At 37.1% G+C, this 144,179-nt stretch overlaps 1 protein-coding gene and 1 pseudogene across 1 annotated transcript; both read right to left on the reverse strand.

Annotated features, from left to right (window-relative positions):
* Window positions 1-21,713: 21,713 nt before the first annotated feature.
* On the reverse strand, window positions 21,714-91,526 carry LOC113186298 (PAX3- and PAX7-binding protein 1-like; annotated as a pseudogene).
* A 2,712-nt stretch (window positions 91,527-94,238) lies between these two features.
* On the reverse strand, window positions 94,239-95,645 carry LOC144253348 (sperm motility kinase Z-like). Its single transcript, XM_077795463.1, has one exon. It carries the CDS (start codon window positions 95,643-95,645, stop codon window positions 94,239-94,241), a length of 1,407 nt encoding a protein of 468 aa, XP_077651589.1.
* Between the last annotated feature and the right edge of the window lie 48,534 nt (window positions 95,646-144,179).

A 144,179-nucleotide genomic window follows, 5' to 3' on the forward strand; every position in this document is an offset into this window, starting at 1 on the left:
ACAGGAGTTCTTGAGGAATTCAGCTTCTTAGGTTAAAACATTCCTATGTCAGATGTGAGTGAGGTATAACCTAAGAATGGAGCTGAGAAGAAACAAGGAGAAAAATCAGTACTGTCTGGAAAGGGAGAGAATATTACAAAGGAAAGAAGATTGCCCAGCAGAAAAAGAAAATATTTAAGAGTAGACAGTATATAATGCTAATTTAAACCAGAAGAGGAAATCATGGATTCTCCTATGTTGAGAACTTTTCCAGGTGATGGGAAAAGAGTGCTGCTATGCATGGCTCTGGCAGGATGACTTATGGGGTGGGCTGTCTTTCCAGATTGATGACTTGGGATGTGACCAGTTTTTTAGTACTCATTGATCTGCTCATTCCTGACTCATGACTGAATAAATGATACTGAACAGAAGAACTCTGGAATGAATCTTTGTGTTCTGGGCTGCTGGATTTAAGGACATGCCTAGTATTTCAGCTCTTCTTTTAGTTAAATGTGGGATCTTAAGAAAAAGAAGGAGATTTGGAAATTAACAGGCAACTTCATAAATGGTGTTAACTATCGTCTGCTTGTTAGTAGGCTTATCTATTCATTGATAAGTAATCATTTCATCAACATTTATGGATTATCTATTTTATGTTAGTTGTGAAAAATACAAAACAAATTAAATATGACATAGTTCTTTTTAAAATGGATTTTTGTCTAATGGGGAAGAATGAAGTAAATCTAATAACACAGAGAGTGATAAAGGATATAATAATGCTGTACCCAGGATGTGATGGAGACAGAGAGGGTCGTTAATTTAAACTGAGGGCTCATAGAAAGTTTTCCAGAGAAAATGTGTCTTGAGCTGAGTTAGCTAAATATAAAAAGGAAGAACTTTCTCAGCTGAGTGCATAGCATGTTTAAAGCACAAATTCCTGCGCTCCTAGAACTTTAAACCTTTCACTATGTCTGGACTCATGAGTGTTGGGGGACTGGAAGGACAAGGGTGCCTCATGCATGAGAGAAATCTCACAGGGTCTTAGGGGCTAAGTTTGAACTTGAACATCAGCCTGGAACCTATAGAGAATCATTAAACAGTGTTCAGCAGGGGAGTAACCTGTGTCATTCTTAAGTCCTAGGAATTTCACTCTGGGATATGGTGGAAAGTTTGTTCCTTTAGAGCCCAGAAGGTACAAACACTAGACTCAAGGAAAGGAAAGGAGTTCTGAGTTCTTCTAAGACTAGTTGGTAAGTTTGCACAGGGGCTTTGAGATCAAGAATATTATGAAATCAGATTTGAAGGAGAGAAAACAGATTATGATGGAGTGCAACTAATGTGTCCCTTTAGAATAATTATGGGAGAGATCCTTAGATAAAAAACAGAAATAAAGATCCATTTATTTCATATATATGCATCAGCAAGTCCATTAGCTCCTCTGCCAAAACACACCCAGAGTCTGTCCATTTGTCCTTATTGTCACTGTTCTTTCCCCAAGTTCATCAACACCATCAACTCTCATTTGGATGAGGACAGCAGCTTCCAGTCTTGACTACCAGCAATCCATTCTTCTCATAAAAATCATTAGAAACATAAATCCAGGACTGGTGTTGTGGCTCAGTGGTAGAGTGCTTGTCTAGCACATGTAAGGCACTGGGTTTGATCCTCAGACCACATAAAAATAAATAAATACAATAAAGGTATGTGTACATCTACGAAAACAAACAACAAAAAACACCCCCCCCCCAATAAATCCAATTCTGTTACCCCTACTTAAAATCCTCATAACTTTCTATCCAACTTCAATACAATCAGAACTTCCTACCAGGATGACAAAGCCTTATACCAGTCACATATGACAGTAGAATGCATTTTGGCATATTATACATACATGAAGTATAACTTATTCTAATTAGGATCCTCTTCTGTGGTTGTACATAATGGAGAGTTACCCTGGTCATGTATTCAAATACAAGGACAGGAAAGCTATGACCGATTCATTCTACTTTCTTTCCTATTCCCATACCCACTCCCTTCCCTTCATTCCACTCTGTCTAATCCAGTGGACTTCTATTCTTCTCCTCCCCACCCTCCCTTGTTGTAAGTTAGCTTCCACATATCAGAGAGAACTTTATTCTTGGTGCAAGCCTTTGAACTGCTATACTTTGTGCCCAGAAGTCTCTTCCTACAGACCCTTTGGGCTACTGGGTTACCTTTTTTTTTTTTTTGTCACTCAGGCTTCAGCCTAAGTGTCACCCCTCAAAGTTCCCCTCCTGAATATCCAGAGGATATTCTCCCTGCTATTCTCTGGTTCATAATCCTGTGCATTTTCTTTCTTTCTTTTTTAAAATCAACATGTAATAATTGTGCATATGGGTGGGATACACTGTTATATTTCAACACACGTATAGAATGTGTATGATTAGCATCTTTATTTCCTTATTTCTTGATGGCTGGAGCCTTCAAGATACCCTCCTATATTTCTTTATAAAATATGTGACAGGTTATTGTGAACTATGATCTACCCATTGTGCTGTGGGACACCAGAACTTACTCCTCCTATCTGTTTTGGCGTAAAGTCAGTGGTGGGGCCAGCATTGTGAATCTGCCACCAATATGTCACCTTGGTGCAGGAGTCTGGGCAGGGAGAATGGGAGGAAATATAAATTCCTTCTCCATAGCAAAGCTAGGTGCAAACTCCAGGTAGCTCCCCTAGCTGGGTTATAAGCCTGTAATGACTGGTGGACCTCTTCTGTCACAAGCATTGATGGAGTCCTTGGTGATGGGATCCAATGGGACTCTACAGTTGACCATTTCCCTTGCAACGTGGAGAATGCCTAACCCAGAAACTGAACACAAAGCAGTAAATTGTGTGCTTTATTCCACTTCCTGGGTCTTTATGCCACCATCCTGGGTCTCTATGTCTTGCAAGACTCCCCTCCCTCCCCTGCTGGATTCCAGTACCATTCACCTCAAACTGTTGCCACTCATTTGCTATTCTGGTTCTAGTTTGTGGAAGAACAGGTGAGCACCAGCCATCTCTATTGGGTCATCTTGCAATCTCCCGTGTATTTTCTTCAAAAAAGTCACTATGATCTAAAATGCTCTCATCTGTTTCTTTGTCATCTGCCTAACCTAGTAGACAGAACTCTTCATAAGATCAGGGACCTTCCTGGATCTTTTGCTTCTCTGCTAATTACCAGCATCTGGAATAGTGATTGATTCATAGCAGTTGGGAATGAATTCAGGAGAGTGACGATGATCCCAGTGTCTGGATCCAGCCTTGCAGACTGAGTCCTGCCAAGAACCTAGAGACCAGGAGGGGTTTAGGTTGGATTCACCTTTGCTTCTCATCCAAATCTGGCCCAGGTGCCAGTTCTGATAAGATGCCTTTGCTTCACTCTAAGATCTTGTTCTGCTGTTCTGCAACTGATCCTCTCCTTTTCTGGGTCTCCCTCAAATGTTAAGTGAGTCTTTCAGGAGACATATATTATAAACAAGAGTTGTAAGCCATTGAAACCTAAGTTATTTTTTAACAACATGGTCTCATTGTATCGCAGATTGGTGAGACCTGGGAAAATTTGGCTTGTGGTTAGAAATAAAGCCAGAAGATTTGAATTATATGCAACCCTAAGGGTTTTTAGTAGTGAATATTAATTATGTGTGCAATGTCTTGGTACTGCATCAGTCAGAGGAATAAAGAGATAAACTACATCCTATTCAGCTGTCTAAAGAATCCCCACCCCCATGAAAGAAGCAATGGTCATATAGGCTGTAATTCTGCTATACTTATCAGTTGTTGTATTACTAATAGGAGAGAATGTCTCAAGGTCAAAAAGAAGCAGGAATCATGCAAATTTAACATGGAATGTCAATTTGCCTGTGACATTTAGGATTAAAAGTGATTAATACTGGGGAAACTTAATTAAAAACAAAAATTTTCTCCCAGCTCAGAAATTCTCTCCACAAAGTTGGTAGGGAAAGAAAACATTTTATTTTTTTTTTTTGAATAAGCATTAAACCAGAATGTGATGCGCATCACAGGCAATCCTATAAGAGACTGCAAAGACAAAAGGAACCTCAGCTCCTCATATAGCCAGACAGATTGCTCGGCCAAGAGGCCAAGAATATCACATTCTCAAGACATGCCATAACTGGTCCCTCAGGTAAAAGGACTTGCCAACACATTTAGTCCATGCTCAGTTTACCTGGTAATCCAGGTAACCACCTGTTAGTTAACTGGCTTTATTCAAAGGAAAAATAAGCTCCTCATATTTGGACAGGAGATGGCTTGCAGCTTGGAGCAAGGAACTCACAGAATGTCATCGGCTCCTACCTTTCTACAGAAAGCACCTTAAGGGCTCTGCCTTCCTTCGTGTTTACATTTCAAAGAACCTACTCCTGAGTCATTAAGACACCCTTGGGTGGTAAAACTGGAAGAAGACTTTAAAAAGTAAAAATAAAAAGATTGGCATATGTCTCAAAGGAACAGAGAAAGAATTTCCAAATTTACCAGGAATAAAAGTTCTAAGTAAAGGAAGCAGTAGTGTGTGTGTGTGTGTGTGTGTGTGTGTGTGTGTGTGTGTGATTTTAGGTTCACAGCAAAATTAAGAGGACGATGCAGAGATTTCCCCTAGTCCCACTGTCCCCTGCCCACACATTCACAGCCTCCTGCAATCTCAACGTCCCTCCAAAGGGCACATTTTTAAAAATAATCTATGAATCTACATCCACATCATTATCATCCAAAACCCACTGTTTCCTTTAGGTTTCGCTGTTGGTGTTATGCATTCTGTGGGTTTCCACGGATGTGTAGTGGTGTGTGTCTGTCATTATGGGGTCCCACCTTACCACAGGAACTGGGGACAAGAGCTCTATCTGCCTGGATGTTTACATTTCAAAGAACTGGCTCCTTGGCTCCCAGTTTACTGTCCTAAAAATCTTCTGTTCTGCCTTTTCATTCCTTGACTCCTGAAAAGCACCTGGCACCACTGATTTTTTTTTTTTTTTTTTTTTTACTGTCTCAGTAGTTTTGCCTTTTCCAGAATGTCACGTAGTTAGAATCATATAGCGTGCTGACTTTTTCAGTTTGCCTTCTTTCACTTAGTAATGTGCATTAAAATTTCCTCCTCATCTTTTTATGGCTTGATAGCTAATTGAGGACTATTATTCCATTGCCAGGGAGTACCACAACTTATCTGTCCATTGATTTTTCTAACGAACATCTTGTTTTTTTCCAAATTTTGGCAATCATCAATGAAGTTGCTATAAAAATCCTTGTGCAGTTTTTTTTAAACTAATTTTCAAATTCCAGCATGATCACCAGATCGTATGATAAGCATATTTTTAGCTTTCTAAGAAACTGCCAAATTGTCGTCTGAATGGGCTGTATCATTCTGCATTCCCACCAGCAATAAAATGAGATTTTTGTTTGACCACATCTCACCAATACTTGAGTTTCTGCCACTACCATGTGTAGTGGTATCTTGTTGTATTCATTTGCATTTCTCCAATGACATATGCTGTGGGTTATCTTTTTTACATTTTTTTTTGCCATGTGCATATCTTATTTGGTGAGGTCTCTACTCAGGTCTTTGTCCCACTTTTTAACTCATTTGTTTGTTTTATTAAGTGTCAATTGTATATTTTCAACAGTAGTCCTTTATTTAGTTGTTGTCTGTCTGAGAAAGTATTACTACTTTGTTGTTTTCTTTCGAAACTTAATATTTCACTCCACTCTCCTCTCATTTGCATGGTTTCTGGAAAGAAGTCAGATGCAATTGTATCTTTGCTCTTCGATAGGTCATGTGTTTTTAATCCTCTGGCTTTTTCAGGATTTTTCTTTATCTTTGATTTTCTGTTTGAAAATTAAATACAGAGATGGAGTAGTTTTTGTTTTTGTTTTGTTTTAGGATTGGGGATTATTTATTCTGTTTGGTCTTCTCTGGGCTTCTTGAATTTAGGATTTGATATCTGATGTTAATTGGGGGGAAATTATTAGTCATTATTGTTTCAAAATATTCCTTCTGTGTCTTCTCTTTCTGGCATTCCCATGACATGTATGTCATACATTTTGAAGTTGTCCCACAGTCTGGATATTCTTTTTATTTTTGGTCTTTTTTTTTTTCAGTTTTGGAGGTTTATATTGAGCTATTATTAAGCATAGATATTTTTTCATATTAGTTGATATATTTATTACATTTCCTTTTTTTAGTGTTATGACATATATTTACCATTCTATATCTTTCTTTAAACTTTTAAAATTTGTTTTAATTAGTTATACACGACAGTAGACTGCATTCAGGTACTTTGATATATCATGCATATAGATGGGTATAATTTCTCATTTTTCTGAGTGTACATGTTGTGGAACCACATTGGTCATGCAGTCACATACAAACATAAAGCAATGATGTCTGTTTTGTTCTACTATCCTTCCTATACCCACATCCCCTCCTTTTCCCTCCCTTCACTTCCCTCCACCTAATCTAAGAGAATTTCTTTTAAACTCAGTGAATCTTTCATTAACCATGTATAGTCTAAGCCCATCAAATGCATCCTTCATATTTTTTTACAGTGACTTTTATCTCTAGCACTTCTTGATCTTTTTTTTCCTTCTTCTTTTTGAAGAAGAAAATTTCCACCTTTCTGCTTCCATTGTCCACCTCTCTTGCATGTGTTAGTGTTTAAGTCATTAGTGTGTTTCTATATTCATCACAGTGGTTTTAAATTCCTGGTCTGATTATCCCAACCTTCAGCTGAACCTGGTTCTGACACTGGTTCTTCAAGCTGTGAGTTTTGTTTTTCTTTTTAGCATGCAATGTGAGTGTTTTCTTGATAGATATGATATCCTGGGCAAAAGAACTGCTGAAAATAAAACTAAAGGAATGTGGTGGTGAGATGTGTGGACAAGGGAATGTTTTAGAGTCCTACGATTGGGTCATCATCTTATTGTGCCTTTGGACTATGAGCTTCCCAAATGTTTACCAGTTTTTCTCCCTTTTTAGGTGGGACAGAACAGCATGGGGTCTGGACTTTAATTTGGCTCTGGTAATGCCCAGCTGATAAGGTGCTAGTTAACTAGTTCCACCTGAGGGTGATTCCAGAATATTCTGGCACATTTTAAAGTGGTTCCTTTGTCTTTCCCTTTGCTGGAAGAAGAGGATGAGTTTCTCTGATATTTACAGAGAGTGCTCCTTGAGCTCCTGGAAGTAAACCTTATCAACCTGTGAGGACTCCTGCCTTTGGCCCTGGTTCCTGTGATCATCTCTGCTTGGGAGTTTCTGCTCTGGTAAGCTGCACCGGCATTCAGCTTCAATTCTGGGGACAGTGTTTTTTGTGGTGTTGTTATTTTTTTAAACCCCCTCACCCCTCTTATATGCATCCTAGAGAAGTTGATTTTTCAGTCTGTTTGGGTTTATTGTTAACATGAGGTGGTGACATCTAGGATTCTTACATGCCAAACTGTAAAACAACTGTTTATTTTGAACAGAGAATTAACTCTAAATTTGTAGTTGTCCTATGCTAACAAGTTGGACCTCTCGTCTCAAGATTTTTAACTTTTGCAATCAGCAACACAACAGAGATGAGGAGCACAGGAATCCCTTGAACACCAACTCCTGCAATTAAAGCAGAAAACAAATGCCCTTCCCCCTCCATTCAGGGATGAGGTCATTTTTCATTTACTGCTGAGAGTTTGTATTATGTTACCAATTAATTGTTAGAGTTAAAGGAGAAAAAAATGAATCATCCTCTCATTTTAAAGACACGTAGCTTCCTTGCAACAATTTGTCACCGTTTCCTAAAAGATGCAGCTGTTATTAGTTGCTACTCGGTAAGTGATAGAAATTGCATTGGAGAATCACAGTCATCCTTTTCACAATATCCTGGTACCAATGTCTCTGGTAGTGGATGGGGACGGGGGATTAGGGCTTTGATTCCCAGAATGGAAGTGCATGGCACTTGAACCATGTCTTATTTTCTACTAAGGAATGTATAAAAATGTCATGTTTGTCTGGTTTGTCCTCAAAGTTTAGACATGAAAATTCTTCGGAAAATTGCTATTGATCCCTTGCGTATCAGTTTTATCCTGCCCTCAGATGCCTTTCCCCTTCTTAGTGAACTTGTGTCCAGTGGAGTCAAATCTCCAAAGATTATGGATGATTAGAGAATATAAAAGGATTCTAGGAATTTTAGATTTGGAGCCAAATATTTCTTCACGTAGTGCTCGAAGAACAAAATATATCCTTTTTGTTTAACTCTGGGATGGAGCTTATGTGAGTTTCCAAATCAGCAATGAAATAAGCCTGAGCATTACCAGAAGGGAATGTGTCTTTCTGTTAAGACTGTTTCTGGAGGATTGATGGATTTCTAAAACTGGCTTTGTATAGGGTATTTGATCCTGTTACTGGGTCTTAGGTTTGCAGGTCAGATGGTTCTACTTGTGGAAGAATGAGGTTCTAGAAGTGAAAACACCTGCAAGTGCATTAAACCTTCCTACCTTGCATCATGTATCCGACAAAGGCAAAATATCTTGTAACTTTGGAGGCACTTTTTGTTTAGCTCAATGGAGTTTAAAGAACATTTATTCCAAAGTACAAGAATACCATTTAAAATAATGTTTTTAACCTCCTTGCTTTCTACCAAGCCCTTCAATATAAATGTCACCTCAATAGAGCTTACATAGCAGTTTATATTTTAGGCTTCATGCCAAGTTCTAACCTTAAAATTCTTCCTGGTTATTGTAAAAATAGAAAAGCAAATGTTTATGATTATTCTACTTTATCTACCCTGGTATAATTTATATGTATTTAATATAAAAATGAATTTATGAGGTGATAGAAGCACACAATTAGTAGATGTATGGGCTAATTTTATTACCTAGATTTTAATAAAGTACTTCTATGCCTCATGGAGCCAATTTGAAAAATTAAGTCACATTTGCTCAGATGAGAATATTGTCACACAGGCCTAATTTTGGTTGAATTCTCATAAAAAAAACATAATGATTTACTAGTTTTAATGTAGTAAAACTTCAGGAAGATTCCCAGAGCAGAGCTTCAGGAAAAAAATCATATGAGTTTGTTTCATTAATGATACAAAAATAATAGGAGAGGAAGAGGAGGAGTGAGATAATCCTTCAAAGGATTTGGCAAATTGTGATTCCCCATAAATGAACCCTTATTCTTTTATTGTAGCCATACCTTGACATCTTGAAGTAAGGCATAATCTGAAATGGTCCCGAAATCTCTTGAATATTTTAAATGGACTTAAACCATTAAGTTCTTTTGCTAGAAGTAATTTCATATATAAGTTAAAAATAAGTTGCATTAACTTTTGAAGTTTGCTTCTTCCAGAATGTGTAAACCAGTTTATGTTAACTATTTTGCAGTAACATGTGTGAGATAGCACAACAGGATGAAAATAGTTCTTCTAAGATGTGAGAGGGAGATGCTGCCTTGCATTTTGAAGCACTGGCAAAGCACTTAAAGTCATGTTTAGAAGTTCTTTCCTGAGAAGATTGTTAAGGACAAGAATCAGCTACTGGAATAGTTGCAAACTTGTTTTTTTTTTTGTTTTTAAATAGTTTGTGTTGGTGCATACAGTCATATAGGCAGAAGGTGAAGTCGATGATAAACAGACAAGGAGGTATCTTCATGCTTATGAAATGAAAATGTATACTGAGTTTATCTTATTTTAATCATAAATTAGAAAAAAAGCTCTGTCCTTTCTGCTTTTCTTTTCCAGTTAAAGCCAAGCCCAAATAGCATGTTTTACTATTACCTAATGTGCGACCTATATGAATGCATCAGCTATTTTTATTCTGAGGTTTTGTTCCTGTTGTTTGTAAATTATTTATTTTTAAATATCAGGAGCTCTCACTGAGCTGTGTGCTGAGTTCCGGGGCAGAGGTAAGGACTGCATCTCTGTGTGTGGCAGACAGGGGTGGGGGTGGGGGTGGGGGTAAGAAGGGTCTACTGGTTCAATCTTAGAAGGACTTGAATTTGAGCCTGGGCTTGGGACCCTTACCACAAAGAACTGATGGAAGGGCTAAAGGAGCCTGATATGTATTGGTATGGGGTTTGGACTATGGCTATGTTGCTAGTTTTATTGGGATGTATGAGACTGAAGGTATTAAGGGTATGCTCATAATAGTAGGCTAAAGAATAGTCCTCCAATATGTCCATGTTCTAACCCAGAACCTGTGAAATGTTACCTTATATGGTAAAAGAGAAGTTTCCAGAAGTGATTGAGTTAGGGATTTTGTGATGGGGAGATTATTATGGATGAATCAGATGGAATTTAAAGGTCATTATAAGTATCCTCCCTCATGTGAGGGAGGCAGAGGGAGATTTGACTAACAGCAGAAGAAAATCCGTGATTAAAAACACCCACTTCAATCTAATGTATGAAATATAATATGCCAAGAGCTATGTAATGTTGTGAACAACCAATAAAAAAAAATAAAAAAAAAACACAGAATGGAGAGAGGTGCTTTGAAGGTGGAAACTGGGACCAAGGAGAGGACTAGAGGAGGTTGCTAGGAAAGAAAATGGTTTCGCCCCTCAGAACCTCCAGATGCAGCCAGTTCCTTGATTGAAGCCCAGTGAGACATGTTTCAGGCTTCTCATCTCCAGAACTCTAAGAGAACACGTTTGTATTGTTTAGTCCCTAAATTTGTGGCAAATAGCTGTGGCCCCAACAGGAAATGAATGTAGGCATTGTTAACAAAGAATGTCCCATCAGTATTACTAGGGCACAAGTGTGAGGATCAATATTGTTACCTGGAGTGCTGCAGTCACAGTTGTAAACAAAGAGATTCAAGGGCAAGATGCTGGACAAGACGACGTGCATAAGCACATAATTAAGGCTTCTAAGTTCCAATCTCATTACTTAAAATGCACGAAGGAAAATGGTCAGAATAAAAAGGAATAAATACACTTACTGGGGTTTGACTAAAGCCTGTTTTATCCAAATATGATATTGGAAATGATGGTAAAGAACTTGAACTCCTGGGACAAAACCCCTAAAATCTTAGGGTATAAAAGATTTATAGAAAGTCTTTTAAACAGATTGGTAGCTTCCTCTACTGTCTAGTTGCCTGACCTCGGGTTAGCTTTCCTGGGAACAGACAATCATTTCGTAAAACCTACTGTATAACTGAATCTCTTAGATCCCAGTTAAGCTCAGCATCATAAAAGCTAGTGTGTCCTTGGGGCTGACAGCAGGATTTCCCTTTTTGCTCTATTTTTCTAGCAGAGAGGTAAGGTTTTTGGGGTTGGATGGACTCGGGGCGATTTTTTTTTCCTCCATGAGACTGAAAATGGGTAGATTGTTTTCTTACTGCTGAGGTTTCTCAAATTTGAAACTTCTTGCTTTTATGGAACCCAAAATATCTCACCTAAGAGGGTCTGCAAATAAAGTTCCAGCAATATCATTTCTCCTCATGAAAGAGGCACACTGAATTTCTCAGGAAAGGATTTCAGCTCCTAGAGAACACTACATTCAGGTTCTTGATTATTAGACAATTTGTCTCAGGAGTTTTTCACATTTCTTGGAGTAAAGTATTTGCTTTCCAGAGAAACAACGAACTTAATTAAAACTGCTTAGGAGCAGAGAAATAATGGACCAAAGCAAACTAAGTACTTGGTCTTTTCTGATTAGAACCATTTTTAATAGATACATCTTGGAAAAAGGTGATATTTTTGGTAAAGACTTCAGCTAGCAAGAGTGAAAGACAGAAAACAGTGTTTTCTGACTTTAGCACAAGAAAAAAAAATTATTTTGCTCTGAGAGACTAAAGCAAAGTAGGGTGCCCATGGCCACTAAAGATTTTGGTCCTTTGAGAAGATAGAAAGCTCTGGAAGGGTCCTATGTCTAACTGGTGGGGAGTGTTAGTGGGATGTACCTTCATTAGATTTGCATTTCGAAAAGCTGCTCTGGTGCTATGTAGAATGAATTGGAGAAGGGTAAGGGTGGATGTGAGAAGCCAGTTAGGTGAATGCTGTAGTGAGCCATGCAAGAGAAAGGATATATTTTGAGCCAGGGGAACAAAACTAAAAGCAGAAAACGGTGAACAAAATCCAGAGACTTGAAAAAGAAGATCAGTATGACTTACTAATGGCTTGAACCTGGAGGGGTGTGTGAAGAACTCCAAAGTCATCAATGCTGGGAGCAATAAGGTTTTTATAGCCTCTTAGCATCTTTTCATTTAAAAAACTGTTTTAGAAACAAATATTCCCCAGTGACATTTTGCAAAAAATCCTAAATTGAGCTAAAATGTGGTATGTCGGGGGAAGAAGTCTATACTAGGAAAAGCTTACATGTTTAAACTCCATATCGAACATACTTTTATGCATTTATAAAACTTGGATAAAAATTTGTTCTCTAAGATTATGCCCATAGTCTACTTTTCTCCAACATTTAATTCCAGTTTATTGTTTTTCTTTAGAATTTTGAGATAGACATTTTCTTACATATTAGAAATAATATTCTTTCTGGCATTTTAGAGAACTGGAATTTATGAAATCCATTTGCCTAGAGCCCTTCCCTGGTCAACATTTGAGGGTATTGCAGATTCTGGTAAAGCTAAAGAGACAACTATTGAGTTAGTTCCTATTCTCATGTCTAATTCTGGTTCTGATGACTATATGAAGTGGATGTTCCAGACATAAGATGACTTATATTTTTGTTTACTCATGTTGCCTTGGCCCTACTTATTAATAACATCTTTATCACTACCCAAAATGGCCTTGTTTTGGATGATAATTCATATGAGATCAAAAAGCAGTTTCAGGATGAAGGAAAGTTCCTGGTCAGCAACTACAAGCTTTTGGTAGGCAATATGTTATAATTATCCACCCCCCGACCCCCGATTTTTTTAACATAAAATTACAAAGAAGGATTCTGAAATACAATCATTAAATGTTGACTATAATAGTGTTATGATTTCATTAAGCAAAACCACTAGCACTAGTTAATGCTCATTTGTAACTAGAGAGATTCAGTGGTTAACTGCAGCTGAAAGCCTGATTTGGAAAAGATAAATAAGATTGGCTAAAGAGCTGAGCCTGACTGCTCAGGGGAACTGGGTGAGGAGGGAGGGGAGAACAGAGGGTTAGTTGCTACACTAATCACTAATTGGGGAGGCAGGAGAAATAATAGAATGTAATAGAAACAATGGACTTTCTTCTGCCTGCTTTATTCCTGGGAGTGCTCTTTAAGGCTTCACCAGGAAGGCTTAGCAGAAATAAACATAAAACAACCTCACTGAGTTTTGCTGTGCAATTGACCAGGTTAGGTACAAAGGACAAAAAAAAAAAAAAAAAAAAAAGAGGAATCTTGACAGACCCATCTGGGAATTTTAAGGGAAAGTCATTGGAGGAAAATGAGTCTTAAATACCAGTTGGTTATTTCAGTTTGTATTTTAATTAAATACAATGCACAATACTTCAGGAAATAACAATCTTTTGAATAATCCTGGAAGATATTGGCAGTCTGACAAAAGATGCCGGAGAGACTTGGTTGCTATTTAATAGAATTCTAGAATTAATTGATATATAAGTGCTGTGGATACAATTTTTTCTTGGTTTTCAATGAAGCATAAAGTATCTTATGAAAATTTTATATACAAAATTAATTAAAAGTGGATTGAATGGAGATTGGGTCACATTAATTGAAACATGGTTGAAAGAGTGTATCTAAGAGGCATCAACTTGGGAGGTAGGTATTTCCTTAATGATTGAATTAGAAGAGTGTTGCAATTGGTTTTGATATCTAATAATCTAGTTTTGTTATATGGAAAGAAAACTGACTCTTTAGCAGAATAAATGGTAGTGAAGTTTAAAAAACCAGAGGGGTTCCTTAGATTAAACATTTTTAAAAATTGTAGAAGCAATTATAGTACAAATAAAATGTAGAAAAGTATAAGAAAAAATATGTATAACTACCTGAATCACTCCTTCCTGCCTGAGAAATTCAGTCCAGCTAGCAAAACTTATTTCAAATAATTCTTAAAATCCCTTTTATTTTTCTCCTCCTAATCTAGGCACATTTCAATTACCCTGTCACAATGACTCCTATACAATTACATACACAGATTTAGCACCTAAAATTGTGATATTTTATTCACTTAGTAAAATATTTATTAAGTAGCATAGGCCATAATTTTGGTATGGATTTGTATTCTAGCCTTTCTGTTTTATATTATAAGCAAGTTTCAATATACCAGTTTTTAAATATATGCTTCTGATATTTGAATAATATTCCATTGTTTGACTATTTCCTAATGTATTTTTATCTCTTGTCTATTGGTCATTGACTTTCTTCTTTTATTATTTTCAATACTTTTTAAATAGCATCTGTATGTATTTATCCATATCTCTGATTTATATTTTTCCTCTTAGTACTTTTTTTTGTGTGGTGGGGTATAGCAGGGATTGAACTCAGGGGCACTCAATCTTGGAGCCACATCCCCAGCCTTATTTTGTGTTTTATTTAGAAACAGGGTCTTAACCTAGTTGCTTAGTGCCTCACTTTTGCTGAGGCAGGCTTTGAAATCTTGATCCTCCTGTCTCGGTCTCCTGAGCCACTGGGATTATAGGCATGTGCCACCATGCCCAGCTAGTGTTATGATTTAATGTTAAATAAACATGTTTCTCATGTGGTGAGGGCACCACTTGTTGGTATTTGTCTGGAAATATATACCTAATATAAAAGTTTTCAACCAGGGATAATTTTAGCACCCAGGAGATACTTGCCAATGTCTAGGCACATTTTTGCTTATCACAGCCAGGGATGGAGGGTGGGAGAGGTGGGTGGGTTGGAGTTGCTATTGAAATATACCAGGTAGAGGCCATGGATGTGCTAAATATCCTACAATGCATATGATGGCTGTCACTACCCACACCACCCTCTAGCCCCCAAATTTTTTGTTCCTATTTGAGTAGCACTGAGTTTGAGAAAACCCTCTTTTAAACCCTCCTTTAAATCTCCAAATCCTTTTGACACTGTGGTAAGGGAAGATTAAATAATTTTCCAAATTGTTTCTTTATATAAATCTATTTCTCAGCTATCTACCCTACTCTGCTTGCATATGCAGAAATTGATTTTGTGCCAGTACCGTGTGACTCTATTACTGCTTTTAGAAGTTATTAATGTTTTGTTGGGCAGCCCATTAATTAATAATTTATTTTAAAAGGATTAATGTCAATATAATGTTTAATTTCCTCAAACACATTTGTAGAATACCCACACATTAGTTTCAAGTATCTTTTTAAATTCACAAATCATATTTTATAGCTGTACCTAATTCTTGTGCAGAGTTTTTTATTCTTGGTATAGTGCATGTAGGATTTTTTAAATCAGATTTTAATAGTAGAAATAATTTCAAAAATGTGATTTTTATTTTGTATATTTATTTAAACATGATATATAAATAACAATTATAAAAATCAGGTGTTAAAAAATGAGATCATATCAAGCAAAATTTTTAAGTTTTTCACTCTCTGAAAATTCTCTAACATCAGAGGGACTTTTCTTGTCTTACCAAAAGATGTACCTTCCTTCTTTCATTATGTGTTTGTAAATATGAGTGAGTACATTATGTGTAGGTATAAAAAGGTTTTTGTACAATTGGAATTATAACTCACATAGTTTTAAAAACTCATGATTTCACAAAATAGTGTATATTAATCACCTTACATCTGCATATATGTATTTATACATGTCTGTGGAAAGCTGAATAATGTACCCCCTACACCAAGGTGTCCAAAGTCCTGGTCCCTGGTCCCTGTGAAGGTGATACCTTATATGGCAAAATGGACTTGGCAGGTGTCACTTAAGTTGAGAGGGGGAGTTATCTTGAATTTCCCTTTGGGCTCAGTCTAATCCCAGCAGTTCTTAAGTGTGGGAGAGGGAATAGGAATGAAGCAATAGGAGAAGGACTTGGCCTGCCCTTGCTGACTTTGAACTTGGAGGAAGGAAGCCAAGAAATGAGGGTGGCATCCAAAAGCAAGAAAAGGCAAAGAAAAGATTCTCTCCATTAAACAAACAAACAAAAATCTAGAAAGAAACCCAGTTTCATCAGCACCTTGATGTTAGCCCAGGAGTCCCTCTTTGGACTTCCCGGCTTCATGTAGGACGTGGCTGTGAGGCCAAGGCTGGCTTAGAGGAGGAACCTGAAGGAATCTGATGTCTGCAATTGATGTTGGATTGGAGGATGGTTGCTTATACCTTCTTGCTAGGCAGAGGTCTCTAGCTCACAGAGTCATAATGAGATCCAAGCAGAGAGTAGAGACTATTGGTCCTTCAGTATTCTCCTCTCGAGGCTCTAGAGATAGTCTTGAGGAATTGGGGACATAGATGTTGAGCTGGTGATGATCAGATTGGGGATCTCAAATGGTGAGTCATTCATCAAGTTCTCAGGGGTCAGTCTGGTCCAGAAAACATTGTTTTCTGCAAATCAAGCAATTGTCTGAAGAATTAAAGAAAATAAAGTGGATCAGAAATTCCAAATGTGATAAACATTAGAATTTAATTAGTAGGAAGGCTGGGAGAAAGTTAAGAGGTGAATACCATGTTTTTGGAAGCTGCTAATTGTGGCCAATAAAAATGTCTCCAGTTATTTTGTTATTTGAGGACATTTTCAGGTTTGGGTGTATTTTTTGTTTTTAGGGGAGACAAGGATTATTGGAGTAAATCAGTTTTCCCTGAAGAGCAAAATCCAAATGTGAAATGACATAATTGGAAATATGTAAAGACAAGTTTAAAATTGGGAAGAACAAAACCATGTGTAATCAAGTGGCTTTTGTAAATATATACTTAAGTATTCAGAATGATAAAATGTAGACATAAGTTACTAAATATTCACTGAAATCATATAATGGATCACATATAACACATGACTGTGACAACAAAATAAAGCAAAACATGGAATGGATTTAATTACATATTCATTTAAATGATTATAATAACACACATTTGTACAAATTTATGAGTTTCACTGTGACATCACCACATGTAAATTATCATGCTTTGAGTATGTCTACCCTTCCTTTTATAAAACTTTTACTTCCTTTTATTCTGTCTTGCCCTTCCTTCCTTCATTCAGTCTTCATCCATCTGATCCTTCTCCCTTTCTCTAATAGTCATCTTCTACTTTCTGGTCTAAGTTTCCGTATGTGAGAAAATGTGTGATGCTCATTTTTCTGTGTCTGCCTTATTTCCCTAAACAGGATGTCCTGCATTTCCATCCATTTTCATGCAAATGGCATGGTTCCCTTATTTATGGCTAAATAATGTTCTTTGTGTATATGTACCACATTTTCTTTTCATTTGTCTATTGATGGGCACCTTGGCTATCATGAATACTGCAGTAAACATGAATATACAGGTGTGTCTTTTATAGGCTGAATTCATTTCCTTCAAATGAGTACCCAGGAATGCACTTATCTGGATCATCTTATAATGCAAGTTTTAGTTTTTTGAGGAACCTCTGTACTGTTTTCTATAATGGCTGTACCAATTTATATTCCCACCAACAATATCTATATACTTTTCTTTTTTCTCCACATCTTTGACAGATGTGGTGTGTATGTGTGTGTAAAAGTCATTCTAACTGGAATAAAATGGAATCTCGGTGCAGTTTTATCTTTCCTGATGACAAAAGATATTGCGGACTTTTTTGTAGACTTATTGGCCATTGAGATGTGTCTGTTCATATCATTTGTGCATTTGTTGATTGGGTTACTTGTCCTTTTGTGAAGTTTTTTTCCTTTTATTCTGGATATTAATCCTATGTCAGATAAATAGTTGGCAAATATTCTCTCATTTTATGGGTTGTTTCTTCACTCTTTCTTTTGTTGTGCAGAAGCTTTTTAATTTGTTGTAATCCCATTTGTCAATATTTCTGGTTCCTGAGCTATTGGAGTCCTGTTCAGGAAATTGTTCCTTCTGCCTTCTATCTATCTATCTAGCTATCTAGATTGAACCTGGGGCACTGAATCACTGAGCTACATCTCCAGTCCATTTTATTTTTCATTTTGAGATAGGACCTGCTAAATTGCTGAGGCTAGCTTTGAATTTGTAATCCTCCTGTCTCAGCCTACCAGGTTGATGGGATTATAGATGTATGCCACTGTACCTGACCCGTGACAATACTTTGAAGCACTTCCCCAGTGTTTTCTTGTAGTTTCAAAGTTTCAGGTCTTAAATTAAGGTATTCCATCTCTTTGAGCTTATTTTTGTACAGGGTAAGAGATGTGGGTCTCCTTACAATCTTTTACATGTGGATGACCTCTTCTCCAGCACCTTTTGTTGAAAGGATTTTTTTCTTCAATAAGTATTTTTTGTACCTTTGTTGAGAATCACTTGGCTGTAGATAAGAGTTTACCAGTCACTGCATAATTGTCAACAGCACATTAACATATATTCATGAGTATTCTTTGCATCTTAATCTTACACCAAAGAAAGTTTAGTAATATGTTTAAATAATATGGTATATTTAAAAAAAAGTTTCACATAATGGTTGCACCCATTTTTTTTTGCAAAAAAAATTGTCATAAAATCTACAATGGTGAAATATGGTATTTCTTTATTCCACTGGTGTATGTATTGGTTTTTACCATCGATCTATAGTATATTTTGAAATTAGGCATTGTGATGTCTAAAGCATTGCTCTATTTGCTCAGAATTTCTTTGGCCATTGAGTAATTTTGTACTTTCGTATGAATTTTAGGATTATTTCTAGTACTGTGTAGAATGTGATTAGTATTTTGATGAGTATTGCACTGAATTTTAGATTGCTTTCACTAGTATTATTTTAATAATATTATTCTTCCCAATTCATGAACATGTCAACTCTTTCCATCTTCTAATATTTTTTTTCCCAAAAATTTTCAACATTTTGTATTTTTCATTGTAGAGCTCTTTCACTTCTTTGGTAAGGTTTGTTCCTAGATATTGTGATTTCTTTTTGTGTGTGAATGGGATTACTTCTCTGATTTCTTAGTATATCATTGATGCATGAATGAGGTATTAAATTTTATGTTTTTTTTTAATCCTTCTATTTTGCTAAATTTTATCAATTCTAAGATACTTGGTGAATACTTCAGGATTTCCTAAGTATAGAATCATATCATCTATAAACAAGAATATGGGATTCATTATTTTCCTATTTGAATCAATTTTTTTTTATCTTGCTTGATTGACCTGGCTATAATTCAAAGTATGATATTGAATAGGAAGGTGAGAGTAGACACCCTTGTCTTGTTGCTGATCATAAAGGAAATGATTCCCCCCTATCTGGTATGATGTTAATATATAGCATATATTATGTTGAAGTATAATCCTTTCCTGCCTAACTAATTCAGGGCTTTTAGCATGAAGGAATGTGGAATTTTAGTCTCTTCTGTATTTATTAAAATAATTATGTGATATCATCCTTGATTCTATTTATGTGCTCTATCATGTTAATTGATATGCTCTATTCAAGCATCCTTGCAACCCTGGAATAAAACCAACTGGATTGTAGTCAATAGTCTTTTAAGTATATGGTTAAATTTGACTTCCATGTATTTTATTGAGAATCTTTACATCTTTGTTCACAATGTATTGGTGTGTAGTTCTTCTCTTTCTCCTTTCTTTTTTTCTTTTCTTTTTTCATCTTTGGTATGTCCTTACCAGCTTTTGGTAGCAGATTGATATTGGTCTCATAGAATGAGTTTGGAAGGATTCCTTCCTTTTTATTTTATGAAATGGTTTGAGGATTAGTTTGTTAAGAATCTGATAAAATTCAGCAGTGAGTCTGTCTGGTTCTGGAGTTTTCTTTGTTGGGAGACGTTTATTGCTGTTTCAGTCTCATTACTTATTACTTATTTACTTAGGTTTTCATATCCCAGTTGATCCAATTTGGGAAGATCATATGTCTCCAGAAAATTTTCCATTTCTTATGGATTTTCTAATTTGTTGGCATAGAGTTTTTAAAAATATTTCCTAATGATCCTGTGAATTTCAGTTGTGTTTGTTGTAAGATTCTCCCATTTTGCCTATTATTTAGGTCTTGTTCTTTTGAGTAGTTTAATTAAGGCTTTGCCAATTTTATCTTTTCAAAGAACTGGCTCTTTGCTTCATTGAGACTGTAATTTTTTTTTTACTCTGTTTTGTTTATTTTTGTTCTGATTTTCTTTCTTCCTACTGATGTTAGATTTGGTTCTTTTTTTTTCCCTAAGACCTTGAGATGCATCATCAGGTTATCTATTTGAAATATCTTTTAAATATTGGTACTTATAGCTATGAACTTGTCTTTTAAGTTCTGTTTTGGCTGTGACCCAGAGATTCTGGTATGTTTCCATTTTCATTTGATTCTGGTAATGTTCCTGCCCCCATTTCTTCAATAACACATTGTTCATTCAAAAGTGTGTTGTTCAATATTCACATTTGTATATTTTTTGTAGTTTCTCTTGCTGTTGATTTCTAGTTTCATTCCATTGTGATCTGATAAGATGCATGGAATTATTTAAGGTTTTATGAATTTAAGATTTGCTTTATGGACTAATACATGGTCTGTTTTGGAAAATGTTCTATGTTCTGATGAAAAGAATGTATATTCTGCAACTATTAAATGGAGTGTCCTGCAGAAGTCTGTTAAATCCGTTTTATCTATCACATAATTTAACTGTTTCTTTTTTGATTGGGGGGGATTGGATAATCAATCTATATTGGGTATTGAAATCACCTACTACAATTATACTAGAACTCAACTCTCCCTTTAATAGTGTTTGTTTTAGTAAAATTGGGAGCTCTAATTTTTGGTATATATTTATAACAACTATTATATTTTCCTGATGAATTCCTCCCTTTATCAATATGTGGTGACTTTGTTTGTGTCTTCTGGTTTTTGTTTGAAGTCTGTACTATCAGGTGTGAGTGTAGATACTAGTACTTGCTTTAGGAGTCCACATTCTCAGAACATAACTTTCCATCCTTTCACTTTTAATCTGTATAGATCTTCCAGTGAGGTGAGTTTCTTACAGATGGCAGATTATTGAGTCTTGTTAAATCGAATCAGCTAGTCTGCATCTTCTTTTTTTGAATATATGAATATAATGTTTTTTGCATTAAAATGAAAATCAGTATTTGATAGTGTAAGAAACTTTGCATATATACTAAATCATGGGAATAATATTAAAGCAAATAGGCTTTTCAATCTCATAGGTCTATTTTCCTTCAATCAAAGATTTAAATTCTTTCACATTGTGGTCACTTGTAGCACACATAGCATGATTCAAAGCTTAAATACTTGCAATAAGTTTTACATTTTCCCTTGCATTTCTTTTATCCACATTAGAGCACCCAATACTATTCCTATAAATTGTATCTGCTAAGTGTATAAGGTATTGGCAGAAGTTTTCTTTTCTTTTTAAAAATATTTTAATTACAGATGGACACAATACCTTTATTTTGTTTATTTTTAAGTGGTGCTGAGGATTGAACCAAGTGTCTCACACGTGGGAGGCAAGCAGTCTACCACTGAGCCACAACCTCAGCCCCTTTGCAGAAGTTTTCTATCAGAGAAATAGTTCTTTCTACTCTCAGATTCCATAAACCATGGTTTGGGGAAACAGTTGATTACATTTTGGGCTTTTTTGATGCTGTCATCTCCATATTCTAAATTCTGAAAAGCTATGAGAATGTATCTATTTAATAAACCATCAATTGATAACTCCTGAAGAGTTTTATTTGAGAAAACGCCATACCATGGAATAAAATTTCCTAATAGCTTCACTGAAGAGCAAAACTATATTTTCAAGAGGAGTCCATGTGAGGAGCTGCAATCTGATGAGAGGGTGAACAGCTTTGGCAAACAAAGACCAATGTGTCTGTGTAGGACATGTAGTATTTTGAACACCAGGCTTTACATTGTGATTTAATGCAGTCAATTAAATAGAAACCCTCAAGGACATCTACAGAAAGCCTTGCTGGACTCTTTTGACAGATTGAAATTAGTAATATCTGTAGAAGTTTCTTCATCATTACTAGAAAGGCCTTTAAGGTGATCTGCTGTCTTCTTTGTTTTTTTTCTCTGGCTTGTCTATGATGGGTCTTCCTGGCCTCCCGCTCTGTAATCTGACATTTGGCATGCTCTTGATACAGTGCCCAGTCATGCCCCAAAACATCAAGATTTGGTGTGATGGGTGCTTTATTTGAATGGCTTGAAAACTACCACAATTCATCTTTAAAATCTTGACGTCTTTGGACAGGAAGGCAGGAAGCTCGTTGTTTGTACAGCTGATGTATTGCTGATTCAAGTTCATTAATCAGTGACACCTTTTCACTGAAACGCTCAAGCAAGTCTTGGACATACCCTTGCATTTCTTGCAAAAATTCACACCATTCATCAATACCCCCAGAAGACCCTCCTAATCTTTCAATAGCCCTAGAAGAATCCACTTGGCTTTGCAGATGCTTTCTATGCTGCTGTTGATTTGTTTTGTGCAATTCTTTCATGGAGTCTGTTTAAAATGATAGGAACATATTCAATATATTTTTCTTTTTCTTTTTTGGCAATGCTGGAGATTAAACCCAGAGCCTCTGACCAAGCTAGATAAGTACTCTTCTACTGAGCTATGTCTTCACAGCTGTTTCTTTACCAAATCAATAGTAACAGGAGTCATTACTGGGAGTTTTAAAAGGGGCTGGATTATCTGTTTTTTGAGTTTTGGCATCTGACCATCCATAGGTCATGTAACTATAAGGAATTCCATAGGATGAACCATCAGGTATTGCCTGGTAATTGTTCTGCTAGTACATACTCACTTCTGCGGGGTGACTCACTTGAACCTGAGGGATAGTAATTCCTTTTCTTACCTGCTCCTGTTCCCACGGCTGAGCTCTTTGTCCTGCTCTCCAGTTACTAAAACATCTTCGTCATTCCCCTCAATACCTATGTCCTCGGCAATTTTTTGTCTTTGTCACTTTTCTTTCACAGAAAAAAAACTACAGGGCATTTCTCATCATTATCTTCACCATCGCTGGTATCATTTCCATCTTAAGGAGGCAGCCTTAACCAGGCTCATTGTCATGAGTAGTGAAATCTCCCAATTCCCGAGCCATTTGATGCTTTTCCCTTGCAGCATGTATAAAAGCTTCATCTGGAATTTCTCCTGGACAGAAACCATTCAAAGATAAAGCATTTGAGAATGTTCCACCAGCCTTTGGCTTCTCCTCCTCTCCTCCTCCCCCCCTCCCCCTCCCCCTCCCCCCCTCCCCCTCCCCCTCCCCCTCTCCCCCTCCCCCTCTCCCCCTCCCCCTCCTCCCCCTCCCACTCCTCCCCCTCCCCCTCCTCCCCCTCCCCCTCCTCCCCCTCCTCCCCCTCCTCACCCTCCTCACCCTCCTCCCCCTCCTCACCCTCCTCACCCTCCTCACCCTCCTCACCCTCCTCACCCTCCTCACCCTCCTCACCCTCCTCACCCTCCTCACCCTCCATGTCTGTTTTATCTTCACTGTGCTCACTGGAGATAACTCCATCTTCCTCATTTGTGTCGTTGACATGCCCTGTTTTGTCCAGAGGCTGTTCATCGCTAATGAGTTCTGTCTTAATCTTGGATTTTTCAAGATCATTCTTATATTCTTTCTTGAACAATTTTACTATCTTTTTTGCTGTAACTTGTTTTCTTCCCTTTGAAAACTTCTTCATTTTCTTCCTCCTTGTGGGGGCTGACATGTCTGTTTTGGTGCCATTACCATAAAATTTTTGTTAGTATAGCTCTGTAATGTAGTTTAAGATCTAGTATTGTGAAACCACCTGCTCCACTCTTCTTCCTAAGGATTGCTTTAGCTATTCTGGGTCTCTATTTTTTTCAAACAAATTTTATGATTGCTTTTTCTATTTCTATGAAGAATGTCATTGACATTTAAATAGGAATTGCATTAAATACGTAAACTGAACAGATACTTCACAGAAGAAATGTTGGGAGTCCCCCGGGCTCCAAAGACTAACTTCCCCATCCCCCAAGAAGAGCCGTCCAATGGTGAGCCCTGCTGGCTCACATGATCCTTACCCACCAATCAGACTAGCCCTGCTGGCTCACATGATCCTTACCCACCAATCAGAAAGCACCCCAGCCAACTATCAAACCATTCAACCATTAAACTGTCATAACTGACAAACCACCCCCGGCTCTATAAATATGCAGGATCATGTGAGCCAGCAAGGCTCACCATTGGACGGCAGGATCATGTGAGCAAAACAGAAATACATTTTACTAGGCTCTTAATAAGTACTTTTTAAAAGAAAATGATTTGTAATTTTTTTTTTACTTTGTTAACTTCCAGTTAGAAAGCCTGCTTTTATAAATATTCTTTTTAAAATAAACTATTTTTTCTTTAAAAAATGTATTTGAACCATCACTTGACTATTGGAAGTTTGGGTTGATATGTTTTTGAGATAGCATACTAATTTATTAAATGTATTTCTACTACTTTTTACACTGTAACTTTTTGCCTTCCTAAGCCTATCTCAGAATACTAAGAAAGAATCAAGTGACTACTGGATCTCAGGGGGTCTCATGGGAGTTTATCAACATTTTTGAAGACTGAGGCTGAAAGATAAAGTATTGTTTCAGTAAAATTCAATGGAGCAAATATTAGATTAACACTCCAATCCATCACTGAAATTATTTCCTCAATATCTACCTATTCTCAGAACAACTTTGTAAAATGTACAGTGGACACTAGCCATATATAGCCATTGAGCACTTGGAATTTCACTCATCTGAATGGAATTGTGTTATAAGTATGAAATACATAGTAAATTTTGAGGGCTTTGTATGAAAAAGAAAAGTAATTCACTAATATTTTTGTACTGGTGATAGCCCAAATGATATTTTAGATGTATTTGATTAAATAAAACTCATTATTAAAATTGCTTTTATCTACAACTTTTTATGCTTCACCTCCTCTCCCATGACCACTAAAAAAGTTAAAATTAAAATGTCACTTTAATGAATGCTACTTTCAGGTCTGACTCAGGTTTGTTTTAGTATCAAAGAAGAAATGTTATAAAACCAAATAAATCCTGAACCAGGATGTCAATAAATATTAGAAACACACTTGATTACCCTGGGATGAACTATAGTGCAAGTCTCATCATATGTAAACAGTGATTCATAGTGTATGTCATACTCCAATGCAGAAAAACTGACATTTTATGTCTGAGAGCAGGATTAATGTATGTTTTACTGAAGGCAAATAGACTTGGGGAGAATATGCGGAAATTCTGAATTAGCTTGAACAGGCTGCAATTGTGCATGTTACAGCAGCCTGTAACTTGCACATGTGTAGTGGCATCATTGTTTCTTGAAGCAACAAACTTCTGGGGAGACTTTAAAAATGTTGGGATTTTTCACACATGATATGTAGAAGTTGTCTCATCTTGGCATCTGTTAGTTGAATGAGATTAGGATAATTGCTTACTTTCACCATATTTGAACTTTCTCATCAATAAATAAAAATCAGTCTCATAGCAGGTTGAAGGATTAAATGAAGACTAGAAAGGAAAAAAATCACATGATGAGCACTGTGTCCAGACCATAGTAATACTCCCTGAATGGTGACCAGCATATTCTTAGGATTTCTGAAGAACGCAGAACACGAGGTCCATGGTGGGCTCAGAGTGCCATCCTGTCTGCCACTTGTGTGACTTTTGACAACTCACTCCTGTCCTTGGTATCCAAATGTGTGCAATGGTGTTAATAACCCTGTATTGGAAGAGGGGACAGTGACACACGCAAGTGTCTGCACAGTAAGGTCACCTACTCAAGACATTTTAAGTAGCCCAGCTCTCAGGTCCTGGGCAAGGAAACGCAAACATCAAATTGTTAATCATAAAATTAAATCTTTAATTCCACAGGGTCATCCTGGTAAGATTCTGTTTGGTAAAACTGTAGACTTTCTACACTTTTCCAGAGTGAGTCAGTTTAGTTAAGGTTTCTTCTGAAGAAATAAGAGAAATTTGTCCATAGTACAGAATTAGCTGTTATAAAGCCATTTATTCAAAAGCCCAAATTAAGCTATTTCATATCATTTACCATCTGACAAAGGACACCTGAAGTGCTTGACTCTGAGCCTTTGACCCTGATGTGAGAAGGTCAAAATGCACCTCAAAGCCCTACTCAAACACGGACCCTAAGGTGCCCAGTTGGGAGGGAAGGAGCCTGGTAACCTGCCTGAGAGGTTGTGACAGGAGGAGTAGGGACTTTTATTCTGCCAAGTCTAATAAAAAAGATCACTTTTGTTGTTTTGGTAATTATATCTTCATTCTTTTTCAACAAGTCAGTTTATCTTGGAAAATGTCAGCCTGTCTCCTTCAGACTAAAGGTACCTAAATAAAGTTACTTTCCCTTTGTTTGGAGTGAAAATTAAGATTATTTGAAAAATATGTAGCACATGCTCATTATAGAAAATTGGAGAGGATAATGATAAATAAGAAAACGTTAATGAATATCTCATCAGGCTGGTATCATTGTTAGCATCTCATTGTTTTTTTCTGCATAAATTTGTGTGTGTGTGTGTGTGTGTGTGTGTGTGTGTGTGTGTGTGTGTGTTGTTACTGGGGAATGGTCCTAGAGGCAGTCTAACAGTGAGCTAAATCCTCAGCTCTCTTTATTTGAAACAGGATCTTGCTAAATTGCTGAGACTGCTGACCTTGAACTTGAAATTCTCATGCCTCAATCTCCCAAGTAGCTGGAGTTACAGGTATGCACCACCATACCTGGACTTCTACATAAAATTTTTAATGGCTATATATAGTTTTTGCAATGTTGGAATTCATATGGATCTTTCTTATATGTAAAATAAAATATGCTAAGATTATACTACAGAACAGTACAGATAGTTGGCATTTAATAAATATTGGAAGAATATGTTAAGTCTTTTAAAATGTATTTTACTATATATGCTATTATTAAATATGCCTTGAAAAATATGATTTAGAAATGGCTGCCAATTTTTAAATGTATAATAATTTGCTTAACCACCTTCCTACTATTAGTCATTTGTTTTTTTTAATTTTTATTTCTGAATTTCTTGAATGAACGCCCCTTTAACTTAATAAATCATTATGCATACTTCTAATTGTCTTAGGTAAGTTCCTACAGTAAAATTTTGGGGTCAAAGAGAATGAATGTTTCTTAACCCATTTATAACAGATTGCCAAATCATCTTCCAGAAACATCTATCTTAATTTAAAGTGTGAAATTTCTTTTACTTATTAAGACGTCTTTATCCCCAGATGGATTTTTGTTGTTTGCAATCCAAGTGTTTTCACCTTCAGTCATCGTTTGGCAATCTTTTCCTTTGTGGTTTTTATCTGTTCCACTTGTGCTTTACAATAGCTTTCTGTTTCAGAGATCAATTTTACCTTTCATCTATTTTTAAAAATGTGCTTTTACCTGAACCTCTTCAATCTCATTTTGGCTTGAGACAAGGAGACAACTTCTTTAGTAGTTAATCATTCATCTCAATATCATGCATTGAACAATCCATCCTTTCCTTAATGGGTTAAATGTTAGCTTTCCACTAATGCACCGTTATACAAAGGCATTAAGTTTGCTTCTGTAGTTTTGATGATCTGTCTGTTCATTCTGACTGTTCAGTTCAAGTCATTTTTCTTAGATAAAAATAGTTTCTGGCAAGAAAAGTAGCCTTTACTTCCTCACACTGTTCACATCTCAATCTCTGAGTCCTGACAAGCTACCTTTGGAAATGCTTTTGAATTCCTCTCTGTCTTTATGCTCTTCCTGCTACTGCTCCCTCAGGCCACCAACACCTCTTTGCTGCACTAATTCATCACCCTAATTCCAAGCTTTCCCCCCATCATTCATTCCATACTCTACATAGAGCCAGAGTGAGTTTTCGAAAATGCAATGTGGTCTTTGGGTTTATTGTGTGCTTGTAGAATTTGATCAATATGATCATAAGGTCCTTAATGGATTCTCATTGTCTTTATATAAAAGGAGAATCTTTAACTTATAGTTTAGTCAGATCTTTTGGCAAAGATCTATTTTCAACTGTGCACCTTATAATAGGCAGGCAGACAGGCCTCTTCTGACCTGGCAGAATAAGGTTGAGCTTAGGCAGGTTGATGGTGCTAACTTCTGTCTATCTGGATGGCATCAGGGTGGTGTCTATGTGGGAAATATAGTGGCTCTGAATTATGAAACTCCGAATACTGCCTCATACTATGGTTCTCTGCTTATAATGCTTCTTAAGCTTTATTGCTTATGTGCATTTCCTGGGGATTGGTGCTAAGATGCTGGTTATAATTCAGTAGATCTGGGGTATGGCCTGAGATTCTACATTTCCAACAAGCTCCTGGATGGTAGAGATGATGCTGGGTGAGAACTATGCTTGAAGTCATGAGTAGCAGGTACCTGGTTAAAGAAAAGATTGTTTTCTTCTCTCAGTGCATCCTGGAGGACAAAACATACAGCATTTTAAAATGTTTTAGTTTTCTTAAGAAATCCAATTTGGAGATTGCATATTTTGAGTGAGTTCTATTGAAAGTATTGCTGTTGTACTAATAATAGAGAACCCTTAGCCTATCTCTTAGGGTCCCTGAGAAGGAGAAATTTCATGGAAAATAAAAAATGAGAACCTAGTGTGCTGCAGTGTAAGTGTTTGATAACAATTTGTTAATAGAAATATGAAAATACATTTCCTAAAGCTGATAAGGAAGCCTTGGACTGGACTCTATATTTTGATAGTGCACACAACTCTGCTATAGTTTGGATCTAGAACATCTTCCAAAGGCCCATGTATTAAAAGCTTTGTCCCTAGTCCATGGAACTACTAAGGGGTGTGGGGGGGGGTGGCTAGTGGAAGGAAGTTAGTCCCTTGGTGGCACACCCTTGATGGGGATTTTTGGACTCTGGTTCCTTTCTGTTTCTCTTGCTTCCTGGCTGCCTGGAGTTGAACATTGTCCTTGGCCATGCATTCCTGCCATTTTGTACAATGATGCTGTAGGCCCAAAGCAAATGGGCCAATCAATGATGCACTGAAATCTCTGAAACTGTGAGCTTAAATAAACCTTTCCTTATTTTAAATTGATTATCTCAGGTATTATGTCACACCAACAGAAAGCTGACTAATGCATAACCTTATTGCCAACAAAAATGAGACTATTTAGGAAGCAAGGAAAGCAGACAAATAGAAATGTGTTTTGGCTACTTCTAAAGTTAGTTTATATTAAAGTATAGAATAATGGTTAAGAGAAAGCAGTCTTCCTGAGTTAAAATTCTAACATTTCCCAGTACATTACTTCCAACAGGCCCAGTATATTACTTCCTTACTCCTCCATTTTGTAATCTCTAAAATGGGAATAAGGAGAGAGTCTGTCTCATGAGGACTTAATGAGATACTAGTCAGAAAACACTTTAAATATGCCTTCTACCTAGTTAGTGCTCATTGAGTGCTAATTATGATTAAAATAAATATGTCAACACAGAGAAGATGGCATTTCATCCCATAGAAACAACATGTCCTTTGGTTTACTTTAGTCCATTATATCTCATTATCTCATATGGGACACCCATAAAATCTTAAATTGAACAAAAAAAATCTATCATTCCTGGTAACTTTAAAGTAATTGTTTTTAGAGTTCCATTATTTTGAGAAGTAATTGAACAATTGGTGAAAATATTCATCAACATTAATGATAATAGATCACATAATAAGCTCTTGATGATAGTTTCCAATTTAGATTAATGGATCTGTGTCAATTTTATTGAAGTATTTGAAGAATTAAAGAGTTGGGAATTAATGGACTTAATTTTAATCTTGTGAGTTCATATTCTATTTATAATATATTTGAGAACCATCATGTCATTAACTTAGATTGACCTGCTTCAAATTGAGCTCTACACCTAACTGCTAAGAGGAGAGAGACATATACTTTTGTGCTACATTCTTACCACACAAAGGACCAAGCATCTAGGAATAAACCCACATTGATGGTAGATGACATGCTAGGGAAAAGCCTGTTCTAGCACAGAATTGTAGCCTGTTACAATAAATTCAGAGCACATCAGGTTATATTTTCCTATCAGTGATTGACAGTGCAGAGGTTGTTAAAATGACTGTACATCTTTATTATATGTGTAAATGTACTTTAAATATTCTGGGTGTCTTTTTAAGTGAGAAATTTAAGTCTGTAGACTCATCTGAAACAATCTGTAATACATGGAATTATGAGCCACATAAACTTGATATGAATATTTATTTCTTGAACATCTGCTTGAGTACAAAATATGTGGCTTAAGCAAATCTAATATGAAAAATATTGCAATTAAAACTAAAAGCATTTAAGAAGAACATTGTATTGAAAGAAATAGATTTTATTTACCCACTGTTGATGAGATTATGAAACAGTGCATAATACATGACAAAGAACAACAAAAGAAAGTTTGCTGAAATTAGGCAGTGTTAATGAGAACTTATAAAGAACTGTTTATTATTACCTTCAATCAGCGAAAGACATGAGTCAAAACTTTAATAAAACAGTAATAAAATTTTAATAAAACAATTTGAATCATTCTTTCAAAAATAATGTTTTTTTGGGGGAAATATTTTAAAAATACTAAAAAGTATAAAAAGGAAACATTATCCCTAACACTCTCATTTCACGATATTATGTATTACAACATGTAAATTTCCAACAAAGTCATTAACAGTATGATTTTTAATAAGTGTCTTACAATGATTTTAATGTTTTTTTTATTTTGCTGTTTATTAGGACATATCATTTGAAAAGGAGATTAACTAGTTTATCTGTAAGAAAATTCTGACAATCTAGAGTTGTCTTTTGTATTGCTGGTGGGACTGTAAATTGGTGTAGCCAATATAGAAAGCAATATGGAGAATCCTTGGAAAACTGGAAATGGAACCACCATTTGACCCAGCTATCCCACTTCTCAGTCTATACCCAAAGGACTTAAAAACAGCATACTATAGGGACACAACCACATCAATGTTTATAGCAGCACAATTCATAATAGCTAAACTGTGGAGCCAACCTAGATGCCCTTCAGTGGATAAATGGATAATGAAAATGTGGTACATATACAGAATGGAATATCACTTGCCAAAGTCTGGCTGGGCAAAATAACAAGGGGGTGACAAGCAACTTGTGAAGATTGAAACAGCGGGAGCCCCTTCTCTGCCAGACAGCAGAGGTATATATACTTAACTAATTACACACAGCTTAACTTAATTAACATCATCTAGATACAGCAGTCAACCAATAAGGAATCCTCATCATCTTAATGGCTTGCTGGTGTTGCTTCACAGACCACTCCTCCTGGCAAAGTGCCAGGCGCCATATTGACTTGATTTCAGCCCTTAACAATCACTCAGCAATAAAAGAGAATAAAATCATGGCATTTGTAGGTAAATGGATGGGGCTGGAGAATATAATGCTAAGTGAAATTAACCAATCCCCAAAAAACAAACGTTGAATTATTTCTCTGATTAAGGATGCTGATTTGTAATATGCTGAGGGGAGGGGATGGGAGGATTAAATAAACTCTGGAAAGGGGAAAGGGGGTGAGAGGGGAAGGAAGGGGGCACAGGGGTAGGAAAGACGGTGGAATCAATGGTCATCATTACCCTAAGTACATGTATGAAGACACGAAGGATGTGACTTTGTGTACAACCTAGATATGAAAAATTATGCTCTATATGTGTAATATGAATTGAATGCATTCTGTTGCCATCTATAACACATTTAAAAAAATAGGACATTGTAGTATTATGGCTACAAATGTCTTAAGACCTAGACATGTCCTGCTAACATTTAGTGCACATCTTGAAAATGTCAGTGCAGGTAGATTTCTTCATCAAAATTGAATTATTTACCCAGAAAAACAACCCTTTGTCTTGCAATGGTTTAACAGAGTAACTCAAGTAAGTTCCCCATGTCAAACAGTGAGAGGAGGCAATGGTTATTGGTTGGTCTTGCCCTCCTAGAATATCAGCAACTTATAATTTGATTGTGACAGTTTGAATGTGAGCTGTTCTTGCCACATGCTCCTGTGTTAATGCAGAAGGTGAAATTATAAGATTATGACAGGTGTAACCTCATCAGTCCCTCCCCCATCTGAATTGACTGAATGGTAACTGTAGGAAGGTGGATCAATGTTGGAGGAAGTATGTCTTATGTAACATGAGAATCACATTTTATTCCCTCTGGCTTCTTCTCTGTCTATGCTTCCTGGATGCTATGAGTGGAGCAGAGTTACTCCAACATCTTCTACCACCATGATGTTCTGCCTCATTTTGATCCCAGAGCGATGTAGTCAGCTGACCATGGATTGAACCTGTGAGCCAAAATATTTCCTCTTCTAAATCATTTCTGTCTTGTGTTTTAGTCATAGCAACATGAAGCTGACTAACACATCGAATGAGTTCTAACTTTAGATAGCGTACAATTCTCTCATTTCACCCTTTTTCCCACTTTAACCCACTCTTCACACCATCTATGATATTCAAAACCTGCATTTAGCCTGTTATGCAAAAGAGCTGCAAGGGTATTCTGTCAGCAACCAGTCTTGCCTTATCTTAATTTCACATATAAATCAGGATTTAAAAAAATGGGTTTCACATCTCTTTTGGCATTATGGAGTGCCTCTCTCCACTATGGAGTGATTCTGGATTTCTCCAGAATCCATTGATTCAGTCAGCAAATATTCTACCTACTCTGTCCTAATCATTGTCTCATTGTCCTGGCTGTTGAAGATCCGATGGCATTCCTGAGAGATAAGATCCCTTCTCCTCAGATCCTGTATCCTGTAATCAGGGGACATGGCATACACTCATGCATACATACATACTGAAGGTCATTTCCATTAGCAGTAGATATAGAAATACTGAACAGAGTGCTGTGACGGTAGGTGGGGGCTACTGTGCTCAAGATGGCTCTCCTCTGCATTGCCTTGGGTTTCATTGTCCCCACTGCAGGGAACAAATGCCCTAATCTGTGGGACTGAGTGCAGATGCACAACCTGAGATTCAGACAGACCCTCTGAAATCTTTATTTTGCTTTTATCTTTTTTCTTCTAATATGAAGTTTCCAATCCCTGATTTCATCATGCTCATTTACATAGATAGCTCCTCCTACTATATTTGATATTTATTGTCGGCACCAAATGTGTTTAAATGTTTTTGCTATGATCTGCACACTTACTAATGAAACACTTAGATTGTATTATCCCATTTGAGGGCTGTGTGGGTCTAACGTGATTAAAGGCAGATAACATAGATAAAACCTTGGTGAGGACAGAGTGGGTGGTTGTGAATTGTTTCTCTTTTTTTTTCCCCTTCCTTTTGATTCTCTCCCTACATACTGGAATTAACTCCAAACAGAGAGATTCAAATCATCTTCCATGTTGGCACCATCGGAGTAAATACTGTTTGCCTGGAAAGAAGAAGAAGAAATCCTGACTTTACCCCAGCAACCCCTTAGAATTCAGGCCTCGGCAGGTAACTTGGATTCCTTACTTGTGAGTCTATTTTTGTACTGTCCCCTTCATATGAGATCATTGATCTTTTGAATGTAGATTTTGTTCTAGAAAGATTGTGTTGGTAATCCCCCATTTAAAAAATATTATCACAATTGCTCCAAAAAATCTGTTAGGTTTTAAAAACCTATCTCTATAGAAATGCTTCCTTTCCTTCAAGCCTGATTCAAGACTTTCAGGTACTAATAGGTTTCTACTTGACATTTTCCCTTTTGTGAATATTGCATTTTTATTCTGATGTTGAGATACAGAATCATAAAATAAGATTGTTTTGAAGAAATTCTAGATTCAAATGTAAGATAAGAAAATGAGACTTATTAGGCAAAGGAGCTGCAGTTCTGAATATTTTTTTCATGAAGAGCCTCAATCAAAGCAGTATTTCTACTAGTTCTCTAGGAAATTGAGGTTTTTGAGATACTATTTACTTTAACATAAATATTTATAGACTCTTAAGAGGTACAATTGAATACATGTTTTAAAAAACATAAAAACTGTGTATATAAGCTTATAACATTAAAAACTCTCACCAGAAAATTGATATTTGACAGTTTCCTTGTGAACTTTTAAAATGTGGCCTGAGTTCTCAAAGATCAAATTGGAGAACAAAAGTATAAATAGATCATTTCAGTTACAGCTTCATATTCACTTTACGAATACATTCAGATATTCATGACTCTTTCAGGAATTTTAGGAGGTGGCTAAATTTTCATAAGGAGACATGTTCAAAGTTAGGAAATTACTTTTGCTGGAAAACAAATATCCCCTTTTTTGTGGCTTGAGGCACAATATACATTACCCACAATTGTACATTTTAAGGTAGTTCCCACAGTGAGAATGAGGTAATAACACATTTTTACCTCAAAGAATTGAAGAAACAATATACTGACAAATTTCTTTCTGATTAAATTACAATCATCAAGGAAGATTCTCCAGATATTGTACCATATGTTTCATCACCTTTTACTTTTTGTTTAGGAAAAAAAGTATGAAATAATCCTCTAAAAATTCCTTCCTAGTCTGCGTGCTTTCTGTAGAGAAGGGCTGTAAAGTTCTTACCTCCACGGGCTGGGGTTGTGGCTCAGTGGTGGAGTGCTTGCTGGGATTGAAACGACCAACCACTCACAGGTGAAGTTTTTAGTTGCTCTTCAGGGGCAGTCTTGAGGGTAGCTGCCTTTTCCTTCCCTGATCCTTGGTCTCAGAACCAGGAACCTTGAGTGAAGTCATTGACTTGGGCATTCTAAGAGGTCAGGGATCACAAATTCCATTTGTGGATCAATTACCATCACCATTTTGTTGTGCCTAACCGTAGTACCCAGTCATATTGAGACCCAGCACTGTACCTCCACAGGGCCATTTGCTACCCAATTGTCTCTATCTCTTAAGAATCTCATTCACTTTCACTTTCTGTGGAGACCCTGATCGGTCCTCTCCTATCTCTCTAGCAAGGCCTTCTAAGAGGGTTTTCATAATTAACCCTCAAGCCTCATTAACTATGCTAAGTCTAGTCTAGATGATTTAGGCAGCTTTTTTTGTGCCTCTAGCATATTATTTGGATGGCAAATAAATTTGCCAAGCTAATTCAGTGTGACAGGCTTTTGCTTAGGAGCTGGTCCCATTTGGAGAACTGCTCTTTGAGATTCCTTCTTTGCTTTTCAGCTGCCAGCAATTCTTTTCAGCCAGCAATGCTGTCATTTATTTACCTTTAGCACCAAAAGGGACTGAAAAGAACATTTATACCAATTATCTGATATTTTTGGAGGGCTCATCTTCAATGCCCTGTTTTAATTTTTTTCCCCTTTTCTCCTCCTCCTCCTCCTCCTCCCTCCTCCTCCTCCTCCCCCCCCCTCATTCTCTTTCCTAGGCTTCCTCCCTGTTTTCTAAATTTCTTCCTCTTCGTTTTGGTACATTTCCACTCCTCTAGAAACCAGGACATAAACATGTCATACCTTTCATGCTGTCTTTATCCTGGTCCTCTGTAATCCCATTTAAAAAAATCTTCTTTTAGTTCTTCCTGCCTGTATCTCCTATTTTTATTTTCATTCCAACCCTGCATAGGAGGACTTCTTTGTAATGCAAATCATTACAAAGTCTTCCCTTGAGCAATTCTAGCATAATACCTACCTGGTTTCAGGTTTTCCAGAAATTTTATTGAGAGAGAGCCTGGCATTCCAATTGTGACACTTTCTGAAGACTTACCAAGATAAGGAAGATCCTCTGAACTCTAGCCTAGGTGTAGCAGATGCTTTCTGGGTTTACCAGGGATCCTTATGTCCCCTTCCTAGGAACAAGGTATTCAGAAGCTTCTCTCTGCCTTGTGATTCTGTTTTTATAGAGTCTTTTTGACTCTAAAAGATTTAGAAGTTTTGTTGGGGAAGTCGTCTTGGATGAGGTGACTCAGTCTGAGACAAGAATGGAAACAAGGGGAGGGGAGGGGAGGGGAGGGGGGATAGTAGAGAATAGGATAGAGAGCAGAATTCATCAGACACTAGAATGGCAATATGTAAATCAATGGAAATGTAATTGATGTAACTGATGTGATTCAGCAATCTGTATACGGGGTAAAAATGGGAGTTCATAACCCTTTTGAATCAAACTGTGAAATATATCAGAATAGATGTAATGTTTTGAACTACCAACAATTAAAAAAAAAAGAAAATGCTGTACTGCATCAGTCCCTGATGTTAGTTATTATTATTCATTAAAAATAAGCTGTTAAATGTGGAAAAAAAAAAGAATGGAAACAAGGAGCTGACTGTGCAGTGACTGGGGGGAAAGGTGTTCTGGGCAAAGAACTGAAACATGGCCCAAGGCTCTGAGGGGGGAATGAGCTTGGAGCTTTAGAGCAAGAAAAGTAGACCATGGGACCAGAGTGTAGTGATTTCCAAGAATGAAGAAATGTGAGAAGAGGCTGGAAAGGGAGCTTTCCATAGAGCTTTGTAAACCACAGGAGGAGTAATTGATTTTAGTTTTTAGTGTGATAGTCATTGGCAAGTGTTAAGCATGAGTGATGCCATTTGATTTATGTTTTAAACAATCACTGAAGCAGAGCTGTGTGGAGCAGGGGCGATAGGGTTATAGGAGTACAAGCAGTTACATCATTTGAAAAAAAAAATAGATAATAGGGATTGAACCTTGGGGTGCTTTCCCACTGAGCTACATCCACAGTCCTTTTTAAAATTTTAAGTCAGAGTCTCACTAAGATGTCCAGACTGAACTTGAACTTGCCATCCTCCTGTTGAAACCTCCAGAGTCACTGGGATTCCAGGCACATGCCATTGTGCCTGGAAGCAGTGACATCATTTTAAGATCACTGCCATCATGGCAATGGTGATACTAAGATGAGAGGGAGAGCAGTGGAGATGGGGGGAATGGGTGGGCTGGAGATAAGTATTTGTATAGCTGGTAGAATTCACTGCTAGATTGATCATGGAGTGAGAATCAGATGAATTGTCAGCCTCTACCTTGAGCAAGTATAGGATCATTTACTGAGTCTGGAAAAGCATCCTAGGGACATGTTGGGAGGGAAATGGGAACATTGTAGACAGATGAGAGATCTGTTAGTTATTGAAGTGGATTTGTTGGATAGAAGTTGAGTTCATACACATTTGGAATTGTTGGCCTATGGGATCTGTCTAAAGCCACAGGACAGGAGGAGATCACTTCTCTGGGAGCAGGAGACCAGGAAAATTGAAAAGCCGGCCTGAAACCTGACTCTGGAGAAGTTCATCCTTCATGGCCATAGGAAGAAGAGGATGGCAGCAGACTGGATAAAAGCTGCCATGTGTTAGGTAAATTGTTAATGTCATGGGAACAAAAGGTATTTTCAAGGAAGAGGAAGTAGCTGTCTGGGTCAAATGCCCAAGGATGCCCTTTCCAGCCTCAATGCCCAGGATATAACAATGAATTATGCTCTACTGAGTAGCTGTCAGCTGCCACTCATGAACCCATTCTCTCTCCCAGGGGATTGCCTGTTTTCTGTGGGACCAAGCAGAGAGCCCTAACCCCTGCTCCTAAAGGGTTTCTTCATGAAACATCTTCAGTTAGAAATAAACCTACAACCAGAGGCATTTGTCTTTGAGCATGGCCTTTATGTGTTTCCCCCACCCACCTAAAATGTATCCTTCCAGGTCTTGCAAAGGGGACAAATGGTTGGGAACATCCATTTTCTGGTCCTGGTTTGCTCCATAGTCTGCTAGATCCTGGAAATGCTGAAGCATCTCTTCATATTGATTGAAGATACCTTGGCTAATCAGTTTGATTTGAGCTCTTAGTGATTTACATATACTTTGCTTTTTTGTATTTCTATATTCTTTTTAGAAACTATGATCTGCTGTTAAATTTGATTTATTTCTCCCTTCCTTCCTTCCTTCCTTCCTTCCTTCCTTCCTTCCTTCCTTCCTTCCTTCCCCCTCAGGATTACTAGCAATAACCAGTCTTTAGGATGTGGCTTCCCCTTAACTAGTCATGTCTCCAAATTTATAATTCCAAACAGGAGGTCTCAGCATCTCCTTTAGGAATTGGTTAAAGAGACTAAAATCTGGTTAATCAACTTATCTTATTCATCTGTAGTGTGAGGAGGAAGGTTTCTATAATATAAATTTGTAGAGACACCCAGTGATGGCTTATCATTGGAAGTAGTTTGACCACACTGTGGCCACTAGTTTTGCATGAATAGATACTCACCAGGTTTACAGAGTTTCTGGCTCTTCCTTTCATCCTTCCTCTTTTCAAAGGTCTTCTTAAATTACGGTTTGAGTCACCACCCTGGCTGTTGCTATGATTCATTCTACTCTGACGTGAATGAATGAGGCAGGCTATGAGTTCCACTTTATTTCTTTGCCTCTGACATTTATAAACAGCTGAGTGCATGTGCATTTTTTTGTGTTGCTGTTATGTCTTCATTTTTATATTTTCTGACAATATTCTTTTATTTCTTACTCTTTTTAGAGAAGAGAGTTATACTATGTGTGTGTGAGTGTGTGTACACACAGGGAAACTGGAATAGATATTGATTCAAACAACATGTCACCTTTTTCCACAAGGAAAGGTTTGACAGCCAAACACAGCTATCTAACTCCAATCACAGTATGGTGTAGAATTCCTCCCTCACTCCTCTTTCATTGCTGCTCAGGAGGAAAGCTATGATTAAATCCATAATGGGCGTATGCTTAGGAGAAAACAAAATGATGATGACATTTGAATACGTGATTCATTTTCTGGTATAAATGTGAGGAACTCCAGGTCATAAAGGACAGAACATTTTGTTCCAAGGGATGTTCCTCGCAGACATGCGGAGTCCAGAGTCCTGTATTTGGGAAAATCAGAGCAAAATTCTCATGTCTCTAATGTGGTCTTCTAATTGCAGCTAGAATATTAAAGTCAGTTCTCTGTTTCAAAGATAGGAGAAAAGATGCAGTCAGCCGAGAACCACAGTAGACCCTTGAGCAGTAATTTCAAAGCCCTAGCAAGGTCTTGGTCTTTATAGGTGACAGAGCCTTTCCTTTATGTGACTTGCAGGGCGGATACCTCTGTCAAACTCATTTGCTGCAATTTTCACCCATTTCAAGATACTAGATTTCATAAAGGGGTTGTAAGGGAGCCTTCTAGTGATGTTGGTGCAGGAGGCTTTCAGTGGTCTCTGCTTCCTTCATCAACCCCCTAACCCAACTCTAAGCTCTCAACTGACTTTACAGCTTCTGTCCGGCCTGGTTGTACCCATACAGTCTCTTTTTGCATTTATATGTCCCACTTGTCAAGTCTCACTGAATTCTATTTAGATGGCATGTAAACAATTAAGCCATTGGTATCTTGATTGTCACCTGCCCGATAACAGTCAAAATTCTCCCTTCATGTCCCACTCAAAAGCCCTCCCATGAGTTGGCCCTTCCATGACCCAGGCCAGTAGATGGTGCAGTTCTACCTGGAGGCAGGAACTAATGACCTCTCCTTTCCCCTTTCTGCACTGATATTATTTTTGGGTGGGGTTCTTTATATCCTCAGGGGATTTGGTAAAAATTGCCCATGTGCATATCCATAACCCCCTAGGATGTCCACATTTTCCCTTCAAGCTTCAGGTTTCTGGGAAGCATAACACTGTGCTGAGTTGTACCACCCCAGAAATAAGTTACATTTAAATGTCCAAGCAATTCCTTAGGAATGAAGGTTGAAGGCTAAATAAAGACAAATGGATTTCTTATGCTTGTGCAACATATATGATATACACAGAGGGAATTCTGATTCTTTTCAAGGAGCTGGTTGTGTTTTATAAAATGTATGTAAGTTTTCATTGTGGATCTTGATCTGTTTGAATTAAGAGCAAAGCATTTTTCTATAGACTTACACTTGGGCTACAATTTTTTAGGTTAGTTTACGGTAGTTTTTGTTTATAATAAAAAGCACAGTTCTGTGCTTTTCTTAAATTTCATGATTTATAAGAAATAAAAATTTACTGAAAAATTCTCATCATTCATCAGATGTCTGAGTTCCTGAAGAAATGTTTGGAATACTGTTAGTGGTTCATTACCAAAGGACCTGAGGCAATTTATGAAGGGTATTTTGTGGCTCATAGTGCAAGAAGACCTAGTCTATGATTGGGAAGCCCATGCCTTTTAATCCCCATTGAGGATAGCTTATAATGGCATGAACACGTGACAAAGCCAACCACTTATATTATGATCCAGAAAGCAGAGATTGAGAGAGGAGGTTCTCACAATTCCCCCTGAGGGCATGCTGCCAATGACCTTAGGTTACAGCACCTAGTGTTGAGACCTTAAGTTCCCTAGCACTTAGGGACCAAGTCTTTAATACATGTTGTTTGGGGGACTCTGTCTATACTCAAACTATGGGAAATGCATTGTCTTCCTAAACAAGAGGATACAGTGTGCAACCTGCAGAGCTGGATAGGGGCAAGGAAGAAGAGAGTTGTTATTTTGGGGTCTTTCCTTTTCAACTCCAATGCTGCATGTATTTAGTGCAAATGCTTGTTTTGTAATTTCTGGAACAGTGTGGAATATTTTAGGGTAGGAAATGAATAAGAACACTTCTGAAAATCATAATTCTCAAGACATGTAGGGGTTTGTATCTTACTATTTTCATCTGATCACAAGTTATTTAAATCATGGCAAAAGGTATGTATATAAGTAATCTTTATTTTTTGAGCAGTTTTAGGTTCATAGAAAAATTGGGTGGAAAATAGAGTTCCCATGAACTTCTGTCCACACACATATAGCCTCCCCTATTATCACATCAGAGTGGTAATGATATTGTCAGAGTTTGGGATTTTTTGCCATTCTCATAGGTGTGTGGTGGTATTTCCTGGTGTTTTGATTTGTAGTTACTTAATAACATGCAACATTGAATTTCTAATCACATGCTTATTTGCCACTGGGATATCTTCTCTGCTGAGATGTCTGTTCAGATCTTTCCCCTGTTTTTAATAGGATTGATTGTTTTCTTACTATTAAATTTAAGGGCTGCTTTTATGTTTGAATAATAATTCTTTATCATACATGTCTTTTGCAAATATATTGTCCTACTGTTACTTCCCATTCTCTTGATGTTAGCATATTATAAAGTACTCTATAAATGTATGTACATATAGTTTTTAAGTATAAAGAGGAGTTTGGCATATATTATGTTACGTGATGCTCAAAATAATCCTTTGCCATTGGTATCCACTTCAATTTCCTCTCTTGTAAAATGGAAGTGATCACAATATCTTCTCCCAAGTTCTGAAAATTAGAGTTAATATAGAAGACAAGCTTAGAATGATGCTTAATACATTGCACACACACAAAAGTGTTAGCTGTCCTGATTCTTGCTTTGAAATTGAAGAAACTTTCAACCAATGGGGAGGAAAGCATGACTTCATCCCAAAGGATTTGTTTCTAATTACAGTCCTATTTCAATTGCAGCACTGAGGAAAGAACAAAGGGACAATCTCATGGAGTTGCTCTTCTCTTATGACTAAAGGGCCCTTGCCCTTCCCTGGTGATAATCAGGAACTTATTCTTTTGGAATTATAAGACTTTTTGCCTCTGCTCTGAGTAGCAACATTAGCCCATTTCTAGCTATTTGCAGAGGAATTGATCTTAACCATTTGAAGTGATGGAAGAACTGTTTGAAGTCAACTATTTCAGACTCTTCATTCAGCACCTAATAAGTCTCAGATAGGAAAACTAATGAGGCTCAAAGAGATTGATTGACTTTCCCTATATCCCATCAAGTCCTGAGCAGAAACATGACTGTAACTCAGGTCTCCACATACTTAATGTGACTTCTTTCCACTTCAAAGTTGTTTCTTTCTTTTTATTTTCCTCTTTTCATCCTTCTGTGCCTTCTGTGTCCTTTCTTATTCACTTTTTTTTGTTTTTCACCTTGTATATTTATATGCAGTATAACTAGGATGTGGAAAAGTGCTTCTCTCTCTCTCTCTCTCTCTCTCTCTCTCTCTCACACACACACACACACACACACACACACACATACACACACACACAACTTATGGAGCCAACTCACATAAATTACCACCCAGGTCAAAAGTAGAACATATCCAGCCTCTCAGAAGCCACCTGTGTTTCTACCTGATGAGCAAGCCTTCTCTGTCCTCAACCCACTTAGGAACATCATTATAATGACTAATCAATATCATTTTTTGTTCTTTGTAGTTTTATTTATTTGCATGCATTTCTATCCATATCATTTAGTCTTGTTTATTTTTATAGCAGTTTCAATACATAATTTCTTGATAGTAAACTGCACATCTTTAAAGTTTGATCAGTTTTGACATAGGTACACACCCATAGAGCCATCACCACAACCAAGATAATGTGCATGACCATCACCCCCAGAGTCACACCTTGTTGTAATCCTCTTTTGGGCCCCTTCCTGCCCCATCTACCTATCCCAGCACCACCTCTAGGTGATCACTGAACCAATTCCTGATTTTTAATTAGTTAGCATTTTCTAGAAATTTACGTAAGTGAAATATATGTTATATTAAATATATATTTTCATAAATTATATATATATAATTTTTTCATACAAATATATTTTTCCAAGTCTGTGACTTGTCTTCTCGTTCTTGTGATAATGTCTTTTTAAGAACAAAAGTTATCTTGGCAGTATTTCTGGAGTTTTCCTTGATAATTTTTCTTTAGTATGTGCTGCATTGAAAAAAATCTTTTCTCAAATCAGTGCTGCTAAAATTTACTAACACTATGTTTTCTTCTAGACATTTCATAGTTTTACCTCTTAGATCCATACTGAGTTTTGTGTATGTTGTGGGTATAAATTGAGGTTCTTTTTTTTTTTAATCTATAGCTCACCAACAGTTAGAAAAGTGTTGAAAAGTTTATTATTTCTCCAATGGATTGCCTTAGCACCTTGGTCGAAAGATATTTTACCCTAATATAGCTATGATAGTATTTTCTATTCTGTTCCATATATGGTCATGTTATGCATGTATGACACTATTTTGCCAACTTTGAGATCAGGACATTTAAGTTCTTTAACTTTAAAGTTGTTTTAAAAATTACCTCAGTTGTTCTAAGATGGTTTAATTTCCACGAAAAAAATATAATAAGTTTTTCAATTTCTAAAAATTCTGAGGTTTTGATTGGGAGGACATTGAATCTTCACATCAATTAGAGAATTGATATCTTAACATTATTTAGTCTTCCAATCCATGAGCATGGTATCTCTTACCCATATATTTAGGCCATCTTTAGTTTCTCTCATGATGGATTTTAGATTATAATATTCTGTAGCATTATTTTTCATGTATTTACTTGGGATTCTTAAAACTTTTGAATTGTGTTTATAGTTTTCATCAAATTTTTTAAAAAGTTTAATCATTACCTTTTCAAATATTTTCTCTCCACCACTTTGTCCTTGGGGAACTTCAGTTTCTAACAAGATTATTACTCCAAAGACCACTGATAATCTATTCAGTTTTGCTTTTTTTCTCTTTGTTTCATTTTGAGGACTTTCTATTTCTATATGATCAAGGTCCCTAGTCGTCCATTAGTGTCTAAAATGCTGCTCCATTCTGAGTGTTTTTCATTTATATATATTTCATATCTAGAAGATATATTTTATTCTATATAATTTTCATAACCATACTTCTCTCCCTAACATGTTCATGTTTTCCTCCATGTTCATAGACTTAATGGAGTCAAAATGCACATGATTTTTTAAAGCTAGGTGCATATATGTTATTATTTTGCCATAGACTAGAGGATGAGAATCTTTCCTAGGCACATAGTGACCTTCATCGTTTGGAGACTGAAAATCCAACAGTCTTTAACTGTTTCAAAAGGCTGTGTGACAAAATTGGAGGTTTAAGGGGCTTAAAATATATGACCAGTTTCTTCACAACTGGGTGTATAATCAGTCTAGTATCACTTTAAATTGGGGTCAAAGTTCTAGATGCTTCTTGAATGAGAGGCAAATCAGGCCTAGGCTTGAATTTTATGTTAGGTCTCACTTTTCTTTTTTGTGTGCTGGGCAATGAAGCCAGGCCTTATACATGCTAGGCAGGCACTCAACAGTGAGCCACATGCCCAGCCCTCACCTACTTTTAGTTGATCTCCGTATTCATGTAACTTTGGGGTTCAGTCCACTACAGAGAGCATCCCCCAGGCATTTAATAGCTTATATCATAAGCTATGAATATTTAGATTTCAATATCTTTTCATTTCACTCTACAAAGTATAACAACAACAATAATAAAGATTTCCCAAGATGGAAAAAAAAAAACTCATTGCAATATCATCTTCAAATTGCCTTCCTTGGCCATTTAAAAAAATCATCTTTTCCAGTTATTTATTGCCTTCGAAAGTCCAAAATGTCCTTCATTACCATCTTTGCAGTCACAGAGCTGGGACCTGTGACTATTTTTCCTTTACCAGGTGGCAGGGTAGCACTTTTTCAGTAAACAGTGCTAAATACATACAGGGGGAGGAAGGGTTTTCTCTCAACCGATTCTGTGGTTTTTCTAGGAAGGTTTCTGAAATGCATTTGACTTTGACAGCACCTAGCTCTAGCAGTGGCCACTGGCCAGCAGAAATTAGGATTTATCCATAATCCACTTCCCCTGGCATCCCTCTAGTGCTTTTTTACAAAGTCCCATTAATAGCTTTGCCTAATGTCTCCTTGAATAGCTTTGCTGGATGTCCCCAGCTCAGGGGCATTTTCCGCAGGCATCCTAGAGAGTGGTTTCTCAATGAGTGCTCTGGCACTTTTCTGTAGATGACTTTCCCCAGAATCCATCAGGCACCTATTCTATATAATCATGGATGGGTTTTTTTTTTTTTTTGGTTTGTTTATTTTTTTTTAGTTGTAGTTGGACACAATAACTTTTTAAAATTTATTTTTATCTGGTGCTGAGGATTGAACTCAGAGCCTTGTACTAGGTGAGCGCTCTACTGCTGAGCCACAACCCCAGCCCCTAATCCTGAATGCTTTTAAGAATATATCTGTTGCTTCCAACAACAGATGAATCCAGAGGCTTTAAGCTAAGTGAAACGAGCCAGGCATAGAAAGGTGTCACTTACAGGTGGAAAAAACAACATCAGTCTCATAGAATCACAACACTAAGGTGGTTTCCAAAGGCTAGTGGGTTGGAATTTTGGGGAAAGGGAAGATGTTGAGCAAAGGGTCCAGTTTCAGTTAGATTAGATGAATAAGTTTCAGTGATCTACTGTATTCCACAGTGACCATGGTTGATAATAATATGTTCTACATTTAAAAATTGCTTTAAAAAACTCTTTAACCTTTTTACCACAGATAAAATAAGTTGATTAGGTGATATTAGCTTGATTTAATCTGTCTATAATGCACACATAGATTCAAACAGAACATTGTACTCTAGAAATGTACACGATTATTTGTCAATTAAATTGTAAAAGAATATGTGATTTTATCTCATCCAATGTATTTAACACAGGCTATGCTTTTTTAAAAAACATTTATTTATTTATTGGTGGAGATGGATACAACACAATGCCTTTTTTTTTTTTTATGTGGTGCTGAGGATCTAACCTGGGGCCCACTTGTGCTAGGCAAGCATGATACCGCTGAGTCACAATCCCAGTCCCAGGCTATGTTTACTAGAGACTTAAATGGCAACTTTTTTTCTACAAGGCAATTTGCTGAATTGGAGAGACTTGGAGAGACTAAAGTACAGGAGAATAGGATGTTGACTCTTCAAATGGAAATCTTAATCTAATGATCAAAGTTTTTGTGGCTTCCTACCAGCCTTGAGTTAAACCCCATAATTAGATGGCTGGTAGAGATGGCTTATCATGTCTATGTCAGAATTACCATTCCATAGTCTTCTTGTCATATTTCTCCTCCAACTCTAAGTTCTAGTCATTCTGAATTCCTTTACTTCCTCCATATAGAATACATATTTTTTTCCAACTGGCCTTTGCATATGCTGTTTTAGCTACCAGATTAATTCTCTCTCATGCCTCAGGATGTGGTTCAGATGCAACTACTCATAGTGGCCAAATTGATGTGATTCTCCTTGGTGCTTCTATGAACTACCTCTGTTTGTATTTGGCACATCATATTCAACCATATTCAAAAAGTCACTCATTCTCTCAGCAAATATCTGGTCAGTGTGTATTTACCTGCCCAGACAATGAAGAATCAAAACACAGAATGTCACCATTACTCCAACTTTGTAGTTTGATTTATCCTTGACTATTTAATGATCTATCTTCCTTCATTTCTTATGATGTGACATTTCCAGCACCTGGTAACAGTAACTGCACATAGTACCAAAGAAGTATTTCTTGAATGAATTAATGAATAAGTGCTGCATCAGAAATGGGTAGAATAATGGCATTCCAAAAGAGAAACTTGCACTGAAATATGTCAAAATGTAAGCAATGTTTGGGGCTATCTCTTTATAGTGGATGTTCAAGTGAACTTTACTTTCTTCTTTATATTTTTTCTGTATTTGATTTTTTTTGGTATAACTTGTTATATACAATGCATTTTTTATTTTTTGACATATTTATAAACAAAAGGATAAAATAATTAAATGTTCAAAAGACTCAAAGCAACTCTACAGCTGCTCCCTGCAGGCCCAGATACTTTCAGATCACCCAGGAACTGCCTCAAATCAACATGCCCCGCTGTTTTCCTTGGTTCTGACAAATCAGTGCTCCAAGGGTTCATGGTATTAAAAATATCTGAGGACTTTTTGTTAGCTGCTTCAGGAGCTGAAGCACACGTTACTGTCAAGGAGGACATGGGAAAAGCTGGTCACTCAAAATGGTCCCTTTCTTCATAATTCCTCTTTTCTAAATCCAATTCTCTCTGGCAAACTTCCTTGTGCATTTTGATCACTGCACTTTCAAAGCCTGTCACTCCTCACAAATGCTTTCAAGAGCCTATTTCATTACCTCCTGAACAACAGCGCTCTTTCAGAGATGATGTTATTTTTAGAACTCGTCTTTTCTCACTGGACTTTGCTTTTGTGCTTCTTGGTGGATCTCTGGTCAGGGGGATCTGTGATTAGGACACATTGCTTCTACCCTGAGTGTCCAATTTTAGAATTAGAAAATATTCTGACCATTATGCAGAGGTAGGAAACCCCTTAGCTGATGCCGTGGCCAATGCTTCCCTCCACCAGACTCCTCCTCAGTTCTGGTGGAAATGAAGGTGTAAAACTTGCAGAAGGGTTAATTGACACTAAGCAAAGGAATGTCACTGGATGCAGTTGCTAGTGAAGGACATCTTGGAAGCAGAGTGGTTTGTTTGTAGGGTTATGGCCTCAAATTCTGAAGGAATCCTCTGCCTCTTGTGGCTTATGTCCAGATTATTTCTCAGAGTGCAGGGTTGACGTCTATAAAGGGGGGTTATGTTACTACCTCACTCGATGGAATGTTGTGGGGCTTGTCTGTCTGGCACACACATGAAGCACAAGAAAGGCTTGTTTCCCTGCTCAGCCAAGTACATGAAGAAAAAGCTCTTAAAGAAAAAGTGCATGGCTTGGTGATTGCTTAAGTTCACTCTACTGACTTCTTAGATCTTGGGATTCTTTTTATGAATGAGTATGAATGAGTTGGTTGCGTCTGTACCAAGGAGGAAAGTAGAGAATTTCCAATTAGAATATCTAACTTTTCCAGCCTCAAGTTGTAGGTAGCATATGCTAGATAGAGCCACTTTATATCTAAGTGACAAATTTCATACTGAGCCCAAGTAGGGTTTTCCAAGCACAGGTAAACTTGTGACATAATGGCCATTCAAAATATCTTTTACTGAGTATTTGGAGGATCTCTCTCAAAGTCATTACTAGCTCAAGCTAAGTCTCTGGTGCTGAATTTGGGAAATCAGCTAGCACTTCTTGAGATGTGGCAGAAATTATAACAAATTCTTTATATGTATCATTTTATTTAATCATTATAATCTATGAGATAGGTACTTTTAATTTTTTATTTGTCCTTTTTAGTTATACAGGACAGAAGAGTGAGTGTATTTTGACATACATACATGAAGTATTAGAACTTCCCATTTTTGTGATTGTACATGATGTGGAGTTACACTGCTGGTATATTCATATATGTTCATTGAAAAATTTTGTATGATTCATTCTGTCTTTCCTATTGCCATGACCCTCCCTTCTCTTCATTCCCCTTTGTCTAATCTAATGATCTTCTATTCTTCCCTCCCTACCCTGATTGTGTGTTAGCATCTGCAAATCAGAGAGAACATTTGGATTTTGGTTTGGGGGGATTGGCTTATTTCACTTAGCATGACAGTTTCTAGTTCCATTCATTTACCAGCAAATGCCATAATGTCTTTCATCTTTATGTCTGAGTAATATTCCATTGTGTATATGTACTATGTTTTCTTTATCCATTCATATGTGTTGTGAATTGTACTGCTTTAAACATTAATGTGACTGTCACTGTAATACACTGATTTTAAGTCTTCTGGGTAAATTCTGAGGAGTGGGATAACTGGATCAAATGGTGGTTCCATTTCAAGTTTTCTGAGGAATCTCCATACTGCTTTCCAGAGTGTTTGTACCAATTTGCAGTTCCACCAGTAATGTATACCTTTTACCCACATCCTCACCAACATTTATTGCTACTTGTATTCTTAATAATTGCCATTCTGACAGGAGTGAGATATAATCTCAGAGGTAGTTACTTTTTAAAGATCATTTTTCTGATGTAGAAACTAGGCATTCAGGAAGGTTAATCAATTTGGCAATTTTCAGGTGGGTTTAACTTGTAGGCCTTGAAATGTGAACCCCTAAGATGTTGCTTGACAGGTTTCAATCTAGTAAATGGGCATCCATGTCCAAGGCCAGGTAACTATCATGGCCATCTCTGGCTATTGAAGAGGGGACTTTAAAAAAAAATGAGGTGGCAGATGCTTATTGTGAACTGATCTTAGACACTTTGGTCCTAGAGCTATGAGGTTTATCCTGGTATCTAGCTACTCCACATAACCCAAACGCTGGCTACCTGCTCTTCTTGTGCAGACAATTATCTGATAAACATTCATTGGCAAAGACTGTACAAAATATCTATCTTTCCCTCCAGAAATGGTCCACATTCTCCCTTCATTGTGTACTCCTGTTACCTCCAAAGCTTCTCAATCTCTAGATACTCCACATTCTCCCTTGACTGTCTCTGCTTTCCTAGAAAATCCTGTTTGTGTCTCTTGAAAAAATAAACAATGTATATTTCCTACATCATATTTTGTAACCTCAATGAAATACTGGCTGTCTTCTCTTGCTTGAAAATTTCACTTAAGTAGATGAACAAAATTTCTGAGAGACAATTCTGTATCTCTATGTAGTAGACATCTTAAAGTCAGATTTCTCCTAAACCAATGGCTAGATATAGAACCATTTAGGGATTGGGTCAAGGACCCCATTCCCAAGGGGGAGGCTTGGAAGTCTGAGTGGTTTCTTATATCCTTTTACCACAAGGGTGGAGGGGGTTTCTAAATGATTTTAGGCAACACACACAACTAGAATATCTTTATTTTCTTCTAATGGAATTTATTTCCAGTATTCATCACACTGAATGATGTCACTGCTTGTATCAATGAGAATAATTTTCTCTTTTATTTCACTCATTAGCAAATTGTCACTTGTTTATTGAGAAAGCAATAAACTTGAGATAGAAATAGCAGGAGATGCCTCTGGATTATGGCCCTACAGGTATAATGCCAGATGACTGCCTCTAAAATTAAACTTTAACTGGCACAAATATAATTTTACAGTGATACTGAGTAACTTGAAAGTAAATCACAGACCTTGTAACAGTATTGCCTGTTTCTGGTGTGCATTTTTTGGAGAGCTCTTCTGTTCTTTTGGATTCTGCTCCAATTTGGGGGAAGTTGCTTTTCTTTCTTTTGATAGAATTTTTGGTTTTGCTTGTGAAAAGCAAATACTGAGTTGATCTTTTTTGATGTGTGTGATATGGCACTTACAGTTATAGACGTCAAATCATTTAGATAATAAACACATCTACCACAGTAATGGGAATTTTACTGGACACTTTAGAGGTATTTTAAAATTTAATCCTCATGGCAACCAATGATTAAGTTATTGCAGTTTTGCAGCAAATAATTTGGCCAAGGTCACAAGTAAGTGGAGGTAACATTACTTAAAACCTGCTTTGAAATTCCACAGCTTATGGTGTTAGCCAATCCACAATACTTCTCTAATGAAATATAATTATTATTATTTATTTTAAAATACACATCATTTTTTTGAAGACAGTGCATCATTTACCCTAATGATAAACATTTTACTCAAAGTTTAGGAACAACTATAAGAGGATGAGGTCTTGGTGTGAATATAGATAAAAGTATGAAGGCAGAAAGAAAGATAGGGGTGTTAACCTGGGTGCACATTCTTGCCTCCACTTCTGAACATCTGTTTTCCATTTGCAACATATTAACAATTTTCAACATAATTAAAACATGTTTGGAATATGTCCTATGATGGAAAATAAGAATGGCCCAGGCTAGTGCTACTTGGTAATTTTGATTTAACAACTCTGAAAATTTCCAGATCACTGAAGAATTGTTTTTAAGCTCCTTTGGTTAATCATTCTTTAGATTCCAGAGAACTAGAGAACTACATTCCTGTGCTTGCAATATAGGGAATAAGTACCCTAGGGATTTATCAAGTTCTTTTGAAGACAATTCTAAGGTAATGAGCATATTATTGTAATAAACCATGCAAATCTTTTAATGGAAAAGGCTTAAGATAGGATTGAGAGATTTAAAAAATCATTGTTTAAAAAAAAAAAAACCAATGCCAAATCTTTAAACCTAAAACTTGTAGACAGAGAGGGACTTAAAGCAGATCTAGTTCTTGCTCATTTAAAGTCTAATCAGTCCTTGGGAGAATGGCTCTGTCCTGTCATCCTGTGATCTGGACTGAGGGAGAGCTGCACCTTCAGCATGGGATCTTCAGAGTTCCCTGGGTCACTGAATTCCAGCTGAGATCTAGGAGAGAGAACTGAGAAGATCACACAGAAAGTTTTTGATCATGCTTACAAATGGGGATGTCTTTGCCACTGACATTTCATTGACCACAACTGAGGTTCTTCACCTCTTAAGAACATGGCAAGTTAGGAAATGTAACCTCTTTCTGGGCATAAGTTTCAAAGTAAAGTCTGTCAATTATGTGTAAACAGAGGGGATTATTGATAAAGAACCTGACCCCAATGAGGTTAAACTGAAGGGAAGGATATACAGAAAACTATTCAAGTCTGCAGGTAGTAGGTATAAAATCCTTTCTGATACTTTATTTCTTCATTATGCAATTAATATGCAGGGAGATATTTTCTGAAATTGAAACAAGAAGACCCATTTGCTTACAATTGTAGCTCAAATGTTAACTGCTACATAAAATGTTAACTGCTACAAGAAAAACATCCATTATCCTTGAGTAATAATTTATGGTTTAAAATAACCCCACTGGAAGAAGCATTGTCTATGAATTAAGAGCTTGTGCCTGAGAGTCAAACTATGGTAACTAATATTTCAATATTGGAATACACAGAATGATGTATTCAGGAAAATATTGCAATGTATACTCAAATGATAATGGTCATTATATTCTGGATCTCAGCAAAGACCCTAAGAATAACTTTTTACCTTTCCCGAATCATCAGGCAGATGGACAGCCAGGACAATATAGATTCATAATAGATGGAAGATTAACAAAGGATACTAAACACAAAGCATAGAAGGTTTGCTTCATTTTAGACAGACATGGCACAAATGACCTTGTATTGTCTAATTGTGACACACTTATTGAAGATAATATCCACAGCCAAAACCATTATTTAAACAAATCACTTTGAAAACAGAAATTTTAGGAGAAAAAGAACTGCTTCTGTATTTTTTCTTATCCTACTGGGGGACTCGTGCATCTTTACAGCTCCATGCTTGTGGTTTAATAAATGTGTGTGTGCATGCACATGCACACACGTGTGCTTGCTGTGTGCATATACAGTGCCCCCAGGCTGTATTTTTTATTTATCTGGTAGTTTAAGCTGCTCAAAATCATGTTCCTCTTAGTTGACACTTCAGAACTAGAACTGCCAGATGCTCAAAAGAAACATCTGTTCCTGAAGGCCACAGGAAACAACAAAAGAAAAACAGAATAATTTTACATGACAAAGTAAATGTAACAAATGGCAAATATAGAACATTTATTCCCTTTCAAATGTGCTGGCACATAAGGGGATATAATGAAAGTAACATTAGTGGGGCTGGGGCTGGGGCTTGGGCTTAGGCTTAGGCTTAGCGATAGAGTGCTTGCCTAGCACGTGTAGGGCACTGGGTTCAATCCTCAGCATCACATAAAAATAAAACAAAGGTATTATGTCCACCTACAACTAAAAAACCAAAAATATTTTTAAAAAGAAAGTAACATTGCCTATTATGTCTTATGGCTCTATTTCTATTTTGGGGGGTGTTATATTGGATAACTTCTTTTATTTTTTAAATCAGTTGTACAGGAAGAAGGTAAGACTGTAGTAGGGAAGGGGCCATAGGGGTCATGAGGACAAATTTCACTTATATCTCAATTGTTTCAGTTTGCTCTTATTGGACTACAGTGGTGTAATCAGATACCTGCTCTTTGACCATAATGGTGATAAGGTCACATGTATTTGAGACCAATTGAGGTCAATACAGAAAAAAGCAATGTGGGTTAAGGCCACAGCCTATATCTCAAAAAGTAGCACTTGTTGAAAATTCTTGGTTTTAGGAGCCTTCCAGTTGTACCAGTGATGAAACTTGTTTCTGGATGGCTCCTTAGGGACTGTCCTCCACATACTGACTCCTCCTGTGTCACCTGCTATATCGAGCCCTGATCCCTTTACCTATAACTCTTATATAGACCCTGCTTTTGGTTCTGCATTCCCTATGATCCTGCCATCCTCAACTTTAACCGACCCACCCTTTTCTTTCATCTTGCAACTTAGGCTCAGAGAGCATTTCTATGCTTATAACAGGGGATAAGTACCTGGATGGCCATGTCAAGGCCAAGAAAGGGCAGGTGTTCCAGTCCTACACAGTTCATTTTTCCAGAAATCTTGTCCCAGATAGTTGATGCTCTTTGCCTGACATTCTCTTCTGATTCCTCTGAGGTTCCCTTAATCTTCCAGGGATTCTCAGAGGTCCTTATGCCTTTTGTTGTTCAAAAAAAAAAACCTTAATCCTGGCATCCAAATATCTACCTCTGGGCCTTAACTCATCTTCACCATTTTTTTTTCCTTCTAAAAATCCATCATACAAAAAGAAGTTCTAGCTGTCTGCTTTTGGCTTGACAACCCAGAATTCTGAAGATTTTTAAGGGACAGAAAATACCACATCACTCCATTTTTCTCTCTTCTCCCCCATCCCTATTAACACACAAAGCAAAGTTTTTCTCATTTTTAATCAATGGGTACTCTAACAATAATGCACTAATTTAAATCTCTTTAGTTTTATTTTATGCCCTGATCATAGTATATACCTATATGGAAATCATATGATGATAAAATCATATTTGAGACCAACTGAGGTCAATATAGAAAAAAGCAATGTGGGTTAAGGCTACAGCCTATATCTCAAAAAGTAGCACTTGTTGAAAATTCTTGTTGAAATTTATCTGGTAGTCTAACATATTGAAATGATAAGGAAAAAATGAAATCATCCTATATAAAAAGATATAGGATCACTTAAAGAGAGAGTAAAGATCATGCTTAGTAGTGAATACATGGAGACGTTTTTAGTGTCTGGAGCTGATATTTGGGACCTAGTAATTCCTCTCCTTGAGGGGATGAACTCTGGACTTGTGCCAAGTTCAGGAGGAATATCTGTGAAATGGGGTGGTTCCACTTAGCTAGAGACATGCATGGTTCAGAGACACCATGCTCTTTGCAAACAGGTTTACCCCTATTTGCACAGCCTGGAGGCTATTCTCACTGTCTCCCTCCAGTGATCTCTACAGTTGTCATATCAAAGCCAAAGGTAAAAGACCTAGTAGTAAGATTTTAGTATAGGGACTATCAAAAACTTCAAACATGGTCTGGGATCAAAGGCCCTATTGCTTTAAATTTTTTGGTTATTGTTTTAGTCAATGTTTTTGCCACTATGACTAAAAGAACCTAAGCAGAACAACTGTAGAGGAGAAAAAGTTTTATTTGGGGGCTCATGGTTTCAGAGGTCTCAATGTACAGATAGCAGGCTTCATTCCTTGGGGCTCAAGGTGAGGCAGAACATCAGGGTGGAAGGGTATCGCCACTCAATCCCATTGGGTGATTAATTCACTGATTGGATTCAAGCCCAATCATTTCCCCTCTGAACACTCTCTCCTTGTCTGACATATGAGCTTTTGGGGAATACCTCACATCCAAACCATAACAGTTATATTCAGAACCAATCTTAGAAGTGACATCCCATCTAGTTTTTCTGGCCCTTGCATCCTCCTTGAATATACTCTATAGTCTATTGAAGAGGAAAAAGACCAGCCTGATGGATGCACTCTCAGATTTTAGTGGTGATACAATGCTGGCCAGTATCATAAAGTCCATTATACCTACTTTTAAACCTGACTGATACTGTGAAGATGCCATGAATTAAAAAATGAGAAATACAGTATTCTTTCTTTCAATGGTTGTCTACTGCAGTGGTTCTCAAAATTTAACATCCATAATAATCAAATGGCAAGCTGTTTGAAATGTGTGTTTACGCCATCCTTTCCAGATTCTATTTTAGTCCATCCTGGTGGGATTTAGGACTCTGCATTTTTAACATAAATCCCTGGGTGATCCTGTTCAAGAATCATACTCTGTAAAGTGCCGATCTAATGGGAGGAACCTGCAAATCCAATAACCAACAAAAAGAAAGTAGGAGAAATAATGATGAACAGGGCAAAAGAAGTATTTTATCTCAGAATTATTGGCAATTATACCTAACCAGAAAATGTCCTTTATCAGTTCTGTACATCCATGACATACATTCTTCAGTTGACACCCAGAAGGTGATAGTCACACATGCAATTTACACATTTGCCTTTCATTTGCAGTTGCTGAAGAAATGGCAAGCTTGTGCCTGCAATTGCTGACTTCAGTTTGGGGCTCCCTAATTGAAAATGCACAACTTGGAGCAAGGTACAGGCATAATAATGTAGAAAAGGTCACTATCCAGATTTATTATTTTCTTATAACTATTTTTCTACTGGCAGAAAGAGAGGCAGCAACATTGCAGGTATATGTGGTTGCCATAGGGACAGCAGTTGTGACTTTTCTGGGGAACATTGCTGCAAATAGCAATAAAATAGCAATTCAGCAGAGGTCAGGGGCACACATTTACTGAAGCTACAATCAAACCAGACAGCTGCTCAATTCATTCAATGAGAATTGTGCGGTTGCCTTCATAAAATAAGTGGAAGAATGGTGAAATCAAGCCAAGTGTTTCTCTCTCCCTTACACCTCTCCAAATGCCCTGAGGTCCTGCACCCAGAGCTTTCAAGCTGCTGTGTCAGGTACCCTGGGTAGTTGAAGGGGTAGAAAATAGACAACACTGTAATTTTTAACCCAGTGACTCAAATGTCAAAATTCAGAACCACAGTGGGATTCTAAAATCCTGTGCCTTATGACCTAACATGGACCTGTATCGCTATCTATCCTAGCTGACGACCTCATGCTGGGTTCACAAAATCTGACTATTCCAATAACTTAAGAAAATGACAAAGAAAGCATGCAAACACACAGAAGTACCTTTTCAAAATCTGAGATGGCTCTCTGACCTTAAGGGTCCGTGGAAAGAGGGACCACTGGAATTCTTTATTCTTATATAGGGGACACAAGGGGAGATTCCATGGAACATTCTGTCCCCAAAAGGACAAAGGGGTAGGATTAAAAAGGAACAGGTAAGTGTAACTCAACCCCAGTGGGTGACACCTACTCCTGGAGCCATGCCTTGTTATCCAATTTGGGGAAATGCCCAAGTTACTGTGATCTGGCACACCCTGCCAGACTGAATGCAATAATTATTCAGAACCCTGTGTGCATAAGGACTTATGGACATCTGAATGCAGGGCACCTCCCACCAGACCCAAACAGGACCATATATTGAAAACAACTCTAGAGTTTGCTGCCCAATTTATCTGTTAGGCTATTTCTGTCCTCCAAAAAGATGCAACTTAATTACTGGAAAACAGATGGACATCGTGTTACTGTATGTGTATAGATATGTGCCTGTATGGATATGTATGTGTACACACACAGTTAAAGATTGCTATTTTTAGTGGAGTAATTTTGCTAGTAATGGTTTCTCTCCTCCCTATTTCTTTGCACACAGTGCTTTGGAATGAGGACTGTCCCTCTTTATGCCTTTGGATGATGTGAATCTAGTATGTCTTATGTCAGTATAGCTGCATATGACCTTCTTTCCTTTGTTCTTAAATGGAGTGTTTTATATTTTGTATTCTTTTGTTTTTTTGTACTGGAGATTGAACTCAGGGGCACTAGACCACTGAGCCACATCCCTACTTTGTATTTTATTTAGACAGGGTCTCACTGAGTTGCTTAGCGCCTCACTTTTATTTAAGGCTGGCTTTGAACTCATGATCCTTCTGTTTCAGCCTCCCAAGCCATTGAGATTACAGGCATGTGAAACTGTGCAGGGTGAGTGGTTGATATTTTGTATTCACTTTTTCTTCTAGCCTGATCTTCATCTACTACTTTTAATAGAATTTTGCTTTACAATTGTTATTTGATACTAGGATTTGGTGGCAGGAGGTAGTGGTGTTCTGAAATGTGTGGTGTAGACATCACTGGCATATTTAACTTTTTTCTTTAATGAGTCATAGTAACCCACTTGGCATCTATTTCTAATATACATAATACCAGCTGTGGTTTCTGGCCAAAAGAAATGCAAAGGCTAGTGAGGTTCAAAACAGAAATGAAATTGTGTGGACTTTGTAGAAGAGTAAGTACTGTTTGCCTTTATAGGACTAGTGTTCACTGGAGTTGGAATGACTCACTGTCAGCTGAGTGCCTTTGAAATGATGTAGCATAATACATGCTTCTGAATGTCCAGTCCTAAGGAGAAAAAAAAAGTCTAGTCCTTAAAAGCCCTTACATCTAACAGGAGAAAGGAGGGTTCTCAGAGACACATGTTTCATCTTTTGCTGGGCTGAGTGAGCCATTAGTTGGTACACATCTGTCTTTTTCTTTGATCAAGAAAGACAACTATGTCCTCTGGAGTTCAAGCATAGAAAAACCATAATTTCTCCCAATATTGGAAGTAAAACTAGCTGTTTTGAACTCACTGGGAAGCTGTATGTCCATTTTCAGCATATCCTTCTTTTAATTAGCATTCTATATTTTCTCTTTACATTTATTTTTACATTTATTTTTCTATATAGGGGGTGGAGAGTTGAATTAATCACTCACGGCTCTGAACTAATATATAGCTAATTGGTACTGTCCTCATTGCTCCTCTAGAACTTTTACTCTTTTCTTCTTAGTCTCTGGTCTCCATTGTGATTACCCTGTGTACCCAGCCTCACCTCTTCTTGAGCAGTTTCTTTTATGTGTTTAATAAGTCCTTGTTCCATGTGTTTAGTAAACATTTTCAGAGAAACTCGTATCCATAAAGACTACATAGGTGGCAAGTACAGTGGTTACGAGTGAGGATCATGGACCAATGGCCTTGGTTGAAACTCTCTCTTCACATACTGGGTTTATTAGTCAGTATATTTGAGCCTCAGAATCCTCATCTGGACAATGAGAATAGTAATAGTACTCATCTCAATGGATAGTTGAGCAGATTAAAATGCATCAAAAGTACATAGAACAGTGCCTAGCATATGGCAAGTATAAGACAAGCTATTTCAAGGTATATTTAATTTACACAAAGGCACATAGTTAGAGAAGTCTATTATTTTCATAAAAATTTTTATATAGCCATTTGACCCATCCATCTTCTTTATAGACCTGGTTTCTGAATTTTTTTAGTAGTTTATAGCATGCATCCAGTGTATTTCACCTATATATCCCCCACTTACATAGACACCCAACTTCTTTTAATCTCCTGTAATGTACACATGCTATAATGAATTTTTTAATGTCTTCTGAAGGGCTATGGGGTTTCTTGGGTGGTATATGCAGTAGTAAAGTTACTAAGCTCCTGGGTGTAGGAATACCTTATTATGCCAAGAGCTGCTATTATGTTCTCTACATATCTTATTTGTGATGCTTGGGATTTTCCCACTCTTCTCATTCTAACTAGCATGTTGCCATCTGGCTTTTTGACTTTTGCCAACTTATTGGAAGAAAGAGGTCATTTAATACAGTTTTCAGTTTTTTTTTTTTACTTCTCCAGTGGTAGATAAGTTGAGCATTTCTTCATCTATTTGTTAGACATTCAACTTTTCTCCATTGATATCCTGTGCTGCTTTTTCTGCTTTAGTGCCTATCTATTTCCTCACCATTTTATAAGAGTGCCCTGTTAAATTTTTTGAATTTGTAAATATCCTCACCAATATGCCATTGAATTATATTAAGGAATATAATCCCTTACATTTCGCTTTCTCAGGCAATTTTTATGAAAGAGATGTTGATATACTTAAAATTATTATTGCCCATTTATTATAATAATATTTTCCCTTTATTTCATTAATCTGGTGACTTATAATAATAAGCCTTGATAATTTCTTACTCCTGGTAAAATCTACTTGATCATGATGCATTTTTTAACATATTGTTTAAATCAGTTAAAATTGCTTAGAATTTTCATATCCACAATCATAAGGAAAATAGGCCTATAATTACTTTTTTGTGATTTTTGACAAGTGCTTATTTCAGTCTCATGAGTTGAATAGCTCATGGTTTTAGAGATCTCAGTCCATAGCCGACTCCATTCCTCAAGGCCCAAGGCAAGGCAGAGCATCATGGCAGAAGAGTGTTCTGAAGGAAAGTGGCTCAAGACATGATAATTAAGAAGCAGAGAGAGCACTTCGCTCAACAGAACAAAATACATACCCCCAAAGCATACCCCCAAGGACCTCCCCGCTCCAGCCTATACCCTTCCTGCCTACATACCATCCAGTTGATCTCTATCTGGGGTCTAATGTACTCATCAGGTTAAGACTTTCATAGCCCAATCATTTTACCTTTTAAACCTTCTTGCATTGTCTCATACATGAGCTTTTGGGGGCAACCTCATATCTAAACCACAAGTCATCTTTTTATAATACGTTCCCCAGCTTCTTACATACTATAAACTTAGAAATCCTAATCTCTAAGTCTATGTTTCTTTGAACAGTACTGATACTTTCTTCGTGGTTATTATATGGCCATTATATTGCAAACGTTCTAAAATGATTATGAAAAATGTGTATGTGCATGTGCACGTACACACACCCAAAGGCACACAAGCAGGTATTAATGAAGAATCTGTGCACTATTACAAGCTTATGTTTTAGAGCTCATGTTAGAGATTTTTCAGTAACTATTTTGACAGTCACTATAGATACTCCTTACTCATTCCTCATTTTCTTCTTTCACGGCAAATGTTTATATTGTCCATAGCTGAGCTGCATAGCATACTGTGATCATATATCCTTTAGTAAGTATTTTTGGTTGTGTTAAACAGTTGCTTCATTTTCTCACTTTCTGTTTATTAGAAATGTAAAGCTCCTTTCAATATGATCAAACATATCGGATATTCTGTCAGTTAGAAATTGTCTTTGTACTTGAGACTGAGTTGCTCTAGGCCTGTGATATATGCACTTAAACAAAAACAGCCTCCTAAGATTCCCCTATCCCTATTCTCCTGTGAAGCTCCTGTTTCTCTTTGTCTCTTCTCTGGCTTATTCTTACTGTGGTGGAGCGCACCTTCCAGCCGCTCCTCAACAGAGACTCTGTAGATGGAAGATCGGTTGGCTGAAAATATCTTATTCCTTTCACAATTGATTGATAGATTTCATGAGATGTAATTCTATATTTCAAATCATTATCCCTCAAAATGTTGAAATTATGGCTTTATTACCTGCTAGTTTCTTGGGTTGCTAATAACCCAGTCTTTTTGGATTGTTTCATCCATCTGGCATTAAGAAGGTGAGAAGATGAAGGAACACCAAGGATAACGCTCTGTTCACATCTGTGTACCTACTGGTACCTTATCTTTCCCCCAAGCAGCTCTGGGAATATCCTGCTATCCTCTGTCACCTAGAGCTGGCACACGAGGCTGACATAAATAACTTCCTGCCTTGCAGTTTTGCAGATGGTCAAGATAGAGTTAGGTCAGGGGAGAAAAGAGAAGCCTCAGGAAGTATTGCCCTGGGTTCTCCCCGATCCATGGAATTTGGCCCTCTTCTTCAGGATGCTTTTCCCCAAGACTCAAATGCCTACTTTTTCTGGGACCCATCAATCTCTCTCCAGTTTGGAGACTTCGGCTGTTTGGGATGAGCAGAGCAACCTGGGATGGTATGCTATCCAATAAGAAACCCCAAGAGCTGCTTTCTGTGTAAAGATGAATCTTGCTTAAATGTATGCAAAATGTTTATTAATTAATTGTATGATTGTAAACTACTATTGTAATAGAATTTATATATTCTGTTATATTATACAACTTACATATTTCTTAAGTAGACACCTTAGCAAAATATATAATTATATGTTAGTCTGTTTTCTAGTCTTTTACCTTTGAGTAAATGGCAACTTTGTTCAGTTTCTAATTTGAAATCTAAGAAGCAATGTTGGTTTTTCCTCATCTTGTATATTCACATTAACACCAAATCTCATATTTCTTTCTTCAGAATATATCTTCAACCTGTCCATTTTTCTTTGTTCCTACTGATATTGTAGTTCAATTCTTAATCCCATTAATTTTGCTCCCATTCTAATCCAGAACAACCATTCTCCTCATGGCCACCAGATTTAACTTTTTCAGGTCCCTCTCCATGGCACCTATGGCTCAGCATAACTGGATACTTGCTTTCCTCTCCAGAAAAGCCATTCCCTGTCTCTCATTAAACTCTAGTCACTGAAACACACTCCATTCTTCCCTAAGTCTCTGGTTAGTGTGTGTGTGTAATCTTGTTTTCCTCTCTAGCTATTGCCCATCCTTTGACTGTCAAGTTGAATAGTTGAACTTTTTCAGAGAGGCTGCTCATTCTAAAGCTAGTCTTCCCTAACATAATTTCTTCTTAGTGTCATTTGCTATTCCTTCATCTCTTTTCCAAAAACTGTAATTACATTCGTATTTGTTGACCTAGTGCCTACCTCTTCAGGTACCATGTCTACTTTGCTAAGGTCTCTACTTAAGGAAAATATGGTTGGGTTATTGTGACTATATGTGGACTCAGTTATGAGAGTTACATGCTAGGAGTGTATATATCTCTGTAGATTTGGCAGGAAAAAAGCTGTGATTTGGACGTGGTGAAGTTTACTTGCATATTCCTGGTCAGTTTTTTCCCAGCTGAAGAGCCAGGGGAAACAGTCTTAAACATGTGTGTAATGATGATGTGTATATGTGCTTATATTGAGTTTTGTAGAAGAACAAAAAAGTGAAAATGGGATACTTTGTGGTAGTGTAAGTTAATACCACATATTTATGGTTTCCCTGAGTGTGGAGTGATCTATTAATTCCCTGAGAGCCCACTAGGCATGTGTTGGAAAACTATATGGACAGTTATAATGCAAAGCAGAATCTTTTAAGGCCTCAGGCAGAGCTCACCAGGTTGATGGTTATGGTGGAACTGGGGTAAAAGTTAATGATGGGGATGATAGCTTAGCATCAGAGCAAGTGTAGGATTTTGTCAGGAAGTGTTTGGTTTCCCTGTCTTTCAAATGATATGGTCAATATTATGAAATGAACCGAATCCATTTTCAAAATGAGTTTAATATGGTTTTCTCTCCAGTATTACAAATAAAAATGTGTACTGTGTAAATATGGCACACAAGTTAAAGATTTCAGATATTTACTATGAGAGTAAAAAAGGTTATTTATGTTTATTAACTGAATTTTTGTTTTGTGATTAGCCTATGAGGAAATTAAAATTCATCTGAATCATGGCTTCACTGGGCCATTAAATTTTAAGAATTGGGTATTTTCAACACTTTCTATGCATTTTTAAACAAATGCAGTCCATAATTTTTTTTAAAGTCTAGAAATCAAGCAGTTCATCTACCAAAATATTTTTATTTATGTCAACACAAACCTACTCCTCCTTAGGATATTTTGATTCAGTTTGAACATAATTCTTATTTTCCTTTATGATCATACTTAGATTATACTACATGCAGCAGAGATAATTGCTTTTGAGCATTTTAATGTGAGTGTATTTTGCTCCCTTCTCTCAAGGCAATCTGGTACTGTAAATAGGCAGAGTACTCAGGCATGCAAGTCACACAGTGCTTTATAAATGTTACAGCCTTTATTTAAAGGTGAAATGATGAAAGTAAAGTGACCACAAAGGATTCAATAATTCATAGGGATCCTATTTCCTGCAGTGTAATCTCCCTTTCCTTAGGAAACCTTTAGTCGTGTTCAATTTACAATGGCAAACAAAAGAGGTCAGAGGAAATGGAATTGTAGGCTTCACAACAGCCTCTCATCCCCACAATTCTTTTTTCTCTTGCACAGAACTCACAGACATCTATTTCTCTTCCGAGGTACTCTGGTTTCATATATGTGTGGATCTTGGGTTACATCATTGGTGACATAGACAGTGAGGTCTCAGGAAGGGTCTAGCTCATCCCTCTGCTGTAATTCAGACTCATGATGGTGACCTTTCTTGCGGATGATAGGAACCTCTCAAATCTAGAAGTAGCTTTAGATTCAGGGCACTGAGAAATGAATTGTCTGTTAATATGAAACTGCAGGCTGTGAGGGTTTAAATTATTAGGAGAGATGTCCATGGACTCTGAGTATCATGGTCCTAAATAGAAGACGATGTGGATGTACTGCAGATACTGGTATGGGGCAGAGGAATCTTCCAGCATTGCCCACTGATGAAGCCAGACTCACCTCCCCAGTGAGCAGCCGAGCACTGAAGACTCATGGCATGCAGTTCATACATAGCAGGTCCAGTTTCCATTTGCTGACTACTCTCAGGGCAGAAATTTCTAATGCCATCCCAGTTAGTGAGCAAGTGGGGAATGAGAGGAGAACAAGGGGGAGAAATTATATGAGCAAGATGATAGAGACCAGTAGGCTCTCCACTTACCTAGAATGGGTTTTCTGAATCTAGGAGCTGCTAGATAAGAGGGGAATATAATTTTTTTGATCACAATATGCTACAAAATGCAGAGTTCTGATTTTAGAAAGAGAGTATGAAGATGACTGTTCATTTTCCTAAAGTTTCAAGTTCAAGACTCTTCTCCCATCAAAATTATGGTGCCTACATGCTCTCTTTCACTCTGTGGCTTACCTTGAGAGGTGTCTGTCAGCACAGCTGCTTGGCGTTTGTAGGGGAAAGAGGCTAAACCTCTCTTCAACTTTGAAAAAAGGGCCTCCCCTCTGAAGGAGGTTACAGGTACCTTCTACCAGGCTTCTCTTGCTCCTCAGCCTATTCTAGCTCCCCCACCCCAACCTAGTTCTACTCCCATGTGACCATGCTTGAAGAGAAAGAGCTTAGAATGTGGGGAATGCAGAGTCATAAGTGGAGGTATTGAAAGGGAGACCAGCCAGGGTCCTTTAACCTTAACTTCTCATGTGGGTGGAAAGTATTGGGAAATGCATGCAAATTGGAAAGGTACAAAGGGGAAACCAGAGGCTGAGCTTTCACACTAGCTACCAGGAAGCCTTCCTTCTACTTGAACCCTGTGTTCAGTTGCCTCATTGGCTTCCTTTCCTGTCCCTCAATTTGGAGTTCCAATGCTTTTGCCTTCCTTCATGTCCACTCCCTCATGCCATTACCTGGCTGCTTTTTCCTCTGCTCTTACTAGATGAGCTGCATATTATACATATTGGCACCATGTCTATATTCAGGGAAACTGACAGGTGTGGAGGCTTCCTGGGCTCCAACTGGTGCAGTCTGGGACCATGATTGTTGTTTCCACTTGGAGTTTAGAATGCTCTGGGCTCATTATTGCAGAAAGACGCCTCAGATTCATGAAATCCAGCCTAAAACTTCCAATAAATGCCTTCTTGGGCTTCCAGGAAGAGTGAGTCAAAGATAATGTTTGGTAGACTATGGCAACTTTCATTCTCTTTGACTTACATGTGAAAATTCTATTGCAAAGATGGCCTCTTCATGCTCTCTAGTCTGTTATCCTCCCTTCCATAGGGTCAGAATATGAGGACTGATGCATACCATCTAAACCATCTGGAGGGGGCTGAGATTTTTAATGTGCAGGACCTCTGATCCCAGCTTCTACTCTCTGATTTCTAGTCCTACTGATCTCAGTGTCTTCCTTGGAGGAAACTCCAAGGACAAATATGGACATTTAATAAATTGTTTTTCTTTAGATTTTGACACCATTGTCTTTCTCTCCTCTCTTTCATTTCTATTACACCGATCTAGTTTTTGACATTTGTGCCTAGCTTATAGTACTAGGTCCATAACCAATCTTCCTACCTTGGGTTCATCTCTTTTCTATTCCTTACACTCTGACTTTGTATCATAAGATGCAGATCATACAGTTCTGTTTCCTTGAATAAAAATTCATATGGCTTAGAGGGTAAAATTCAAACTGCTATTTGTAGCACTCCATTTACTTCAAAATTTTGTTTGGACTTAGCTTTCTAGCCTCATTTCCTGTCTGTCCAATGTACAAGTCCCTCAGTTGGTGATGCCCAGAAAGCACTGTCCATTTTCACCCTTTGAAGATTGTACCTAGGCTGTTTTCTTTGGCCATAATATTTTTCTCCACTTGTCTTTTGAGTTGAACCACTTCATCTTTCACTCTCTAGCTTAAATATGACCTCTTCTGTGAAGGCATTGAGAATCCCCCAAAGAAGTTAAAAGGTTTTTCCTTTCTGTATCCCAGCACTCTGGTGTTCTAATATCATGGCCCACACAACTCTCTGCTGCCATGCAGTGAGTCCTTAGCAACAGTGATGAGTCCTATTCATCCCTGTATGACAAATCCTTTCCCCAACCCTAAGGTTAAGGGTGACAAGCAAAGAGTAGGCTTCTAGTAGATGTTTAGTAAAGGGATGCCTGAAAAGTAGAAGAAGAATTTGTTCCTATCTGTTTCCTCACAGAAGGAAACATTCAAAGTCGAATCATTCAGCAGAGAAAGTCTGCCTGACCTAGCTGACCGTCTTTGTTCCCTTCTCCATGGCCCCTGGTATCTGTCTTGACCTGGCCACCTGTCCATTCTCTTGGATTCTTTGACCAGGGACATGATAATCCAGTCAACTGAGAAATTACTGGAAACTCCTATAATGTGAAGCAAATGGCTACTGGCTACCTGTAACCTGGCATGGGACTCTAAGTCATCCATCCTCTGATTGGACTTCCTCATCCAGGAAGGGAAGTAGTAACAATACACCTGGTTAACCACATCGTTTTAAAATTACCTTTTATATTGGTGATAAAGCTGGTTAATAGGAGCAATAGATAGACTTAGGTCCTTTGAAATAAAGCACCAGACAAATGCAGTTGGAAAAACAGAAAGGAAGAAATAGGGTATAGAAAAGTATGAGTAGAAATCCTTTAATCGGAGAACAGAAAGAAAGGAACAGAAGGGGTACAGAGTAGGAAGAGATGAGTTGACAAGTTATAAATTGCTGGATCACATTCACCGAACCAAAGGGAAATGTGATCACCTGCCAAACATGTGAGCCACCAGGGTCATAGGGACTGTGGAGCCCCATGTAGATGTATTTGATCCATAACACTGAGGGCCCATCCTCTCTTCTCCATTGTTAGTGCGTACTCTTTGGGGGATAATAAGATGAAACTATGGCATGATTCCAGAGGGCTATAAAGAACTTGCTTCCTGAAAACAACCCCATTTCCTGATATTTGTAACTCATTTGCCTGAAAACAAGATAACACAGCAACTAATCATCATATTCCTATGAAAATGACTCATACCAGGTCTATTATTGGGAGAATGTTTTGATAAGGAGGGAGGCAAGGGAGAGAAGAAGAGGGTAACAAATGAAAGGAAAAAATAACCCAAACTAAAAGCTGTGGCAGAGATGGAGGGACAAACAGGAAGATAGGGACCACGAGAATCCAGAGTCACTTTCATATATATTGGGAACAAGTTTCTAAATTTGTTGAGGCTCCTGACAATTTGAGAATAACGAAGAGAGCCATGCCAATCTTCTGAATGTTTGTAAATTATTGACAGTTTTTTTTTTAAATACTAGGATAGTGATTTCCGTCAAGAATAAAAAAAAGTGAATGTTAACAGACAAATTCATCATTTTCAGATAAAGTTCAACTTCTGTACTAGTTATAAATAACATATATATATATTTGATTCATGTGAATTGTTAGCTTTTAGGGTGTAACAATGATTTCATTATCAAAGAGATACCTGTCAACTTGCTATATAGATAAATGGTTTGTATATTTGTGTTTGAGGCAGTTTAAAGAAGAATAATTAAGACCCATTATGCCCCATTGTCCTTTATATAGGACACCTAAAAAGAACCTATAAAATTTTAGAGAACACCTATAAACTTTCTGGAGTTTTTATAGGTGTTGTATACCTATAGGATGATGAGATGTGATAGGTTAATAACACTTGGCATGGATTTCTGTTATCCATGCTATTCTTTTTGGTGGTGGTGTGTGGGGGGGTACTGGGGATTGAACTCAGGGGCACTCAACCACTGAGCCACATCCCCAGCCCTATTTTGTATTTTATTTAGAGACAGGGTCTCACTGAGTTGCTTAGCACCTCACTTTTGATGAGGCTGGCTTTGAACTTGTGACCCTCCTGTCTCAGTCTCCCAAGTCACTGGGATTTCAGGTATGTGCCACCGTGCCCAGTCCTTGCTATTCTTATCTGCTTTCACAATGAATGGAGATTGACCATGCATTTCTCAGGTGGAGTGGGATTTCTAATTCTGGTTCTTGTAAATGTGAAATGAGAAACTTGGTGCAGTCAGTGAATAATAGTCACATAAAGGCACACTTTTCTTATCCAAAGTGAGAACATGATCCCTTTACTGTCCACCAGTAAATACCTCAAGGGATGTTCCCACCAAGGAATTTTACTCATCAAAACCATTTATGGGCAAAGGAAATTCACAAAAGCATATTGCTGCTAAGCAAGTGATCATGGCCATGAGGAAAAAAGAAAAACAAATGCATGGAAACCACATCTTTATTCCCATTAAGCCATGTAAATGCGTATTAGGCTAATGTGCCTAATATAGGATAGTGATGGAACCAGAATGCTGCTGAGAGAATGTTGAAATAAGTCATTTTGGTAATTCCAAAGAGTTTCTATAGATATGCACTGGATTTCTTTTTAATTATTCTACATCTGTTTAGAGATATGCAATTTCCAACTACGTAATTAGATTTTAAGTACTTTTTCATGACTATAAATAAAGTGTTACATGCAATTACATTGAAAAATCTACAGTGCAGAAGCAAGCTGCAGCCCACAGGTTATAGCACTTTAGCATATGGAGGATGCTCTTCTTATGCTGTGATAATCAAATTATAAAGAATGATTTACCCCTTAAGCTAGTTGATAGTCTGATTATATTTAGAGCAAATTTGCTTCCCACAATCATCTGGTAGGAAAGATGACACTCTTCAGACTTTATCTTCTCCTCTGGACAGTATTGGGACTGGGAGGAATTATTAGTGGAAAAGAACAAAACCACCCAGGAACCAGACCCAGAATGCTAATCAGTTTTGAAGAAACAGATCTATTTTTATCTTGCTTTCAGACCTGATTTTATTTTTCCTATAATAAAAGCTATGATTTTCAATCTGGGGTTGGAAGGGCGATTTGGGGCCAAGGATTAGGATGCATGTGTCCTTGGCATGAAGTTCATGACCCTTTGGTACCAGCCTCTTCCACAAGAGGCCAACTTGGTCCCTCCTTTTTCCCAGTTTCAGGTAGTAACAAGTTCGGGTTCTTCTCCCAGCTGCCGACTGAGAAGGGGGTATTCCTCAAGTCTTTTGTTAGGAAAGGGCCTAGTTTCAACAAACACCAGGGCAAGCTGGAGCAGCAGAGATGACATCTCCTCTACATGCTGTAAGTGGCAGTGAGGAAAGTTTAAATTGAGAATGTGCTGCCAGCAAACTCGCCTGAGTGCTCTGTCAATTTAATTCTTTCTACCTACTTTCCATTTGCTAAAAGGGCCTCCCCAATTTAGCTCTGGGATTTCTCACACACTTTGTGCCATTGCTTAATGGCACCCAACCCCCGTGGCACCATCTGCTGCATCATCCCTCATAGCCTCTGTGGATTTAAGATTTAACTTCATAGTCGCCAACTCTCTCCAGGTTTTCTTATACAATCTATTCAAATCCATGGAGCCACAGGGAGCAGGACACATATTCCATCCAAAATCTTACTTCAAGTGGTTTCCTAATTTTTTTTTAAATACAAGGTAGAACAAGGAACTTTCTTTCTGAAAATTATTCTTATTTTTAAAAATCGTTACATTTATGTATGTTGTTGGTTTTTAGGATGTAACCAATATTTCATTGCCAAAAGAGAAAGATGTTTACTAACTTTCTATGTTTTTCTGGATACCTGCTTTCATTTTCCTCTTAGGGTCGATGGTTTTTGCTGCTTCTGTAATCCTCTTTTGGTCTACCTGTCTCCTGGACCTTCGTCTGAGGGCTTTATCAAAATGTAAAACAACACCCTGCTATTCATTGAAATTTGTATTTCATCAGGGAAGAGAAAGCTTAGACACATTAAATAGTAAATGTCCAGTCTGCTTGGAGCTAGCTCTGAATGAACAGTGATAGCTGCTCAGAGAAGAGACGGATCAGAGTAGATTGCGTCCCTTCATGCAAATCAGTCAGCCTGTGTTTACAGAAGTCAACAAAGCAGAACACTTTAGAACACAACATACTACCAAAAGGAAAAGCCTAAGACATTAATAAAATTTTCCTTTAACTTACTACTTTGGGGTTAGAACATGATAGAAATACATTATGATAATTTTATCAATTTGATTTTCTTCAATCACGAAAGTTATAATCAGATATTACTAAGTAATTTTACAAGTAAATTTTTATCCTTCATCCTATTTGTGCAAAGGATTTAGGCTTCATGGGTAATAAGTTTTGGAACAATTTGCTACATTTGTCTAAATAATGCTTTTGTATGTAATCTTAAATGTGTTTTTCATAAGCATTTATTGTCATTTTCTGTCTTTCCCAGAAAGAATGAATCATTATTAATTTAGTCTTACAGCAGGCACAGAATCAGATCTGTTGTAAGTTGGGAATTCTTTTGGACTATTTCTTTCTTTAGGAAAAAATGCTAGATCATTGATTGAGGCAATAATAAAAACACCCACCAATATTAGTTGCACAGTTTCTTATGAGTCACTGTATGAAGTGCTTAGAAAATTAAATATATGTGGATATTTGCATATAGTTTCATATCTACAACACAACCTCTGTACATGTGCAGTTAAGTTTAATGAAACCATTTTTGAATTCCAATCTCAAACAATTGGAATCTCATTTAACATCAGTACGAGATAAATTTCATTGTCTGATTTTATATTTTGGAAACAAGTCTTTTATCAGATATGTTTTTGCAAATATTTTCTACCAATCTGAATTCTACTCTGTGAAAGACATTAAAAGAATATGTTCTTCATTTACTAAAGTCATATCATTTTGTTTTGGCAGAGAGATTGTGCTTTTGGTGTTATTATCTAAAAACTCATGGCCAACGTCAAGGTCACTTAAATTTTCTCCTTTGTTTTCTTTCTTTGTGGGTGGGGGAGGGTACTGGGGATTAAACCCAGGTCCTTGTGCATGCTAAACACTAACTGAGCTAACAAACTACCACTGGGCCACATCCCAAATCTCTCCTTTATTCTCTTGCAGTTTTAGGGATTTTCATTTTTACACTTATATATATGATCCATTTTGATGAATTAATTTTTTGTGTCTGATGTAAGGCTATGACCATGTTCATTTTTCTACATGTGGATGTCCAATTGTTCAGTATGATTTGTTGAAAAGACAAAGATTAACTTTTCTCTATTGAATTGACTCTGCACCTTTTTCAAAGATCTATCTTGGTATGTTTGTGTGAAGGTATTTCTCAGCTGACTGTTCTGATTCATTTATCTTTGTGTCTATTTTTCTTCCATTATTTCCAGTTTTGATAGATGAAGAAAATAATCTCAGGGAAGTCTGAGCAATCAGCAGACTAGAAATTTGAAGTCAGCTCTTCCACCTAGTTCACTAAACTATAGCCACCTCTTTCAATGTAAAACAGAAAATTATGGCTTTTAAAATCAGAATAGCTTAAACCATCTGCTTCCCTTGCATTCTCTTTGATCATGTGACATACATGGCCATCTCCTCTGACTATATGACCTATAGCACCTTGGTCCCATAGGGACAGATTTGCTGGAGAATGGGGCTCCTGAATAGGCAATACATTGTACACAGTAGGTTTCATCTACCTGTGCAGTCTGAACCCTGTCATTGTTTAATTTGAGATTGTTTTATTGAAAAAATGCACAGGTGCAAATTAAAACCCCAATCCCTTTACAACCTAAGATGGAAGATTTCCAGTAACACTGTACTCCACGGATAATGACATGAGCTGCTAATGATGCAGCTGCAAAGGGCTTAATTGTTGCTCCTGCTCTCCAGAAAGGAAGTTTGAAGAGAGAGGGTATAATTGGTTTTGCTGGGAAGAATGGCTGTAGGGCCCTAGTTTTGCTATTGTACATATTTTTTAGAAAAAGAAAGGTTTAGTTTGAAGTGTTTTTTTTTTCTTTTTCAAGAAAACAATTTTTATTTGAGGCTGGCATTTTGCAGGACTTAATAGTATTTTGCACCTATCGTCCCTATTTTTCCAACTCAGTAGATGGGATTTAAATGGAAAGCCAATGTCTCCTTGCTTTTGGGATGGAAGTACTTCCTGGTCTTTGTCCCTCAGAGAGTTGATCAACCAAAAGTGAAAGAAATTTAAAATTTAAGTCATTTTCTGTGGAATTCAGGTGAGACCTTTGGTAAGAACCCTGGATAATGGAAGAACCCTAAAATTATCACCTAGCAAATTTATGAATCCTTCCTCTTGGCATGTTTTATGAATGGTTCAATGGGGTTATGACAGGAGGATGAATGGTACTCTGATTAGGGTTCTTTCCACCCACATATTCTACTGTTCATTTTTTTTCCTCCAATGGGGCACTCCAGATAATTTATTACCTGAAATATAAACTGTCTTCTAGTTATTTTATCCTTTTAAAACTTAAGGTTTAAAATATTTTAGAAGAGATGTGGACCATAAGAAAGGGTATCAGTTCCTACAATGCCACTGCAGAAGAAATTGTGAGATAAACTAATTTATTATCATTATTGAACTTGTAATGAAAGAACTGAGGGATCAAGGTGTTTAGTTAATTTATGCAGGTAGAAAAACTGAAATGGATATTCTCTAAGATGTTCTCTTTTTCTGAAATAAAATTACTTCTCAAATACTGTCTTACTGATTTATTTTTGCATAGTGTTATCTTAGTAATTCCTCACATCTCCAAAAAGCATAGATCTGTATTTAGGGCATCAAAGTGTTCAAAGCTTAAATCTTCCTTTAAAGCATCAAAATGCTTCGCAACATCTGTATTTTAAACATGACTAAAAAAATTTGCCACACATATTACCAGTATTAGTTTTGGACTTTGATATGGGACTCTTTTCTATTAGAATTAATAGCTGCAAATTAAATCAATTTTGAACAGAAGAAAATACATTTTGATGATATTTGGTGGAAACTTAAAATTCCTTAATTCCAACCTGTTACATTTATGAATTAGTAATGAATGCTCAGAGAATGCAGTATCTTCCTGAGTTTCCAGAACATGTAGATGATAAAAGCAAATCACTAGACCATGACAGTTTCCTTGCACAGTTCCATGTTTTCTTTTACCTTGAAAATGGGTCCTTTAGGTCACATATTTATTTTAGAGAAATGGAAATAATATATGCTTATGAAAATTCTGCAGTTTTCAAAGACAGATTCCCTGTTGAACTTGTCCCAGACTCAGTTGAAGGCTAACAATGAAAGCTAAATGAGTGGGAGGGTTACAAACACAAATCCAAACTTGTCCACAGTGGTCCACAAAGAGAATTCAGGTGGTGAATATGCTGCTCCAGAATTCAATCAACCTGTTCCTTCTTGCAATGAACATGCTGCTTCAGCTGTGGATTGGGAAGGTTTTCCTAGCATTTCTACATAGGAACATTAAGCTTTTAAAATTCCTGTTAACCAATAATGTACTTCTAGGCTCAAATTAACAATACAAAGTGTTAAAGAATTGGAACCCACAACAGTAATGAAAGGTGCATTAAAATCAGGGGGGGTCTCATTCCACCCAAGCCTTGTTCAGAATGTGAATTGTGGATGTCACCCAAATATTTTGGCTCTTTAGATCATCAGTGAGTTTTAGAGCTTTGCATTTGTCACCGTAAGGGGTTTAAGGAGATCTCTCCAGAGGCAGAGAAGACCTCTACTTAGACCTTGCAGGTTCTTGACATATAAAGATATCAAGAATTTAAATATGTATCAAATTTAAGCGAAGAGGAAGAGTTTTACCAGAAATTATAAGGTGAAGATAAACATTCCTAGAACAAAATGCAGGCGATCTCAAGAGCAAGTTGTGCTTTGGAGCCTCAGACTCTTCTTTTTTAAAGGAAACTTTGCAACTGGTGAGCACGCGAGGGTAGACAGGGATGATGTCAGTCTGGTGATCAAAAGATGGCCTGTGATGGTTTGGCTGTTCTTGGGATCTTTGACGATGTCTCCATTGGTTAAGAGAGAATGTTCTGAATTTACTCTGTAAGTTTCTTAAAATATTGCATTTCCCTTTGCTTAATCTAGCCTAAAAATAGGTGTGTTAGTACATTGCACAGGGCCGTTTTCGTAAGTGTGGGAATTTCCCAGTAAATTTAGGATGGTAAGTGAATTTACAGTAACTTTAAAATTTGGAGATTTCCCAGATATCTGGGAGTGTCAGGCCTGGGGAAAAACTGACTTAGGGAGAAAAGGGATGTAGCACTTTAGCAGAGGCTTTCCCATTAAAGTTACAGTCTCCCTGTTCTTCCTTTTTGTCTCTCTTCTACCCATATTTTATTTCTTTTCTATCCTGCCTCATATTTATGAAAAGCCAGTGTTTCTGAAGCAGCCAATTAAAGATCTGCTTTGAGCAGTTTCTTAAGATAAAATGAAAACTTCAAAAGTACTTTTTCTTTTGTAATTGTTCATTTACCATTGCCATCTTTCCTTTTAATTCTCTGCTTTCCCATTAGAGATAGTATGCTTCTTCATGGTCTAATTCTTATAAGTCTAATTCTCTTCTAACTTCTTTATTCCCTCCCTTTATATCTATTCAGGGATGCACTCCTAGTCTGGAACTAAATTTAGGAACTCTTCTCATGTCCAGGGTGTTTACTATTTTCCATTGGGTGGACACATCTTTTCCATTAGGTGTTCTGTGTGCTCTGATGACCCTTAAGAACCACAAGCACAATTTCAGAATCCATGTTGAATTGCAACTTATTAAAAAAATGACTCTTCCTTTCTCTCTCCCTCCCTCCCTTGTCCTACCCCGTCTTAGTGTAAAACCTGGTTTTCTTCTTGGCTCTGACTGAGTAATCTTGTGTATATTTTATTTTTTTTCACTATGCTTTTTGTTTGTTCTTTTTAGATATACAGGACAGTAGAATATAATTTAACATCATACATACATGGAGTATAACTTATTCTAATTAGGCTCGTGGTCATAAGGGTGTAGACCTGTCAGAAATCCTCCTTGTGCAATGTAATAGCTCCCTTGTGAAGAGTCCCATTCTGTGCATATAGCATAAGCAGCCTGAGCTGAACCAGTCAGCTGAAGGTAATGTTTTATTTTTCCCAAATAGAGGTAATGCCTCATTTGTTTCTGACTCCTTCTAAGGGCCAAGCAGTAGGTTTCCAGTTGCCAGGCTAATAATGGTAACCTTATTAGAAACTAAGCATTTTGGTGCGATTCAAGAACATGGATATAAGGTAGGCATGGTACTGGAAGGTTTCGTTTTTTGTGTGTTGATTAAGAGATAAAAAAAAATTTGTGTTGTTTTCTCTCACTTGGAGTCCTTTGGCTCTTGGCCCATGTATTAGGGTTTTCTAGAAAGATAGAACCAATGAGAAAGTATTCTTGCATGTACCCTCTCTCTTTTTATTCCTTTCCTTTTTCCTTTCCCCCTCCACTAATTTAAAAAAATGGCTTATATAATTATGGAACTGAGAAGTCTTAAGATCTGCAGTTGATAAACTGGAGACTCAGGATAGAAAGTGATATATTTCTAGTTCAAGTCTGAAGGTCTGGGAACCAGGAGAGCCAAAGGTGTAAACTTCAGTCTGTTTGAGTCTGAAAGGAGAGGAAGGTCAATATCCCAGCTTGAAGATGGTCAGAAAGACAGAGCAATTTCTTAGCCTTTATTTTATTCAAGACTTCAGTGAAATGAATGGGGACACCCATGCTGAAGGGAGCAGTCTATCCTTCTGATTCTAATGTTAATCTCTTATAGAAAATATCCACACAGAAATACCCAGAAAAAGGTTGAACCCAATATCTGGGCACCACATAGGCCAGTCAAGTTGGAAAATAAAATTAATCTTTACAGCCACTTTTGAATTTTGCCTGTGGGATTGGTACTATGAAATAGTTCACAGATTGGATCCCATTTGGGGAGAAATTAATACCTTACTCCACCTCTGTTTCTCTTAACCACTCCTGCAAATTGTATTAGAGTGAACAACTGGAATGGATGGGATCAAAAAGGTATGCATCATGAGCTAGTGTCCCTAGGGCTGCCCTTCCTAGGCAGAAATCTTGGTTGTTTCACTATGTCGAACTCCACTCTTTAGGGAACTATGTGGGATTTGAGCCCAAACCTTATCATAAGAATATCATTTTCCTGGCCACATTCTCTGGGAATATTACTTCAGGAATAAGGAAGAGAACTAGGTAGAATTTGTAGGCCCTGGTGTTGTCTTATCTACTTATTAGGCACAGTTGACAGGAGTTGACTAGCAACTAACCCAAGGGTGGCCGATAATGCTCCTGTGATTTGTTTATTCAACATATTTCCTAGTGCCCCATAAAGTAGAGGTACCAGAGAGAGAGTGCATAAGTCGGGCATGAGCTCTCTCCTCATAGAGCAGAAAAAGAGATCCTGAGCTTGTTGTTAAAAACTTAGTGCCTGTGAGTCTGTTAAAAATAGTGTACAGAACCAAGATGTCATTCTAGTTGAGCAACTTTATTTTACTTGTCCACTTTCCCAGAATATATAATACGATCGCCAAAATCAGATTAAGAAAACAACTTGTTGAATGGGAGAGAAAAAGCTCTTTCCTAATATGAGTGAATGTTGTTATCATCATCATCATCATCATCATCATCATCATTATTATTTTCGTGTTGAGGATTGAACCGAGGAGCACTTACCACTGAGCCATATTCCCAGACCCCCTTTCATTTATTTTTAAATATATATAATTTTATTTAGAAATGGGGTCTCACTGGGTTGCTTGGGGCCTCTCTAATTTGCTGAGGTTGACTTCAAACTTTCGGTCCTCCTGTGTCAGCCTCCCTAGAGCTGGGATTACAGGCGTGCACTACCACATCTAGCAATAGGAGTGAATTTCAAGGATTGAAATAAAGTGACTCCCAGGAAAGAACAGATGTGATCAAAAGTGACATTCTGCAGAACTTTTCTGCTCTCACCCCAAGCCCTACTACTAGCTGGGAAGGCATCACAGGGAACAACAAGCAAAGTTAGCTCCAAGAGTCTTTTTGGAGATGATAATAATGGCTATCTAATCCTCCAAGTTTATAGCCAATTGAGGGGTGAATTTAGAAAACTTATTTAGCAATTGGAATATTAGCTTCATTACTCATAAAATACTTTGAAGAATGTTTGGAATGTACATGTCTAGAATGAAGCTTCCTAATACTGTACTGCCTCCTCAGGCTCAGGCAGAATTTTCAGAATTAAGCACAGTTTTTCCCTGAAAGGGCAGGTTGCTTGTGGTAGAAGTTTCTATTCTAGGTGTTACAACAGACCTTTATGAGAAGAGGAAGTCTCCCTCTCTCTCTTGTGTGTCATATGTACTAAGTAAGTATTAATTAATATATATTAAGGGTTTTATGATCAAAGGACACTTTGGGCTATAGAAAATTGGACAGATTTCCTTGATGTAAGACATCCTAGCATTATTTTTTATAATAAAAGGAACTAAACAGACACTTCTCAAAATAAGAAATATGAACAGTATGCAAATATATAAAAAAATATTCAGCATCTCAAGCAATTAAAGAATACAAATTAAAACCACACTGAGATTTCATCTCACTTTGGTTAGAATGACAATTATCAAGAATATAAATCATAAAAAAATTTTGGTGAGGATATGGGGAAAAGGGCACACTTATATGTTGCTGTTGGGACTGAAAATTGATGCAACCATCATGGAAAGCAGTATGGAGATTCCTCAAAAACTAGGGATGGAACACCAATTGACCATTCCTTAGTATATATACAAAGGATTTAAAAATCAGGATGCTACAGTGATGCAGCCACATCAATGTTTATAACAGTACAACTCACAATAGCTAAGTTATGGAAGGTATCCTCCAATAGAAGAATGGATAAATAAAATGTGGTAAATATATGCAATAGAATGTTACTCAGCCATAAAGAAGAATGATTTTATGACATTTGCTGGCAAATGGATGGATTTGGAGACTATGATGCTAAGTGAAATAAGCAAGTCCCCCCAAAACAAAGGTCGAATATTCTGATATGTGAATGTTAACTCATTAAAAGGTAGGAGGGGAAGAATAGAAGTTCAGTGAATTAGACAAAGAGAAATAAAGGGAAGGGAGAGGGATAGGAAAAGAAAAACAGTGGAATGACTCTGACATAACTTTCCTATGTACATACGTGAATGCACCACAATGAATCTCACCATTTGTGTACATCCAGATATGACTAGATCTTAATTAGAATAAGATATAATCCATGTTTGTACAAATATGTCAAAAAGAGACTCTACTTTCACATATGACTAAAAATAACAAATAAAAATTTAAAAAATTAAAAGTGACATTCTGACTGTCCATGGAAAGATATAATATGTGAATTTTTCCTGGATCACAGCATGGGACCACTTTTCCATGGAACACAATTTGAGACACACTGCTCTAAAATCTTCAAACTAACAGTGATTATTGCAGACATAAGGACAGATAGCTGACAGAGCAGGCCTCAATCTTGGGCCAAATAGAAAGTGGGTTCCCTTTATTTAATCATGACTAATAGATCCAAGGAAATCCACTGCGTTTAGGGAAAGGCAGTGGAATCCAAACAGCAAGAGCCTTGAAGAGAAGATGATCTGGATTTGAACCATAGTGGGTGAGATTAGCAAATACATCAGCCTTCAGGGTGTTGCTTTGCCTATAAAAGTAGGGGTAATTATTATTTGTTAGTTATATTCTCATGAATAAGATAATTCTGTAAAGACTTAGAATAGTATTTGGAACATATTTATAAAATATATTTTAGCTTCTCCAAGGCCTTTTCTCAACCTTTCCAGGGTTAAATTTGGAATACTGGGAAAATACAGTTTCTCCTGTGTTTAGATTACTTCTTCTGCTTTTACATAATTATTTTACATAAATATTTACTGACAGCATTTACTAGAAATATATATAACAGTTATGATGATCTACCTTAATTGGAATAATTAAGATTTTAAAAAAGAAACAGAGAATCTATCTTCATGAAACATTTTGTCTAGTAGAGTTTTTAGTGAGGTACACAAATAGAGTTGTCATGTAATTATAAATAGTAGTTTTTAATTCTGCTTTTCACATGCATTATCTCAGTCAATCTTTATAAGAACCTTTTGTAATAGAGTTATATATTTCGAATTATTTCACCATTTGTTAAAGAAAGAAAAAAAATCCCAAGGAAATTGAACAACTTGGTCAAGGTCTCCCAGGCAACAGAGTATGAACAGAATTCAGCTCTGAAACTCAAACCTTGTGCCCCTTTCCTCCTATCACACCATGACTGTGCTGAACACCTTTCAAGTGAAAACTTCCTAGGGAATTCTTTCCTCCTCAAACGAAGACCACAGGATTGACTGTCAAAACAGAGACTTCTGTCAAGCAGTGTCAGAATGCTTGGCTGCTTAAGGCTAATAACTTTGGCTACAGAATGTCCTTTTAAATGCCCTTGAAAGATATATTTTGGTAAGATTCGGGGGCCCTCTGCCTCATGCTAATAAACTTAATTATATGGCCTTAAGATGGAATCTTAAATAAAACAGGAACAATATCAGGCTTCTCTTCTATAACAGAAACAATGTGATACAATCTGGAAGTACTTTAGAAGGTATGAAAGTCTGTATAAATGTACTAATTTTTAATTATTCTCTCTGATGTGAGAAGCAGTGATAATGGGAAAGCAATTAATAACCAGTTTGTAATACATTTCATGATTATCTCCGCTAGGCAGGAATAGTATCCATCATTCATAGTCTGTTTTCCCTGGGTGTTTACAAATGAGTGGCTGAAGAAGGGAATTGTTTCTGAACTCGATGATTTTGAAGGAAGCTTGTTAATTTAATTGACTATAGATAGACCCACAAATCCAAGGATTGACTATGGAAGTGGTGTTTCTAGAATAGGAAGTCCTCTAAACAGTAAAGTTTTACATTTACTTAACGCTTGGGGAAAAACTTCTTAAATCACTTTAATATCTGGAAAGTCAATCGGTATTATAATCGGTATTATACCGGGTTGTTTTTCTTTCTTGCACATAAAGTATCCAAAATTTCAGGTTTTTACAGAACTGTTCTTTTTAAATAAGTTTTATAACCAAGGCCTAAAATTCATATTTTTACTCCCATGTGATCTTCCTGTGGTATGTTTATCTTTTGGAGTTCTTTTTCTATTGAAGGTGTTCTTTGTTAGTATTTAGAAAATTTGGATTAAAATGATATAACTCATTGTTGGCAGAACTCTGGGTAAATATTAAGAAAGCATCCCTCTGGAGTGCGATCTGGTAATACTTATTTAATAAACATTAAGCACTGACTCCCATTTCCTTTTTAGGTGGTGAAAATATTAGGTGAATAATGTCATGCCTTCTGCTTTGGGAAAAAAAAATGAGTCTACTAGGGAAAGAACAAATGAGACAGATACGATGTTGGGTAGACAGCAGATAGCACCTCTGTAGAGGCCAAAACTGGGCTTCTGACTTTGTGGTAATAAATCCTGCCTCTGCAAACCATAGGCGATAACACAGGACTCGGGGCAGGACTACGGAGCTCCTTCCCTAACATTTCAGAATAGCTTCCTTTCATTCTGGAATATTTGGTAATAGAATGTGAGTTCAGAGTTCAGAGCTGAGTGTAGGCATGCCCCTGGCCATATACCATAAAGCTGGTTTGACACAATGGAGATCTCAAAGCAGACAGAGTCAAGAAATAGAGGGTCCTGACAAATTTGGTTTCTGTATCTAAGCATCTTGGCCCTTCCCAGGGTTTGCTTACTAGAATCAATATTCTTTCTTTTTCTTTTTGCCTGTTCAATATTTGTTTCTGTTATTAACAATCTGGGTAATATAACTCATAAATATTCTAATGGAGGTATGGAGTACAAAATTATTCATACCTCAATATATAATCATTTTGATTGTACAACTAATGTTCATTATTTGCAGGTTCTAAACCTGTGAATTCTTATACTCATTAAAATCATTTGTAACCTCCAAGTCAAAACCCATCCTGCTTTCTGGTCATTTATGGACATGTACAGACAGGTGAAAATTTCCCAGTGGAAGTTTAACAAGGTGATACTGTCTTATTTTAACTTTCATACTGTAAACAAATGTCCTTTCCATGCTCTTTAGTAGAATTTTTATTGTTGTTGGTGGTGATTTTAATATTTAAAAGGGCCCCTCAAGTGGGCTGTGCCTTACAGAGAAGATGTGTGTGTTAGATGAACTTCTTCCAGATATGAACTGTAGTGCTACTGGCCATGAGTTCAATGTCAATAAGGTGTCTTTAAAACAGAAACACACAGAAAAAAAGATTATGTAAATTCATTGTCAAAAAAGTGCCTAGAATCTTGTATGTTCTATATTTCCCCAGAAGCACTGTCACAGAATTGGTTAATTTAGTGTTAATGGTGACTTATAGACCATAACTAGTACAAAAGTATCTCTGTATACTTGTAAGGATATAGTCACCACTGTATCTAAAATTAATTGTATTTACCAGTATGTTCACCAAAGCAATATTTATATTAGTGAATAGCTGGAGAAAAGACAAATGTATAACAAATAAAAAGTAGTTAAGGTACAATGTACCTACTTTTAAGTAACAATTTGTGGATATGTCTTTACATACAAATGCATTCATAAGATCCATAGAGGTGTTGGAACAGAATTTACTGGCCCAGATGAACTTGAAAGAAGGAGTCATTCTTACTTAAATTTCTATTTATATTAATATATTACTAACATTTCTATTTACATTAATGTCTTGTATTTATATTTATATTAATATAATTCATTACATTACATAGTAGTAAATAATGTGTACCCAATATTCACTACTGCGGGTGTGCCCATGTGGCATAATTCTGATCAGTGAGGCCAAATAGAGGTCTTGTTTGTAGAGATTCATGGAAGGCTATTATGTTTTGTAAATGGGTAGAGTTGGTATTGTTTACATTTTGTTCATATTCATACTTCTTCTGAGTTGGAAATTGAAATGGTGCCCACGATGTTCAGACATTAGTTAGTCCCCAGAGGTTTCATGTGTTGGGAGCTTGGTCCTCGGCGTGAAGATTTTGGGAGGTGAGAACATTAAGAGGTGGAGCTGAGTGGGAGGTCATTAGATCAACTGGGGACCTAAGAAGGGATCCTGGGGTCCCAGGAGTTCTCTAGCTTCCTGTTTTGGCTGTGTGATCTCTTGCTTCTATGTGTGCATTCCCTCCATCTGCTGTGGTGCCCTCACTGGATGTGCCAATATTCTATTTGGACATTTAGCTTCTAAAACTGTGACCTAAATAAACCTCTTTTAAAAATAAAATTAGCTTAATTCAGGTGTTTTATTGCAGTAGCAAAAAGTGGATGAATTCAGTGTCTATTAGTTTAGGGTCCATATTTTACTATTAATATGAAAGATGGAAAGTCTGCTGTTTTCTAATTCTAAGAGAGACACTTTGAAATGTGAATGAGATATATTCTCCCTGCAGTAGTATAATACATTCACCGAGTTCCAACTTCATGGAGGAGGAAACATACGTGATCAAAAAACTTGAAAAGAAGTTCTAATTCATTAGCAATGAGAACTGTAAATTAAAACCATGATATAATACCATTTCACATCAATAAAATGGGAAAAAGTAGTTTGACCTCCCTACCTGCTGGGAAGAATGTACAGAAAGGAAAACTATCACATCTATCTAGCAGAAGAAAGTTTGCAATTATTTTTAAAGAGCAATTTGCAATGTATGCTAAAGCTGAAGGTATTCATATTCTACAACTCTGCAATTCCACTTGTAGAAATATATCCTAGTAATATTTAGGTGCGTGTGGCCAGGGAGAAGGATATAAGCATATTTACTGTGTCATTTTTAGTGATAGTACATAGGTTGTTTCTGTATTTATTAAGAGGAGATTGGGACCATAATTTAGAATATATTCGGAAGATGAAGTACCATATAGCAGTGAAAATAAATTCCAAACATGGTATTGAGTGAAAAAGCATTATAGAAAATTGCATATTGCATTTGAGCATGTATATAAAGTTTATATAGCCACAAAAGAACTCTAGATAGAGAGTAAAACAAATATGAAGAAGAATGATCAACACCAAATTATGTTTCTTTTGAATTTGTATTTTCAAATTCAACAGTGTTGGCTTGAATTTGAAAATACTCTGTTTTGTTATTTTTGTAGTGAGATATAGCAGAAAGGAGAAGGAAGGGAAGTACAAAGAGCCTCATTTTGTTGATTTTTAAAAAAAAATAATCTGAAGAAGATATTGTACAGTATTGGGATGTCAACAGGGTGAAACAATGTAATCTAGGTACTTGTTGCATTTATTTTTGTATTATTTTGTATTTATCTAAATGTTTCAAATATTTAATAATTAAAAAATAAATGCATATGGAAAATCATCTATCCGAGAGCCGTCTGTGAACTGTGTATGTACCTTAGCCAGTGAATAGGAAAATCTGGTATCTGGGAACTTCCAGCACTGATCCTGCTGGTTGAGATTGCCCAGATACATGTGAGCTCCTATTCAGTTCTGCCCAAAGGTTCCACACAGCACCAGAGATGGGTGACCTGCTGCAGCCACCTAGCCACACAGCCTCCCAGAAATAGGTGTGACTTGCTAAGTTGCCAGTCAATCTGTTGACTGCAAGACACTATGAAGCAAGACCCCACCTGCTGAAACCTGCTTAATGCCCTCCCTTAAATAAAGAATAGGAGCCAATTTTTAACTGCTCTGTTCTAGCTCCTACCAGGACTGGAAGAATCTATTAGGCACTCTGCTTTAAAAACTAACTCTGACTTTGTCTCTTATTTCTTCATTAATTAGTTCAGACTATATTTTTCTCAGGTGACTTAACCTCTCCTGAGCAGGAAGAATTACCCTGGTGAGGTGCTGACCACCTTGCGATAATCAACAGTGTTGGCTTGAATTTAAAAATACTCCCTGCATTTCATTGTGTACTGGTGAGCACACAGGAATCTGAAAATACTCCCCAGGTGCCTAAGTGACCAATAGAATTCAAGAACTGGATCCCATATATAGTTGCATATGAGAGGAAGTAGTTCTCTCAGGAAGAGGTTCAACTGTGCAGCTGATTTAATGATGAGAGAACTAACAAAGAAAAGTCAAACTGCCAAGTTGTTACCAAATGGAATAGGCCTCTAGAAGTTACAAAGTGTGTGTGTTCCCTCTATTTTTTGTTATTTCTACAAGTTAAATAGCACCGTTCCTATTTTGCCAACAAGGGAATGTAATCAGGCAGGAAAATATTGTTTATGTTGTACAGAAATTTGGAGATGAAGAAGAATCATATTAATGTCCTCATGAAGTCTTGACATAATCTTTTTGCAAATGGAACTTTAATAGAATATTTGTTTGGAAAGCATACCTTTTAACTTACCAAGGAGGTATAATTCCGGCAAATACATAATAAAATAACCAATGTAAAGCTGTAAATCTTGGGTAAATGTGAACTCTAGCAGCCTGTATCACTTTCTCTCCCTCAATTATACTGATGCTAGAGGAAAAGGCACCCACACAATAAAGATACTAATTTTGAAGCTTATGTAACATGGGGATGGGTGGATTATAAACTTCATAAGCAAGAGATGCTAGAAAAGCCTAAATAGAAGAACATCTTCCAAGTGTAGAATTCCAACCAGTCTCTCCATAGGTATTTTGAGAGTTTATATCACATTTGGATTTCTATTCATGTACTTTGAGCAATGGAAAACAATACCATTTCTATAGTTCACTTACATTAGTATATAATCATTCTATAAAATGAGTTTCTCTCTGGAGATGGTTATGTGGAAGGGATGCTGATAATAATAACTATGGCAATTAATTTGGTTTTTAAAATGCTTTTTCAGTCACTAGAAATTGAAAATAATGGCTACAAAGTTAAGCAACTAAACAGAAAGCAACCTATAACATGAATAACATACACATTCAGGAAATTTATTTAATTTTTAGGAATATGTTCATTGTTGACTTAGTGATGTTTTCCAGAACTGCAAAAGAATTAAACTGTAGAACAGTCATTCTTTTCCACATTTTAATTGGTGCATTATAGTTGTATATGATGATGAGATATATTGTTACATATTTATACATGCACATGATATACAATATAATCAGGCTAATATCACTCCCCAGAACCCCGCCCCTCCCTCCTATCTTCCACCCCTTTGTGCCTTTCTTCTGTGATCTTCTTTGATTTCCCTGAGACCCACCTCTACCTTTCTTTTTCTTTCTCCTCTCTGGCTTCAATGTGAGAGAAAACGTATAATCCTTGACTTTCTGAGTTTGACTTAATTATCTTGACAAGATGTTCTCAAGTTCCATCCACCTTCCTGTAAATGACATCATTTCATTTTTCTTTATAACCAAAATAAGATTCCATTGTGTATATATGCCACATCTTCTTTATCTGTTCATCCATAATGGACACTTAGACTGGTTCTGTAGTTTGGCTATTGTGAATTGTGCTGCTATAAACATGGATATGCATGTATCACTGTAGTAGATGACTTTAATTCTTCAGAAAAATACCAAGGAATGGTATATCTGGGTCATATGGTGGATCCATGTCTAGTCTTTTGAGAAACTTCCACTATGATTTCCATAGTGTGTGTATTAATTTGCAATCTCACCAACAGTGTAAAAGTTCTCCTTTTTCTCCACATTCTGTCCAGCATTTATTATTATTTATATTCTCAATGACTGCCATTCTGACTGGTGTGAGATGAAATCTCAGTATAATTTTGCTTTGCATTTCCCTAAATTGCTAATGATATTGAACGTTTTTTATGTGTTTGTTGGCTATTTGCATTTCTTTTTTTAAATTTTTTAAAATTATTAGTTGTTCAAAACATTACAAAGCTCTTGAAATCATATTTCATACATTTGATTCAAGCGGATTATGAACTCCCATTTTTACCCTGTATACATATTGCAGAATCACATCAGTTACATATCCACTTTTTTACATACTGCCATACTAGTGTATGTTGTATTCTGCTGCCTTTCCTATCCTCTACTATCCCCGCTCCCCTCCCCTCCCCTCTTCTCTCTCTACCCCATCTACTATAATTCATTTCACTCTCTTGTTTTTTCCCCTTTCCCCTCACTTCCTCTTATATGTAATTTTGTATAACAATGAGGGTCTCCTTCCATTACCATGCAATTTCCCTTCTCTCTCCCTTTCCCTCCCCCCTCTCATCCCTGTTTAATGGTGATCATCTTCTCATGCTTTTCCTCCCTGCTCTGTTCTTAGTTGCTCTTCTTATATCAAAGATGACATTTGGCATTTGTGTTTTAGGGATCAGCTAGCTTCACTTAGCATAATCTGCTCTAGTGCCATCCATTTCCCTGCAAATGCCATGCAATGCATTTCTTATTTTGAGTATTGTCTGTTTAATTCATTGGTCAATTTATTAATTAAGTTATTTGATTTTTTTGGTGTAAAGTTTTTTGAGTTCTTTATGTATTCTAGATATTAAACCTATGTCAGAAGAGTAGTTAGGAAACATTATCTCCCAGCCTATGGGTTCTCTCTTCACATTCCTAATTCTTTCCTTTGTTCTGCAGAATCTTTATAATTTGATGCCATCCCATATATTAAACTTATGGCATTATTTCTTGAGCTTTAGGGTCCTATTGAGAAATTTGTTTCTTATGTCTATGTGCTGAAGTGTTGACTCTGTGTTTTCTTTTAGGAGTTGCATATTTTCTGCTCTAATTTCCAGGGCTTTGATCCATTTTGAGTTGATTCTTGTGCAGGGTAAGAGATAAGAGTCTAGTCTCATTATTCTATATATGGATAATCAATTTTCCCGGTACCATTTGTCTTTTCTTCAATGTATCTTTCTGACATCTTAGTCAAGGATCAGAAAACTGTAGATGTGTAGGTTTGACTCTGTTTCATATATTCTGTACCATTGGTCTATGTGTCAGTTTTTATGCCAGTACCAAGCAGTTTTTGTTATTATAGCACTGTAGTATAATTTGAAGTCAGATACTGTGATGTCTGCAGTGTTGCATTTATTTTTCTTAAAATTTCTTTGGCTATTCTGAGTCTTTTATTCTTGCAGGTGAATTTTAGGACTGATGTTTTTCTAGTTATGTAAAGAATATCATTGAGGGGCTGGGGATGTGGCTCAAGCGGTAGCGTGCCCCTCTGGCATGCGTGCGGCCTGGGTTCGATCCTCAGCACCACATACAAACAAAGATGTTGTGTCTGCCGAAAACTAAGAAATAAAATATTAAAAAAAGAATATCATTGATATTTTGATGGGGATTACATTGAGTCTGTATATTGCTTTTGGTAGTATGAGTGGCCATTCTTACATCAGAATTATCTCAAAAAAATTTTAGTTACTACTGGAGAATACAAGATGGCTATCACCATAACGGTAATTGCATTCAGAAGTCAGAAACTCCATGCAGCCCCAACCCTAATCTTTGAATCACACTTTTTTTGAATCATCCTTTCTATTGGGGAATAAATATCTCCTCCAAGAGTATAAAGGCAGACAACATAGAGCATAGCCTCAGGACTCATAAGTTATTCTGCTGTATATATAATAACATTCTTAATCATTCTCCCTTGTTATATTGAAATTTCTTGTATTCACTGCTTGTATCGTCATGTGAACAATATCTGCACTACAACACACAAGGATAGAACCATATATAAGTAGTCATGTGAGGACTCAGCTCTGGCAAAAAATGTGAGATAAAATCTCACAATGATGCAAAAAAGAACTGGCTCTTAACCAATTTTTTAATAAGTGCTTAAAAACTAATCATTTCCTTCCTTCTTGATCTTTCTATATCTTTTGATGTCTAAACAGTGAAATATGTACCAATGGAATTGAGATTATTGTTAGGGCTACTTTTGATGTCTAAACAGTGCCTGGATACACAATAATTATTTGTTGAATGAATAAATAATTAAATATATAATTAGTTATTCATATTTACACAACAAAGCAGCAGTGAACACACAAGACTGTGGAACAAATGAGAGAGAAGGTATCAAAGATCAGAGGGTTGAGTTGGGGAGCTATTCAGACCACATCCAACAAACTGTTGCCTAACAAGAGGTTGCCAAACCTTACCATAGAATATCATTGGAGGTCCTATTAGGTCACACCTACTGTGAGCGGAACCAAAACAGTAGTGCTGAATTTGTTGAGTTTAGTTCTGCTTCAGTTGTTATATTACACAAACATGCACTTATAGAGGAATCACATCTGGAAGTAACATGTTTCATGTAGCCCTAACAATAATCTCAATTCCATCTGTATATATTTCACTTATAGTCCATTTAAGTTATTTGAGTTTCGCTTATTAATCCATTCATATATTTGATAAATGCTAGTTTGTCACTTGTGATTTTTTTTTTCTATGTCAGGATTGAGCTTATCTACACATAAGTGGAAATGCAAAGATTGGATAATCTTACGCTATGGCCACAAAATGGTGTCCAGGCTCCTTGGGTATCTTTTCTCCTGTGCCCAGCATGACACTCTAAGAAAGTACACTTTTTCAAAATGGGCATCAGAAGAGATGGACAGTCTTTTTAAAAATAACAAAGAAAAATATCAGAATTAATTTCTATAAACAAAATGACTCTGTGGAAGAATTATATAGCCCTCCTCCATAAAAAAAATTTCTCAGATGACTTAAATCCTTTAAACTTTAATTCCAATAATATTCAAATATTTCATGACATATATGAGCAATTTTACCTTCCAAATCCTTTTAAAAAATTCAATTCTTACAAAGAATACATTAAGCAAAATACTGTGGCTCACGCTCTCCTCTGATAATAAGAGAATGATGCTAAGTATATCATTGGTAAACAAATTTAAACAATATATTAACATAATATACACAATGAAATGGGAATCAGAAGTTATATATTTAAATGTTGGCAAGGCTACTGATATACTAATAGATCCAGTTTGATACTGTGTTCATTTTATTCAGGTATTCCAAATTATTAGGATTGAACAAAATTATCACACATGACCTTTTTTTCTTTATTATTCCTGTTTCCTGGTTTTCTCTATTTTGTATTGGTAAAGCATTAGTTTTTTCTTTATTTGGAAGCTGAAAGCTCAATCTTGATTTTTATATTTTTACATAAATTTTTAGCTGTAAATATTTTTGGTTGAACCTGTATTTATTGAATTTTGGAATTTTCCTATCAACTAAGCCTGTTTTTTTTTCTTATTCAACAGCTCTCCTGATCTTCAATCTTAATATTATAATGCAAACAATAAAATAATTTTTCTATGTGGGTATTTTGAAGTATTAATATTATAAATTACTTTTAGTGCTTATCATTGTTTCTTAAAATCTCTCATCTTTTCTCTGGCATATACTTCAGTAGATCTTTCAGTACAGATCTGTGAATGACTGGCCCTTTTATTGTTTGTATGTCTTTAAGTAATTTCATGTTAAATTATTGACTAATTATTTTCCCCCATCACTGATGATACTGTTTTGTTTCCTTCCCAACTCCATCACAACTAATGAAAGTCTACTTTTGCTTTAGCTATTGTCTGTGGGGAATATGTTTCTCTGATGGTCTTCATGGTCTATGCTTTGTAACTGATATTCCCCTGCTTCATTTTGCAGCAATATGTGAAGATAGATGGTTAGATAGAGATGGTTAGGTTTAGATCTGTACATGGGTTTTTGCTTGGAGTACAGCCTAAGGGTGAGAATTCATATCTTTATTTATGGAAGATTCTCAGAGTTTATTCATATGTATGTTTCTCCATTCCTTGTTCTAGGGAATTTATATTAAAAGTAATACATTGGAATTTAATAATTTTAATTGTTAAATATTAATGTATTTTTATTGGTGTTGGTAAGTTCCTTGGTGCTAGCTTTTGGTGACTTTTATTTATTTTCTCATTTATTTTACTATGCCTGACCTAGATATTCTCATGTATTGAAATTAATCATTTCAAATATTATGAATTCTCTTTTTTAAAAATTTTGTTCCAGTTAGTTATACATGACAGTAGAATGCATTTTGACTCATCATACATAAATGGAGTGTAACTTCTCATTCTTCTGGTTGTACATAATGTGGAATCACACTGGTCATGTAATCATATATGCACATACAGTAATAATGTCTAATTCATTCTACCATCCTTTCTACCTCCATATCTCCTCCCCTTGCTTTACTTTCCTTTGCCTAATCCAAAGTACCTCTATTCTTCCCTAGCCCCCAAACCCCCATTATTATGAATTAACATCCATATATCAGAGAAAAGATTTGATCTTTAGTTTGAGGAGATTGGCTTATCTCACTTAGCATGATATTCTCCAGCTCCATTCATTTACCTGCAAGTGCCATAAATTCATTCTTCTTTGAGGCTGAGTAATATTTCAGGTTGGTTCCATAGCTTAGCTATTGTGAATTGTGCTGATATAAACATTGATGTGGTGCGTCACTATAGTATGCTGGTTTTAAGTATTTGGGGTATATGCTGAAGAGTGGGATAACTGGCTCAAATGGTGGTCACATTCTATGTTTGCTGAGGATTCTCCATACTGCTTTCCAGGGTAGTTCCACCAATTTACAGTCCCACAGTTTTCCCCTGACATCTTCGCCAACATTTATTGTTACTTGTATTCTTGATAATTGCCATTCTGACTGGAGTGAGATTAAATCCCAGTGTAGTTTTGATCTGCATTTCTCTAATTGCTAGAGATGAACATTTTTTCATGTATTTGTTGACCACTTGTATTTCTTCTTCTATGATGTGTCTGTTCAGTTTCTTTGCTCTTTTATTGACTGAGTGAAAGGAGAGAGGTTTCTAAAGGGAGAATACACATTGAGACACTAACCATAAAATAATAACAAGATGATGGCATTTGCAGGGAAATGGATGGCATTATAGCAGATTATGCTAAGTGAAGTTAGCCAATCCCTAAAAAAACAAGTGCTGAATGTCTTCTCTGATATAAAGGGGGTGACTCAAAACAGATTAGGGAGGAAGAGCATCAGAAGAAGATTACCACTAAATAGGGAAGAGAGGTGGGAGGGAATGGGAGGGAGAAGGGGAATTGCACAGAAGATGGAAGGAGACCCTCATTGTTATACAGAACACATGTATGATGATGTGAGGGGGAAGAAAAAAGAGAGAGAAATGTGTCACAGTAGATTGGGTAGAGAGAGGTGAGGTGAGGGGAGGGGAGGGGGGAATAGGAAGGGCAGCAGAATAGAATAGACACTAGTATTGCTGTATTATATACGTAGCCGTATAACCAATGTGATTCTGCAACCTGTACACTTGGAAAGATGAGAATGCATACCCCATTTGAATCAAATGTATGATATGTCAAGATCATTGTATTGTCATGAGCAACTAATAATAAAAAAAGATATGGCCTGTGATAAGCCCCACAGGTAGCTGAATCAGAAGTGGAACCAACCAAGGAGCAAAGGGTGTGATCTTAAAAACCATATGTACAATGCCATAGGCAACAGAAAGCCACCAAAGGGCTAGGCATGTGTGGTAGGTAGGGTAATCACCCTGCCCACCAAAAGATGTGTACAACCTAAACCCAGAACCTATAAATATATTACCTCACATAATAAAACCGGAAATAAGGTTGCTGATTAGATGACCTTCAAATAAGGAGATTATCCCAATGACCCAATTGGTCTAATCTAATCACACAACTCTTAAAAACTAAAACTAGACTAGATGAGGAAGATGAAATGGAAAAGTCAAATATGACAGGGACTCAACCTGCTTTACTGACTCTGAAAGTGAAGGAAGGGGAAAAAAAAGCCAAGGACTCTTGGTGGACTGCAGGTGGACTCAAGAAAATGAGAATGTTCCTCAGCAAAGAGCTAGACAGGAAGGAGGACCTGCATTCCCACAAGGGCAAGGAACTGGGTTCTGCCTGCAACAAGAAAATGCAAGTAAATCTCCTGAGTCACAAACATGGACTGTCTCTTCCTCTGTTTGGATCTTCTTTGATTCCCTTCATCATGATTTTGTACTTTTCAGTATTCAAGGACATACCATAAATTGTTAGAACTACAGGTGAGTACCTCTTTTGAGCTGTAAACGATGTTGTGTTTTTAGCTTAATTTTCCACAATTTCATTATTACTGTAGAGAAATAAAATGGATTTTTGTATATTTATTCTGAATCTTGAAATCCTGCTGAACTTACTAATAAGTTCCATGACTTCTTAGAAGTTTTTAATTTTTTTTTCTGTGTAAAATCCTGTCATATTTAAATGGGAACTAATTCTTTCTTAGTGATTTTGTAGGCTTTACATTTGCTGTTTTTTTCCTGATGTTCTGGCTAGAACTTCCAGCGCTGGTGAATAAAGGTGCTGAGTTTAAGCATTCTTACTTGTTCATCCTTTCACCATGAAACACAATATTCCCTTTACCAGTTTGGCTGGTCTCTAGTAAGTTCTGTTCCCCTGGGTATGACTTTCTTAAGGGAGCCATAACAACGCACCACAGAGACAGTGGTTTAAAACAGCACACACACTCTCTCATTCTTCTGGAGAATATATGTCCAAAATCATGATATCATCATCAAGGTCATTCTCCCATTAGGACTGCTTCCTAGCTTCTGGTCAAGGTGTCAACCCTCGATATTTCTGTGCCTCAGTCACCACAAGGGACATTGTCTCTATTTATGAGGAGGCTAGGGTAGAAATGGCCACTGATAGCATCGATACCTGAAGAGCTACTTGGAGATTTTCAAATGAGGAACTTAATTTTCTTAATGGTCACAGGACCATGTAAATGTTTGCATTCTTCTGGTAGTTCAAACTTTTCCACAAATTGATCCATTTCTTCTAAACTGTATAGATAGTGTGTTTAAAGCTGTTCAGTTGCACTCATCATTTTCTGTTACTCTCATGTTTTCCCTGAGGCTGCATACTTTATAATAAAGGGGAGGCATTTAACTGTCATTGTAAAACAGAGTCCTATTCAGAGTTTGTAAAGATGAATGTCATGCCTGGCTTTCTAGACCCTGCTGATAAACTTCGGTCAGGTGGGGACATGCACTGACCACAGTCACCATCCCCCTTTGATTGCACTTGAGTCCATCAGAAAGAAGAGGTCATAGGAGGTTGTGGAGAAGGAGGCCCTGGTGGCGGGAGGGACGTGCATCTGGGACCTGACATGGAAAAGTGAATGTGAGTTGTAAAGACGGAACCCATGATTTGGGTTCTACTTAATAGAAAGTCCTCAGCCTGAGGACTAAATATTTAAATAATTAAGCAAGTAACACAGCCCTTCCTTCCTACCTACAGAGGGAGAGTTACCTTGCACTCTAAGGGAAGGCCAACATCTGTTTCTAGGAGCCACAGGGAGAACACCTGCCTGACAAGTGCCAGCCTGGCCCAGTGGCAGGCCTCGAGGCAAATGCCAGCCCAGGGCACCCTGTCCTTCTGCTCCTGAGAACAACCACACAAAATGCAAAAAGGCGTTCCTCCTCTACACTGCCTCCCTCCCGTCCTCCAGGATCCCACACGTCTGTGATTGTCCTAGTGTGGGCCTGGAGTTGTCACCTGGGCCTGGGCTTCCTCCCCAGGACACTCCTCCATGATCCTCAGTAGGCCTCTCCTGCTTCCCAGAACCTCCTGCACATTGTGACCTTTCAGGCAGCTCTTAGGCAATCCCTTCCCTAGGCTAAGGTTGGGTCAGAAAATGGCCATTTCCTGTCTGTACACCCTGTGCCCTGCCTTGAGCTGGGAAGTGGCTTTGCCTTGGGGTGGGGAGGATTCACCACCATTGGGATTTTTCTATAGAAAAAATGTGAAGAGTTTCTCTTTGTTTTAAACAAAAAAACCCTTCCATACATCTGATAATTTCACAAGGGGGAGCCCTATCAGAAAATTACAAGCTACTAAATGAAGCATGTGGCACATTTTAATTTAAAGATATCCATTTCTGACCACTGAGGGAAATAGCCACAAGAAGTTGCAGGAACAGCTCTGAGCTCACAGTCCTGAAGAGCTATCAGGGATGGAAGGTGTTAGAAACCTCCCCTCTTGGCTAACCCATGTACTTCCCACTCTTCATTTGTGCACCCTTCAATTTACAAACTTTGGCATCAATGGAACCCAAAGCAAAGAGCAATTCCACATGGGAACACTTTGCTTTTATATAAATAGCAGCCATAAGATGGCCTGCCATCTGCACTCCCCAAACCCCATGTGCTCCCTTCTCTCCTACCTCCAGCAGGGGCCATGAGGAGGGTTTGGGTGGTGAGGCAGCATGGCAGGTGGTGAGGCACATAGTCACTGCTGCAGGCAGACCCACCCTTAACCCCTGGCCCCCTCTGACTTCCTAGCAAACAGTATGAAGGAGATGATGTTACAGAACTCTCTGGGGTCTCCTATGCCTTCTCAGATGTGATTTCTCCAACAGTTGCCACCCACCCTCTCCACACAGCTCAGCGAGGGATGCCTTCTGCCAAAGGACATGAGCTCAAACTCATTCATGTCTACACTGGCTCTAAGGAAAAACACCCATCCAACTGGGTTAAGGGGAGTAAATCTCCAAGGCACTGGGTCAAAGCAAGTGAGTGCACATCTACATTGGCTAGAGGCAAGAGACCCTTCTACAATAAAGTAACTGAGTCCCTTTCTACACTAGCTAAAGCCAAGCAAGTTCCCTTGTACTATAGATGATGTTAGTCCTCCTCAATACTGGCTCAAAGTGAGTAGGTTTATCTACATTGAACAGGAGAGGGAGGCACAGTGGTCCAGGCCTTGGAGAGGATGCCTGGTAGGCTCTCACCCTCTCTTGGAAACCCCTTGCGCCCACTTTTTGACATTAGCCTTTTTTAAAAAATCTTTGGAACATCAATTTGACTAAGCAATTTGAGAAAAACAAATTTATTAAGAAATATCTCTGCCATCCCAGGAGCATGGGAGAAAGGACAGAGAAGAGCAGGGCAGGGGAAGGGTCCCAGGGTAAACAGTCTGATGACTCTGGTAGGTGGGGGCAGGGACACATGATGTCCAGGTAGATCCAGGTGTGCTCCTGGCTGGACCCCATGTGGAGGAGCCCAGCCAGTAGGCACTCAGTCCTGCAGCTGTTGGGAGTCCAGGTGACCAATGGTCACATAGTGACAACAGCATCCACGGAGTAGAGTCCTCTGCTGGCTGTTTCTTTGTTTGGTCCATCTGAGCTCTAACTTTATGTAGGAACCACCCGATTTGTGAACCTAGCAGGTTTCTGCTCCCCTGGTGTAGGAGCCTCGTTTTCCCCAACACACGAGGGTGTGTAACAGCACAGTCTGCGCAAGCAGGCAGCCATCCTCCGCCTGACCCGCTTCCAGCCCTTCCTGTGGCCCCGGGGACACGCTATGGTGGCATCTTGGGAGACATGGCTGTCTGTTGTTGATGGGCAGAGTTGGGGTGAGTCGGACACAGAGTGATGCTGGGAGGCTAGCCTGGGAGTGGGGGGCTTCTCATGCAGGAAGCGGAGACTAATGGCAGGCCAGCTGGCCCTTCTGAAGCTCTTCTGCCCTGAGTCCTTGGCCTCCTGAGGCTGATGATGCTCACAGGGCAAGGGGAAGGTGTGAAGGGCAGGCTCACTGGCCTTCCTCTTCGGGAGGGCAGGGGAAATGGAAGGATCCCTTCTCCCAGGCTTCATGCAGCCTGCCCCCTGGCTTATCTGCTGCTGGATTATGAGATAGGAAGCCATCACATCATCAAATTTTTTCTGGGACAGCGACACCCAGGTACTGTAAGGGTCGTACCCCATGTCGAACAGCATTGTCAGTACTGTGGGGTCTGAGAGGTTGGGGAGGGGCACATCATGGAAAGATGACTTCTCCTCACCCTGATTCAGCCACGGGTCTGCCAAGATCTCCTCTGCCGAGGGGCTTGCTCCTGGGTCCTCTGCCAGGATTTTCCTGATGAGCCTTTGTGCTTCGGGGGACACGTGCTGGGGAAATTCCAACTCAGGGTGTAAGAGGTCATGCGGGCGGTTCCCTGTCAACATAAAGTTCAAAATGATACCCAGTTGCCAGGTGTCCATTGTGGGGCCCTCCAGAGGGCCCCAGGCTCTGTTCCATTCTTGCCCAGGCTTGAGAACGGTGCTTAAGCCAAAGTCGATGATTTGGATGTTGCCTCTGGCATCCAGCACAATGTTTTCTGGCTTCAGGTCTCCATGCAAGACATGCATCTTGTGGCAGTAGCACACCGCACAGGTGATCTGTCTGAAGAGTCTCCGGGCCTCCTCCTCCTCCTGCATGCCCCCAGGTGGGATGAGGTCAAAGAGTGATCCCCTGCCTCCATGCTCCATCACCAGGTAGACATATTGGTGGGTTTCAATCACCTGAAAGAGGTGGATCACATTCGGGTGGTACAGGGTTTTCATCGCCAGTTTTTCAGAGCAGGTCAAACTCCTCCAAAGTCTCTTTGGCAGGACTTTCACCGCCACTTCTGCCCCAGTGCGCAGATGGCGGGCTAGGATCACCTTACCAAATGCCCCATGCCCAATGTCCTTCAAGACCTGGTAATGGTCTGTGAAGGCCTTCTCCTGGCAGGAGCAAGGCCCCTTTGGCACTACACTAAACTCACTACTCTTACTATGCATCCTAAGCAGGAACACCAACTAAGGATGCTAGCTAAAAACAAAATAAGAAACTAAAACAACAAACCAAAATCAAAAAACAAAACAAGACAAAACAAAAAAACCCAAATCAAAGAACCAATCGCCAAAGACCACAACCACCAACCGCCAACCACCAAACGCACTAACTAGCTGGGAGTCCGACAGGTCACCACCAAGAGCTTCCTGTACTTATGGACAAAAACCCAGCCTCAGTCACTCTGTTATATACCAGGGGATTGAGACTCCCTCACAGTGGCTCCTTGTGAGGTCAGAGTAAGAAATGACCCAATCACACCTAGGTATCACCCACACAGGTCATCTCCTTTTGGGCCTACAGGATATTTTCCACTTTCAGAATAAGAATAAAGGACTCCGGAAGCTTTATGCTTCAATGGGTTATGGAAACTGATATTTATGTTTTAAAAATGATAGTATCTCAATGTACTTTGTATAGTAAGTACTTCAATGGAAATTTCCTTGTAAATCTAAAGCCTATCATACTTTTGGATTTGAAAGGCTTCATCATATCTGCACTCAAGGTATTCAACTGGTTTTCTTCCAACACTGAATCAAAAGAATGGTAGCACCTCACTCACATTGTAATACTGTAACAAAAAGCTCTGGTCCCTAAGACTGTAGAGCATGGTATGCACACCTACAAGGTTGAGGGAAGAAGGGCTCATTATAATTTCCCCATAAGGTCCTCAACAAATCTCTCATTAGAAGCAGCAGAATGCAAAACACAATGTGTTGAAATAATCAAAGGGATAAAGGTCAAACCCTGGAACCCAAGAATCCTAGAATCAGAAACATGTCCTTCCCAGAGGAGTAAAAAAATGGAGGTGTTCTTAAATGACTAGGTTCCTTCATTTTTTTTTTTTTTTTTTGGTGGTGCTGGGGATTGAGCCCAGGGCCTTGTGCATATGTGGCAAGCACTCTACCAACTGAGCTACATCCCCAGCCCAGATTCCTTCATTTTATTGTAATCAAATACCCCTATTCACAATTTATTAACAAATTAACTAGTCTCAGTTCTGTAGACTGACAAGTTCAAGGCCAAAGCACTCTTTTGGTGTTATGTCCTTACTTGATGTAGGGCCAGAAGTATAGAATTCATTCCCTCAAGAACCCCTTATCTTTTTTAGTTTTCTCTCGCTCTCTTGTTTTCTCTCTCGCTCTCGTTTTCTCTCTCTTGCTCTCTTGTTTTCTCTCTCTCTCTCTCTCTCTCTCTCTCTCTCTCTCTCTCTCTCTCTCTCTCTCTCCTCCCTCCCTTCCTTACTGGCAACTGAATACATCAACCCAGAGCCTCTCACACTTCAATCAGGTGCTCTGCCACTGAGGTACATCTCTATCCTTTTTATTGTGAGAGAAGTTCTCACTAAGTTTCTTAGGCTGGGCTTGAACATGTATTCCCCCTGGCTTAGCAGAAAGGCTTAGAGTCTCTTGAAGCTTAAAATGGACTGGTCCCCAAAGCTGCTGTGTTAATGCAGAAATATTCAAAGGTAAAATGACTGGACTGTGAGAGTTGTACCTGCTCAGATTCTACTAGTTTCAATGGATTAACTGGGTGTTAACTGTGGGCAGATAGAATATGACAGGAGGAGATGGGTCACTGGAGTCATGCCCTGAATGGGTGCTTCTTCCCTGTGTCTCCTTCCCATCATTCTGCTCCCTTGTTGCCATGAATGGAGCAGATTTCCTGTTCTTGGCCCTTGATGTGCTGCCTCACGTTGGGCCCAGAGCAATCTAAATTTCATCCCTAAGTTATTCTTGTTGGGTGATATGGTTATAGCACAAATAAGTCTAAGTGAAACAGAAATTGGTACCCATAAGTGCAATCACTGCTATGACTAAGTGGACCACGTGGATCAGACACCTTTGGAGCTGGTTTGCCATAGGAATTTTTAACAAGTTAGAGAGGCAAGACTGAAAAGCTTTGAAGTGTAATTACCAGAGCTAAATGTGCAATTCTGGGGGAGCTCAGAGTACCATCAACAGGAATGCAGACCATGTTAATGAGGTTTTAGAAGGAATTGAAGAGTATGTGAATTGGTCTAGAGACAACTTGTGTTATTTATCTACTTTCAGAGAACTTGATAACATTTTGCCCATCTCTCAAGATTGTTCCAGGCTGAATTTTAAAGCAGTGGACTAATTAATCAGGTGAAGGAAATTTCAAAACAGCATAGCATTCAGTCACTGGCATGGACATTGCTGTCAGCTTTTAGGCCAATTTGTTGTGAGAATAGGGAGAAGTAAACAGAGCTAAAGGATTTTTAAAACTTGTTTTGGACAGAAAAGCACATCAAAGATGAGGCAAAGGAAGATGGGCTTGTTGAAGAGATTACAGACTCTGAACAGATGCTGGGTTCTTTGCACAAACACAATAGGGAAGATGCCTTGAGCATACCTCAGGAATTTGCAAGTCTATAACCACTAAGATGGCTCCAGAGTACAGAAGAGAATATTTGTTTGAATAGAGATCATGGTATTCTCTGATAACCCGGAGGATGCCTATAATATTGTTTCATCAAGCTTAGGTACACAGGCCCTCAGAGGCCACTTCAGCCTTGATGTCTGCACACAATGCATGCACTTGTTACATTGGTGACATCAGGAACCAAGGGAGATGGGGTACAGATGTACAGAGCAGTACTGTCCATGTTACTGAAGTAATGCTTCTGTATGTTTATATCAGACTGATTTTTCTTTCTCATGTTCAAGGGACCTTCATGGAACACAAATAAATACCTGCATAACATACCCAGGCTGAAAGGGAAGGGAATTCAAATGTTTCACTACAAATATCAACTAGGTAATCATAGAAGGATCAAAGACACAGTGAATCAAGAGCTTACCCTTACTAGGGCACAAGTGCCATTGAACCAGTAGCCCACTTTGCTCTCCTTATAAGGGAGCAGGACACACTGAACCAAGAGCTCATCCTATTCCCTTATGACCCTATCTTGGGGTAATTACATCATCATCATGCCATTTCTGAAAAAAAGTTTTTGGTCTGGAGATAGAACCTAAGCCTGCTTTGCAGGGATATAATTCAACCCATATCATTATCAATTCCTATTTTTCTAAGAGTTTTTATTCCATAGATGTTGAATTTGGCTATGTGATTTTTCTACCTTTGTCAATGAAATGTATTATTATATAAGGATTTTCATGTCTATTTCATGATGGACTTTGACCAGTCAATTTGGGGTTTCTTCCATTGTTTTATTTTGGCACAATCATTTCTGGTTTAATGATCTGGTAATGTCAGCCTCATTAAATAAGTTGTGAATTGCTCCCTGTTTTTCTACATCCTGGACATGATTGCATAGAATTGCACTAAATCTTCTTTAATTGTGCAGTAGAATTTTCCAGTGATATATATCATCTATCTTTGAGGATCCCTTTGGAGATTTTCAAATTGGAAATTTAATTTCCTAATGATTATTAGGCCCTCAAAGGCTCATGTTCTTGTGGTAGTTCATGCTTTTCCAAAAAATAATTATTTCTTTCATCTCAGTAGTAGTGTATTCCATTGTACAGTTACACTATTCCATTTCTGTTACTCTCGAGGAATTAACAAAGGCTAACTGAGATGATCAGGCTTGGCTTGAACATATGATCCCCTGCCTCAGTGTCTTGAGCAGATGGGCTTACAGCTGCTTGTGATTTAAAATGAAGTGATTCCTGAAAGCTCCTGTGTTCATACAGGAATATTCAAAGGTAAAAAGACTGGATGGCAAGAGCTGTACCTAATCAGACCCTCCTAATTTCAATGGACTAACTGGGTGTTAACTGTAGGCAGGTGGAACATGACTGGAGGAAGTTGGTCCCTGGAGTCATGCCCCAAAGTGTGCTTCTTCCCTGTGTCTCCTTCCCCTCTTTCTGTTGCCATGTTGCCATGAAGGGAGCAGCTTTCCTTTGCTTGGCCCTCGTCCCATGATATGCTCCTTCACATTAGGCCCCGAGCATTTTTGTGTTGGATCCTGTACGAACTGAGAACTCTGAATTCATGAGCTCTGGATAAAGTTTTCATCCCTACGTTGTTCTTGTTGGGTGGTGTGGTTACAGCATGAAATGAAGCAAACTGAAACAGAATTGGTACCAAGAACTTGATTCCATTTGCCCATGCCTTGAGACTCTGTGAGGCTGCTTTTTTTTTTTTTTTTAAGGGGGCTAACTAATCTGGTAGAGAAAATTTCAGGACAGCACAGCCTTCAGTTAATGGCAAGGATATAGCTGGTAGCTTTTAGCCTGATTTACTTTGAGAGTGGAAAGGAAAACAGAGCTAAAGGATTTTCAAAACTTGTAGGTTGGACAGATCTTGGGAAAGTGAGGACGTGACTGTGACCATTTGCTCTTGGTGAAGCGGCAATTCCATCGTAAGATGATTCTTTATATCTCTGTTAATAGCCGCAAGCTGCTAGTTTCCACTGCTGTAATCATGCTTGCTCAGCAGCCGTGGCAGGAACCAGGGTCCCTTGTTGAAGGGGGGAGAAATCAAGGCGACTTGCATGAGAAAGTCTTGAAACCCAGAAGTCTGTACTGTACAAAAGATAATGTGAACAGAGAATGGTGCTGCGTCTTTGGAAGAGTCCATTGGAATTTGCAGTCCCACCAGCAATGTATGAGTAGACTTTTTCTCCACATTCTCACCAACATTTATTGTTATACTTCCTTTTGCCCATGTATTGATTGGGTTATTTGGGTTTTTGTTTTTTTTTTTTTTTTTTTTTTTTTTTGGTGTTAAGTGATTTTTTTTTTGTTCTTTGTGTGTCCTGGGGATTAATGTTGTATCTGAGGTGCATGTGGTAAAGATATTCTCCCATTCTGTAGGCTCTCTCTTCATGTACTTGATTGATTCCTTTGCTATGAAGAAGCCCTTTAGTTTGATACCATCCCATTTTTTGTTTCTTGATTTTAATTCTTGTGCTTTAGGAGTCTTGTTGAGGAATTCTTTTCCTAAGCTGACAAGATAGAGATTTGGGTCTACTTTTTCTTCCAGCAGGCACAGGGTCTCTGGTCTAATGCCTATGTCCTTGAACCACTTTGAGTTGATTTTTGTGCAGGGTGAGAAATAGGAGTCTAATTTCATTTTATTATATATGGATTTCCAGTTTTCCCAGCACCTTTTGTTGAAGATGCTACCTTTTCTCCAATATATGTTTATATGGCACCTTTGTCGAGTATGAGATAGCTGTATTTTTGTGAGTATGTCTCTGTGTCTTCTATTCTGTACCATTGGTCTTCATATCTCTTTTGCTGACGATACAATGCCTTTGCTTGTTTGTTTGCTTCATGATAGCTCTGTACTATAATTTAAGGGTATTGAGATGCCTCCTGATTCATTTTTCTCACCAAATATTGCTTAGGATATTCTACTCCTCTTATTTTTCCAAATGAATTTCTTGACTGCTTTTTCTTTTTCTATGAAGAATGTCATTGGAGCCTTAGTAGGGATTGCATTAAACCTTAGTAGGGATATAGTGCTTTTGGTGGCATGACCATTTTGAGAATATTAATTCTGTGTATCCAAGAACACTGGAAATCTTTCCATCTTTTAAGGTCTACTTCAATTTCTTAATTTAGAATTCTATAGTTTTCATTATAGTGTTCTTTCACCTCTTTTGTTAGATTGATTTCCAAATATTTTTTGAGACATTTTTTTGTGAATGGCTCCATTTTCCTAATTTGTCCTTCAGTTGATTCATCACTGAAGTATAGGAACACAGTTCATTTATGGGTGTTAATTTTATATCTTGCTACTTTGCTGAGTTCATTTATGAATTCTAGAAGATATCTAGTGGATTTTTTTGGTTTTTTAAATATAGAATCATGTTGTTGGCAAATAGGGATAGTTTGAGTTCTTCTTTTCCTATTAATTTCTTTGTTCGAATTGTTATCACTAGAGTTTCCAGGATGATGTTGAATAGAAGTGGTTAAAAAAAAAAAAAGGCATCCCTGTCTTGGTCCTAGTTTTAGAGGGAATGCTTTCAGTATTTCTCCATTTACAATGTTGACCTTGGGTTTAGCATATATATCTTTTATGATGTTGAGGTATGTTCCTACTATCCCTTATTTCTCTAGTGTTTTGAACATGTATTTTGTCAAATGCTTTATCTGCATTCATTAAGATGATCATGTGATTCTTATTTTTAAGTCTATTGATATGATGAATTATGTTTATTGATTTCCATATATTGCACCAACCTTGCATCCTTGGGATGAACCACACTTGATTGTGGTACACTCTCTTTTTAATACATTTTTGTATGCGATTTTGTTGAAGAAATTTTGCATCTATGTACATCAGGGATATTGGTCTGAAGTTTTCTTGATGTGTCTGTGTCAGGTTTTGGTATCAGGGTGATATTGGCCTCATAGAATGAATCTTCTTTTCTATTTCATGTAATACTTTGAGGAGTTTTGGTGTTAATTCTTCTTTGAAGGTCTTGTAGAACTTGGCTGAGAATGTGTGCGGTCCTGGGCTTCTCTTGATAGGCTTTTGATGATGTTTTCTATTTCATTACTTGAAATTGATCTGTTTCAATTGTGTATCTTCTCCTTTTTCAGTTTGGGTAGGTCATATGTCTCTAGAAATTTGTCAATGTCTTCCATATTTTCTATTTTATTGAGTATTAATTTTCAAAACAGCTTCTAATTATCTTCTGTATTTCAGACATGTCCATTGTAATATTTCCTTTTTCATCACGTTTTAGTAATTTTAGTTTTCACTCTTTTTCTCTTCATTAGCATGGCTAGAGGTTTATCTATTTTATTTATTTTTTCAAAGAAACAACTTTTTGTTCTGTTGATTTTGGGGGGGTTGTTTCTTTTTTTTTTCAATTTCACTGATTTCAGTCCTGATTTTAATTATTTCCTGTCTTCTACTTTTGATATTGATTTGTTCTTCTTTTACAGAGCTTTGAGATGTAATGTTGGGTAATTTGTTGACTTTCTGTTCTTTTTAGAAATGAGATAAATGAAACAAACTTTCCTCTAAGCACTGCCTTCATAGTGTCCCAGAGATTTTGATATGTTGTATTGTATTCTCATTAACTTCTAAGTACTTTTTTATTTCATCTCTGATTTCTTCTGCTATCCATTGGTCATTCAGTAGCATATTATTTAATCTCCAGGTGTTAGAGTAGCTTCTGGATTTTTTGGGTTATTCTTGATTTCTAATTTCGCTGCATTATGATCTGATAGAATGCAAGATATTAGCTCTATTTTTTGTATTTGCTAAGAGTTGCTTCGTGGCATAAGATATGGTGTTCTTTTGAAAAGGATCCCTGTTTTGTTGAGAATAACATGTATTTGCTTGTTGATGGATAAAATATTCTATGTAGGTCTGTTAAGTCTAAATTATTGATTGTATTATTTAGTTCTATAGTTTCTTTTTTTTTTAGTTTTTATTGGGAAGATATATGCAGTAATGAAAGAGGTGTGTTATAGTCACCCAGTCTTATTGTGTTGTGGTTTATTTGATTCTTGAAATTGAGAAGAATTTTTTTGATGTACACAGATGTTCCATTGTTTGGGATATAAATATTTATAATTGTTATGCCTTCCTTATATAGCCTTCCCTTAAGTAGTATGAAATGTCCTCCTTTTGATTAACTTTGGCTTGAGTTCACTTTCTCTTACATGCATATGGAAACCCCTGCTTGTTTACTCGATCCATATGAGTGATATTTTTTTTTCCCTATACTTTCACCTTTAGTCTATGTATGTCTTTGCCTATGAGGTGAGTTTCTGGAAGAGAGCATATTTTGGGGTATGTATTTTCTTTCTAAGATTTTTACTTAAGTGCTTTAAATTCCTACTTGAGTTTTCTGCTTCGCTTAATAATCTCATGCCATTTGAAATTACATATTCATGTAGCTCTCATGTATCTCTGAATATTCTAAAAGGAATGCTGAAATGACTTTGTAGAAGTATTCCATGAAGTTTGTATCACCTGAAGAATTCAGATTTTGAAAGTTGAATGCCCACATCTCAGATGTTGGTGTTATGGGGGAGCCGCTTCAGAAAACGCTCTAAGTCTGAATTCAAATCCAAGAGAGCTTTATTTACCTGGCCAGGGACTATCACCCACCGATAGAGACTGAAGCTCTATGGGAGAACAGCAGCTTCCTGGCCTGTATCCTGGGAACTTAATGATGAAAACCACAATGCAGGGGCTTTCCTTAGCATCATGCAAGCAAGCCAATCACAGAAGCTAGAAAAAAAGTGGTCAGCTTTGCGACTCAGTTAACCACATCTTGGGTCCCATCAGGTGTTAGACAATCATACCCTGAGTTTGAACAGGTGGTTAGTGGGGATGAGAATCTATTTCAAAGTTTTGGGTCACCAAGATCACCATATACTGGGCTGAGTACATTTTGTGGGATACAAAGTACAGAAAACAATATATTATAAGAAAACAGCTTTCATTTAAATCAGTTTCTCAGAAACAGCTCTTGCAACCGATTTTTAATAGAAGTCAGCAAAGTGGAGTCTTAGGCCTGTCTATGACAGTTCTTGCTTATAAGATTTTGATAAGTGAGATAATTATATCTATAATCTAGGTTTTTACTAATCTATAACTTATAACTTATACTCTTATTGATGGTATTTATCAGTTTACACCACACATTAGAAGGCGCTATACAAATTATTTTATCAAAATTCAGTTATAGTGTACTCTCTAATCATTTTATTTTGCTCATTGAAGAATAATTTCATAATTTGAATCTTTGAAAATTCACAGTAATTATTAACCATGGTTCTACTGTCTGTAAATGTTTATGGTGTCCCTTTAAAAGTCAGTTCTAGTCCATTAGCAAGAATCCACTCTTAAGTGATCTTAAAATGTTTCCCCAATTCTAATATTATTATAACTTATTTATAACACATATAATAAAACTACTAGTGGAATTTGACTAACGAAAGAAATAAAAAGGCAATAGCTTTTAAATCAAGATAACAAAATCTCTTAAGAATTTAGATGGATTGTGTTAAAAATAAACATTAAAAATAACTATTGGTAGCAATAAAATGGACTCAGAAAAGCTAATTTATCACTGAAGTTTTTAATCTTTTCTATAAATATAAACTATTTGAAAAGAAAACAAACTCAAGGGCCTCATGTTTGATAAAAAGAAAAATACATTAAATGAAACTCAAAGGAAAACCAAGGTCCTTCTGACCTTTGGGTTTTTCTGGATGTTCTCCTCATTCAGTGCTATGTCTGTAGGCAAAGGAGCATGGTTCAAAACCATCCACAGGCCACACTGCAATTGTATGGCAAAATTGCTATATGCTTATGCTCCTGGTTTTGACATCATGAGTTCTGAAAATGCTATCAGCTGTTTGTTTTATCTGAACTGATTCTTCAAAGAAACTCATAGAACTAGAGAGAGGCTAATATCCTGTATTTTTTCAATGGCATACCTGAATATACAAGAATACATGATATATTCTTAAAAAACTATGTAACCCCCTTCAGGGCTCTGTTAGAAAAAAAAATCATTTATATAACTAATTGTCTAACTTCCTATGATGGTATTTTTTAAAGATAGTTATTTAAAATATTTTAAGGTAATACTAATTGTTGAAAAGGTACTTTCCATATTAAGCTCAAATTTGCTTTTAAATCCTGGCCAATTCTGGACTGCTTTTGCAGTGCCACACAGATTGGGTTTATGTTACAGCTTGTTTATTTGAGCTCAGTCTGCTAAACTCTTAGATTTCTGACTCTGTTATTCAGCTTTCAGATATCCTGAAGGTTCCTACTTTCAGCAAATTGGATTTGTTTGCTTTTTATGTTGTCAACCAAATTGTTAAAAATATTGAAGTAGTTGGGAAAAATCTTTTCTGGATGAAACCAGATACATTCCATTAAATTAACTTTATTTGTCATTAGTGAGACCTTAGTTGTCTTGCACCAAGGTCCAAATCTATCTACCTCTGATAATGTGAACCCATATTTAAGTATCTTGTCAAAAACCTTTGCCATATGAGAGAGATTCTTATTTTACGGCATCCTCTTTACCAGTTTAGTCGTCTTTTAAATCAAGTAAATCTGAAAGAACTTGTGAACACACAGATGAATTTTGTTGTCCCTCTTTTCCTAGTTAACACTAGATGGAGTGAAACCTCGGGTGAGTCCGAGGTGATGGTGGTGGCAGGTCCCGTGATTGTGCCAAGCGTTACATGAGCAGTGTTCACTGAATTCTGAGAAGCACATGATCATCACCTTACAGGTCACCACTGGAGATGTTGTCTGCCTTTCTACCCAGACTTGGCTATACCAGGTCTTCCTGGAATTTGAACTCCTTCAGAATCACAGTCATGGTCTCTACTTCTTCCTTTTTGTAACTTGTGTGAGCAATCCAACATTAAAATTGTGACTCACATACCAAATTTTGCTTATGTCACAAGGTGAAGAGGAAAATATTTTTTTCCTTCCATAGTCCTCATAATTTCTCGCCTCTCCCCTTTTAGAAATGAATGGTGGTTAAAAAATCCTGGTTCCTGGGTCAGGTTACCTGTATCTGTATGCTTTATCTACAGCTACTGAGTTGTTTTTATCAGTTTGCTTATGTTCTGTAACTGTCATTTTTCTCATATACCAAATTGGAGTATTAATATTGTAAAGGTTAGTTGTAATGGTTAATTGAGGAATTGCATGTAAAACATTAAGAAGAATATAGTCAACTTATCGTTTAAATTGTTAATTGAGAAGAATGTGGGCCTTCTCAGTTTGGAAAAAAAAAATCTGTTTACTTGAGGGCTATTGTTATGTTGTGGCTAATTAAGATTACTCTGTACATACGTTATTAAAATTACTTCTAGTCTTAGATCGTTGAGCTTTTCAGAGAATTGGAAAACTAGTGAAAAATGTTGGGCAATATGACCTTGCTCCAGTATGTATTGCTTAACTATACCAGAAATGGCTTGTTTTTATAAAACCCCTCTCCATCTAATAAGCTGAAAGCACTCTACAGACATTATCACATAATGATTTTGAGAAGTTGCTAGGCTACTGATATGATGTTGTTATTTCTGTTTTCCCTAGGATTCTAAGTAACTTGCTTATGTTCACATAGAAAAATGACAGTAGAACAAGGAGAAACTCATTTGGGAGGCTTCTGAAATTCTGCCTGGAAATTTGGGCCCCAAAGCAAGTAATTTTAGAGGAGTCCATATCACAAATCCTCTCTGTATATTTAGGATAATTTTATTATTATCGATACACAATGTGAAATCTGACAGTATGATGTCACAAATTAAATCTGAAATATGTCCAGCCCTTGTTTGATTCTATAAGTGTAATAATCACTATGTGCACAAAATCCAATGCACTCTATCACTATGTGCACAAAATCCAATGCACTCTAACTGGAAAAAAGAAGTTGGGAGACCATTCATGATTTCAGCCTACTTGGCTTTCAGTCCAGTTTGACAAACATGAGGCAGACACTGTGGTGCACATATTTAGATGTAAAAGTGGTTCTTAGGGACTTAAAGTGAAATAGTGAAATAAGAAATGCAGATGGAGAAAAAGAGATGGAGATCTAGTATCGACAGATGTTGACATGGAGATTTAGATTTATACAAATAGAACATTGTAATAAAGAAAGTGTATCAGGTCATAAATTAGGATACTATTTGTGAAAAAGATGTGATTTGAATAAGGCTTTAAAGAATGAGTAGGTTGGAAATTGTAGTGGATGGTTGGCAAATGGAAGGAAAACAGTTTTGCATGCTTTGGTTGATCTAAATAGGCAATCATGTCTTCTCTATGTATTTTTCAGAGTTAGTAGGGACCTCAAATTTACTTTTTCATAATCTTAAGACTCTATTAACCAATTACCCTATTTAAAACTCTAAACGTGCTAATCTATTTTGAAGAACAAAAGAGAAATGGGATAGAAAAGGTGGGGAAAAGGGGGTCTGTTTCAATTTCCTTTCAAACTTCTTTCAGAGAAGGATATACAAATCATAGGTCAAATATGCCTGAAAGAAACCTACGCATCAGCTTCTTAGTAGCTCATTTCAGATATCTGTGTGACATTTCTTTATTTCCTTGTTTAATTAAGAACATGGTAGTGGTGAGCTTTGTACTCAACATCTCACTGATGAGACATTATAATTCTGCTGAATTCTTCTAATTGCAACCAACCAGTACAGCCTTGGCTGGGGGAGTAGAATCACTAATCAAGGGTAGTTTCCGTTCATTTTTTGTTACCTGGAAATGGGAAGGGATGATGTCAAACCCATTATATACCAAGGATTTTAAGAGGTATACAAAATATTTCCAACTGAACTTTCAAAACTGACAAGATTTTAGGCCTGCCTCACTCAGTTTGTATATTATTTTCCAAAATAAGTCTGGTTTCTCCTGAAGAACAGAAATTGGTATACTCCACATTATCACCAGCCAAAGGCCAAGCTAACAGCCAGTTTCATATGCCAACATGTTAGTATAGCCTTTTCAAGCATTTCAATCAGATATCCATACAAAAAATGATTCACAAATCATACCTCACACCATGTGAAAAAAATTAGCTCTTCAAAATGCATATAAATGTAAAACTGAAATAGCAGAAAATATTTGTGATCTTGAGTTATGCAACAACTTTTGAGGTAAGACACACACATACAATCGATTTATAGAACAATGATGGATCATACTCATCAAAAGGAAGAACTCATGTAAATGTTGGAATCAAAGGCTGTTGCCCTGGAAACTACAGTGTCTTACTCTTCAGTGCTTGGAGAGGCCAATTGAAGGACAGAAAAGACAAAGCTGCTGATATTAGCTAGACTACAGGGAGGACTGGATCAGAGGGAACTACAACTTACACATTGTTACTTTAGTCTAACATGACTGAAGAGACACGAGAGCGTTTTGAAGTGATGAAAATGTTTTCTCTTTTGGTCGTACAATGGTAGCAGTGTAGAAACTCATACACTAAAAAGGGCAATTAAATTTTTTTAAATTTATTGGTTTTTAGTTACACATGACAGCAGAATCCATTTTGATGTATTTACACAACAATGGAATATATCTTATTCTAGTTTTAGGATTCCATTCGTATGGATGTACATGATGGTGGGATTCACGGTGTTGTTTTCGTACAAGTACATGGAAAATTATGTCAGATTCATCCTGTCTATCCTTTTCCTATCCTCCATTTCCCTCTATTCCCCATTGTCTAATCTACTGAACTTCTATTCTTCCCCTCATCCCACCTCCTTATTGTGGGTAAGCTTTCATATATCAGATAAAACATTCAACCTTTGGCTTTTAGGGGCCAGTTTATTTCACTTAACATTATAGTCTCCAGATCCATCCATTTGCTGGCAAATATCATAATGTCATTCTTCTTTATGGATGAGTCCCCCCTAATACACACACACACACACACACACACACACACACACACACACACACCGCATTTTCTTTATACATTCATCAGTGAAGGGTATCTACTGAATATAAATTATGCTTCAATAAGCATGGATTTAAAAAGTAGCAGGGGTCATCTGTTCAAGGGCTATTTAAACCTTTTGACTCATGATCCAGAGGTGGATGTTATTTTCACTGACGTTATTAAATAAGTAATTATTTGCTTTATTCCACTATATTTAAAGTCATCTTTACTAGATTTTCAAAAGTTGAAAAATTGAATAAATTTATCCATTCCATCATAGTTTCATAAGGTATATGTGGGTTTCAAACTCACCTCTTTTTCTTAGGATTCTAATAAACTTATACAATAATCTTTTAATGTGGATATCTGTAGGACAGGCCCCAGAATAAACTCAATGCTGAAATTTCTAATATTCTAGTAATTGTGAAGGTTGAAGATAATGATTGCATTATTCTGTTTGGGGTGCAGGTGTTATTCCCTCCATGAAAGAGAGTACCAGACCACATGTAGAAGGAAAGGAACTCAGCCTAGTTATGTAATGTCATCTTATCATTCTAGTAAAAATAATAGTGGTAATAATGAAGAAAAGTATATTTCAGGTCTCAATTTGTAGAAAAATGGGCAGTTTTGTATAGGCTTGTTCTCTATAATTACACTTCATGAGCTAATATTTTAATGATTCCTCCTGGATAATAATTAGCCATCTCAGCCTCTTGTCATCTGAAAATTACAGTCACTATCCAAAGCTTACCAGACACTGTTTTCTCCTCTTTTTCCCCCAGTAACTAAGCTATTAATAATCTTCTTTTGCAAAATGTTCCAGCCAGTCTAAAGTTTCACCTAGTACAGAATTTCCCTAAGTTTTATCAAATGTGCTTTGACTGCCAAGAGAAGAATGAAGTAAAATTGCTGAAGACACTGCCTGGTCTTTCATGTAGGTACATGTGTTATGTTTTAAATATGGCGTCTACAGAAAGCTCATGTGTAAGTCAATGCAAGAAGGTTTGGAGGAAAAATCATTGGGTTATAGCCTTAGACTCATCAGTGAATTAATCTTTGATGGGATTAACTGAAGTGGTAGAGTGTGGCTAGAGGATGTGGGAATTAGGGCATGGGCATGGCTTTGGGGTATATATTTGTATCTGGTGAGCAGAGTCTCTCTCTGCTTCTTGATCACCATGATGTGAGCTGCTTCCCTCTGCCACACACTCTGCCATGATATTCAGCCTCATCTGGAGCCTTCTGTGGATTAAGACCTCTGAAAGTTTGAGCTCTCAAATAAACTCTTCTTCTCCTACAATTGTGCTGGTTGGGTTTTTAAGCCACAGTAGCAAAAAAGCTGACTAAAATAATGCTCTAATATATAGTATACTAATAATAGTCTGTGAGTTCAATCATAAAGATCTAGCTAATTGTATTTTAGTAAATACACTATATATTTTTATAAACAACCTGGAATATAGATCCATCCTCTAATCCATTTTTTTAAATGTAAAAAAAAATGAAATGAGGGAAAGAAAGATTTTTGAGCTGTCTGTGGCTCACCCCAACGTTGAGCTTTTCTGACAGATTTTGCAATGTAAAGTAGGACATTTCCCCATGATTTGAATGTTATTAGAATGTTGGAAGCATGCTAAGGCTTATTGAAATGTCAGGTGGTGATGGAGTTGTGCTCTGTCCTTGAATCTGGGCTGCTGCTTTGGGAACAATAGTACTTCCTCCTTCAATGTCTAGAGAAGTCAACTAAAGGACAGAAAAGAGAAAACAGCTAGTATTAGAAGATGACTGAGTCAAAGGGAATCAAAATTGCAAATTATTAAAAACTGTTTTCTTCTTTCTCTGACACCTCCATGCCCCTGTTCTCTCCAATAACTGCTTAAATAGAATAGCATGAACATGAGTCTCAGTACTACTACTGACTGGTCCTTAGTGGAAGTCATTAAGTATTCCAAGCCTGTTTACTTTCTTTCAAAATGATAGTATTGAATTAAATTATTTCTTTGGGTCAAATGGGTGTAAAACCATGTTTTGTTGAGATGGGGGAAGGAACTCATCTGATGTTAATTTAATATATACTAAGGCTAAATATATATTAATGACAGAATTAAAATTCTATCATAAAAGAATATCCTCATCATGTAATCCATGATATGTAAATTCTCTTTACCTTCCAGCTACATTATAATTACTCTTTGCATGGTATTTTTACACTCAACAGATTGAATTTCACATCCATAAATGTCTTTAGGAATTCCACCTCTAGCCTCAACACAATAAAGAGACAACTACTTCTAAAGAAACATTGGATTGGGAAAAGGGGAAAGAAGGAAGGGAAGGGAGATAGGAATTGGAAAGATGGTGGAATGAGTTGGACGTAACTTTCCTATGTTCATGTATGAATACACCATCAGTGAAACTCCACATCATGTACAACCATAACAATGGGAAGTTATACTCCATGTATGCATAATATGTCAAAATACACTCTACTGTCATGTGTATCTAAAAAGATCAAATAGAAAACATTATGGGTTAGAAAGTAGAGGAAGTCAGTGGGAAAAGAGTACATTCCACTTACTGTTGGCCAGGCTCTTTAACATAGTGCATCTGCATAGCACAACAGTTTATATAATTAGTCCAGAATAGGTACAGGTTCTGCTTCCCTCAGCAATTCACATTTTCCAAAATAAACCTTGAGACAGCCAGGTAGCCATTATTTTCTACATCTTTCAAATGAGGAATAGACTTAGCTTAAATCAGAGATGTTAAAACAAGAAATAAAAAACTTTACTTGTAACCTAAAAGAATATTATTCAATCTCCTCATTATGCAGAGAAGAAAAAACACCAAGCACCAGAGCAATAAAGGAATTTTTCCAAGGAAGGTTGGTGAACTGACGGGACTCTGTATCTTTTCACTCCTAGGCCAGTGGTCCTTGTGAACTTTGGTAACACCACTGAACAGGTCTTCTTTGACCGTGAGGAAGTTAATTTGAAATGGGAACCAGTAATTCACAGTTACCTCTTGGGAACATCACCAGGACAACAGAAGCTTGTAGAGGAAGATACATTTAAGAAGAGAAGGTGTGAATCAATTGAATTGAGACAGACTGGTTTGTAGGTCACATGATTTTAGTTTTCTGTAGAAATCTTCCAATACTTAGTATTTCTAAATAATCCTTAGCACTGTCAGATTTTTTTTGTTTAATTAATAAGCCTTTGTTCATCAGGAAGATAACAAATTCCAAATTCCTGGCTCCAGAAGTCTTTTTGCAATAAATGTGGATTTGGTATAAATTTTGAGCCCATGGAAAATTTGGGCTCCACCTTTTTTTCGTCTTTATAACCATATCCAGGCCTGGGATGAATAAGGAGAAGAGTAAATTTATTTTCCTCCTCCTCAATAATCTTCACTGAGAGCTTTGTGTACCTTATGAATTTTTATCACTGAAAGGTGCTGTGGTGCAGTTCAATGATTAAGATTGATAGTTGGAAATCTTTCCAGCTGTCTTGAATGACTCTGAGGTTAATTTGTGGTTCATCAGATGCAGTTAAAATGGACAGTCTCCAACTAGAGCTTCATTACTTCTCATCAGACTTCTAGGGATCTTCCATGAAGGGATTGTCAAGAACCAGGTTAGAAATCTCTTTACTTTAATCCAGGATGAGCCTAACTCTTCACCCTCCACCAGTGTATTTATTTCTGACCTGCAAATATGAGCCTGGATTTGGTCCTCCTACAGTTTCAGTGATTTAAACAAGGATACATGGCTATGCATTCAGGGAAATCCCACCCACTGAATAGCTCCTTCTTTAGCAGGTTTGTCTGAAATTTCAAGTTAAATAAGAATTAATTCCTTGGGAAAACTCTGAAGCAGGAATGAATATTCATATCTCTTGGGAGAGCCTACAGATTTAATGATTTGGAATTTGTACATAAAACCATGCTTAATGCCATCAAGAGTAAGTGAGGTGGGGTATGGAGTCAGGGTATAAATTCATTTAAACATTAAACATGTTGAAAAGAAGCAGAGTTCTGAGGAAGATGAGCTAAAGGAGTTGTGTAGCATTATTAAAATGTGTTTGGTCATGCTCTGCTCAAATATTAGATTAAAGCTTTTATCATTTCAATCTGTTATGGACTGAATGAGTGTTCCCCAGTAAAATTCATGTGTGGAAACCCTAACCCTTCAGATCGAAATAGGTGTCTATCTTGCCAAAAGTCAATGCACACTTTCCATGGACAGGGCACCATGTGATTTCCAGATCTTCTGCCATAAAGTTTTTCTGGCAATAGCCGAATGCTACATTGGTTGGTAGAAGGCAAACATATGTAATGGATTATGTGTTTCTGTTTGTGTCCTCATTTCTGACCAGTCTCATATTCAGTGACAGCAAACCACTGCTAAACAGGCAAATAAGACTCTTGATCATTTCAATCCTTTATATGCATTGGGCTTCTCAACAAACTGTATCCAATTTCAACAACAAAAAAAGATCTTATCAAGAAAATATACATATTTACTAAAGATAACTCTGAGACAGAAGTTTTTCTGTGGTAACAGGAAGCAGAGCATGTGTTCACGCAAGAATTGATATATTCTACCCACATGAGAGCCCTCAAAATGTAATTTTCTCAGACTTCTATGGAAGCAGATATTCACTTGATTGAGATTCTGTGCCTATTTAATGCATAAAAGTTTTTCACATCTACTTATATCTTAACATGTTTATATGAACACTAGCATCTTGTATATCTTGAAACCTAAGTCCCAGAGGGATCTGCCATGGTGATCTCACATGGTGGGTCACCAGGATCCATTGACGCAGTAAACCAGTCCATGTTTGCACACTACTGGTGAATGGAGCAGAGGGACTGTTTTAATCTGAATTTGAATCAGTCATGCTGATGGGGATGAAGGGTGTTTTCTCTCTTTAATCCTTGATTTCAATCTACTGGTTGTGATTTATTGCAGTGTTTTCAAAATTATGGCTAAACTCGACTTTTCAGAAGTTTTGATGATTTTATAAGAGTTTACATATATTATTTTAAAATTATATTTGAAAATATGGAGCCACACAGATATGATATATTTTTAACATGAGAACCTATAACTTGTCAATAATACAAAGTATTAGTAGATTCTGTGCATATTCATACTTAAGTCTTAGAATAAATGTTTATATAAATAAGTCTTAGGGAAATAAATGTATATAGTTGAAGATGCCCAGTTATGACAACTCATGACAATAGCACCAAAACAATACATATATGTGAAATTTCTGTGAAAATATCAGATTAGGGAAATTTTAGTGCTTTGTGTAAATTCATGTCTATACCTGTTTACATACTAATATACATGGAAGCCCATGTTTATATTGCACAGACACCAATAAATTAAATGCTAAGAAATGCTTAGATACATCTTCTCAGTGTAGGCCCTAGCTTCTGAATAATCATCAGTTGTGAAATAACAGGTGAATATATAGTAGGTTATATCTACTAAATATTATAGATATATACTATGTTATAAATACTTTTAGTGCTTTTTGACTTTTACCTTCATCATGTTCAATTCAAGTACATGATTTATATAACTCTTAAATTTTAAATTTAGAATCATAAGTATTGAATATTTTGAAGTTCCAAGGTAAGCTATTATATTTTCCACACTTGTGATACTTTTTTGTTTGAATTGCATTTTTCTTATTCCTGTGGCCAAAGTATATAGATATTTATGGAATGTGGATACTAATATGAGAGTATTAGTCACATCTTGATCTCAAGGTTCTGTGTTTGTCGGGGTGTGTCACTGTTCTCATTGATTAATGCTTAAAAATGTAAAGTTTGCACATTTTAAACTTATAACCTTATACAAATTAAATTGGCACTTTTAGTTTACATATTGGCACTTGGAGTAAGACTTCATTTGAAATAGGAATTGTGCTAGTACAAATCTGGAAATTGCTGATTCATGAGGTTACTGGTTTGCACAAATCCATTTTTTAGTCTTGGTGGACTGACACATAGAATTCATATGTTGAAACTTTTAATTGACAACTTTCTTCAGTTCCTTCAGTAAAATACTGGGGATCAGAATGATATCCAGCTGTACTTGCAGTCATGTAGAACCAAGATAAATGCATACATTTAACAGTGCCAGAGAAATTCTGATGATGGAGATAAGGGATAAATTTAGTAGACACTGTTTTCAGATCTACTATCAAAACACAATGTGCTGGGATGTGAGTGACATCTGTAATAGGAGACACAGACAAAACGGAGAAGCTAATAATCTGAAAATGTTTACTCTTTGAATCTTGATGATATTTTTTCAGATTTATTTCCCAGTGGTGTTCCTTAGAAGGACATAAAGCTAATTTCATTCTCTTAACATACCAGCAGATGGGTTGGATATATTAGGCTGCAATTAAACAGTTGCTCCATATAATTCACAAATGCCTGATCATAAAGAGTATATTTGATATGGGGTCTGTTTCTGCCAGTCCATGCATTGAATACTTGTCCCTTATATTTTCCAGTGCATGTTCCTAGAAGGAACTCTTGTGTCATTATCATTGAGATGTCTGGGTCAAAAAGTACAAAAGGCATACACAAAAATCATACCAAAATAGTAAAACAGGACACAGTGTCCCGTCGGAGTTCTACATGGTTCCCTTCTGAGACACTAGCAGACTGCTAGGCCCTTGCAGTCTGATATTCCTCAGTAGTAGGCTTGCATCTGATAAAGATCTGCAGATTCTGTTCAGTGACACATGCTCACTTAGAAGTCACTCAGCCAGAGTGCATAGCTCACCATTGGAGGAACAAGTGAGTCACTGAGGCTCATTTCTGTGGAGGGCACATTGTAACACTTAAATGTTTATACCAAGGGTGGTCACTGTAATTCCCTGCAAAACCTCCCTCTGAACACCCAAAGATCTTGATGTTTTTCATGGCCACAGACTGTAGGTTCTAGCTCAGGGAAAAGATGGCTGAATCAATAAGTTAAACATTACAGTATGTAAGAGAGGAGATGAGGAAAGTGAGATCAATGGTATCAGCAAACAATTCAACATCTTGTGGGAATGGCCCAGCTGTTCCATTTTCATCCCATTTCTAACTGGCTTTGTGACTTTTGGACAGTTGTCTAGCCTTAGTTTTTTGATATTCAACAAGGAAATGTATTAATGAATATTAGATATCTCAAAAATCATTGGGGCTAGAGAAATAGACCCTAGGTTAAGCTTTCAAAAAGTCATAATCAACACTGCACTGCAGGAGTGACCTCATGAGGACCCTGTGGCTGCTATCTCTGACTGCCTGTGAGAACCCCGTTTCCAGGAACTTGATCTTTCTGCAACTGTCATTAGCACTTCCAAAAGCTGGACTCTGCTACTGTCACCCAGGCCAGCAGTCACAAATGTCCTGAAAAGCCTTCATATTCTTCATTTCCAAATTGAAATGTCATGCAGTTACAGCTAATTAGAAGGCAGAAACAATACATGGAAAATTATGGAAACGTTAAGAGTGTGCATGACATGTCGGGCAGCTACATATGACAGATGTCCATGAGCTACCTGACAAAACTGATGAGAATATTTAGTAAGGTCACATTGCAAAGCATCCTCCAGAATGCCTGGCACACTCAGGCAACAAATGTGTCATTTTTTTCCCCTCTCATCTCTTGTGAGAACTTAAAAAAAAAATCCCACTGTGCCGAGGTTCAAGAATTCTGTCAAGGATTTTTCCTGTTTTGTAACTGATAATGTGACTCTGAATCTTTGCCTTAAAGTGAGAGGAAAAAAATAAAACAAAACATGGCTGCATCTCTCTAAGCTCTTCCGAGATACTTATTTTCACTAAGGAGAGCATCAGCTCAAAGGATTGGACATAGTCAGACAGTGGACTGCATTGGTCTTCGTGGCTGTACAGAGGTGATCTTCCCCGAATAGAAAGGGGAGAAAGGCTTCTCTGACCCCTCATTCCCAGTGTTTCTGGGAGTGAGGCCAAAGGTGAAAGTGAGTGCAATCCAGCCATGTCCTTCCACAAAGTACTGGTTCATGGACATCTCAGTGTTGATCCTTGTGAAAAGTGAACTAGCTCCTATGCATCCTTAGGTATGTCTCCTTAGATATGTCACTTTCCCAGCACTCAGGAAATGGGTGTGGGAGTTAGGGAAATGAGAACCTGATGTCTCATTATATGTTCCTCCTTCAGGGATAAGTCCCAGGAGGTGCACTCGCTAACCTGGGATGCAGCCTTGGGTATTAGGATTTAGGTAGGATATTTTAGGGTATTTGCCAAGGGTCAACACAGGCAAGTGATCTTGGTTATGAAGCTAGGAACAGGAGGCCGTGCCTAGAAGAGAAGGGTCAAATGGATGCGAAAGAGGAATCTAAAGTAAGCTTTGGTGGGATAAGGGAGAGACTGTAAGACAAGTACTTCAAATAGCAATGCTGAAGACCAAATGTATTCTGTCTTGTGCTGTATAGGTAGACAGGGCAGCTTATACAAATAATTTTCTATTTCTATAGTGGTCTGCACTTCATGAAATAATTTCACATATTGTCTATTTTAATAATGAATTCATAATGTGAATGGTGTTTTTCCAGTTTTACAGACATCACAAGGATGGTAAATAGATTTGACCTAATCATAAGGCTACTCACAACTCAGAGCTCAAGTCAAATGCTTTTTCCCTACTTATCCTCTTCTTATCATGGCTCAGAGTTCTGTGAAATATTTAAGTAAATATTTGTAGACAGAAATACAAGAAGACAAAGGAATTTGGGGAGCTTGACCCATTTTTGACATATGGGCTTACAGGAGGAGGTTTTAAATTTAATTTTCTGGCTATTTTCTCTAATTTTCTAATTGCAAACTTCAGAATGACCTGAAGTGCGACTAAGTGAGGTTTGGGATGTCCTGTCTTGGATTTGGTTGAGTTTTTTCAATTCTATACCATCTTCAGGTGCTTGCTAATTGTGAGAAAGGTTTGAGTTCTTTAAGTTTTCTCAAGTTTGTTCATCCCAGGCAAACCAGCTGTTGAACTGAAAACAAATGATGATAAACCTTAAGATAAAATGTCCAGCCACGGTTGTCTTAAAGTCACACAAAAAATTAGAAATTAACTCGTAGAGGTCTGTGATGATCTTGGTGCTATTTCATGGTGGTACTTGATATGCCTTACACAAGACATCATGCTCTCCAATGAGCAAAACTACATTCCTCTCACCGAATGTCTCATTCTTCCTTGAACCTAAAAACTTAATTTCCCCATGACAGCAACTCCTACTTCCAACAGTTGCATGCAAATTGTTCTTTCCAGCATTCACTATTATTCCATTGGCATTATTGATCAATGATCCCAAAGTATAAGAAACATTAATAATGGACACAATATGGCCCATCCAGCTCTAAATTAATTCTGACTTGAAATGTTACATTCCTCACCAGATCTATTTCATTTGAAAGACCCATTCTTATTGACCTGAAATTTATAGATTTATATAAATGAATTATCCATCATCTGAGGTGAATATCAGAATTCTTGGGAGATTTTTTCCCCCAAAGTATGCCTGTTGAGCCTCCCGGACAAACTGACAAATCAGACTATCAAGGATTAAAGCTGAGCACATGTGTTTTGGAGCATCATCTCAAATGACTCAGGTACAAAACTCAGATTAATAATGATTCCCCTAAACTCTCTCCATTTACTTAAAGCCTAAATATAGAACAAGCAAAACTTATGGGTTGTTATCAATATGCATTTATCCACTGTCCCTTTTAACGTTCTCCCAACCGCAGTGAAAGATTTATCAGTTTCCACTGACACTTTTCTTTACTCTTAGGTGATATATGGTTATTTTAAAGAAGAAACACAGCTTCAATTAATAACTAGAATGAATGTCCAGACATGACTTAGTGTTAGGCCTCTTTCCTTCACTAGTCTGGACCGTCTTCTGGTTGTGAGCCTTTGGGTAGGGAAAGTACCTACCTAAATCACCTCCAGTACTACCATCATCTCTCAACCTGTTTACCCTGTGTGCTTGCTTTTGTTTTGGTCTTCTCCAAGGTCTAAACCCAAGAAGGGAGTAGAGATGAATGGATAAGGCAGCTCTTACCTGGCAGGACGATTCTGCCTATGACAGCTGGGACTTGTTGATGACTGAGTCTTACCCTTTGTCAATGTGAGATTTTCATATTTTCTTCCTGCAGCCCCCAGGACCAGAGCAGATATTTCTCTACTCTGGGTAGTCACTGATGCCCTACTCTTAACCTTGCACATTCAGCATAAACTAATGGCCTCTTTTTGCTAAGAATTTCTCTATCACTATGTGGGTTTTTGAGCAGGACTTGAGACATTCTTGCCTGGGACTCCCACAGCATCCACAACTGTCCCAGAAAAACCCCACATGTCAATTGTTCAGTGGGTTTCAGGCACCAAAGACTCTTCTGGCTCTGCCTTCCAGGCTGCCCCAGTTTCTGGATTTTCCTGGAAAGAGCAGTGTGGAAGCTATCTGGGAGGTCCATCAGAGCCCTCCTCTTTAGGTTTAGAAGGAAGCACCACCACCTCAGAAGGCACAGTGAGACTCACAACTTGACAACAGCTGTCTCCAAGGAAATCTTTTCACCAAACTCCTGTCCATCCTCTTTGAAGGCTCACTACACCTGATCAGGCCGAGGAACTGAAAGCCATGGAGTAGGTTCTGTAGGCATGTGGAGTGAGGGAATAAATCCCATTCACTTGTGTCCTGATACCTGACAGAGAGGCCTATCAGTGAAAGCTGATGCAAAGTCCCATTCAATCCTTTTGTATAGATAATAGGGAGAATTGTATGAGTTCACACAGGCCATAAAACCACCAGGTGGGAGATGTTAAAGGGTCAGATTTCCCCCTTCAAAGGAGGAGGGTGGGTGGCAGAAACTCAACACAATAAGGTAGTTTTATTTTCTATGTTTATGAAATTTCCAGATAAATTCAGTATAACATCCTTTATCTCATGGTGGCTGAGGGTGAATATGCTGCTTTTTCATTTACTGCTTCCTTAAAATACCAGTTTAGGTAGCTCTAGGCCAAGGATAGAGCCAATCTAAAGTACTTAAATGTGTAGTATATCATTCTCAGTTTGGGAAGTCTGTAAATGAAAGCTTCCTGAAATTCATTCATCTTCTGAAGTTATACATGATCTTGCTCTATGGCTTCAGTCTTGGCAGTGACTTCAAAACATAATAATTGAAGATCAGAGCATCTTATCTTAAATAATTACATGTTTAATATAAGAGTCCAGTTCAGGTCAAATCCAAACCATTTGTTTCTTTCTATGAATACATGAATCTGTGACTTCCTTCTAGGTATCCTGACTCTCCTCCTGCAAACATTTGCATGCATAAAAACCTATTCACTCCCCTATGAATAGGCAATAATTGTCAGCAGAGTCTGTCTAAATTCACAGACAAATGCACATTTTTCCTCCCTTAAAATCTCTCCAGAGGCGGTAAAACTCTGGCTCAAACTACACAATATACATTATTTAGCAAAATCTTAACTTCCTAGTCTAATCCATGAACATTAGATTAATGCTGACTGTGTTCCCCTTCAGGGATTGTTTGTTATTGGGCGCCTTTTATAACTTTTTTTTTTTAAATTACAAGACTCACAGATTATTTTGCTAGGTGAAATGGACAGTCAGCCTCAAATGTTAATTAAAGTTTGGTTGTGGATACAGAAAATAGCTGGCAGTTTTAAATTGGCAGATTTTTGGTTGTTTGTTTAGGCCTCTTGAAGAAAAAAAAAAGCATAATTCTTTACTGCAAAACTGATAAGTGTTGGTATTTTCCTGTCCCATTTTGACCTCCCAACATTTTTCTGGACACTTGGCATCAAGGCCTAGGCTCAAGTTGTAAACCTCTTTAAACAACAAAACCAACTGCTGTCTTTTAAAGCAGAAGAACTATAGGACCACTTGTAGAAAAATCACTCCAATAGCCACTGGATGGAAGAATTTGGGTGTTATGTTTTACATATTAGGTGTTCCCCAAAAGCTGATGTTTGAGACAATGCAAGGTTTAGAGATGAAATTATTGGGATATGTGAGCCCTAATTCAATCAGCAAGTTAATGTGCTGGTGGGTCATTTGTGGGTATGGCTTAGGGGTATATATTTTGTCCCTGGAGAAAGGACAGACTCTCTCTCCCCCCCCCCTTCCTGGTGCCATGTTCTCAGCTGCTTTCCTCTGCCCCACACCTCTGCCATGATGTTCTTGCTCATGTTAGGCCCCAAGGAATGGAGCTGACCATCTATGGACTGAGACCTCTGAAACCTCGAGCCTCAAAATAAACTTTTCATCCTCTAATTGTTCTTGTAAAGTCTTTTTCTTCATAGCAGTGAAAAAGCTGACTAAAACCTTGAGCATCATTGGAAAATTTCTATTAAGAGGTTTCCATTCACACAAGAAAATATCTGCATATAATTTACAGATTCAACTGAAATTAAAGTGTCATGACTAAAACGACAGGGAATGTGAGAAATAATTCAACATGTCCCTCTTTTGTTATGTGAAATCTAGACCCAGGTAGTCCTGCTTTGGAAGAGAGCTTATCTAAATTAAGAGATTCTTTTTGAAACCATAGAAAGACTCTAGTACTCTTCAGGTTGTGCAAAATTGGGTTTTACCTGTGGGCTTACTTTTTTTAGAAGAGGCAACTCACTGAAAAAAATCATATGTGGTGTAATTACAGGATTATTTCATGACTAAACTAATAGGATCCTAAATTATGTAGATGGAAAGCTTTGCTCCTCCAATGTACTTTGGAAGCTTAGATGCAAGCTCATTCTGGGATGAAGAGATGTTGACTGTACATTCTCCAGAAGACATTTAAAAGCATAGAAACTTAAAGGCAAATAAAAACTTTTCTACTGAGGGATATGCATGTATAATAAACTAACCTAGCAATAGTGTTTTTTCTCCCTCAATTTCTCTATAGAATTTGTCCAGTAGAATTTTCAACTGATCTTAAATGGAAAAAATAATAGATTGCTTATGCATTTAGACCCTGCTTTATTTCTTTTATTCAACTTGAAGAGTATTTAAGCAATTTTTTTTTCTACAACAGAATTGCTTACTGCTGTAATGTAGAAACCTTGGGAAAGCTGACATAGAAAACAGTCCTTACACAATTCTGGCTCTGGGCTTTTCTCTGCTCATGTTATTCTGCTTTAGAGCAGAAAACATTCTGAGATTGATCTGAAATGATTTAATTTGGCACCATCAGATGCTCTTATGATACAAGGAATCAATTATTTTGTTTTTAATTACAATGTCAAAATATATTTAGGCCTCTTATATGGTATAGCTAATGTACTTCACTGTACTTTTAGTTAATGTCTGAGAAAAAAGGTTTGAATATATGGTAAAGTTGCATTTAAAATGTAGTCTAATCTAACTTTAATGATTCACCATATTAAATAGTTGCTGTACTGAATTTTGTTACTAATTAATATTTACTTTCTCATAAATCAGTAATACAAAATACAGGTACACAGCAACCCAGTTTTGTTTTTTAATATGGCAGTTTTTTCTTTCTTCACTAACCCACCCACACATGTAAAAGTTTATTGCAGCTGAGTATTACCATTATATAATACTGTCACATTAAAAATGCCCACATTTATTCCTACTCCAAACATTTTAAAATGTAAATGTAATCAAGTTATATTGAGTCACCCTTATCTTCTTTTAAAAATCATTTTAAGTTGGTGGGGTAGTTAGCATATCAGAGTTTCATAAGCTTACTCTTAAGGTCAATGCAGTCAACTTTTAACCTTATTTTACTTCAATTTAGTAATGTTTAATCTCTTTTCACTTTGCAAAAGTTATGTTTATACAGAAAGCAAATAAAAACTTCCAAAGCCACTTTTCTCGAAGACTGAGGGTCACATCCACAACTGCTTCCTCAGCTAATGCTACTAGCTCATGCTCTTCAAAAAGGAAAGTGCTTCTAACCCTTGCATCTTGCTCAGTTAGCAGACTCAGTTTTTTTTTTCTATTCTACTTTTGTTTGTTCCTCATATTTACCTTGCTATGTCATTGGTAATTGAACTTTCTTTTCTCGATTGAGATAGCAGTAAGTCAGTGTGCTAGCAGCCATTTTAAGAACAAACTTGAGTGATTTCTTGTTAAGATGCACAAGGCTACATGTTGATTGAGGGGTGCTCTTGTGAACTGTGTTTTTTTTTTTTTATGAGAAAGGCACTTTCTTTATAGCCCCTAGTGCAAGTACATTTTGTTTGTACAGTTGTTTGGTTTTATTTTTATTTGTATCAGAAAGCCAAATTCAGCAAACCTCTTTTACTTTCTGAAGGCTCAGGTCAAAGAAGAAGCTTTCCTTAAGTAGAGAATTGACTATTTGTGTTGATCTACAAGTAGAATTTGCTAATTGTCATCTCTGGTACTAAAGAACTAACTTGACTTCTGATTGGATGCTAGCCACCTTAACCAGGGGAAACTCAGCCACTGTTTGCCTGCATCCTAACTCCATGCAATCCCGCCTTAGGCAGTTTGCTTTCCCTTTTCTCTTAATTCTTACTGATTTCCCGCCCCCCTGCCCCCCCAGTGGGAACTATGTCAGAGTTTTCTGATCTGATATCAATGCAGCTTTAATTTTGACATTTTATTGTTGCTCATTCTTCAAGATATTTCATTTGATGCTTCCTGCCCATAAATACCCACCTGACTTATCACTTTAGTTCTTTTGCTTAGTCCTTGGTTCCTGAGCACTGCAACTTTAGTCTCACTTCCTTCCTGCTTCCCACAGGAAAGTAAGTTCTCAGAGTTAACTGAGCTGTGCCAGCCCTTTTACTTGAGCTCTTTTGTACATTCTGCTAATGAAATCCTAGCAAGGAGCATGTTGGGATCAAAATTGGAGTCGTTTGAAAAGTACAGTTAATTATCTTACTGATGCTTGGATGGGGACTGCAAAGGAAAACCAAGAATGCAGAGCTATATGCCCACAGAGGGGAGAGGTAGAACTAGATTATTTTTCATGCCACATACTGAGGTGGGGATGTCTAGGAGAGGAGTGGGATTGGAGAGAGAAATAGGGGTTTATTTTGAATATGCCATTTAGATTTCTAAGGGAAATGAGCTATTAAATGCAGAGTAAGATATACTTGTGGAAGCTGTAAATTCATAAGTGAGAGTAAATGCTTAAGTTCATGGACTTGGATAAGGTGAATGATAGACCAGAGAAGAAAGAAAATGGGCATGGATGGAATTTCACATTTTTGCAGCTTAGTGCTGAGGGCCACAGTAGTCACAGCAGCAAATGCATAGGGAGGCTATAATTCCAGCCTGTTGGGGCATCTATTGTGAACCAGGGATAGCAAAGGAAAGCAAGATGAAATTGACCCAGATGTGGAGCTTTCTCTAAAGGAACTGGTAACTGTGTGAAGACTGAGCTAACTTACATCTAGTATATGAAGCACTGTCCTTAATTGTGGGAATGAATGGAACTCTGGTTCTGACTGTCAGCCAATATAATGCTAAAAAGAAGGTGCTAATAATTTATAACATGGTGTTGCAAGTCCATAACTCCCCTGAATGCACTTAGTACCATCTTTTTTTGCATTGTTCATTGAAAATGTATCGTTGTTTGTGATTTAATTGGCTATAAAGCTTGAATTTATCCACATAGCCTGTGGGATATAAAACTTGTGTCTATGTTTCTCTGAGATCAAGATATCTTTCAAGAGTTGTGGTTAATCCAAATATAAACTACAGTCCATGCTATTGGGATTCGATCCTGGGAATTCCATCTCTTTGATGTTTCCCTGCCCTTCCTCTTTTCTGTTGTACCATATTTTTGCTTTTATCAAACCCATAATACCCTGTGGAATTTTCTAAGACATTTCTATTGTCCAACTTACTTGTGGACTTGTAGGAACAAATGTTATAGGTGGGACCCAGCAGCAAGAGATCCCAAGCAATCTCAATGGTAGAAATGAGTCAGGCTTCAAGATTCATTAAAACCTTTCAGAAATCATTCATATTGGGGAGTGGCTTCTCCTTAGTATGGGGAAGAAGCATCCTTTTATTCCAATGCATGGTGTGGCCCTTGACACATGGTAGACACTCGAACAGATATATTTTAAGTAAGAACGAATCAAGAAGTCAACAAAGGAAGAGGGATATTCATACAGGCTGATTTCCCTGTGGGTGTACAACCCCAAAGAGCAATTTGAATAATACCAATTTGATTTCTCCAAAAGACCTTAAATACCCTGTTTTAGGGCCTGTTTACTTGTTTTTTCCTCTTATGATCTCCCACATATCCTGTATGTTCACTCCCTCATTCCAATCACTGCTCAAATCGGTGAGATCTGTGCTGACCACCCTATCTGGAATAATCTACCCCTATCCCATCACTCTTTGTATTTTGTGCTGCCTCTCTATTCTTCATAGAGCATCTCACTACCTGATTTTATATTACATGTACATCTGATTTTATGTTAAAGATGACCATACTTGAATGTATTATTCGAGCAGATATGTATTGTGTCTTGTTTATTTCTCTGGCCCCAATGTTTGGACCAGTTTCTGGTATATACTAGATGCTCAGGAAATGTTTGCTGATTACATAAACTCTCATGTCCAGATTTTTAGTTTTAGCCATATGGTTGGTTGGGTATTAATGTCATCAGCCTTGCTAGTTTGCCTAGGGCTAAGGTAGCTTCTAGGATGCAGGACTTTCAGTATTAAGACTGGGATGAGTTGTTTATCCTCGTGAACTTCCACTTTGGCTTCTTTTCTTATGTGTCCATCATACATTTATTTGGTGCTGACCGTACCAGGTGTTGGTTTGATTATTGGGAATGTAGCCATGAACAGGTCACACCAGGCGTATGCTGGCATGAAGATTATATTCTATAAGAGAAGCTTTAGCTTGGACTAGTAGCCCATGGATACTGAGGTTCAACTTAGATAGTATGATGAATATTAGGTTCTACTGCATAAGGGATATGAAACTGCTGATCACTGGTTGGCAAGTGTTGCTCAGAAGGGCATGAGTGAGGTTGAGACTGTGCTGCAGGAGATGGCCCAGTGACTTACACCAAGAAGAATTCTACTGTCCTGGATTCTGGCTAATACCTCCCTTCATTGCTAAAACATATAAAAATCCATATAAATCTCAACTTATAAGTACTTTATCCAATTTCCCCAGTTAACACTATTAATGTTTAAACCTCTAGTGATTGGAAGCATTAGCAGAGCAAATGCCTCAGGCAAAGCTGGAGAAAGCAAAGTTCTTGCAACCTTTGTCCCCTGGCTTTATATTGCAGTGTCCCTTAGGTCAAATTTATCAGGTTTGAGACTTGCCTTTTGCTTTCTAAAATTCTTCCCTACTGAGAATCAGCCCTTTGTCTTATTCCTTGATGCTCAGAGAAAATACATTCTTAATAAATTATTGCAAATATGATTTAATGTGTGCTAGGTTATCAACCATCAGATAATTTATGTGCGTTTTACAAGTAGTTTCCTGAAGATAATCTAGTGAATCTGGTAGCTGCTGCCCATAATTTTATGGATTATGTCCACCGTCATGCCTACCATGGAGAAGATTAACTCTTCTCATAGATAAAGGATAAACTTTGACCAGCTCCAAGAGCTTTCAAATGCATTTAAGTTCTCCATTTCACTTCTCCCTCATCCCCATGATTCTCCCTTGGCTGTGCTCCATTTCTGTCTTGAGGCCAGTGGGTCCATGATAAACTTCTGGTTTCATACACTGTATGTCATAGACGTGCCAGATTTCAGAACTCAGCTTCCCTTGTCTCTTCAGCAATTCCCACATACAGCAGGGATGAGGATAAGGATGGCATTTGAAGAACACTTGGCTCAGTGCACGCCTTGTTCCACTCTCTCAGCATCCCTGTCAAGCAGTTTAATTATGCAAATGAGCACTCCTTAGCAGAGGGGCTGGGGGAGGCGTGGAGAGAGGAACAGTGCAGAGAAGTGCTAGACAGGAATTAGGCCAAGAATATCCACACTTCCTATATTGAGAAAGTTCCCAGGGATTTTTTTTTCTTTCCCACCAACATGAAAAATAATTTGAAAGTCTGCTCTTTTAACTTCTTTTACATTTTTTTCTTCTGTCCTACTTCCTGTCCTTTAAAAAAAAAAGGAAGAAAAGTTTTTTAAATGCCAGTTTGGGTTTAGATTTTTTAGTGTCTCTGTTTTCTTTTAAGAGATTCTCATGGTAAATTCACAGTGGTGTTGCTTACATTGAGGTAAGAAAGTCTTCCTTGGTACCATCTTAAGGCCAGCAGGTTCTGATTTAAAGACAAAAATCTATCTAATGGTGATGTTGGTGGAGATAGCTGTACGCTCCAAATGTGTCTTGTGCTCTAAGGCCTAATGACCCAGCAGTCATGGTGCAGGGTTGGATATAGCTGCCCAGAAGAGATGGCGACTCATAGAACAAAAGCTAATGAGGGTAATGTTTGTACAGTCTGTATCCAGCTGTATTGGACAGTAATATAAATCTTTGACTTTATTTCCACATTTATGGATTGAGTAATTAGAATTTCTCAAAAATCTTGTTAGGGTTCAACTAAAACTGAAATACCGTATGACTATATTAGCTTTTCATTGCTGTGATCAAAATACCTGGCATAAACTACCTAAAGGAGGACAGATTTACTGGGCTCACAATTTTAGAGGTTTCAGCCCATGGTCGGCCAGCTCATTGCTTTGGACCCGAGATGAGGCAGAACACCAGGGCAGAAGAGTGTGATGTAGGAAAGCTGCTCACCTCATGGTAATCAGGAAGTAGAGGAAAAGAGATGAAGGGGCAGAAACAAGATCTACCCTTTCAGGGCACATCCCTGGTGACCTACTTTTTCCAACTAGCTCCTGCTACTCACAGCTTCCACAGCCTCCCAGTAATTCTTTCAAATATGAATCCCTCAATGGATTAATTTATTGATGAGAAAAGAGCCCTCATAATCCAACAAGTTCCCCAAATACCCACTTTTGAACTTGGCTGCATTGAGGAAAATAATCCTTCAACATATGAAACTTTGGGGGACATTTCAGAGCCAAACCATAACAATGGTAATCACAAAGTTTCAAAGCTCAAAGTCATATAAATTCTCAGAGACTATTTTCTCATATATAATTAAAATGTTTCTGACAAATATTAAACAGAACCTGTTTGCTTAGAACTATGGTAAATACTAGATGTCTGAGAATGAGTAAAATAGGTACAACCAATCCCTACCCTAATGAAGTAGGATATTAGTGGAGGAGAGGAAGATTTATATTACTGTCCATACAACCAATCCCTACCCTAATGAAGTAGGATATTAGTGGAGGATATTAGCCCACATATGATTATATTTGTAGAGGCTGTAAAGTGTGCTATTTTCTGAATGAGGCTTATGGCCCCAAGGGTGCATTCTGATTGAAGGGTATTGGGAAAGACTATGAGAGGTGGGACCTAAAGGGAGATACTTAGATCAATGGGGATGTGAGGTATTTCTCCTGAAACCCCTTTGTTAGTTCTTGAGAGAAGGTGGTTATAAAAGGAGCAATTCTAGCCTCATCCATTCTCATTCTTTCTGTTCTTGGTTGAGTTGTGACTGCTCACAACTTCCATGTACTCCTGCCATGAAGTGACTATTTCCATTGACCTTAGTAGTGTTCTACCTTAATATGGATGGCCTTGCTGCTGGATTCATCATGAAGCTCTGTGGTGGGTGGGAAGGAGGAGAGTGGTGGGGTAAGTCAAAATGAATTCCCAAGAAGGATTTATAATTTCTTCGTGAAAGAATCTGCCTATGAACTATAAATAGGAGACAAAAATGAAACAAAAAACTGAGGGTGGTGATTTTACTATTAGGCAAAGTAAAACTCAGGTTTAAAAATGTCTTAGCTTGTCATGCTGTGACCAGAATACCTGACCAGAACAACTTAGAGGAAGAACTATTTTGGGGTTCATAGTTTCAGATGTTCAGTCCATGGTCAGCTGACTCCATTGCTCTGGGCCCAAGATGAGGCAGAGGTCATGGGTGAAGGGCCTGGCAGAGGAAAGTTGCTCAGCCCATGGTGGCAGAGAAGCAGAGAGCAAGGAGCCAGGAGAAAATAAAAACACCAGGCATGTCTACAATGACTTTCTTCCTCTAGTCATGTCCCACCTGCCTATAGTTATCACCCAATAGTCCATTCAAGTTATTCATCCATCAAGTGGAATAATCCATTGATTAGGTTACAGCTCTCATAATTTGAGCATTTCACCTCTGCACATTTCTGCATTGCCTAACATGAGTTTTGGAGGATACCACGGATCCAAACCACAACAAAAAAATCATTAAATAAAATGTATAGGAGTGATTTGTAATACTGAAGTCTAAGGAGCAATTATCCTGCGTTTATAAAGCAGAATGTGGTGTAAAAGTTCTAGTGTAATTGGTAATAGTACAAGAATGCTTTCATTCATTGCTGTAAGTGAACTTTGTTCACTGAAAATATCAAACACACATTTCTAAGTATACATGAAAAATTAATCAAAATTAAATATTAGGTCCAAAAATAAGGCTCAAAAATTCTAAAAGCAGAGAGTATATAGATAATATTCTCTAATTCCACTGTAATAAAACTGAGAAATTTATAATAATTTCCTTCCATTGGGAAAATAAAAAATAATAAAATCTTTCCACCTGCAAATTTAAAGATTCTATTAAAAAGTCTAGGCAAGAAGCCAGGCATGGTGGTACACACCTGTAATCCCAGCAACTTTGGAGGCTGAGGCCAGAGGATCACAAGTTCAAAGCCAGCCTCAGCAATGACAGTAAGGTGCTAAACAACTCTGTGAGACACTGTCTCTAAATAAAATATACAATAGGGCTGGGGATGTGGCTCAATGGTTGAGTGCCACACCCCTGCCCCCCAAAAAAAGTCTAGGAAAGAACTATAACAATTTTTTAAAATCCATTGTTGATGACATTGTTCATCTCACATTTGTGGCCTGGGCCTCCTCTACTCTAGTTATCTGGGAAGCAGCAGAACAGACCTATTGTTTACTCCTTTTCTTCCCACTCTTTCCCAAGGAAATTAACAGTAAGTTAACAAAAGGTCCTGCTGAACCACTAGGGCCTTGCCCCAGGGAAGCTTCTTCTGAGCCAGTCTGAATGAAGGAAGGACTGCACCCTTGCCTTCTCTCTTCCTCCAGTATCCTAACCCATCACAGCTTGGTAAGGAGAAGGGTTCTAACCTCCACTGAGCTGCACCAGATACTATGCTCTAGTTTTTTTTTTTTTTTTTTTTTTTGTTCCTTTGTTTTGTTTTTTTGTTTTAATATATGACAGTGGAATTGCATTACAATTCTTATTACACATATAAAGACACAGCTAACGCAGTACTTAGAGGAAAATTTATAGCCTTATGTATGTTACATAAATATAATAAATGTAAATTATATATACATGAACAATTTACCTATAAAATATTTACCATTAAACATTTACTCAAAAATTTAGAAAACAATAACAAAATAATCTGAGAGACAAATAACAAAATTAAGAAAGACAAAATATTAGAATTCAACCAAAAGCTATATACTGGAAGAAAAAGAAAAACCTAACTCAAGAATATATCTAGCTGTACATTACTATCACCTGAAGAAATTTTTTAAATAAATTGTTTAAAATATATGTGTTTGATCTCTACTCCAGAGGTTCTAACTTGACTGTGGTACAAGGCAGGATCCAGGTATTGAAAAATATATAATTGTCTCTCCCAGATGATTTTCATGTGCAACCTGGGATGAGAACCAATGAAATAAAACAAAACGAAAAATACATCCGGCTTGCAAATACTTAAAATAAGAAATATTGGTAGGAAATAACCAAAGAAAATTAACGCTTTATTGTTGTTTCTAAAATAGATGGAGATCTGAACAATTCATTTTTTTGAAGCCAGTATAAACTTGACTGTAGTAATCATTAAGGATGGTGTGCACATGTGCGTGCATGCACATGTGTGTGTGTGTGATATGTATATACAACTATGGGCCTAGAACATAGGTTTTAAAGTAAAGTATAAAATTTTATGTAACTGAATCTATGGTCAATTTAAAGAAATAAATCCTCATTTAGAAGGTTTTATCCTAGGAATCTAAGCCTAGTTCAACAGTGGAAAATTCTATCAAATCAATCACATAAGCAGATCAAAAAGGAATCAGTATGTCCTTGTCTAAAAAATTATAGCAAAGTCATTTGATAAATTTCAATATCTATAATCATAATCAAAAATAGAATTTTCTAAAGTTTAAAAAGTTTTCACATCTCCATTTTTCTCTCACATTCATTTCTTTGGGTTGGCATTCCTTCTTCTCGTTGTTTACCTAATATTATTTCAGATTGTAAGATTTAACTCAAGCTTTGGTTTTCTGAGAATCCTTTCTGCTGAAGTTTTATGTAATATGCACCTCTGGGATTATTATCTACTCATTATATTATTTTGCTGCTCTGAACATGATAATGGGGGCCTCATTGTATGTGGATCTATATAAACAGTCTATACTACATAATTCTTAGGACATATAATTGCCCACCACTGGGTATCTGATTTTGCACGTTAGCCTGTAGGGGGCTGAGAAAAGATAATAAACAGTGCTCCTTTGACAATCTCTAAAATCACACAGAGTTGGTGTGTGACAAACTAGAAACTCTAGTGATTACTGGGCATGAACTTTGTTCATTGGTTCTCATCCCAGGTTGCACATGGACTTTGTCCTCTGTTTTACTTATTTAGCTCTTCACATAGAAACCAGCTTGTTCTGTCTATGGTGCAGACCTGACTAGGTCACGTCCATGAGTAAAACTCTTTGGTGGTCACTCAAAGCTGCAAGTTAAAATCTGTGTCCCCCAAAGTAGTATGGGAGACTTTAATGATGGATTGATTTGTGTTTTTAATTATTTGCCCTTCCTCCTTGGAGCAGAATTAGACTTCCCCTGCTCTTGCCCCAGGGTCATCAGCTTAGAGGGGTGGCTTACTTTGTTTAGTGAACTGTGAGTAGAAGTAACATCTGTCATATTGGACAGTAGCTGTACATGTTGTGTAGTTCTACTGCCATAGCTCTTTTCTCTCTGTTATTAGAACAGCAATGTCCCAAGTGGGGAGTCCCGGTCCACCTGGATCCTGGAATAAAGGTGTACAAAGCAGAGCTACAGTAAACTCAAGACAGAAGTATAATATGAGTAATTGTTGCCAGTGAAATTGGTGGATTGTTTACTACTACCATATGGGGCTTGGGATACAGTTTAGTGGTAAGGCACTTGCAACACAAACACACGGATAAGCTCATGAGTCATAATGTCCTATATTACCCAGTCTCTGTCTACTCTTACTATTCTTTTGTACTTTGCCTTAGGTTCTCCCAAACATACTCCTGCAGTTCTCTCTGCACTGAAGATGTTTCTACCTAACCCTGTGTTGTTTCTTGACTCTTCAACCTTGCTTATTCTATCTCTTCTTCCTAGAGCAGCTATTTTCTCTGGTTTCTTCCTATTCAACTCAATTGTTGCCTCATACCTGGAGCATTTCTTGGACTTCTGACTTCTCTTATTCCCCACCTTGATGGCTGCTGGGTTCTATGTGCTTCATTTGTGATCCTACAAATACCACATTAATTAGTAATTAACCAAAATAATTTTTTGTTGTTTTAGTTTTTTTTTTTCAGTGTGGGAATTGTGTCTCATTATTCTTTACATATCCAGCATTAGTATTATACCAGCACAAATTAGGTGCTCACTGAATGCTTATTAGATAAATATTAACTTTTACCTTAAAATATGACAGTTAAGAACTCAACATGGCAGATTCCCACATTGAGATTAAGCAAGCACTTGAGATAGATTATGGAAATAACTGGAAGTATATTTGGGAGGGATTGGCTGTTTGAAGGTCTTTGGGTGCCTGAGAGCAGAGAGATGTTCTAAACATTGTGCTCCTTTGGTATCTCTTCAAGGTAGATTTTTCAGACCCTACTACCCTGCTTTAAGGCTTTCTTAGCACTCTGGAATGTCTAGCTGTAGCACTTGGTGTGTCACATCACCTCATTGTTTTAGTTTGCTTGTTACCGCTCTCATTACTTTGTAAACACAGAGAGGGAATGACTTGTACTGTAATCCTTTCCTTATGCATAATAGATGTTTTATAAATGCTTGGTGAAAGAATAGCTCTGGTGATATTGGCAGAGATGAAGTGAAGGAGGATCAGAGCACTGGGTGACATTTTGATCACAGCCCAAATAAATACTGATTCAAACATGAAATGTCCATTAAAATTAAAGTATCTATGCAGTGCTTGTCCAGGAAGTGGTCTTATTAGGAAAAGGTGAGAATACCCAGCAATTTAAAATAAGATCCCCTTAAAAATCAACATTTCACTAAAGGTAAGTGGGATGACTATTTTCAGGATGAAGAGGTAAGGGAAAGTGATGGATGCAGGTAGAGAGGACATGTAGTCCTGCTTTCGTAATCACTCCTGCTAAAAATAAACATGTAGAAAACACAGCTGTTAGGAGGGACATTGCAATCATTATAGAACTCAGCATTAGAAGCTCTTATTGATAAACAGTTCCTTTCAAAAAAAAAAAAAGGAAGTAGCTCAGAGAATCCACGAAATTCAGTGTTCATCATTACCCTGCACAAAAGTCTGAAATGCCATTGTTACCTGACACATGCACATACATGCCCTCCATTTGTTATTAAAAAGGAAATCATAAAAACAGATTCTTTAAACAGACTAGAATATATAGATGTTGGAAATCAAAACAAAGTACAAAAGATAGCATCTTCACAATCAGTCCAATTACAACATTACTTAGCCTTTCTGTATACACTTAAAGTTACAATAACCATAAATTACAAGTTTTTCTCCTGGAAAATTAATTCTTGTTTTAAAAATATATTTTATTCATTTATCCCAGTAGAAATACTTACTTTTAAATTGATAGTCCCCTCCAAAGAAAGATTAAGATAGTAAGCCTATGCCTTCCCAGAAAATTTAGTGTTGGAGGATGCACTATGTTACTAAACTAACATTTTCTCAACACTTATTTTGTTCAGATAACATGAGGCATTTTGATGTAAACAAACAAAAAACAATTTGCCATACTTCTGGATATTTCATATATAGCTAGTTATGCCATACCTTCTCTCTCTCTCTCTCACACACACACAGGATATATTTAATGAATATAAATTTATTTAGTATACTTAAAGTGCATATTTTGTGTATTATATATATTGTATAAATTCAAACCCATTTTATATATAATATTTATATTTTAATATATTTAAATTATGTATATAATATAACCTGCAGCACTTATCAAGGATTATTTTGAAAGATAGAAAGGTAAGAAAATAGAGACTGAACAAATGGAAGTGCTAGTCTTTTTTGATATAACCTCTTCTTAATTTAACTAATTCTTAATTTTGTTACATACATTACATTTCTGATGACTTTATATATTTATTTAAAAATAAAAATGATCATCTAATTCAAGAAAAATTCCAAACTTCTTTTCATAGTATCCATAGCCCTTGGGAGACTTGGTCAAACACCCCTTTCCAGCCCCCTACCTGTCAATAACCTCCACATCACAGGGTCCAGGGGTTCTTATGATCACTCCATGATTCTCCCTTTGTTTAGTCCAGACAGACCTTTATTTTTCCCCAGCCTGAAATGCCCGTTTATATGGGCGTGTTTCCCTAAGAATTATCTACTCAATCTTCAGTTCTCGATACAAAGATCATCTTTTTCTGAGATTCCATGAACTCCTATATATCCATTTAATGTATTTTTCCCCCTCAACACTAGAGAAAGAATGGAGGCAGGGTTGTGCCTTCAAATCACAATCCCAACTTCTTGTAATTGTGTGATTTAGGGAAACTTAATCTCTTTAAGCCTTTGCCACCTTGTAAGTAAAGTGAGTATAACAGGATATGTTTCATAGAGCTAGTATGAGTGATAAAAATGCATATAAACCACTTAACACAGTGCCCAATAGCTAATAAATACTTCCTAGTTGATGTATCATCATCTTATTTTGATGATGGTAAAATAATATCCTCTTGTAATTTTCACCACTAAAGCTTATATCTGGATACAATGGAAAAGCTGAGAATATCCCATGAAAGTATCTTTTGTGGAAATTTAGAACTAACATTCATTCACCTAGAAACAATTTATTAAAAACTTACCATATGTTGGGCACTGTGCCTGCTATCGTGGATGTAAACATGAGTATTATCCAGGCACTTCTCTTAAGGTCAAAAGTAAAGGGAGAGGAAGAGAGAAATGCATACATATTTTTAATGAAGTAATAGATGTGCATGAACATTTAGGATCACAGAGAATGGGAACTTAACATGAGCTGGTGTCAAAAGCCAGATAACGTTTTAGAAGAGGTCACTGAACAAAATCTAAAAGGAGACTGTAGGGTTAACTCACTAAAGCAAAGAACCCATACTTTATCTGCTCTTAGGGAGAGAGTCACTGTGGCAGGTTCAAGGATGCACACAGCTCCTGTAAGGAGAAAAGTAGAAAGAGACACATAGGTGAAGCTGTGGAGGCATGAAGAGACCCAATCATGAAACACCTTGTAGATTTAATTGTGGAGATTTTTGCTTGTCTAAGAGGAAACTCGGAGACTTGGAAGTACATCTTTGTGTTTTAGGTAGGTTGTTTTAGAAGCTTGGGAGAACATATAAAAAGGAAAATCGGAACATGATGGAGAGGCTGTTGTTACAAGGCAGATGAGTTTCCATAATATAGCACAGTAATAGGGCCATATTAAAGGCAAAGGGGTGGATTTGAAACCTATAGATGAAGTCACACTGGCTCAATATTTATTAAATCTGGAGTGTGAAAGAGATGAAGGGATTATAGATGGCTATCCAAGTTAGTTTCTTAAAGGATTGGACAAGTGATAGTGGCACTGACATAGGGAAAATTAGAGAACAGGTTGAGATGAGAGTGACAAATTAAAATTTATACATGTTGAGTTCAAGATTCTTGAGTCGAGATACATTTTTGTATCTGAGCCTAAAGCTTTGGGGGGATTCTTTGACTTGAAAAGTGAGCCTATGGGGCCATCTGCATATTCAAATCATAAAAGTTACATGGAATCGCCCAAGATTCAGGGAGAGTATATAGTACCAAAAGCTGTGAGCCAAGGATTAAATTGGGGGGAGCAACAAAAATTAAGAATTGGAAAAATATTTCAAAATAGGTATTTATCTGCTCTCAGGGAAGACAGGAAAAAATAGTAGAATATATTATAAATATATCATAGAGGTAGAGTAAGAATAGAGGTAAAACATGTTCATCAAGAGTCACAATTAACAGGCTAATGATGACCTTAACAAAAGCAGTTTCATTCTATAGTCTATGAGGTGGACAGATCTTTGGGAAAATAATTTTATACTCTAAACTTCTGGCTGATTTGGGGGCCCTAATTTGTTATACTGATTGATTATATAGGTAAAGATGAGGAAGACTGTTTTATTTAATAAATTAAAAAAATGAAATAGAACATTATTCAGTGGACTAAAGCACTTTCATTTTTAAGAAAACTATTTTGCATATTTTTGTCATGTAAAAGACATAATTTCTCTTGACTTCTTTCTATTCCAATTGAGGGCATAATTTCTAAATGCCGCAAAGATCCCTGAATTCAGTAGTTTTATTTATTTATTTATTTATTTATTTATTTATTTATTTATTTATTTATATTGCAGAGGATTTAGTTTCCAGATGTTCAAAACTTCTAATTAATTGTGATGATTACATACCATGACAAAAATAGTGGATTACAGGATGCTTAACAATTTTTTTCTATAGCGATATGTTCAACACATTTTCATCAAAACTGAGCAGGGGGAGGGTCACAAAAATCAGACCATATCCCAATGTTCTGTTGCAGATATAGTAGAACATTTTTCAAAGAGGATTGTAGTATGGATTATAACTTCTTTTTTTTTTTTAATAGAAGCCTAAATGATGACATTTTAGAATGTCATATCCTTTCTTAGCTTCTGGATGTGAATTATCTTACAAAGGGTTGAATTTAATCAGGAGCAAAATATCCTGTGAAGTTAAGCTGTGCCTGAGTACACTTCCAGAGCTGAATTGGCATAAGTAAGAAGGTGTTAACCAAGGATTGCTTGGAAAGTTCCTATGTTTTCAAAGTATCTATTTGAATTTCAATGACTATAGTGGCTCTAAGGCACATCTTCATTGCTGGGTGTCAGTTGTTGGTCACAGAGAGGCTGGACCCTGATGTCACCTGCTGGGTTTCTTACTGAAGTTCTTCAGTTCTTGGGGATTTCAGCACAGTGGTAAAAAGCAGGAATTTTAGGGCCAGAGTGACCACACTTCTGGGTTTACACTTATTGTGTGTGACTTTGGACAAGCTCCTCAGTTTCTCTACAGTCATCAAATGGGAAAAATTTTAGCACACATAAGATTTTGGAAAATTGAAGAATAATGCCTAGCATTAACAAGTTTAAAATAAATTTTAGTCTGTTTTAATCATAACATCTCAGTATGTAGCTATGACTTACATGTCCACATGATCTAGGATATTTAGTTAATGTAAATACCATGATCACCATTGCCATTGTTATCATCCCTCAATATCGTCAACCTCTGTCATTAATTGAAGATTTGTTGGGAACCATCCACATACCAGATAAACATGTGACACAAGTAATATTTATAGAACCACCCTTCGGGATTGGATAACCTGATTGGGGGACCAGGGCATGCACACAGGATTTATTCTTTTTTTTTTTCCTACATGAGAAAATGCAGTAAAATAATGCTAATGGGTGCATAATCACTGGGTCTTAGATAAGCAAAATTGTGCATCTCTGCAAAAATGAACAAGAAGCATTGTGGGCAAGTGGAAAGATAAGCAGTTTTTATTTAATCTATACAATTTTGCTTAGGAAATGTTATATAGACAGCCTAGCTGCAGCACAATATTTTTATAGGTTGAGTGGGAGATAAATTTAGAAAAATGGAATTAATTTGTGTAAGAAGAATTTCTTTTCTGCAGTGCCTAATCTGGACGGTAGAATTTTTGATTCAATGGTTAACTGGGGTGCAGTCAGCCTAGACATTCAAAATGATGCCTTGAGAATTTTTAATCCAACATTTTTTAAATATTGCAAAAAGAATAAGTTCCTAGCAGGAACAAAGGATAGTGGAAAGAACCAGATATTTGATAAAGAGAATACTTGATTAAATTCTACTTCATTATAGTTATACAGTAATATAAGATGAGGAGTTGTGCAAATTAGGTGAGAAAATGAATGACACTATCTGAAACAAAGATGATGCTCAAGCAATATCAGCTTCTATTATAGTCGAGACTAGGAAAACCCAATCAACAAAGTGAGAATATAGAATTTACTAGACTACAATTGTATAAAATAATTTATTATGTAAGTATATGCTATTGTATAAACTTCTGGTTCCTCACTGCTGGAAATATGTAGAAACCTTTATCTAAGCATTTGTTTCTGTGGTCTAGTCTTTAGTTCTCATTTTAGCTACTTCATGGTCCTAGTCCCTCTCATTCTTGCCTCATGCTGTTCTCCTGGAACAGCAGTGTGTATGGGGGCGGGGCACTTCAGTTAGTGACCCATTACCCTTTGAAAAATATCTTTGGTTGCTGCATCTGTATTATCATAAGGATTTTGCTTCTCTTTAATATGGTTTAAGTGTGCATTACTCATCACTTATGATTCCCTCCTGTCTAGGAGCTGCAACACTATTCTGGTTCTTAACTGTATTCAAATCTCTCTTCTTTGTATGCCCTTTGGTCTATTGTTCTCTGGCTGGGAAAATGGCTTTCATGGGAAAGGTGCCCTTCTTCTAGAAAGAAAATTAATTGCCCTACTGGATAAAAATGAGTATACCTCCGTGCACACACAGATGTCTTGTTATTTTCTTGATAACTTATCAACTACAGTTGTTATTAAAAGAAACCTATTATATACCATGGCAAAGATTTGACCTTTAGTTCTGTGAACTCCCTTATAGGTCTGTAAAATAGTTTTTGAGCATTTGTATTCATATCTTCTGTGAAGACTTGTTTCTTGATTTCATTAGATTGTGGAAATTCTGACTCTGTGACTAGTACTGTGTGAATGGCTTTACATGTCCCCTAACTCTCCTGGTAGTAGAATCCCTGGCATTCTTAAAGATAGAGAATTATGGTTCCCTCCCTTATGTTTAATGACTTTACTCTGTGTTTAATCAAGAGAGATTAGCTTCTAGTTATAACGCCAAATACCATGAACTGGAACAAATAGGAGGCTCAAGTCTCAGGACAAGGGATTGTGTTTTTCGCTTTGGACAAAAGAGAATAGAAAAAAAAAATAAAAGGTATCGTCAAAGTTCTAGATTAATAAAACAGGATAGAGAGCTCAGAAATAGCTCTACACAAATAGTCAACTGATCTCTGACAAAGTAGCAAGTCAAACTCAATGGAGAGAGGATTGTCTTTTAATAGATGGTGCTATACACAAAAAGATGAAACCTTAGGTTTTCCCACAAAAATTAACTTCAAATCAGTTTACATTTATAGACCTAAGTGTCAAATATACAATTTTATAAATTTCTAGAAGATAACATAGGCGATAATGCACTTGACCCTGAATTTAGTGATAAGTTTTTTATATATAACAGAGAAAAGTGCAATATATGAAAGAATAAAAAGAAGGTAGACCATTAAAATTAAGAACATCTGCTCTGTAATACATTGTTAAGCAAATCAAAAGCAAGGCCATAGATGGGCAGAAAATAATTTCCAAACAAATATAAAATAAATGAATTATATCAAACATACACAAATGACCCTTAAACGCAACAGAAGTTTGGGTCATCATCCTACAGGAATGATTGAGTAAGGATATCCTAAAGTCAGTACTTTGCATGACAAAACACTAGAAAAATGCTCAAAATAATTTTTTTAGACCTCTGGAAATTAATCGAATGTTTGCAGTGATATAGAGAGCATTTATTTAAGAAAGATAGGTCAACACTGATAAGAACAAGTAGCTGTTCTATATGGCTGACTTGAATTGCCATCTACCCATCTCCATAGCAGCCTTGAAAACAATAGTCCACAATTACATTGAAAATGAATAGTCACTGGAGGAAAACCATAAGGGCTGGAGAGTCTCTATAGCCTTACTCCCAGACAACTGTCGTCATGTGACCTTTCTAGCTATTTCTATTTGGAAAGCAGTATGGAGATTTCTTGGAAAGCTGGGAATGGAACCACCATTTGACCCAGCTATTCCCCTTCTAGGTCTATTCCCTAAAGACCTAACAAGAGCATGCTACAGGGACACTGCTACATCGATGTTCATAGCAGCACAATTCACGATAGCAAGATTGTGGAATCAGCCTAAATGCCCTTCAATAGATGAATGGATAAAAAAAATGTGGCATTTATACACAATGGAGTATTACTCTGCATTAAAAAATGACAAAATCATAGATTTTGGAGGGAAATGGATGGCATTAGAGCAGATTATGCTAAGTGAAGCTAGTCAATCTTTAAAAAACAAATACCAAATGACCCCTTTGATATAAGGGGAGGAAACAAGGACAGGGTAGGGACGAAGAGCTTGAGAAGAAGATTTACATTAACAGGGGTGAGAGGTGGGAGGGAAAGGAAGTGAGAAGGGAAATCGCATGGAAATGGAAGGCGATCCTCAGGGTTATACAAAATGACATATAAGAGGAAAGGAGGGGTAAGGCAAGATAATACAAATGGAAGAAATGATTTACAGTAGAAGGGGTAGAGAGAGAAAAGGGGAGGGGAGGGGAGGGGAGGGGAGGGGGATAGTAGAGAATAAGACAGACAGCAGAATACATCAGACACTGGAAAGGCAATATGTCAATCAATGGAAGGGTAACTGATGTGATACAGCAATCTTTATACGGGGTAAAATTGGGAGTTCATAACCCACTTGAATCAAACTGTGAAATATGATGTATTAAGAACTATGTAATGTTTTGAACGACCAACAATTAAAAAAAAAGAAAAAAGAAAAAAGAAAACAAAAAAAAAAAAAAGAAAATCAGAATGATAGAACTAGTCTTATTTGACTGACTCTGAATTTGCCCAGTGCCAATATCTTTTCCCTTGAAGACATTTGTCAGTAAAAATCTGTGGCAGTTGTTTAACATAGCTAATGTGGTAATTGGTAATTGTTCAACATTATAGCTGAGGAGATAATACTTTGGCAAACAGCAAGCTCACCCAAAAGGAGAAGCTGAATAATGAATTATTCATTTGAACTTTTAAAACAGTCCATCACATTCCTAGGAACACATGTAGAGCTGTGCACATGCCCTGAATGATGTGCATGTTCAGGAAAGACTTGAGTTCTCCCTGAACTCTAACCTCTAACCTTGAAACTCGACATAAGCAGAAATAAAGGCCAAGGCACACTTGCAACAGCCTCCTGAGAGTTAAAGGCTGCCCCAGTACACACAGAGCATCTCAGCAAAGACTAGAAAATTTCTCAGGATTTAAGGAAATCTGTCCATTCTTTTTTTTTTTTTTTGATTACCATTGAACTAATGAAACCAAGACCTTAAGAATCACAGGCAACAGGGGACTTTATAGAATTAGAAGTCCTTTGTCACTGAACAATAAAAGCAAAGGCAAAAAAATCAACAAAACAAGAAACCCTGGAGGAAGGAATTCCAGAGTTGCAATATTATTTAAAATTGTCCAGTGTCCATAAAAATTGAGACTGCAAAGAAACAAAAGTATGGTTTATATACAAGACAATATAGTTAATAGAAATTATCCCTGAGGAAGACTCAATTTTGACTCAATTCAAAGTCTTTAAATCAGCAGCTTTGAGTATGTTCAAAGAACTAAGGAAATAATGTCTAAAGAACAGAAAGAAAATATAGAAAGATGATTCATCCAAATAGAAATATTACTAGAGAGATAGAAATGATTTTTCAAAGGAACCAACTAGAAATTCTTGAGTTGAAAAGTATAATAACTGTGAAAAATTCACTTGAGGAGCTCAACAGCAGATTTGGCAGGCAGAAGAAAAATAACCTATCTTGATGACAGGTTCATTGCAATTTTTTATGTTGAAGAAGACAAAAAAGAATGAAGAAAAATGAGTATAGCTCCTCAGATCTGTGAAACATTATCAAGTGTGCCACCATATATAAAGTTGGAGCCCCAAAGGGACCATCATGAGTAAAGGACAGAAGAAATAATGGCTGGAAACTTCATACATTATTTGTTGAAAAACACCTTCACATCACCAAATCTCAATGGTTCCAAGTAGAATAGACACAAGGATCTGCACAACTATCCACATTATGTGTTGTTCTTTGGCTTAAGAGTGTATAATCTTGGAAGTAGCAAGATAAACCACTCACTACTCACACATGAAGAACTTGAGCAAGACTAACAGGAGAATTCTCATCAAAATCATGCATGTCAGAATGCAGTGGGATAGATGCCATATTCAAAGTGTTGATAAAAATACTGCAACTCTTAATTCTGTATTCAGTAAAAGTATCCTTCTAAAATAAAATTAAGACAAAACAGAAAATGAATGACTACCACATATTCTCTATAAGAAATACTAAAAGAGTTTTTAAGGGAACCCTAAAAGGAACACTAAAGAGTAACTCCAATCTGCATAAAATATAAACTGCAGTAAATAAAAGCTGAAGGAGTATATATTTGTAACATTTTTTTCTGATTTGCTAACTGCATAAATAATGTTGTATACAATAGGTATAGCTGCAATTTGAAAATAGCAACCCAAGGAGAGAAAAGGAATTATATTTAATAGTGTACTATTCAATAGTAAAAAGTAAATTGATTTTAATCTGAAATTTATGAATTAAGATGTTAGTTGTAATCCACAAACACTAAGGTAATCTAAAAAATAATAAAAGAAATAGCAATGCAATTAAAACAGTACACTAGAAATTATCTATATAAAAATGTCTACTTAGTAAAAAGTAAGCAGTAGTGAAGGAACAGAATCACAAATACATAAGGCCTGTAGGCAGCAAAGGGTAAAATGTAAGCACACACCCCATCTTACTAAAAATTACATTAAGTAGATTGTTCACTTAACATAGTAGCATAATTTTCAATATATTCTGTCAATCTGTTATGTGCAAAAAACCACTTTAGATTAAAATATATAAATAGAAAGTAAAAGAAAGGAAGAAAGTATGCTATGCAGAAAGTTAACAACACCAGAGGTGGAGTGGCTATAAAAATTTCAGACAAAATAGATTTTAAGACAAACATATTAGAGACAGGACATTTAAAAATGCTAAAAGGGAAAATTTGTAATTATAACTAAAGAACTCCAAAATACATGAGGCAAAAAGTGACGTCACTGAGGGAGAGACAGAAGATTAAACACTAATGGAGATTTTCAACTTCAGTATCCACTTTCATTAATGGATATAACAACTGAATGGAAGATCAGCAAAGAAATAGAAGACTTGAACAATACCATAAACCAACCAGAGCTGGTGGTCATGTACCGAACAGTACCCCCTGCAGAAGAAAGCACCTCCTCATGTGCCCCTGGAAAGTTATTTGGGATCATATATTAATGCCATAAAGTCAGTCTTAAAAGATTGTGACCACACAAGTAGGTTTTCTGACCAGAAAGGGATGAAACTAGAAGGGATTTGTGAAATTTACCAGAAAAAGTCCAAAGGGAAATAAGAAACCCTTTTGGGATGAATGAAAATGAAAACATAACATACCTAAACTTAGGGAATGCATTTAAAGTAGTGCCTTGGAATTGATTATAATGAATATCCACTTAAAAAATTCTCAAATCAATAACATGAATGTCTACTATAAGGAACTAGAAAAAGAAAACTAAATCCAGAGCAAACCAAAGAAAAGATAAAATGGTAAAGAAATAGATAATAAAAATGAACACAGAAAAAAACATAAAGTTCAGTTCCAATGAAGCATT

The sequence above is a fragment of the Urocitellus parryii genome, chromosome 2, assembly GCF_045843805.1.
Source record: "Urocitellus parryii isolate mUroPar1 chromosome 2, mUroPar1.hap1, whole genome shotgun sequence".
Classification (NCBI taxonomy): Eukaryota; Metazoa; Chordata; class Mammalia; order Rodentia; family Sciuridae; genus Urocitellus; species Urocitellus parryii.

Excerpts from the sequence above, each read along its gene's own strand:
- LOC144253348 (XM_077795463.1), bottom strand. The coding sequence starts at position 95,645 with ATGCATAGTAAGAGTAGTGAGTTTAGTGTAGTGCCAAAGGGGCCTTGC.